The sequence below is a fragment of the Trichomycterus rosablanca genome, chromosome 8 (assembly GCF_030014385.1).
Source record: "Trichomycterus rosablanca isolate fTriRos1 chromosome 8, fTriRos1.hap1, whole genome shotgun sequence".
In the NCBI taxonomy this organism is placed as follows: Eukaryota; Metazoa; Chordata; class Actinopteri; order Siluriformes; family Trichomycteridae; genus Trichomycterus; species Trichomycterus rosablanca.
Genome location: NC_085995.1, coordinates 19,182,863 through 19,327,041, shown reverse-complemented (window position 1 = coordinate 19,327,041; position 144,179 = coordinate 19,182,863). Strand labels below are relative to the sequence as shown.

Below are 144,179 nucleotides of genomic sequence, written 5' to 3'. Positions count from 1 at the left end.
CCGTACTGTTGCACATCTTAAGACGTGTTTGCAGGAAGAATGGGACAAAATAAAACCTGAAACACTAAATCACTTGGTATCCTCAGTGCCAAAACGTCTTTTAAGTGTGGTGAAAAGAAATGGCAAGATTACAAAGTGGTAAATGCGTTACTGTCCCAACTTTTTTTGGAATGTGTTGCAAAACTGAAATGCAGGAATGGATGTTTATTAATAAATTAAATGAAGTTGACCAGACAAAACATGAAATATCTCAGGTTCATCCTGTCTGTAATCAAATAAAAGTAAATGTAAGGAACACTTTATGTAATATGTACAACCCCAAATCAAAAAAAGTTGGGACAGTATGGAAAATGCAAATAAAATAAAAGTGCAAATATGAAGCTTACTCACTTTTGACACCTCGATTAGCCTACTTAACTCATGTAAAATACTTCACTCTAACTTAACTGTAAGGAAAGATCCAAACAATATGGTGCAGCCCTGAGTTAAAAAAAGACCTTTATTTTTTACTCTTACAAATCACCATACCAGGCAAACATGCACAGCCACACTACACTAACAAGCACCTAGTTTTGTTAAGACAAATAGGTTCTATTCTTTGACGTAAGATTCATGTAGAGAATTTAATGCAGCACTTTGTTGTGAAGCTAATTTGTTTTGGCAGGCGTGTGTAATTGACCGAGGTCCTATATGCTCATGAGACTTGTATTGAAGCTGTTCCAAATATAAACAATGACTTCTAATTGATAAAACTAAATGGAATTCATTTGTATTTTTCACTCTTTGTATAAATGAAAGAGACAACATTTATTATTTACTATTAATGGTAGCTGGACCTATTTTTATGAACGCCTAATTTCCAGCCAAACATCCTCGATCTTTCAGCAACAGCAACATGATAAACAGCAGCAAAGGAAAATGTCAGAGCTCATGATTTTTTTGGTTCACTTACTAATTAAATATCCTGTATTCTACACAGTCGAGTCACATTATTATGACCACCAGCTAATATCCAGAGTAACCGCCGTATGCATCACTGGGAGTGACTCAATAAGGTCCTGGTAGGTTGTCATAGGTATCTAAAACCATGCTGTCTGCAGTGAATCCCACAGCTGCTGGAGGGTGCATGGGGTAGAATCCATAAAGAATATGACTATCGAGGTGGTCCCACAGATGCTTCATTGAGTTTAAGTCCAAAAGAATTAGGGGGCCATGGTGGTACTTGGAAGTAGTACTTGGACATGCTCTTCCAACCAATGTTGGACATTTCTAGCCTTGTGACATGTCGCATTGTCTTGCTGGAGGATCCCATCCGCCCGAATGAAGACAGTTTTACCCATGGTACTATTACCCATGGCGGCAATGTTTTCTTACATTCACACACATATGAACTTGAGTGACATTCCATTCTTAATCCATAAGGTTTAATATGATGTCGGCCCACCTTTTGCAGCTTCAACAGCTTCAACTCTTCTGGGAAGGCTTTCCACAAGGTTTAGGAGTGTGTTTATGGGAATTTTTGACCATTCTTCCAGAAGCGCATTTGCGAGGTCAGACACTGATGTTGGATGAGAAGACCTGGCTCGCAGTCTCCACTCTAATTCATCCCAAAGGTGTTCTATCGGGTTGAGGTCAGGACTTTGTGCAGGCCAGTCAAGTTCTTCCACACCAAACTTGCTCATCCATGTCTTTATGGACCTTGCTTTGTGCATTGGCGCGCAGTCATGTTGGAACAGGAAGGGGCCATCCCCAAACTGTTCCCACAAAGTGAGGAGCATGAAATTGTCCAAAATCTCTTGGTATGCTGAAGCATTAAGATTTCCTTTCACTGGAACCAAGGGGCCGAGCCCAACTCCTGAAAAACAACCCCACACCATAATCCCCCCTCCACCAAACTTTACACTTGGCACAATGCAGTCAGACAAGTACCGTTCTCCTGGCAACCGCCAAACCCAGACTCGTCCATCGGATTGCCAGAAGGAAAAGCCTGATTCCTCACTCCAGAGAACACGTCTCCACTGCTCTAGAGTCCAGTGGTGGCGTGCTTTACACCACTGCATCCGACGCTTTGCATTGCGCTTGGTGATGTAAGGCTTGGATGCAGCTGCTCGGCCATGGAAACCCATTCCATGAAGCTCTCTACACACTGTTTTTGAGCTAATCTGAAGGCCACATGAAGTTTGGAGGTCTGTAGCGATTGACCCTGCAGAAAGTTGGCGACCTCTGCGCACTATGCGCCTCAGCATCCGCTGACCCCGCTCTGTCATTTTACGTGGCCTAACACTTGGTGGCTGAGTTGCTGTCATTCCCAATCGCTTCCACTTTGTTATAATACCACTGACAGTTGACTGTGGAATATTTAGTTGTGAGGGAATTTCTCGACTGGATTTGTTGCACAAGTGGCATCCTATCACGGTACCACGCTGGAATTCACTGAGCTCCTGAGAGCCACCCATTCTTTCACTAATGTTTGTAAAAGCGGTCTGCGTGCCTAGGTGCTTGGTTTTATACACCTGTGGCCATGGAAGTGATTGGGACACCTGAATTCAATTATTTGGATGGATAAGTGAATACCTTTGGCAATATAGTGTATGTTCAGACAGCCTATTGCACATCTTATATACCCACTCACAAAACATTACTTCCTTCATAAGCTACATGTTGCTGCTGTAGAAAGTAGGAATTGGTCAGCATAATGTGACTCAACTATGTATATGCCTACATATACTGTATATTATTTCACATATACCCTGTTTTTTAAAGTTCTGTATTAGTTACCACATTATGGGTTGCTACTCCAGAATAACTAGATGGTATAGAAGGTTAAATTTTACATTTCTGGGGGTTGTCTGCACCTTAATTCATTTTATAATTCTGTTAAAATGCATGGCAGTTCTTGATGCAGTGGCGTCTGAGGGATCGAATATCACAGGCAATTAGCTTAAGCTTGCACCCTTAGCCTTTACGCACTGAAATTCCTCCTGATTCCTTAAGTCATTTAATGATATTATGCACTGTAGAGGGAGAAATATGCAAATCCCTTCCAATCTTTCTTTGACATTTATTATTTTTAAACATGACTCAGCCTTTCCTGGATGCTGCTTTTGTACCAAACCATGATTACACTCACCTGTTGACATCACCTGTTTGGATTTACATCATTATTTACTTTTTTCACCTCATTACTAGCCCTAAATTGCCCCCGTCCCAACGTTTTTTGGAATGTGTTGCAGGCCTGAAATGCAGGAATGGAGGTATATTAACCAATGAAATGAAGTTGAGCAGATAAAACATGAAATATCTTGGGTTCAAACTGTCTGCAATCAAATAAAAGTCAAAGTAAATGTAAGGAACACTGCATTTTTATTTTATTTGCATTTTCATACAGTCACAGCTTTTTCTGATTTGAGGTTGTACATTTGTTTCTTAAAACAAAGTACACTGAATCTCAAGACTGATCTATAATTAATTTGTATCCTGTGCTGAATAATGTATTTGCTCTTTTCTCAGGGTTACTTCCCACCAACATAAAAAGATTAGTATTCTGCCACTCTTATACATATCGCATTAGTCAGCAGATAGACAACTCATCTTCCAAACACCATGCTGAGGAGGGTGCTCAGTTTATTAAGTTTCAGGGCAGTAGAAAGAAAAGCCTGTGTGTAAGGTCTGAAAATGTGCAGATTTTAAAGCTCTTCTCATCACTTGACTCCTGGAATGTAAACGTGTCACTCTTAAGATCTCAGGTGACTTGGAGAGTGGCGTGACCTAGCACTGTCAATCCCAGAGTCAAGGTTTCTCAGACCACTGAGATAATCTTCTGAAGGGAGGGCACTCATGGCTTTCTTACAGTTTGATGTTGATGGCAGTCTAAATCGCCCGGCCCGTTGATGACACTGCGGCTTGTAAACAGCTTTTGGATACACGCACTCATTCACCTGCCACGCCTATCATTTATTGCTTTATTCACTTCTATTATTTTTTGGAAAGGCAGGTTGATCTACTAAACTTCTGCATGCATGACCAAAAGAATTTGGACACATACCACTGCTGACCTGCAATCACACTTGCATTTTCCTCAGGAAAGGCACCTCTCTGGTTATTCTTCTTATTGATATTACTCCACACGTTTTTGTCCGACTTTCTTCGTCTGCCATTTTCGAGCCTTTCCAACTCTAAATCATCCGACCTGTTGATGACAGCTGGGCTTGTATACAGATTTGGATATCTTCACCCGTTTACTCACCACATCTACTGTTTGTCCATAGTAATAGCCACTCATTCTCAGAGGTCAAGTCCAGTCAGGAGTACATTATTGAAGGACACACTATTACTACAGATCTCTTAAATCAAACAGACTCTGATACGGCTTATCTTACCTGGGTGGTAGACACCAAAGAGTAGTAAATATTGCTTTGCTCATGTTTTTGAGCTCATCTCTGCCACACCTGCACAAGTTTTCAAAAGGTAAAGAGAACTCTGACTGTCTAACTTAAAAACCTCAAAGAACTCCAACCGTACCAAACTCCAAACACTTTGATTGCTTTGTCTTGGTGACTAGTCAGGAATATTTTTACAGGGTTATACCACTCAGATTATCCCCACAGGCTTCAGTGCAGCTGGCTGACACTTCTCTCCATGCCATGATCTCCAGTAAAAGAAAGGGCTTTTACAGGATCAGGAGCGAGTGCTGGGTGTGGAGCTGAGTAATTCACAATTTCTTGCTGTATGGTTAGCTATACATTTAAAACAAATACAGTTCTGTTTTACACCGATCAGCCATAACATTAAAACTACCTCCTTGTTTTTACACTCTGTACATTTTATCAGCTCCACTTACCATATAGAAGCACTTTGTAGTTCCACAATTACTGACTGTAGTCCATCTGTTTCTCTGCATGCTTTGTTAGCCCCCTTTCATGCTGTTCTTTAACGGCCAGGACTCTCCCAGGACCACCACAAAGTAGGTATTATTTGGGTGGTGGGTCATTCTCAGCACTGTAGTGACACTGACATGGTGGTGGTGTGTTAGTGTGTGTTGTGCTGGTATGAGCGGATCAGACACAACCTCACCGTCACTGCTGGACTGAGAATAGTCCACCAACCAAAAATATCCAGCCAACAGCACCCCGTGGGCAGCGTCCTGTGACCACTGATGAAGGTCTAGAAGATGACCAACTCAAATAGCAGCAATAGATGAGCGATCGTCTCTGACTTTACATCTACAAGGTGGACCAACTAGGTAGGAGTGTCTAAGAGTGGACAGTGAGTGGAAACGGTATTTAAAAACTCCAGCCGCGCTGCTGTGTCTGATCCACTCATACCAGCACAACACACACTAACACACCACCACCATATCAGTGTCACTGCAGTGCTGAGAATGATCCACCACCTAAATAATACCTGCTCTGTGGTGGTCCTGACCATTGAACCATTGAAGAACAGCATGAAAGGGGGCTAACAAAGCATGCAGAGAAACAGACGGACTACAGTCAGTAATTGTAGAACTACATAGTGCTTCTATATGGTAAGTGGAGCTGATAAAATGGAAAGTAAGTGTAGAAACACTTTTTTTTACACTGGTTTTAATGTTATGGCTGATCAGTGTAGATGCTTATACTTAGTTGCATTAAATGACTTATTCATTTAATCCCCTTATCTGATGAGAAATGATAAACTGTTCTTAAAGATCTGGTCAGGGAATGTTCACAAAACCATCTTTATGCTCTGAAACTCAGTGTCCAAATGTGGAAAACATTTGTAATTATACACAGATGTGTCTGGCCTAACAAAATTATTCTGAAGCTAAAGATAATTACATAAAATCACTACAATTCTAGACAGACTTATGAATAACAATTTGTCTATTGTAAACAAAAATAAAGAAAATTTGGAATAAATGGGTGCAAGTATCAATTTGGTGTTAATCCTTGACCTGAGTTTAAGTTTACCAGATACTATCTAAGTCTTTGAAGTTTCTCCTAGATACTCAAGTTGCCTTTACCTCACAGAAATGTAAATTTATGGATTGGCTGCTCAAAATGCCCAAAACACCAACCACGCATAACATTATGACCACCTTCCTAATATTGTGTTGGTCCCCCTTTGCTGGCAAAACAGCCCTGACCCATCAAGGCATGGACTCAAGGTGGCACAAGGTGTGCTGTGGTATCTGGCACCAAGATGTTAGCAGCAGATCCTTTAACTCCTGTAAGTTGTGAGTTTGGGCCTCCATGGATCGGACTTGTTTGTCCAGCACATCCCACAGATGCTTGATTGGATTGAGATCTGGGGAATTTGAAGGCCAAGTCAACACCTCAAACCCATTGTTGTGCTCCTCAAACTATTCCTGAACCATTTTTGCTTTGTGGCAGGGTGCATTATCCTGCTGAAAGAGGCCACAGCCATTAGGGAATAGCGTTTTCATGAAAGGGTGTACATGGTCTGCAACAACGCTTAGGTAGGTGGTACGTGTCAAAGTAACATCCACATGGATGGCAGGACCCAAGGTTTCCCAGCAGAACATTGCCCAAAGCATCACATTGCCTCCGCCGGCTTGCCTTTTTCCCATAGTGCATCCTAGCAGCATGTGTTCCCCAAGTAAGTGACACACATGCACCCGGCCATCCACGTGATGTAAAAGAAAATGTGATTCATTAGACCAGGTCACCTTCTTCCATTGCTCCATGGTCCAGTTCCGATGCTCACATGCCCATTGTTGGCGCTTTTTGCAGTGGACAGGGGTCAGCATGGGCACCATGACTGGTCTGCGGCTATCCAGCCACATACGCAACAATATGCAATATGCACTGTGTATTCTGACACCTTTCCATCAGAACCAGCATTAACTTCTTCAGCAATTTGAACTACAGTAGCTCTGTAGGATCAGAGTCGTCTGTTGGATCAGACCACACGGGCCAGCCTTCGCTCCCTACGTGCATCAATGAGCCTTGGCTGCCCATGACCCTGTCGCCCGTTTACCACTGCTTCTTCCTTGGACCATTTTGGATAGATACTGAGATAATCAGTGTTATTCAATTTACCTGTCAATGGTCATAATGTTATGCCTGGTCGGTTTTAGTGTAAGTGAGTAAATACATGGGTGCTTGTTGTCTGTTTATTGGAGACTAAGGCATTTAGTAGAACTTAAATAGGCCTGCATTTCATCCTATAATAAAGCCAAGTGAGGTGAATAAGACCACAAAACAAACAAATATAACAGCAGAAAGAGTTTGAATCCAGTGTTATAAACATTTCACTATTTTATTATGCTATCAGACTGAACAGATTGAAATGATGACAGAGATGATAATGAAAATGCAACAGTGACACACTTTGTACCTCTGTTGACTGAGATGATATAACGTAAGTGAAATTCAAGTGAAAATATTTATCTTGGCAACACAGCAATGATTTTGCCTTTCAGTCTGTTTAAACCTTTACTATTAGTTGATGTGGACACTTTACCTAACTAAGGGTCTTGTGTTTTGGGGACAGTAAAAGCTGTGTTTAAGGCTCAGGCAAGGACCATGGGTTCCTTATAATGACTAAACCTGATATGCTATGGTAAAACCCTAATCAGGCAGTTTATGCTCCAAGTAGAATGGGCCAAAATGAATGCACAGCAATGTAAGACATTGGTAGTAGTTGTTAATGCCAAGGATGGTGCAAATAGTTTAGGGTGGGAAATACCCTTCCTCTTGGGTGATATAGGTTTTAAATAAATCTTTATCTTTAATTAATGGAATGATCATTTAAAAGCTGTTGTTCTTATCTTACATTAAAATTAGTTGAAAGATTTGAAACATTTAAATGTGACCAATTAGTAAAAAATATTAGAAACCGTGTAAGGGGCGAATACTTCTTCACAAAAAAAAAAAAACAGCAATGATTGGCAACTACCTTTTGACCTGTGTTTAATTAAAGCACTTTCCAAAGACAGTAGGTGTTCCAATCCCTGTCCCAACTTTATAATACAGCCCAGTGAGGTCAGCAAGAACTTAAAACAAACATGAATCTAACAGCAGATAGAGTAATGTATACATACATTTATGTATGTATACAGTATGTATAATCACCACCTTCCAAAGAAGTGGGGACAGGGCATGTATAAAACTGCCTTCCATCATAAATCCCCTTTCCTTTTAACCATATTCTGCTTGAGAACTGAGGTGACTGTTTTATTCTAGATTGACATAACAACATAGCGGCTTTACAGTTCTTTATCTCCATTGTCATAAATTTTACTTTATAATGCTTCTCACATTTTAAATGGAAGACAGGTTTGAATTGCAAGTAGCATCTGCACTTTCTTACTACATGGTGTTTTGTAGTAACAAATGCAAAGCCTGCTGGTAAAGCTGAAACAAGCAGGGATGTCTCTAAAATGTAAAAATAAGTTGTATAGATGAAAGTATATGTTCAGAATGAGTTTGTATCCATCAGCAGTAATGGTGCCTTTAGAGAAATGCAAGTTACGCATATAATTGGCATTAGCACAGTCATACAATATTAAAGATAGTTACAGATCTCTATTTTCAGCTTTTTAATTAGCATTTTACCTAATTTGTATATTTCAGAATAATGGAGCAACATTAAGCACATCTAAACAAGTAGGAATATTTTTAATTTAAATTAAAATTTTTGGTAATTAATATACACACCATCATTACAGCACAACATTCAGCACAAAGAAAACTAGACGAAATATTATTTGCTAAAATAATGAACTACAAAAACAAACTAGATCTACAAGCTTTAGCCTACATAATAAATAAGGTCTGGTTAAAAGATAAAAAAAAAAGTATATTAGCATACACTACATTACAACGGCGTATTAGGGCCACTGCAAACAAAATATATTTTTAAGTTTTGATTTCGAGAATAAAGTCGAATGATTTCCATTTCGAGAATAAAGTCAAAATAATTACGAGATTAAAGTCGAAATATTAAGGCCATAGCAACCTCCTCCTGTTAAAATGAAGAATGTTCATGATTTAATAAAGTTATACTTTCGTATCGGTTTCACAACTAAAGAAATACCCAATCTCCTGCACATCAGCACCAGTTTGTTAATAGCATAAGGTCGCTGAAGCGGTTTTGCAATAAACTGTGTTTATTTAGAAAAACGTGCGCCACCGATGCGCTCAGCATCTGCATTGTCGCCAGTACTTCAACCGAGCCTTATGGACTCGTACGATAAACTAAAGCCGTATGGCATCGCTATAAATGGTTGCACTGACGGGTTGAGTCATCATGTCATGTGGATGGAAGCAGACAATACAAACAACCAAAAATAATCGCGTTAGTAACTCGGGTTATTAGTAACCACAGTAACACACATTGGAGGCTGCCCTCAGCTCCAGGTACTGAGACCCATGCTTCTCTGAACTGACAAGCCTACGACGGCTGCACACTATCATCATTTCCACTTTATTCTCGAAATCAAAACTATAAAATATTTTTTTTACAGTGGCCCTAATACACTGTTATACTAGATAGCTAAAAGTATGAAGACAGATATTCTAACTTGTATATTTGTCTATTTTTCTTATAATTGTGATAGAACATGTTTATACAATTTCTGTGTTGGTAGAGCTGCCCATTAGTGGTGGGCGGATCCATCCAAATATCGATATTATCGATACCACCATTGGTATTGGCCGTGTCAGATTACCTGATTGGCTTACAGCTGTAAGAACAGAGCCTGCACATAAATTGGTCTACAAAAAAACATTTAAATTTGGCAGCAGACCTTTTAACAATGACTTTACACTTTTGTTGAGCTTTGTTGAGCTAGCCATGATATTTCTACTTTCTACCTTTTTTTTACAAGGTCACTTTGGTTTGTGGAAATAAATGGTAATGAGGAGGACATGTTTTACTATTTTTGTCTATCACAATGAGATGCATTTAGAACATTGAAAGGAAAACTGACAGCATGGGACATACCAGCATAATTGTGGAAATATTATTTTGTGAGCTTAATGGATAAACACTGACAACTTTTTACTTTCTTTTAATTAGCCAGCAGTTAGAAGGAGGTGACAGTCAATGAAGTTTGGGTGCACTGGAGGCACTTTATGCATGTTTTTGTTCCCTAAAAAATTCATATGAAAACTCAAGATCAGTAGAAATTAGACATAGGGATATATTTACTCCAAGAGTACCTCCAACAATCAGAACTGGTCATCCTAGTTGCCATCAGTACAATATACTACATAAACAAATTACCTTCGGTTTGTCTCTTGAAATTCGTTGCTAAAGAATAGCTGTATGCTTTGGAATCATCAGGAGGAAATTATACAGGCACAGACAGCAACTTCAAATTGGTTAACTGACGTATACAGCAATGTCTGATGCGGCTTTGGCTGACATTGTTAATAAGATTCTTCAAACCACCCCAAATGCAGATGAAAGGTACGTGCTAGGAGGACTACAGTCTTGCAACATCAGAAAACAGCGCTGGCATGCGCTGCAAGTGCTTGACCCAAATGGACATGCCTTCCGTCACGGGCGTGCAATTTAGAATGTTCAAATTCCCAATTAGTTATGGTTATTAGAGTTATTTGTGATAGTAATTAAACTTCATAAAGTATTTCTGATAAATGAAACAATGCAGTAATGTAAAAAAATGAGGACACCCCATATAATATTTAGATATTTATTATCAAGTTATGGACAGGTCAGGAAATCACTATTAGACTGGTTAACAAAGATCTTGTCCCAGGCAAACAAATGTTTCTTATTTATTGTTGCATGCAGAAACCAAATATTTCAGAACAGTCTCAACAGCAAATAATCTGTCACTCAGGTGGATTAAGGTATCCTTAGTCCTTGTAGTCATACAATGACTGGTGTGGTACTTCTGTGGTCACTAGATGCTGTTGTCGTGTCAACCTCCACACCACTGTCCTCTAAATCTGTGGTGACAAACTAAAAAACAAAACAAACACACACACAATGCATTTAGAAAATGTTGGGGGGGGCTACAAATTACTTATTATTATTATTAATATGCAATATAAACATACTGCTTACATTATTTTTAAATAACTTACCGTAAATGTGTAATGGTCTACTGTACACTGCCTTTGATGTAAATGTATTGTGAATCATGAAGCCATTTAGTTTCTGGCCCTCGTGCAACTTTGGTGAAACCAGTTTGTTTCCACATGCCATCAAAAGTTCAATACTGAAAACACAAAAATTTTATTTAGTTTCAAAACCAGTCTATAGCAATTCACCCAATACAATCAAATATTTAGAGAACAGTTACTCAAAAGAGCTTGGTCTCAATCTATAATGAATTACATAACTTTTCTGTAATAAAAGAAATATAACAAACTTTAATAGTACAAGTGACTAGGTTAGAATGACCACTGAGACAGATTTTGAAATGTTAGACTGTAAGTCTGTAGCTTTCCATGTGCAGCAGCTTGTTTATGATTGTGTATATAAAATGAATCTATATTTTATTTTACTTATCAAGATAACCTACATAGGGAAGAGTCCAAAAGTTGTAATTCGACTTAAAAAAACACTCTAATGTAGTGACACATTAATGTGGAGCAACTATAGCCATTAAAACGATAAAGTAAATGTATTTATTGTTCTTTAAGAAAGCTTCCAAGACAGAGTTTCTTATAAATGTGCTTTATGAGAACTCACTTACTTAGTTTGGCATTACTAAAACGTTTAAAACGTGTAATTTGCAGACGGTCCCTTACAAAGAGGAATATTCATTAAATATCCCAATCTAAACCCGAATCTATCAGATTTGTAGTGAACTCACCTGTCCCCTGACTCTGGAGCCTCTGCTCTCTGTGGTTGAGGCTGATATGGAGCTCGCATCACCTGGCTGATGATTCGGATATAAAGCTTCACCGCATCTCTTCCTCCGCGGCCGCGTTTAGACTCCTGTCGGGCTGTCTACATTAAATCCACATTTCTGACATGGATGTGGCAGCGGTGGAAAAGTTTAAAATGTTGTTAACAGGCCGATGCTCCATTGATCCTCTCTCGGTCCACTATCCTCTCCTATCAGTAATAATGAGGAAGGCGGGACATATCTGTGAAATCCCGCGTCTTCTACCAATCAGGTACTGAGAATTTAATATTACTTCCGTTTCAATCAAACTCGTTTCCGTTTCAATCAAACTCTCTCACACATACAACTATTCTCATTCACATGCACCATCATTCTGTCTTGTATTCACTATCATTCTGTTCCATAAACATGATTATTTGCATTCACATACACTATTTATTACGCTTACCAATGCTATTATTCTGTTTTACATATAATAATATTCTCTTACACATATAGTAGATTTTGTTTTACATACAGTGTTAACGTCCCTTACACAGACTACCAAACTTACATACATATACTACTATTCTCTGTTACACAGATTATCATGAAAGCACATAATGCATGTTTAAGTAGCTATAGTTATCTGTGCAAGAGAGAATAGTTCTGTGTGTATGAGAGTATGATAGTGTGTGTGAGAGAGTATGATGGTGTGTGTGAGAGAGTATGATGGTGTGTGAGAGAGTATGATGGTGTGTGTGAGAGAGTATGATAGTGTGTGTGAGAGAATTCAACTCAGAATTATGGCCTACACGGCCTCTCATACACACACTTTACTCCTCCCTGCTCCGCTGTGTTTTACTGTCATGCCGTCACTTGACTAAGCAACACAGAAAGTACATACAGCAGAGAGAAAAAGTGGAGAGTTTCATCAGTGAATTAAAAAAAAGGTTTTTAAACATTTGTTCTTCAGTTACTGTATGTTATGTTGTACTGTACTTTGTTTTAAGCCAGATAAGAAGTGAATTTAGTTTAATTATATCATTGTTTATTAACAAAAACCTTTTACTGAAAAATAATTGACGTTTTTTAATATTTTCTGTACTTTTTATTCGCCTAAAAACTTAAGTGGGTTTTCACTGAACATGATCAACTAATGAACACAAAATCATTTACTAGTCAAAGCTTATTGATGATACATTCACCTCATAAATGATGAAACACTGCTCTTCCCTACATGAAAATAAATAAGCTGCTTTATAATTAAAAATTTCTGGTGCCATGTGATCCCCAGGTAAGCGACGCACAAGCACCCGGCCATCCATGTGATGTAAAAGAAAACATGATTCATCAGACCAGGCCACCTTCTTCCATTGCTCCGTGGTCCCGTTCCGATGCTCACGTGCCCATTGTTGGCACTTTCGGTGGTGGACAGGGGTCAGCGGCGGTGGACAGATCTTGTCTAACATTGTTGGGATCAATTGGAACAGTGACTCTAAGCAAACTTTATCAAGTGGACAAGGAGGCTTATACAGCAGCAAAATGGGGACTAACTTTAATGCTCACCTAGTGCATTAAAAGTGTTCATGACTAACAGCATAAACAATAAAACACTAACAAACAATAGTGACTGGCAGCATACCTTTGGAAAAGCTTTTTATTTGATATTATGTTCATAATATCTTAACTGAGCTTTGCTAGTAGGAAACACTACCTGGTGATGTGGTAAAATGAATAATGATGTTAAATTAAAAAGCATTAATAGCTGTTTTTATTTAATAGTGATTTTTGTCTATGTACACTGCTATTATGTCTTCTGAACACGACATCACATGATGACAGCAGATCAGTAATAGTTTGTGGATATGAATGTTAAAGTAACATTTTAATAAACTGATTATTTTCTTTCATTTTTAACAACTGCTTTATCCAGTCCAGTTTACCGGAAAACACTAGGCACAAGGCTGGTATACGCCGGACCGGATGCCAGACTATTGCCTGCCTTCAGCCACCCCCTCTAAGGCTAGTGTAATAGATTGCTGCGTCACCTAAGCACCCATTATGAAAATATTATAAACTTGTTTGTGCTTAATGGCTGTGCAGAATGCTGCAGAGTGAATACCGACGGCTGAAGTGGAAGCATGACGAAGCAGCAGCTGCAGCACCACAGCTGGTGGAGGGCATCTCTGGACTGAGCTCACCACTGGGCCAGCAAGATGAAGAGCTCTTGGCTGAAGCTCGTGTCCTTCGACAGCACAAGAGCCGCCTGGAGACACGTATGCAGATCCTGGAGGACCACAACAAGCAACTGGAGTCACAGCTCCACAGACTCAGAGAGCTACTGCTGCAGGTTGTGAAATACATCCATGTATACACATATTTAAGAAGGTGAAAGGTTATTACTGATTATGCTTATACTGACATATTTAAGATACAGTGGTACCCTGAAACTGGTTCTGTAAGTGGCATTAAGTTTAAAAGGCATTGAGTGTTAAGGTATTTTTTCCCATAATCATGTATGGGAAACCTGTTAATGCGTTCCATGGTCCTGTGGAACTGCATTTATTTTAGGTTAAATAATGAGGTTATTTTTGACACAACACAAATATAACATGAAAACACTTAAATACAATTGAAAACAGTTAAAAATACATACAAAATACAATGCACTGCACTTTACCTTTACTTATGTATTGTTTTCTTACGCTTCTTAATTGTAGAGATGCATGATCTTTGAATACTGTATTCCTTAGCGAGTTCAGTACGTGCGCATTCATATTAGAAGCAGCAAAAATGCTTTGTGTCGGCCGTTATTGTGCCATTATTTCCAATGAAGCGTGCTGGTGTTATTGTACAAAAACGAGCGAGGAATTTCATTAGTAGAGATAACTTATGAGCAATAGTGATTAAGAGAGGTTTAGTGTGTCTATGTTGTTCTGTTAATACATTAAGTCACGTTAAGCTTTTTTTTAATGATAAGCGTTTTAGACTCTCTCTGAAAAGTTGATTCTTACCATTTCTCAGCACCTCAAGCTATAACACAAGTTTAAAAGTGAAACAAGAGGAAATTCCAGCTAAACACAGATACATGTGGAGCTTTCAGAGTGAATTTGACAGTTATACCACACAAATGCATATTTGCCGCACCACTCCAGCCAAGCGTTGAGCAAAGCGGCAGTCGTACACACGTTGAGATTAAGGCAAACGTTGAGTTTAAGGGTACAAATTTCTTGCTGAGCTTTAAAGATTTCGAGTTTAGGGGACAGAGTTACAAGGTACCACTTTAAATGTGTTTCTTTAAAATATAAAATGAGGAAAATAATAATTTTATGAGGGTAAGAATTAGGGATGTAACAATGCACCATAAGACAGTTAAAAATCGGTGCACATGTGCCACGATTCAAATTGATTAGTCATTAAAGATGAATCAATATTCACTTTAAACAGCAGAGGGCACTGGCGCTATTCACCTCGCCTGGTTGACAGCACTTTACAAAGTTGCCAGGTAGGGGATTTTCCAGCCAAATTTATTTATGTGAGGATACTTTCATTATTTGTATTATTCATTTATTTATATAATGTTGGATTTGTTTTAAAATTTTATTTCAGTTTTTTTTTTTACACAATAAGCATTATTTGGCATAGCTTGTACCTACCTACCTGAAAAAGGGCAGTCATTATCTAGATAAATAAACGATAAGCACAAATACAGTATTTTATTTATTTAGAAATAATAAAAGGTTTTGTCTTCAATTTCATTTTGTTAAAAAACAAATTGGGAAAAAATCATATCGTGAACCCAGTATCGTGAATCGTATCGCATCGTGGGTAGAGTGTATTGTTACATCCCTAGTAAAAATAAGTGTGCAGACAGCATAGGAAGCTTTAATGCCTTAGTGTTTTTCACCTTGCTTAGTAGAATAGGGAAACAGATGGACAGTTGTTCTGAGGAGGGATTAATGTTTCAGGTGGATATGTCAAGGGAGATATGAAGAGACCACAAGGTAAGAGACAAAGTAACAGCAATACTAAAAAGAGAATAGAAGAGAGAAGCTAAAGTGTTGTCGCTTACAAAGATTCGCTGAGGCACAGTGAGCTGAGACAGAAAGAATATTTGTTATATTATCATTGTAAAGACTGACTAAAGAGAGATTGAAGGTAAATCAGTACTAGACGTGAGGCAGATAAAGACAGACAGGAATCTTTTGCCCCAGACAGAAAACAAAGACACGGCAGTAGAATGTGTGTAAAAGTGAGAACACACCCAGCTTTACACTCTGTGATTTCGGTGGTCCTATAAAATCATTACCTGTCACACTATATGAGATTGTTTACTATCTTACCTGATTGTATACCCTACACGATGCGATATCATGTATACTTAGTGACAGATTATACACTAAGATCCTTTTTTCTCCTCTTTTTCTCCTGACTATTAGCGTATCCAATTACCCAATTAGCTTATGCTTCCTCTCTACTGACGCTGATCCCTGCCTTGGCTGAAAAGAGCGAGACTTAACACACGCCCCCTCCGACACGTGTGCAGTAGCCGACTGCATCTTTTCACCTGCACGAGGCGAGTTCACGTGCGGATCAGCTTTGTGTACAGAGAGCCACACCCTGATAAACGCATTATTATGTACGCGCCATCAATCAGCCAGCAGAGGTCGTAATTGCCTCAGTCCCTATCCGGCTCCCACCCAACAGCCAATCGTTTATGTAGGCACCCAGCCCAGCCGGATGCCAGAGCCAAGTTTCAAACTGGTGAGTTTGAAAGGTGTGCTAGCGTACTTTACCACTGCACCACCTGAGCAACCTTACACTAAGATTCTTTAATGAATGACCTTTGAGTACACCATTACATCATGTCATCATTTCCAAAACTGGCATAAAATAGGCAGTTATACCTAAATAAAATTGACTGTGGCTGGAAAATTATAATTTTTTAAACAAAACATGGGGTAAGACAGGTATAGTCCTGCATATTAGCATATGTGCTAGCTGCTATGTTACTATACGTAAGGCTCAGGCTAACCTGTGCATATTAATATGAATTCTTTTGAGTAACTAAGTTGGTATTTCAAATGATTGCTTGTTCAAACAATACTGTTTAGTACTGTAAAATGAAGTCATGCTGTTTTACACGTTGAGGCCATACTCTGCTGTATTTTTATTAATGGATTTTGAAAGAGCCTTTTAGAAGCAGTCATGCTGTAGGATTTTGGCTGCCTCATTGGCTGCCTTTGTTCGCAGCAGCACTTAATCAGCCACAGATGAGCATGTCACATTGTGCTTTGCAAAACCACCAATTTCCACTCATAAACTAAGGACGATTTTAGCTGCAACAGCAAAATCAAGCTAATTATAGCACATTGTATCCTCTAGCTTCAAAAGTAAAGATGAAATATATATCCACAGATGCCGTAAAACTGGTATTTGGAATTAGCCTACTAAAATGTGTGCAATAATTACTCATAAAAATGCCCCAATTAAAATTCAAGTCATAATCATGAATAAAATGACTATGTTTATAGCTGACAATGTTTATAGCTGACAAATAAACAATTGTTTTATTTTAGTCCTTAACACATTTCCTTAAACATAATTAAGCACAATTAATTATCATATGCAGTCAAGACTTAACCATAAAATCTTAAATTATTATTATTATATTATTATTATTAGGGATGTAACGATACACGTTCACGAAACGATTATTTCCCGATTTTTTATTTATTTATTTATTTTATGCATTTTCTCCCCTTTTGCATCACGCCTCCTCTCTGCCTCTGCCGATCCCTGCCCTGACCGAGGAGATCGAAGCTAACCCACAAGCCGTATGCATCTTGCCACCCACAGATTGACGAGTGTTGCGCCACCTAGCTTTGCGTGCGGAGAGACACACCCTAAGAGCACTCCTTCCTCATCTCCGTGTAGGTGCCTCTGATCAGCCAGCAGAGGTCGTAACTGCACTATTCTGACAGAGAGAGACCCACTTCTGACCTTAGTCCCGCCCATCTAAACAACAGGCCAATCGTTGTTCATATAGCCGCCCAGCCTCGGCCTGTAAGGCAGAGCTGGATTCGATACGACGTACTCGAGATCCAGCTCTGGTTGCAGCGTGTGTTTTTACCGCTGCGCCACCTGAGCGGCCCGATTTTTTAAAGAAAATGAAATTGAAGACAAACGATGACAAAGTTTCCTTTTACTATTTCTCTGTAAAAAAAAAAAATTTAATGAAATTTTAAAACAAATCCCACATTATAATAAAGGTCAAATATTACTTTAGAATGTTATTTCCACCTTCAAATATAATAATAACATTATTAGAGGAGGGGGCATCCGCATGTACCACATCGTCACCTGCCATCACCATTTTACTAAGACAGTGTGGTGACAGGGTTGCCAGGTCAGGCATAAATCACCGCAAACTTTACATTTTCACCCATTTTGAATTAAGTCCAATTTGGCAGGAAAACCCCGAACCTGGCAACTCTGTGTAGTGACGTCAAACAGGCGAGGTGGATAGCGCCAGTGCACTCTGCTGTTTAAAGTGAATATCGATTCATTTTACATTTCAATCAATTTGAGTCGTGGCATATTTGCATCAATTATTAACTGTCTTGTGGTGCATCGTCACATCCCTAATTATTATTATTATTGGGATTTTAACGTCATGTTTTACACACTTCTGGTACATTTATAAAAGGGCAGGTAGTTACTGGTTACACAAGATTCATCAGTTCAAGTTTAATGTCAAACACAGTCATGGACAATTTTGTTTTTCCACTTCACTTGCGGAGGACACCCATGCAGACACAGGGTAGCATCTTAAGTACAGTAAGTAAAGGTTTGGACTCTAAATTGGCCTTTCAAAACACTATTTTGTTATTTTCAACCTCTTTAGCTGATATAATGTGTGTTTTAATCATTTTCTTGCTTTATTATCCATTTACATTTAGCAGACGCTCTTATCCAAAGCGACTTATAGAAGTGCTCCCATAGTGAACATTACCTTACTCTATTTCAAGTAGACAACAGTCCAAGAACACAAATCTTCCGAAACCCTGTTAGAACCTACGTTTTTTTTGGTTTTAAGGTACATATCAGCTTAAGTGCTTAGTAAAGAGGTGGGTTTTTAATTGTATTTTGAAGACAGACAACGGAATCTTGTTCCACCACTTGGGTGCAAGTACAGACAAGCGCCTTGATGCTTGTCTTCCTTAAGTTCTGGGTGGAGGATCAACTCAAGTGAGACTAGTGACTCGGAGGTTGCAAGGTACAGAGCGGGGTTTGTTAGACCTCAATGGTAGCTTGAGGCTGGTCCATTTTTTCTTTGAAACAACACTGAATGCGAGCAGCTACAGGAAGCCAGTGATTATTTGTTTGTTTGTTAGTTTATTGGGATTTTAACGTCATGTTTTACAATTTTTTTTTACATTCATGACAGGAACGGTAGTTACTCATTACACAAGGTTTATCAGTTCACAAGGTCATATCGAACACAGTCATGGACTATTTAGTATCTCCAATTCACCTCACTTGCATGTCTTTGGACTGCGGGAGGAAACCGGAGCTCCCGGAGTATACCCACGCAGACACGAGGAGAACATGCAAACTCCACACAGAAAGGACCCGGACCGCCCAACCTGGGGATCGAACCCAGGACCTTCTTGCTGTGAGGCGACAGTGCTACCCACTTAGCCGGAAGCCAGTGAAGAGAACGCAGCAGTGGGGTGATGTGGCAGTGTTTAGGTTACAGTTGTAACAGTATCACAATCTAAGCATTACATTTACATTTACATTTTCGGCATTTAGCAGACGCCTTTATCCAAAGCGACTTACATTACAGTTACAGTCTGAGCAATTGAGGGTTAAGGGCCTTGCTCAAGGGCCCAGCAGCAGCAACCTGGCAGTGGTGGGGCTTGAACCAGCAACCTTCAGGTTACTAGTCCAGTACCTTAACCTATGGCTATGGCTTGTGGCATTTGAAGGTTGAGGGCCTTGCTCAAGGGCCTAATGGTGGCAACCTGGCAGTTGTGAGGCTTGAACTTGCAATCTTCTGATTACTAGTCCAGTACATTAACCACTAAGCTACAGCTGCCCTATCCAAGGTATTTTAAGCCTAATGTATCAGATTTGGTGTTTTTTTATCTCCATACGGTTCTGCATGCCTGCCCCCAAAACTACAGAGAGCAGACCATAGTCAAAATTAACAGAAACACCAGCAGAGGTGGACTGTGGAAAGCTGGTCTGTACTTTGGGTTAGCAGGTAGGCAGCACAGCACCAGCATCCTGGGAACATGTTTACACCGACTAGGCATGACATTATGACCACTGACAGGTGACGTGAATAACACTGATTATCTCTTCATCACTGTACCTGTTAGTGGGTGGGATATATTAGGCAGCAAGTGAACATTTTATCCTGAAAGTTAATGTGTTAGAAGCAGGAAAAATGGGCAAGCGTAAGGATTTGAGCGAATTTGACAAGGGCCAAATTGTGATGGCTAGACGAATGGGTCAGAGCATCTCTAAAACTGCAGCTCTTGTGGGGTGTTCCTGGTCTGCAGTGGTCACTATCTATTAAAAGTGGTCCAGGGAAGGAACAGTGGTAAACCGGTAACAGGGTCATGGGCGGCCAAGGCTCATTGATGCATGTGGAAAGGCTGCCCCGTTTTTTTTTACATCACGTTGCTAGTGCTGCTACCAGGATGCACTATTGGAAGAAGGCAAGCTGGCGGAGGCAGTGTGATGCTTTGGTCAATGTTCTGCTGGGAAACCTTGGGTCCTGCCATCCATGTGGATGTAACTTTGAAACGTACCACCTACCTAAGCATTGTTGCAGACCATGTATACTCTTTCATGGAAACAGTATTCCCTGATGGCTGTGGCCTCTTTCAGCAGGATAATACACCCTGCAACAAAGCAAAAATGGGTCAGGGCTGTTTTTGCAGCAAAAGGGGGACCAACACAATATTAGGAAGGTAGTCATAATGTTATGCCTTATTGGTGTATGTGGTCTGTTCATGTATGTGGTCTTTCTGCTGTTTCTTCCCAAATTACTAATAAAACATACTAGTACTAGTTGGACTTGCTGCTTCAAAATGCCCTAGGTTTGAGTGGCTGTGTGAATTGGTGAGTGTGTGCTACCATGTGGCACCAACCCCACTGCAACATTAATTAGACTAAGGTGATTGCTGAAGATGAATGAATAAGATGAGACAGCTTGGATTTTGAAAAGTGGAGGTGATTCGGAGATTAGGAATATAAAAGCATGACTTGTCACACTGACGTGTGAAAACTGGTTGGCAACTCATGTGGGTGGTCTTATGTGGGCATTCAGGTCTTTATTTTTTATTCACATGTGACAGAAAAATAATAGCTTTCTTCATGTATCTTATTAAAAGAAAATGTAATGTGGAATAATGATTTGATTAAAGAGAAACTGGGTTTAAGACCCTGGTTAAGATACATAAAAATTATGACATTGTTGCTGTATTTTCCTGTAATAATAACAACTTACCTCTATCTTTCTATCTATCCATCTGTCTGTCTGTCTGTCTATCCATCTTTCCATCCATCTATCCATCTATTCTATCCAATCTATCTGTCTAGCCCAAAGATGACTCTGAGGCAAACGGGTCAGAGCCCTCATCTCTGTCTTCGCCTATGTCTGGGGTGCATCAGGGGGGGCCACCTAGTAAAGAGACGACAGATACAGAGGCTACAGGTAAGAGAGTTAGAACAGAGAGCACATTCCTTACACTGTTATGTACCTAAATATTATACACGTGTGGTATATACGTGTGACTGGCTCATTTCAGGTGAATATTTGGAATCGGAGCAGGACACCGTTCTGCAGCTACAGGAGGTGATTGAGCAACTAAGGAATGTCTTTCCATTAGAGGATGGTCAATGAGGACACAGAAAGGTGTGCAGATTCACAGGTATTACACAGTCTTGAAGTAACTGTCTATTCAGTATCTATTAGATCTGACATTTACATAGATTAGCCATAACATTAAAACCACCTCCTTGTTTCTACACTCACTGTGCATTTTATCAGCTCCACTTACCATATTGAAGCACTTTATAGTTCTACAATTACTGACTGTAGTCCATCTGTTTCTCTACATACTTTTTAACCCCACTGACATGGTGGTGGTGTGTTATTGTGTATTGTGCTGGTATGAGTGGATAACACACAGCAGCGCTGATGAAGTTTTTAAACACCTCACTGTCACTGCTGGACTGAGAATAGTCCACCAGCCAACAGCGCCCTGTGGGCAGCGTCCTGTGACCTCTGATGAAGGTCCAGAAGATGACCAACTCAAACAGCAGCAATAGATGAGCGATCGTCTCTGACTTTACATCTACAAGGTGGACCAACTAGGTAGGAGTGTCTAATAGAGAGGACAGTGAGTGGACACGGTATTTAAAAAATCCAGCAGCACTGCTGTCTGATCCACTCATACCAGCACAACACACACTAACACACCACCACCATGTCAGTGTCACTGCAGTGCTGAGAATGATCCACCACCTAAATAATACCTGCTCTGTAGTGGTCCTGTAGCAGGCTAAAAATGAATGCAGAGAAACAGATGGACTACAGTCAGTAATTGTAGAACTACAAAGTGCTTATATATGGTAAGTGGAGCTGATAAAATGGACAGTGAGTGTAGAAACAACCTGAACAAAAAGGAAAATGTGTTACTAGCTATTTCTTTTTATTTCTTTTGCAGATACCACATTGCTCATCTAACCCTGGCTTGGGTCTGGAATATGCAAGGAGGGCTGGAAGACACAGCCCAGTGAAGCCCAGTACAGAAAGACAGTTTTTCTGAGTGATAAACTAATGTTCTTCTGGTGCCAAAGGCCAACGCTTGATCCGTACACTGTGCTCATTAGCTACCTATAGTAGCAGGTGTGTGTGGCTTCTCAGTACAGCACAATAACCTTACCACCCAACCATGCACATCATCCAGAGGGAATCCCTCACATTTCTTTTCCTGTGTCAGCTGCTTTGCTTTTTCACTAGTTTGACATTTTGCCATTCATTCCTTTTTATGTAATGTTGAAATTAACACACACACACACACACACACACATATGCAGGTCTTTTTGTGGCCTTTTCTATGTAGATCTGACTGACTATCAGCAAAAGCCATGAAATATCTGCTTCAGTCGAGTACTCCTCTTACTTATAAGTGACCCTCTTCATCTGTTATTACATTTACCAATCACTCATACACGTATCACAAAACCTCTAAGGAAATAAGCATTTATTTTAAAGTGCTTCAGCCTTCTGTGCATTGGGGGATGTCAGGAGGTGAGGGAGATTTGCAGTTCTGCAGCACATGCTTTCACTTAATAAATGCCAGCTTTTTGCTGTACATTATAGACTGAAGGCTGGCAAGAGAGTGGAATGGCAGACCCAGATCAGAGGCTGTAAAACTCTAAACACTCCCTTAAACATAGCGTCTTTGGTCTGTCATTTTTCCTCCTGTTATTTTTTAGATTTGTCTCTTGTGACATAAAATGCCCAATTGCTTGGGCTTAATAATAGGAAGCTCTGGTTTCCCCCCACAGTCCAAAAACATGCAGTCCGGTTAAGTACTCTAATGCCTAGTTCACACTACACGATTTTTGCCTTGATTTTCTCTCGGCGACTAGTCGGCACTAGATTTGCCGGCTCGGGAGCAACTCGGGGTTTGCTCGGCAATCGAAACTCTGCTCTCAATCGCTATGTGTAAACTACTCAACAACTAAATCCGAGCTGCTCGCCGAGCACTCGCCAACTGAGAAGAGATTTCTAGCATGTCAAATATCTGGATATGAGTTGGCCGACTGGCAATGAGTGCTATGTCGAACATCCAATGAGAACGCAAGATACGGTGTGAGGGGAAACACAGGGGAGGACGGGGCATGATATAGTATTAGACTACACCGGCACACACTCAAGTTTTACAGTATTTCTGACCTTATCGTTCTCTACAATACATAACACCAACGCTGCATTGCAAAAAATATTTATTAAGCTCCAACTCACTATAGAACAATCCATGCTGTTCACGTAGCCACATCCACTCAGATTCATTTATTTTTTCTCTTTGATTTTACACTGCACATCAGCGCACAAACTTTCATCGCTCTCTACTTGTTGACGTGCATTTTTGGACGTGGTATCAGTAAACCCCTCGTCACTTCTCGCGTTTGTTTGTGTGACAAAACGTAGTTTGGGAGACCAGAGAAGCTCGCCTGAGATTCCAGTTGGTGATTGATCATGTAGTGTGAAACCCCCTATTGCCGATCAGTCGTGTAGTGTGAAAGCCACACCGACTTGAAAGACTCCCGATTACAAGAAATCCAGTTGTGTAGTGTGAACTGTACAGCGACCTGACGACTTGGAAAGTTGTGTAGTATGAACTTGGCATAAGTGTGTGTGCGTGTATGTGTGTGTGTGATTGCTCTGTGATGGACTGGTAACCTGTCCAGGGTGGTTCCTGAATTTCACCCATACCCTTTTTCCACCAACACGGAACAATTCCGGTTCCGGTTCGCGAACTTGATTTTAAACCAACGAAAAAAAGAGGTTCCAGACAGCGAACTAGTGTTCTAATCTGGCACCACAGAATACTTGGTTTTTCAGCTCAAACCGTGATGTCATCTGTGGGCGTGTCAAAGTGTAGAGGTTTGGGTGCTTTCACATGAGAAGCTGTAAAACCGCTGTGTTGTGTCGTATGAAGGTTGACGCTGCACTTCCATCTTTTCCAGTTTGCCGCTGATATTTTCAAAGCACCACAAAAGAGATGAACTGTTTGATATGACGTGGAAAAAGCGACCCAGACAGTACAAACAACGCGTACCATGGCTTGTTGTACTAAAACAACGAGCGATGAATTTGTGCAGTACAGAGCACTTATAACCAGTAATAACGGAGAGGAATTTAGTGTTCCTGTGTCGTACTTTTATCACATTAAGCCACGATTTGCTTTATTTTAAGTTAAGCTTTTCCGACTTTCCCGAGAAGCAGATTCAGAACCCTGAGCTGCATAAACACCACATGTGAAGTTAATACGGCTAAACACAGTTACATGTGGAGCTTTTAGACTGGGTTATTTCACACTAATGCGTGTTTTTGACATGGAACACTTTAGTGATGTTTTACCGTACCGCTCAAGCCGAGCGCTGAGCAAATCGGCTATTTGCGTCGAGAGAAAAGCGCAAAACGCTTCTCATGTGAATAAACTAAAGAAAACAACTGCGACAAACACGTCTACGTCTTCTTATCACGGATAGCTGATCAATGCTTTTTACATAAAATTTAACATCTGTAACAACAGTACAAATGCCCGCACATAATCTACTTGCTCCGCCATCACATCACTACTCTTTACTTTCGTTGTGTAACGCCCACCGTTGATGACGCATGCTTGGTTCCCAAAAACTGGTGGAAACGCGGGTCGGTTCTCTAAAAAAACACCAAGGTTCGAAGAAACCCGAACAGAACCTGTTCAAGAACCAGAGTTCATTTGGTGGAAAAGTGCTACCAGTGAATTGTACCCATCACGACCCTAAATTGGATAAAGTCGTGGTAAAACAGACAATGAATGAATGAATGAATGAAATCAATCAATATTAAGAAAAATATCACATTTATATATGATATTGTAAGCTTATTTGTTTTCATTGATTTTCTAATTGAACCAGTTTGCCTTGATTAGGGGTGGGTGGGTTCAGTGTAACTATCAAGGTCAACACACAATTACTGATTCAGTCACTTAATAATAGGAGGAAGGTGGGATAAAACCAGAAGGAAATCCAAAAATGACTGAAGGCAAGAATATAACCCAGGTTCCCAAAACCCATGGTGCTGCGTGGCACCTACTTTGCCAAGCCATGCCACTCCCTATTTTTAGCTATTAAAGATATTCTTCAAATAAAAGTAAAATTTACACAATCCATTTTTTACTCTAGCGATAAGAAAGTTTAGATTGAACATAAAATTGTTGGTTCATCTGTTTTGCATAATCAAGTTACAAGTCTTTAAGCTAGAGTCTGAGTCAAGTCACAAGTCTTTAAACAAGAGTCCGAGTCAAGTCACAAGTCTTTAGACTAGAGTCCGAGTCAAGTCACAAGTCTTTAGACTAGAGTCCGAGTCAAGTCACAAGTCTTTAAGCTAGAGTCCGAGTCAAGTCACAAGTCTTTAGACTAGAGTCCGAGTCAAGTCACAAGTCTTTAGGCTAAAGTCCGAGTCAAGTCACAAGTCTTTAAGCTAGCGTCCGAGTCAAGTCACAAGTCTTTTGACTAGAGTCCGAGTCAAGTCACAAGTCTTTAAGCTAGAGTCTGAGTCAACTCACAAGTCTTTAAACAAGAGTCCGAGTCAAGTCACAAGTCTTTAAGCTAGTCTGAGTCACGTCACAAGTCTTTAGACTAGAGTCTGAGTCAAGTCACAAGTCTTTAAGCTAGAGTCTGAGTCAACTCACAAGTCTTTAAACAAGAGTCCGAGTCAAGTCACAAGTCTTTAAGCTAGAGTCTGAGTCACGTCACAAGTCTTTAGACTAGAGTTTGAGTCAAGTCACAAGGCTTTAGGCTAGAGTCCGAGTCAAGTCACAAGTCTTTAAGCTAGAGTCTGAGTCAAGTCACAAGTCTTTAGACTAGAGTCCGAGTCAAGTCACAAGTCTTTAGACTAGAGTCTGAGTCAAGTCACAAGTCATTAGACTAAAGTCTGAGTCAAGTCACGAGTCAATATAATATACACAAAACATATACTGGAAATGTAGTGTAGAAATAAACAAATAACATGTATGTTCAGATAAAAAACAACAGATTAGCAACTGTATTTTGCCGTTTTACTTAGTGCCTTTAATTTCCTAGTCATTGTGCAAATGAATGTAATTTCCATAACAAAAAGGTACCAGTTAAAAGCTTAAACTGATAAAAGCTTAAAACCGCTGCTTACCTTAGCTTATGTTCTTCCAGATGCTATTAAATTTATAACCGTGTGTTGTCCCATTAGGAATATAATTTGTTATTTTGTAAATGTGCTTATAATTAAAAACATCCAAACTTTCTCCGGTTGTGAAGTAAAACACGAACTTGTTAGAAAGCCAATCAAGCGTTTCATTGACAATCATCTGTGTGACACAAACTGAATAAATACAAATAACAGCATTTCTTACAAAAAATTAAAATCAGAAGGTCTGATTGGTTCAGAAAGCGGTCTTTCAACCATTAGCGCCAATTCTGTAGGAGCGTTCCATTCACCCCAGTTGTTCCTGTCAAGTGCACTACGTAGGGTATTCCACCATTTTAAGTGAGATTTTAATCCAAAGGTAATGAAAATGTTCAAATGAAGCGAACTTCAAACTGTGTAGGGAGTAGGGAGTGACGCTTCATCACTACGCCGTAAGCTGGCTGTAACATTTACCCATTGCGTTCGTTGCAGGTTAAGAAAAAATATATAATTGTCACACGTAACTAATGTTAACACATGCTGACGCTAGGGGCTGTTGTTGTTGTTTATGAGTCATTTTTTTTGCGAGTCACGAGTCGAGTCCGAGTCATTTGAAACGAATCCGAGTCGCTGTTTGTGCGACTTACGTGCGACTCTGGTGGGTAAAAATCCAATTTAATGCAAGATGGAAAATTACATTTTTAATAATATCATATGGCATGAAGTGAATGTTAAAAAGAAATGATGCACATTAAAGAAGTAAATCTATGTGTGTCGAACTAGGATGTCCCATAGGATGTGTTCCAAAAACAATTAGTCATTTGCATCTCACGTTGTCAAAATTCCAGCTGGGGTTAAAGCATAATGACTAGACTCATAGTCTCAAGTTTTAAATAGAATATATTACTAATATCATACACCAGTTTGTTGGATTTTCCATTTTAAAACCATGGGCATGAAAAAAAACAATCAACAGACCCCACTGTAGCTATAACCAACTTTAATTAATTTCTATTGTATTAATGGTGTCTGCAGAGTAAAAGCACTAGTAGCACATCAGTAAATGTAGGTGCTTACTTTAATATCCCGGCTATTTATATCGCTAATGTAAATTTTCTTGCACTGTCCCTCCCGACACCCACATGTGCACACAAACAAGTGTGTGTTAAAAATTCCTTACAACAAACACTGATCAGCCATAACATTAAAACCACCTCCTTGTTTCTACACTCACTGTCCATTTTATCAGCTCCACTTACCATATAGAAGCACTTTGTAGTTCTACAATTACTGACTGTAGTCCATCTGTTTCTCTGTATGCTTTGTTAGCCCCCTTTCATGCTGTTCTGCAATGGTCAGGACTCTCCCAGGACCACCACAGAGCAGGTATTATTTGGGTGGTGGATCATTCTCAGCACTGCAGTGACACTGACATGGTGGTGGTGTGTTAATGTGTGTTGTGCTGGTATAAGTGGATCAGACACAACAATGCTGATGGAGTATCAGTGTATCAGTGTATACAGCACTTGTCACAGTGTTAAAAAATTAACTTAGAGAAAATAGGATTTGAATGCAATTAATGAAGCAATGATCACTAACAACCCCAATAACAGACAAAACTGGGACATTAAATAAAATGCTTCTAAAAAACTGAAAGCAGTGAAAGCAGTTATATTAAAAACACAAATTATTATAGTTCTGATAAATTCTGACTAATTACAGTGTTTATATTTTGTACTATTATAAAACTGCATTTGTATTCATATTGACAATATTTATATCAAACAAACCAGCAGAATCTCACAATTACATTAACACTATTGGTTTTACTTCAAATAAACAAGCATCAAAAATATCCCAAAAACATTTACTATTTGATAATGCTTTACTATTATTGCAAAATTAAAGCACACGGTGAACAGCAGCACCGCGACCCAGATCAACCACACAGCAGCATAAAATCATAACCACCCACAGCTTACCTTCTATATCTGTGTGATGTTCCATTAGGGATATAATCCACTTGTTTTTCTTCTTGGAGTCCAGGATGTTTCCAGGATGTTTCCAGAATATATAAATCAATATCCAACTGTGTTTGTCCACCTAACTAACAAAAACCGTAGATTATTAGATCGTTTACTCTCTCGGCTTTTCCGGTAAAAAGCTGAAACTGGTAATTCGTTCACTAATGCCTAGTTCACACTACACGATTTTTGCCCTGATTTTCGCTCGGCGACTGGTCGGCGATTGATTTTCCGGGTCAGGAGCAACTCAGCGTTCACTCGGCGATCAAAACTCGGCTCTCAGTCACTAAGTGTGAACTATCCAACAACTCGACCCGACCGGCTCGCCGACCGCTCGGCAACCGGATCGAGTTTTCTAGCACGTCAGATATCTGATCTCAGATGGGCAACTGGGAATGAGTGACATGTCGAACAGCCAATGAGAATGCAGGATACAGCGTGAAGGGAAATGCAGGAGAGGATATAGTTTATATCAGGATACACCGGCACACACACGTAGTATTTCTGATTTGATCGTCCTCTACAAAACATAACACCCACGCTGCATTACAAAATTATTAATTAACATCCACTTTACTACAGAACAAGCCATATACTGTTTGTGTTGCCAAATCCACTCAGATTCATTTATTTTTCCTCTTTGATTTTACGCTGCACATCAGACCACAAACACTTTGATCACTCGCTACTTGCTGACGTGCATTTTTGGACGTGGTGTCATTAAAACCCTCGTCACTTCTCACGTGTGTTTTTGTAAAGAAGAAAAGAGACCAGAGAAGCTCGCCTGCGATTCCAGTTGGTGATGGATCGTGTAGTGTGAAAGCCCCTATCGCCGATCAGTCGTGTAGTGTGAAATATACACCGACTGAAAGACTCCCGAGTGCAAAAGATTCAGTCGTGTAGTGTGAACTGTACAGCGACCTGACGACTTGGAAAGTCGTGTAGTGTGAACTTGGCATAAACTGTCACCTATACAACAACCAATAAAAAAAGAGACTAAAATTCTGCCCCAAATTTGAATTCAGAAGCTCTGATTGGTTTATAAAGCTGTCTGAATCTTTTTAAGAATGAACCGATTCATTGAGTTGTTTACGCACGACACCATAATGAAATAGAGTGAGCATAACAAATGAATCTTTACCATAGATAAGAGCACAGCTCCCTGATTCGATTCCAACGAATAACTTGTTTGAAAAGAGTCGTTTTGGACAGTGATTCAGTTTGCATGTGTGTGCGTCAGTGTTGCCAGATTGGGTGGTTTTCTGCCAAATTTGGCGGATTTTGTTGGAAATTGGCAGGGGAAAACACGCTTTGGCGGGTGGAGAAAATTAACTTTGGGCTGGTTTTTAATCATTTTGTGGCTTAAAATAGAAATAATAAACTATTGCTTTCTAAAGCAGCTGGAATATAAACAGGCCTACCTTCTCCCACCACATCCAACCTGTTGTCAAAAGTTTGATTGACAGGTTATTCTTTCCAGTCCATGAGACATCATTGCCACGCCCATCAATACAGTGAGTCATATGTTAGACAGCAATGGCATAGTAGTGGTGATAGATTCAGTTCATTTTATGGACTTGGGTAAATCTGAGTCACTCAGTAATGTGATCCGGTTCACTTGGGTCAGTTGAGTCACTTGTACTGACATTCTGATTGCGATTGATTTACTGCATGAAAATGCATGCAAATATCACTTCTCTTTCATGCACTCATCTTCTGTAAATAAATCCTTCTCTCTTAATTCTCTTGCCACCTCACACTTCTCTTGTCAGTGACAAGTTGACACTTTTTTCTAAGTGGAATCTTGATCATGCGGGAGAGGGGGTTGGACTCACCTACCAATCAGATGGGTATATTAATGGATCAAGGGTTTAAAATTACCATGGGGGCTATGATAGTCATTAAGTGGTACAGTACTGAAGTAGCCTGTAAGCATTTGCATTTTAATAATAATATAACTATATTTTGTTGTTGTTTTGCTTACAAGAAAATCAGAATCACTTTATTTCGCCAGGTATGCTACACATACGAGGAATTTGCTTTGGTGATACACACAATAATACACACAATAGTCCACATAGTAGTACACACAATACACATAATAGTGTATTATGCTAAAATATGCTGCATTATTATAAAATATGCTGCATTATTAATTTATACCAATACTACTGATAACAATAATAATAGCATGTGCATAAAATCAGCCACATAACGAACACCAGTGTGTTTAACCGCCTGTTATTAAAATATTTAACTTATTACTTAGATTCACAGACTGGAGTAAAGTCGGTTCAGCCAAATCATCTGAGTCTGTCTGCGGTGTTTCGGTGAGCCTGCTCACTCGCCTTGTGTACTTAGCAGCAGCCAGGCAGAGGACTCAAAGGATCCGGATTAATTGAGATTTCGGACTCGTGATTCCTGATTCAGTACAAAGATTCGAATCATTAACCCGGGTGATTCAGAAACCGCACAGCTCTACGACATAGGCGACATGGTGGTTTAACTGGTTTATTATTTTTGACATGCTAAACATCATCTGCTTATCCTGTGTTGTTTTGGGCAGTTTTTTCTTGTATTTTCGCAGATTTTGTAAAGGTTTTTGGCTGGAAACCACTGTTGCAATCTGGCAACCCTGGTGTGCGTGCACACGTGCCCACCCGTTCATGCGCGAAAGAAAGCGTGCTGAACAGCGCTTTTGTGCTTTGTTTTAAATGTTCTCAAATGGTAACCTGTGTATCTTAGGCATACTCATTATATCGAATATGGTAATTTTCAACATCGTGTGAAAAGTAATATCGAATATATCGATATTTGCAATATATCGCCCAGCCCTAGTTAAGGGTCTTGTTCAAGGGCCGAACAGTGGCTGCATGGCAGAGCTGGGATTCAAACTCTCAACCTCTTATGCCTAGTTCACACTACACGATTTTTGCCCTGATTTTCGCTCGCCGACTGGTTGGATTTGCCGGCTCAGGAGCAACTCGGCATTTGCTCTGCAATGGAAACTCGGCTCTCAATCGCTATGTGTGAACTACTCAATAACTTGATCCGAACGGCTTGCTGAGCACTCACCGAGCGCTCGGCAACTGAAGAAATATATCTAGCTTGTCAAATATCTCTATCTGAGTTGCCCGACTTGCAATGAGTGCTATGTCAAACAGCCAATGAGAACGCAAGATACGGTGTGAGGGGAAACGCAGGGGAGGCGTTGTAAAAAGGGGGGACAGGGGCATAATATAGTTTATATCAGAATACATCGGCACACACACAAGTTTTACAGTATTTCTGATCTTATCGTTCTCTACAAAACATAACACCAACGTTGCACTGCAAAAATATTTATTAACCTCCAACTCACTACAGAACAATTTAACCGAAATCCATTCAGATTCATTTAATCTTTCTCCTTGATTTTATGCTACACATCAGCGCACAAACTTTGATCACTCGCTACTTGTTGACGTGCATTTTTGGACGTGGTTTCATTAACCTTTTGCCACTTCTCGCGTTTGTTTTTGTGTTTGGGAGACCAGAGAAGCTCGCCTGCGATTCCAGTTGGTGATAGATCGTGTAGTGTGAAACCCCCTGTCGCCGATCAGTCGTATAGTGTGAAAGTCACACCGATTTTAAAGACACCCAATTACAAGTGATCCAGTCGTGTAATGTGAACTGTACAGTGACCTGACGACTTGGAAAGTCATGTAGTGTGAACTTGGCATTAGTTGATTGCTCAAAGCTCTACCCACTAGGCTACCACTGTCCCTATATAAGCAGCATTAACACAACTCTTAGTTGTTTTTACAGTAAAGAGGGTATGATTTTGGTCACTTTGCAAAAAACATGTGAGAAGAACAGTCTATGAACAAACAATGTTTCTCAGCATATGATTGTAAGAAATTGAGGATTTTACCACAAACAGTCCATAACAATATTAAAAAGTTTTAAAAATCCATGACATTGACAGGGTTAAAACGTGATAATAAATACCAATGACTTTCAATATTCTTGCTTGGATGCATAATTTGGTGAAACAGTCAAATATAGGAAAGTTAAATTTCAAAATAATATGAATATTTACATTTTCGGCATTTAGCAGACGCTTTTATCCAAAGAGACTTACATTACAGTTACAGTATACAGTCTAGGGCCTAGCTCAAGGGCCCAACAGCAGCAACCTGGCAGTGAGGCTTGAACCAGTGACCTTCTGATTACTAGTCCAGTATCTTAACCACTAGTCTACAGCTTGCTATATTTAAGTTATATCATTAGCAACAAATGGGTTGTAGCTCACCAATTAGTATCAAACTTTGTGAGTTGGCAATCACTTAAATTATTTGCATTCTTGCATTGAGAAAAAATTGAAGTCTTTACCATCTACCATACAAACTAATGTGAAAAAATCAAGGAATTCAGAAAAGTCCCAGTCCATGTTGGGAAACCACTGAGCTATCAGACAGCACTGCATAAGAAACAGTCATGCTGGGCTGGGTGGCTGCATGAACAACGATTGGCTGTTGTTCATAGGGTAGAGGATAAAGTCAGATCATAGATCCTCAAAACTGGTGCAACTGCTGCCCCTGCTGGCTGACTGATGGCGCCTGCACAGGGCTGAGGAATAATGCGGATGGGGGTGTGGCTCTCCGTGCATAATGCCAATTGGTGTATGAACTCGACTCGTACAGGTAGAAAATGCAGCCTGTACTGACTGTACGTGCCGGAGGGGGCGTATGTCAGTTGAGAGGCGTCCTCAGTCAGCAGTGAAGGGTCGAATTAGTATAGAGGACGCAATCGGGGTGATTGGACACGACTAGATTAGGGGAGAAAAATTGGGGGGAAAATGTTGGAAAAAAAAGAAACCGTCATGCTACTGTGATAGATATAGCCACATGGACTCTGGAGTAAACTGGACAACCAGCCTCACTGCATTAACAAAAGCAGCCTAGAATTCAAACTTTTGCAAAGAAAAATCCATACATCAATACTGTGCAGAAATGCCGCCAAGTTCTCTGGGCTTTGATCTTATCTCTGATGGACAAGAAGACAGTGAAAATGTGTAGTGGTCAGATAAGTCCATACTTCAGCTTGATTCTTTTGAAAACAGATGTTAAGTGCCAGACAGTTATTGGCAAAAGGTGCAAAAGCAAACATCTGTCATGGTATGGGGGTACATCGTTGTCCACGGCATGAGTAACTTACAAATGTGTGAAGGTACTACTAACGCAGACATACATCGATCAGCCATAATATTAAAACCACCTCCTTGTTTCTACACACACTGTCCATTTTATCAGCTCCACTTACTATATAGGGGCACTTTGTAGTTCTACAATAACTGACTGCAGTCCATCTGTTTCTCTACATACTTTATTAACCTTCTTTTACTCTGTTCTTTAATGGTCAGGACTCCCACAGGAGTCAGCACTGCAGTGACACTGACATGGTGGTGGTGTGTTAGTGTGTGTTGTGCTGGTATGAGTGGATCAGACACAGCAATGCTGATGGAGATTTTAAACACCTCACTGTCACTGCTGGACTGAAAATTGTCTACCAACCAAAAATATCCAGCCAACAGCACCCCATGGGCAGCGTCTTGTGACCACTGATGAAGGTCTAGAAGATGACCAACTCAAACAGCAGCAATAGATGAGCGATCGTCTCTGACTTTAAATCTACAAGGTGGACCAACTAGGTAGGAGTGTCAAATAAAGTGTACAGTGAGTGGACACGGTATTTAAAAACTACAGCAGCACTGCTGTGTCTGATCCACTCAAAACAGCACAACACACACTGAGAATGATCAACCACCTAAATAATACCTGCTCTGTGGTGGGTCCTGACCATTGAAGAACAGGGTGAAAGCAGACTAAAAAAGTATGTAGAGAAACAGATGGACTACAATCAGTAATTGTTGAACTACAAAGTGCTTCTATATGGTAAGTGGAGCTGATAAAATGGACAGTTAGTGTAGAAACAAGGAGGTGGTTTTACTGTTATGGCTGATCTGTGTAGGCTCTCAGTCTCTAAGCCACGACCATTTACCACTACTCCCACCCTCACCGTTTCCAACTAAAATATTAAAGGTCGGACACTTTTTGAAGATCCCTCGTATTATTCACATTTGAATGTAGTTGTACTTTTAACCTGCATATAATGAATGTTCATGAAGAAGCATTTTTGTGTAGGCAACTATCAGAAAAGCTACAGCAATATACGTAGGTCCTGAGTCCATGGGTTCAAATCAGCAGGTCTGGTCACTGTCTGTAGGGATTTTGCAAGTCTGCCCTATGTTTGAGTGGGTTTCCTTTAGATAAATGCAGAAGTTGGGTTAGCATAATGTGGGTGAGTGAGCTACCTGTCCATTGTTTATTCCTGCCCTGTTTTTTTTTTTTTTTTTTTTTTTCGTTTTATTGAGCTAATAATCTTAGATTAATTATTGTTTCTGTGTTTTTAGCTAATAAACAGTTATGGCCAAATTTATTAACTGAAATACTGAGAAATACAACAGATTTCTGTCTGGAATTTAATTCTGTCTGTTTTTTCTGGCGAATTAGCAGGTGGAGCAGCAGGAGGAACATACTGATAACATTTGATGGCAGTAATTAGTTAAAAATAGAGGTGTTGATCCAGGAACATTGACCAATGAATAGTAGACGGAGATAGTAAGCAACTGAGGAGGCAGACGATAGGAACAGATGGTGTTTTTTTCCAAAGCAAGGTTAGCTACTGAGCAAGTAAGGTAGAGATGGAACAGTGAGTGTCTAATCTTTAATTTTCCCAAGACATACAAGTCATTGTACTCTCCACCTTACCCTGAAAAATCCTTCAGAGCTCTGACCTGAGGTTGGATTCCATTCCACACTCTCCAGGTTCAAATTAGACACACACACATACACGCTATTTAAATACAACCCCAAATCAGAAAAAGTTGAGACAGCATGGAAAATGCAAATAAAAAAACAAAAACACAGTTTCTTACATTTACTTTGACTTTTATTTCATTGCAGACAGGATGAACCTGAGATATTTTATGCTTTCACTGGTCAACTTTATTTCATTAATTAGTAAACATCCATTCCTGCATTTCGTCACCACACTTAAAAGACGTTTTGGCGCCGAGGATACCAAGTGATTTAGTGTTTCAGGTTTTATTTTGTCTCATTCTTCCTGCAAACACGTCTTAAGATGTGCAACAGTACGGGGTCGTCATTGTCGCATTTTTCGTTTCAAAATTCTCCCCACATTCTCTATTGGGGACAGGTCAGAACTGCAGGCAGGCCAGCCCAGTACCTGTACCCTCTTCTTCCACAGCCGTGCCTTTGTAATGTGTGCAGCATGTGGTTTTGCATTGTCTTGTTGAAAATTGCATGGACGTCCCTGGAAAAGATGACGTCTTGAAGGCAGCACATGTTGCTCTAAGATCTCAATGTACTTTTCTGCATTAATGCTGCCATCACAGAAGTGTAAATGACCTTTGAAAAGAGCACTGACACAGCCCCATACCATGACAGACCCTGGCTTTTGGACTTGTTGCTGATAACAGTCTGGATGGTCCTTTTCGTCTTTGGTCCAGAGCACACGGTGTCCATTTTTTCCAAAAAAGACCTGGAATGATGATTCATCTAACCACAATACACGTTTCCACTGTGTGATGGTCCATCCTAGATGCCTCCGAGCCCAGAAAAGTCGACATAAGACTTCTTTTTTGCAAAGTTTTGAGTGGCATTTGTGCATGTAACTCTGTATTGTAGTGCTTGACAAAGGTTTGCCAAAGTAATCCCTCACCCATGTGGTTATATCAGCTATTGTTGAGTGGCGGTTCTTGATGCAGTGTCATCTGAGGGATCGAAAATCACGAGCGTTCAGCATAAGCTTGCACCCTTGGCCTTTACGCACTGAAATTCCTCCTGATTCCTTGAATTGTTTAATGATATTATGCACTGTAGAGGGAGAAATATGCAAATCCCTTCCAATCCTTCTTTGATGTACATTGTTGACAAACTAGAGAACCTGTTTGGAATCATATCATTATTTAGTTTTTTCACCTCATTACTAGCCTTAAATTGCCCCCGTCCCAACTTTTTTTGGAATGTGTTGCAGGCCTGAAATGCAGGATTGGAGGTATATTAACAAATGAAATGAAGTTGAGCTGACAAAACATGAAATATCTCAGGTTCATCCTGTCTGCAATGAAAGAAAAGTCAAAGTATATGTAAGGAACACTGCATTTTCCATACTGTCCCAACTTTTTCTGATTTGGGGTTGTACTTAAGTCTTTAAAGACCGGGGACTGGCAGCACATTTTGAAAGGAGGGTGAGACATATTTAGTGTATATGCTTGCCTCCTCTGCCCAAACCACCTGGCAATGATAAGCTGGAATGGGTTTTAATTAAGGTCAACATCTGCTACATCTACCTGAAATATCTATTACTCATACTAAACCCAAAATACAGATATGTGTGAACTTTTTGGAATTACCAGGTAATAAAAATGTCCCCAGATCTTCATCCAAGTCATAACAGTTTAACACATTCTGCCTTTATACTTGTCATGTCGTTATTAAAGTAGTAGTGATTTATGACTTACAATTCAGACTGGATGAAATGTGTTTGAACCCTTGTAGTAGATAATTGCTAGATCATCTGTTAACAGGTATGTTACTTGTATCAGCGGATCAGACATGCACAACAGTAATGAAGGATTGTAGACCACTCTGGGATTTCTTGCACGAACAGCCCTCGTCCAGTCATGTCACACATCTAAATTGGTTCAAGCTCCGGTCTGTGACTTGGTCATTCGAGTTCAATGTTCTTTTTTTAATACTGTTTTTCACTGTCACTCTTAAATTCCTTTTACTCTATTTCACAGTATTTTATACTGTGCTGTTGGTGTGATTCATGATTAACCCTTTCTCATTTGAGTCTAAATACATGGGTAAAAATAAGCATTTAAAATAGGGTTGATATGTGTTAAACTAAAAAATACTGGTAGTTGACACTGAAAAGTTGCATTGTTGCATTGTGACCATATAGAAGCACTTTGTAGTTCTACAATTACTGACTGTAGTCCATCTATTTCTCTACATACCTTTTTAGCCAGTATCACTGTTCCTCAATAGTCAGGTGCCCCACAGGACCACCACAGAGCAGGTATTATTTGGATGGTGGATCATTCTCAGCACTGCAGTGACACTGACATGGTGCTGGTATAAGTAGATCAGACAGCAGCGCTGCTGGAGTTTTTAAATACCATGTCCACTTCACTGTCCACTCTATAAGACACTCCTATCTATTTGGTCCACCTTGTAGATGTAAAATCAGAGACGATCGCTCATCTATTGCTGCTGTTTGAGTCGGTCATCTTCTAGACCTTCATCAGTGGTCACAGGATGCTGCCCATGGGGTGCTGTTGGCTGGATGTTTTTGGTTGGTAGACTATTCTCAGTCCAGCAGTGACAGTGAGGTGTTTAAAAACTCCATCAGCGCTGCTGTGTCTTATCCACTCATACCAGCACAACACACACTACCACACCACCACCATGTCAGTGTTACTGCAGTGCTGAGAATGATCCACCACCCAAATAATACCTGCTCTGTAGTGGTCCTGGGAGAGTCCTGACCATTGAAGAACAGCATGAAAGGGGGCTAACAAAGCATGCAGAGAAACAGATGGACTACAGTCAGTAACTGTAGAACTACAAAGTGCTCCTACATGGTAAGTGGAGCTGATAAATATAAATATATATATATATATATATATATATATATATTTATCAGCTATATATATATATATATATATATATATATATATATATATATATATATATATATATATATATATATATATACAGTATATACTAGTGCAGGTCATAAAATTAGAATATCATGAAAAAGTTTATTTATTTCAGTAATTCCATTCAAAAAGTGAAAATTGTATATTATATTCATTCATTATACACAGACTGATATATTTCAAATGTTTATTTCTTTTAATGTTGATGATTATAACTGACAACTAATGAAAACCCCAAATTCAGTATCTCAGAAAATTAGAATATTGTGACAAGGTACAATTTTGAAGCCACCTGGTGCCACACTCTAATCAGCTAATTAACTCAAAACACCTGCAAAGGCCTTTAAACGGTCTCTCAGTCTAGTTCTGTAGGCTACACAATCATGGGGAAGACTGCTGACTTGACAGTTGTCCAAAAGACGACCATTGACACTTTGCACAAGGACGGCAAGACACACAAGGTCATTGCTAAAGAGGCTGGCTGTTCACAGAGCTCTGTGTCCAAGCACATTAATAGAGAGGCGAAGGGAAGGAAAAGATGTGGTAGAAAAAAGTGTACAAGCAATAGGGATAACCGCACCCTGGAGAGGATTGTGAAACAAAACCCGTTCAAAAATGTGGGGGAGATTCACAAAGAGTGGACTGCAGCTGGAGTCAGTGCTTCAAGAACCACCACGCACAGACATATGCAAGACATGGGTTTCAGCTGTCACATTCCTTGTGTCAAGCCACTCTTGAACAAGAGACAGCGTCAGAAGCGTCTCGCCTGGGCTAAGGACTGGACTGCTGCTGAGTGGTCCAAAGTTATGTTCTCTGATTAAAGGAAATTTTGCATTACCTTTGGAAATCAAGGTCCCAGAGTCTGGAGGAAGAGAGGAGAGGCACAGAATCCACGTTGCTTGAGGTCCAGTGTAAATTTTCCACAGTCAGTGATGGTTTGGAGTGCCATGTCATCTGCTGGTGTTGGTCCACTGTGTTTTCTGAGGTCCAAGGTCAACGCAGCCGTCTACCAGGAAGTTTTAGAGCACTTCATGCTTCCTGCTGCTGACCAACTTTATGGAGATGCAGATTTCATTTTCCAACAGGACTTGGCACCTGCACACAGTGCCAAAGCTACCAGTACCTGGTTTAAGGACCATGGTATCCCTGTTCTTAATTGGCCAGCAAACTCGCCTGACCTTAACCCCATAGAAAATCTATGAGGTATTGTGAAGAGGAAGATGCGATACGCCAGACACAACAATTCAGAAGAGCTGAAGGCCACTATCAGAGCAACCTGGGCTCTTATAACACCTGAGCAGTGCCACAGACTGATGGACTACATGCCACGCCGCATTGCTGCAGTAATCCAGGCAAAAGGAGCCCCAACTAAGTATTGAGTGCTGTACATGCTCATACTTTTCATGTTCATACTTTTCAGTCGGCCAACATTTCTAAAAATCCTTTTTTTGTATTGGTCTTAAGTAATATTAAAATTTTCTGAGATACTGAATTTGGGGTTTTCATTAGTTGTCAGTTATAATTATCAACATTAAAAGAAATAAACATTTGAAATATATCAGTCTGTGTGTAATGAATGAATATAATATACAAGTTTCACTTTTTGAATGGAATTACTGAAATAAATCAACTTTTTCATGATATTCTAATTTTATGACCTGCACTAGTATATATGAGTCATTCTATAATTTGGGGTACATTCCATGTCCAATGATAATAATTATATTTATTCTAACTATTTTCTTTAAAAATGTCATATTTTACCTATTAATGGAAAACATGTTGTAATATCACAAAAACATTATGTGCATCCTATCCTTCATTTAGCTTGAAATTTGTCATGATGTTCCTAAATGAACAGTTTTTGCTGTGTCTGTTTTTTAAGTTGAGGATGCCTTGGTTTCAGAATAATGAATACAATTATTAAGGGCAACAACATCTATTTTTTTATTTATTTCAAAAGTTTAAATACTAAAGAAAAATAATATTTTTTAAATTGAGTTTCTCTTTTAAATAATTTAAATATCTTTATTTATTAATGTCCACAAAAGTTCTGTCAACTATGTTACTAACAGAACTCCACTCAGCAACTCAAAAATGGTTTGTTCTAAAACTATGTGACCAGCATTACATGATATCATTTTTCTCTGTGGAGGGTATATTGAACAAACTGTGGTGAATGTCCTCTTATTTTTTACAATATTTTATCTATAATAGAACATTGTCAATGAGTATATTAATTGACCGTCAACTATGTTACATACATTGTCATGGTTACAATTTTTTTATAATTTTAATTAAAATGTATGTTCAAATTAGACATTATTCTGTTCAAGAAATGACATGTGGTCAGCCAGGCAAGGTCTACCACTGAAGTTATGGGTCAAAATAGGGAAATTGTCAACTATGTTACCTGTCAACTAAGTTACCTAGTAGTCTACATCTACTGTCCCTTTAAAATAAAATAAAAAAAATTAATGTTTAAGCTTTGCAAATAGTGGATGTTACACTAAAGGAATATATTAACTTGAATCACTGATTGTTCTATTGAGAGAGAACATTGTTTTTGTACTTTTTTGGTGATGTGAAATGTACCCCAAATTATAGAATGACCCATATATATATACTTAATCTAGTCAAGTCCAATTACCCTGATTGCATCCTCTATACTGATTCGACCCTTACATACGCCCCCTCTGGCACGTACAGTCAGTACAGACTGCATTTTTCACCTTCACGAGTCGAGTTCATACACTGACGGGCACTGTGCATGGAGGGCCACACCCCCATCAGCATTAGTCAGCTAGCAGGGGCCGCAGTTGCACCAGTTATAAGGACCTATGATCTGATTTTCTTACCCTCTAACCCTGAACAACAGCCAATTGTTGTTCATGCAGCCGCCCAGCCCAGTCGGAAAGGCAGAGCTGAGATTCGATACGATGTATTCGAAACCCCAACTCTGGTGCGCTAGCATACTTTTACCGCTGCGCCACCTGATCGGCCTTGGTTTACTAACTTTTTTAACAAATGTACACAAAGTACACTGACACAATTTTATAACAAGACAAAATTGTTTATTAACATGTCTACATCCTACATCTTACATGCGCAGGTCAAACAGATTATTTTACATTGTGAAGCATTCTGACACAGGGAACATCATGCCCTCACAGATGGTAAAAATTCTCAGACTGGGATAATTACATAATCACCACTATGATCATTTTACTCATCTCACATTGCTTCATTTAGTGCTCACGTCTCGTTTGTGTCTAAAATCTCTGATTTAATTTTACGTCTCTGTCAGTGGTTTCTCCACGGTATGCTCAGTATGCTTTTTATGATTATGTTAAATGAAAGTTAGTGAGCTGCCACAGGTGCTAGAGCCTCTGCTATCTGTAGCGTGACTGACGTTTGATGTGTTGAACATGCCATAATACACGCTAAGGGCTTTCTTTGCTATTTTAGCTTGACTAATGAAAGCACTTATTTGAGGTTGGTGAGTATTATGAGTATATGAAAGCAGGAATAATTTCCTCCCTAAAATGCAGAACATTTTCTCAACCTGTAACATTATATTATTATATCATCTCACACGTTGTCTCATGTAGCTTTTAACTTAATAATTCCAAACATTCCACTTACAGTTTACTTTTACTTTACTATTCTTTGTCTATGTTTAGGTGTTACATTTGGAACACGCACGTTGTTGTTTTGGGGTTTTTTTGTACTTACATTCATGTATGTAAACTGTTTGTGAAAGAAAAAGAAGCTTTTTAAAATGAATTAAAAATGGATTACTGGCTGCTTTCTACTTATTGTATACAAAGAAATAAATTTGTATTTGTTCTACAGTGTCTTTAGCACTTTTTTAAATGGTAAATTACACTAATAACACTGGACAACAATTTTTGGTAATTGTAACAGACCCATTCAAGCTGAACACAAATGTAGTTTCTGATTGTCTGTATCACATAGAAATTTTGAGAAACATGAAATTAGGTTTAACTGATTATAACTAGGGCTGTCATTAATTGCGTTAATTAACGTGATTAACTCGTTAAAGTTTTAATTGCGATTAAAAAATGTAATGGAGATTAAAATTTTTAATCAAAAATGTTAATTGGTCTGTGTTTGTGGCACGTAAATATGTGTCTCTGTGGTAATTTGCGCTGCTTTAACACAGCAACATTGTGTTTATACTGTAGCGATAACACGGGCACAACAGGTGTCGTGAGTTACAAATGACTCGAGTTGCTGCTGCTACATATTGCGAAATATCGGGTATTTTAAATACTCATTTTCAAAATGCGTAAGAACTCATCACTAGACATCACTCGTCAGGCATCTGCGCGCATGGATGGAAAGCGCATGAACTGTACACAGTATATTACAAACACTGCTGGATCACAATGGACTGTAGACACTTTAACATAGTTCACGATGTGGGTCAACGGGGAGGGGGGATGTTTAGGTGCACCGGATCATCACTGGCCAGGTCGTTATTATTATATTACAATCCCACAAAGTTGAATCAGTTCATCTGGACACAAGTTTGTTGTAGAGAACAAACAAACTTGTCTCTACAACAAACTTGTGTCCAGATGAACTGATTCAACTTTGTGGATTTGTGTACCTGGATTATTGAGCATGCATCAACAGATTATATTACAATATTTTCGTTAACTAAAATTAAAATAACTAAAACTGTGCAATAAAAATACCAGAGCCAGGAATTTGGAATTTTAAGAAGTTGGAAGTGTAACTTCTGAGTGAGTATTTTTAATTCATTCTGATCAGCTATCAGCATATGCAATTTGTTGAGGGGGCCCAACATTTTTTTTGTACTGGGGCCCATGAGCTCCTAGTTACACCACTGGTGTTGCATCTAGAAATGGTTCATATTATGAGCGCCTGTTTTCAGTGGCAGGGTTATGAACAGGAAAAGATCCTCACTTTTGTCAGACAATGTGAACAGACTTGTCATTTTAAATAACTGACTGAAAGATGGGTAGCTGTTAACAACTCTATATAGGCATTGGCTGGCTTTCTAAAACTAATTTAGATTCAATAATTTTATCATAATTTTATGAATGTTTTTATTGGTAAACGTGTTCTTGCTATAAAAATGTGCATAACTTCAAATTTTGCTTAGTTATTAAAAAGCGTTTCATTGCAATTAATTTGGTTCTTAAATCGCGATTAATCTCAATTAAAAATTGTAATGAAGTGACAGCCCTAATTATAACACATTCAAATCTTACACGTATCATTAGTTCAACTGAGCTAAAAGTGTTTTGCTACTGATTTTCGTTTCTACTCAACATCTGGTGCATCTCGTTTTAGTGTCCAGCAATAGTCAGCCAGCATTGACAGGTACCAGTGGCCTTGGTAACATTTTTCCATTGTGGCAATGTCTTGGTGAAAGCATTCGCCATGTTCATCACTTACTGCACCAATATGAGCAGGGAAGAAATCCAAGTGTCAATGCAGAAAATGGATTTTCAATGACATGTTGCACTTCATCACTCTGTAAGCTTGAAGAAGGTTGTCAACCATTTGGTGTAGTTTGGCGCTTGATAGTTGCAAAAGAAGATTTTCAGCAACATCCTTGAATGATTTCCAAGCGATTCTCTCAGGTCCCAATACCAGCTCTTTGAAGTGATCATTTATGATGTGTCGGATTTGTGGACCAACAGAAATGCCTTCACTAATCTTGGCATCAGTTATTCTTGGGAACACTTGTCTGAAATTACTAAATTCTTTCCCTTTTTTATTTATTGCCTTCATAAAATTTTTCATTTTGAGTCCACAAGTGGTTTATGTGCCACATTTTTTCTGGCCCGGGGTCAATTTCTGACAAATTGGCCAGTTTGTTTTAATGTAATATGACTCTTTTTATGACTGTCCCAATCGCAAATGAAGCAGCAAAACTTGATATATCTGAGATGCAATCCAAGAAGCAGTGCCACTCTAAATCTCCAGATGTTTTAGTTGGAGTTGCTGTACTTGATGTGTTTCAACAACAGTTCCATGTTCTGGTATGTTTCCTTCATGTGTGCAGCATACCAACAGGTACTGAAGGATAGACATTGTTACTGTATAACAAGACAGCCTTGAGGCTTAACAATCATGAATCAATAAAACGGTACTAAAAGGAAAATTTCGAGGCGATTTTTGTTATCAGCAGCTCGAAATACATAAGATACACCCAAAAGTCTGCAAGAAACATCTCTGTTGACCAGTGTAATCAAAGGTTTGTGAAATTCAGAACACTGTAGCCAAAATCACTGGTATTCAGTGATCACTGGCATTCACTGGCAGTTCTTTAAGTGAGTTCATTGTTTTACTAAATATTTGAATGGACCAGTAGTACCAACAGTGGTAGCTCAGTGGTTAAGGTACTGGATTAGTAATCAGAAGATTTCAGATTCAAGCTTCATCACTGCCAAGTTGCCACTGTTGGGCCCCTGAGCATAACAATTATTGCTTAAACTGTATTGTCATAATTGTAAGTCGATATGGATAAAAGTGTCTGCTAAATGTACCCCAAAGCATCAAAACAGCCACAGGTTCTCAAAAAGTCCTTCAGGAAACTACAGATACCATCAGATGACCTGATGGTAAAGCATGTCGCATGTGTTTCCATTATTTGGGGAACAGTGGTAGCCTAGTGGTTAGAGCTTTGGGCTATCAATTGACATGTTGAGAATTCCAATCCCAGCTCTGCCATGCAGCTACTGTTAGGCCCTTGAGCAAGGCCCGTAACCCTCTCAGCTCGAGGGGTGCCGTGCAATGGCTGACGCTGCGCTCTGACCCTGGCTTTCAAACAAGCTGGGATATGCGAAGAAAGAATTTCGTTAGACTGTGCACATGTAAGGCGGCACGGTGGCTCGGTGGTAGCACTGTCACCTCACAGCAAGAAGGTCCTGGGTTCGATCCCTAGGCGGGGCAGTCCGGGTCCTTTCTGTGCGGAGTTTGCATGTTCTCCCTGTGTCTGCGTGGGTTTCCTCCGGGAGCTCCGGTTTCCTCCCACAGTCCAAAATCATGCAGTCAGGTTAATTGGAGACACTGAATTGCTCTATAGGTGAATGGGTGTGTGTATGTGTGTGTGTCCAGGGTGTTACTGTGTGCCTTGCGCCCATTGAAAAGCTGGGATAGGCTCCAGAACCCCCTTGCGACCCTAATTGGATAAGAGGTTAAGAAAGTGAGTGAGTGTACACATGTATACTGTATGTATATATGACAAATAAAGGCATTCTATTATTCTATTTAGGAGTCCAATGGCATTTTACGTTACACCACTTTGGGCGCTTGGATGGCGCAGTGGTCTGTTACACTAACCCACTGCTACAAAGAAATGGAACTGGGATTAGAATCTCAGCCATGCTATCGGCTGACAAGGTATCTACACAGACAGAATTGCATTTACATTTTTACATTTTTAGTATTTAGTAGACGCCTTTATCCAAAGCGACTTACATTACAGTTACAGCGTACAGTCTGAGCAATTGAGGGTTAAGGGCCTTGCTCAAGGGCCCAACAGCAGCAGCCTGGCAGTGGTGGGGCTTGAACCAGTGACCCTCTGATTACTAGTCCAGTACCTTAACCACTAGGCTACAGCTTGCCCTGGCTATGTCTAAGGTGATTAGAGACCCACAGTGGATTGGTTCCCTCTCCAGGGTATTCCTGCTTTGCATCAAGTGTTTCATGGTAGACATGAACCTGCCTCGACCCTGACCAGAATGATAATAATAAATGAAACATATAATAATGAAAAATATAATAAATGAAACCATTGTGCCAAACACTAGACACTGCACATGGTGATCCTAGCTTAAATTTAGCTTCTTACCCACCTAAAAACCAATTTACAAACCTCTAAAGTTATACAGTGTATAACAGTACATAAAGCAATTGAATATACTCAACATCCCAAAGAAAAAAAAGATTTATAACTCAGGCATAACATTATGACCACCTTCCTAATATTGTGTTGGTCCCCCTTTTGCTGCCAAAACAGCCCTGACCCATTGAAGCATGGATTCCACTACACCCCTGAAGGTGTGCTGTGGTATCTGGTACCAAGATGTTAGCAGCAGATCCTTTAACTCATTTAAGTTGTGAGGTAGGGTATTCATGGATCTGATTTGTTTGTCCAGCACATCTCACAGATGCTTGATTGGATTGAGATCTGGGGAAATTAGAGGCCAAGTCAACACCTCAAACTTGTTGTTATGCTCCTCAAACCATTTCTGAACCATTTTTGCTGTGTCAGGGCACATCATCCTGCTGAAAGAGGCCACAGCCATCAGGGAATACTGTTTCCATGAAGGGGTGTACATGGTCTACAACAATGCTTAGGTAGGTGGTACGTGTCAAAGTAACATCCACATGGATGGCAGGACCCAAGGTTTCCCAGCACAACATTGCACAAGCATCACACTGCCTCTGCCAGCTTGCCTTCTTCCCATAGTGCATCCTGATGCCATGTGATCCCCAGGTAAGCGACGCACACGCACCCGGCCATCCACGTGATGTAAAAGAAAACATGATTCATCAGACCAGGCCACCTTCTTTCATTGCTCCGTGGTCCAGTTCCGATGCTCACGTGCCCATTGTTGGCGCTTTCGGCAGTGTACAGGGGTCAGCATGGGCACCCTGACTGGTCTGCAGCTATGCAGCCCCATACGCAACAAACTGCAATGCACTGTGTATTCTGACACCTTTCTATCAGAACCAGCATTAACTTCTTCAGCAATTTGAGCTGCAGTAGCTCATATGTTGGATCGGACCACGCGGGCCAGCCTTCGCTTCCCAAGTGCATCAATGACCCTGATGCTGGTTTACCTCTGTTCCTTCCTCGGACCACTGCAGACCGTGAAAACCCACAAGAGCTGCAGTTTTGGAGATGCTCTGACCCAGACGTCTAGCCATCACAATTTGGCCCTTGTCAAACTCGCTCAAATCCTTACGCTTGCCCATTTTTCCTTCTTCTAACACATCAACTTTGAGGATAAAATGTTCACTTGCTGCCTAATATATCCCACCCACTAACAGGTGCTGTGATGAAGAGATGTCAGTGGTTATAATGTTATGCCTGGTCGGTCTCTAAAAGTGTTAATTTCTTCATGCATCTCTAGGGTGTGGTTACCTTTCCATTGTCTTTTCTTGTATATTTAATACTTTAATACTGTAGACTCACTACATTTAGGCTGGTTGTGCTGTGCCAGCTGTTCTGCACCTAGAACCTCTGTGTTCTGGCACCATGCCTGCTGTGTTAATTGAATCTGCTTGGGCATTGGCACTCTTCACTTACTGTGTGGCATCTGTGTTTTAACAGCTTCTTCTGGAGCTGTTAAATGAGTGCTTTCCCTAATTTGGCAAGTTGTGTCAAGCTTTCTGTCTGGATTTTCAGTCCCTGTTTTTAACTGAGCTAAATCTGTGTCTTCATCTACAGGGTTATGTTTGGGTTCTGCATTTTCCTCTGTAAGATCTTGAGTGCTTTTCTGCTCTTCATCCTGTCCTCTTTGGCTAAATGAGCACTCTGCTTTGTCAGAGCTTTTTATCTTCATTGCTTGTCCTTTATCCCTGTTCTTTCTGCCACCATTGCTCTTTTCAGCACATTTTCCCTCCGTTTTATGGAACTGCTTTGACTTCACTTCCTGTTCCCATTTCTCCCTGCTGATGGTCCAGTAGTTCTTTTTCTCATGTACATACTTGGCCCGGAGATTTTCTGACAGTTTCTTCAGCTCCTGTTTGATGATGGGCTTGAGGTCGGGGTCAAGACGCTCTGCTCTGGAAAAGTCACGCCGTGCCTCTTTGTCATTGAACAGGGCAGAGTGGGCACGAGCACGCTGATAGATGGCTTTTAAGTTGTCTTAGAGAGGAAGAAGGTGAAGAAAGAAAATAAAGAGAGAATGAGTAGACCAGAGATGCTTTAACAATTTTTTAAACTTTAAATAGTTTTATATCCACTTTATACTAATAAACATTAAAAGCATGTATTAATAAGCATAAACACTGATCAATTTAAAATAATTGGGATACAGACAGTACCAAATACCAAACTCCATATCAGAAAATGTTGGGACAGTATTTAAAATGCAAATAATAAAAACACAGTGTCACATTTACTTTGACTTTTATTTCATTGCAGACAGTATACATCCTTCCCTGCATTTCAGGCCTGCAGCACATTTAAAAAAAAGTTGGAACAGTAAAGCATTTACCATTTTGCAATGTTGGCACCGAAGATACTAAGTGATTTAGTGTTTCAGCTTTTATTTTGTCCTGTTCTTCCTGCAAACACGTCTTAAGATGTGCAACAGTACGGGGTCGTCGTTGGTCGCGTTTTTCGTTTCAAAATTCTCCACACAAAAAAAAGACCTGGAATGCTGATGTGACCACAATACACATTTCCACTGTGTGATGGTCCATCCTAGATGCCTCCGAGCCCAGAGAAGTCAATGCCGCTTCTGGACATGGTGAACATAAGGCTTCTTTTTTGCACAGTAAAGTTTTAAGTGGCATTTGTGCATGTAACTCTGTATTGTAGTGCTTAACAAAGGTTTGCCAAAATAATCCCTCACCCAAGTGGGTTTATCAGCTATTGTTGAGTGGTGGTTCTTGATGCAGTGCCGTCTGAGGGATCGAAGATCACAGATGTTCAGCTTAAGCTTGCGCCCTTGGCGTTTACGCACTGAAAATCCTTCTGATTCCTTGACTGGTTTGATGATATTATGCACTGTAGAGGGATAAATATGCAAATGATTACAATCACCTGCTTGGAATCACATCATTATTGTCCCTATCCCATAATTGCCCCTGCTCCAACTTTTTTTGTTGCAGGCCTGAAATGCAGGAATGGATGTTTATTAATAAATGAAATGAAGTTGAGCAGATAAAACATGAAATATCTCAGGTGATATGAGACAGATGGTCATCCTGTCTGCAATGAAATAAAAGTCAAAGTAAATGTAAGAAATTCTGTGTTTTTATCTTATTTACATTTTCCATACTGTCCCAACGTTTTCTGATTTGTAATTTTAATCTGATGTTTGCTGTTTAAGTTTGGACTAATTTCTAAGGGGCTCCGGTGATAGATTCAAAAGGCTAAATGATACAGGTGGGTTAAAATTCACAGAAACCAGAGAAATGTAAAGTAACAAGATGAGATAAGAAAGAAGAGAAATAAGCAGCTCACTGCTATAGACACACTGCTTTCTCTCTACATACTGCTTAAAAGAGTTAGAGCTCTAATTTCCCAGCAGGATTGCAATAAAAGATCCCTGTATGCACTGCTGCTTCTTTCTTAGGTTAGTCGGTTGAAGTAAGTCAGTGTATGTGATTGTGAGTACATGTTCGGGACTTTTACTTGACGTTAAGTAGAAACTCACCTTCATGAGTTTTTAATAGTTTACTGTTAACCGCGACCACCTCCTGGTATTCCCCAAGCTCAAGCTTGCACTGGCTTAAGTTCAAAGTGAGTGGCAGGCGTACCTTCTCCAGAGACTCCCAGTCCTCTCCTTTATAGTCCACCTCCTGGACACACACACACACACACTCACACACACACACACACACACATAGATACACACACTTTGAGAAATGTGGTTGCGTGAGTTTTAAATGCCTGCAGGGATTTCTTCATACTTTTACTCTGTACTATTTCATGTAAACAAAGATCAAACATCAGGCCGCTTCACTATGCTACTTTTTTATCATACAACTGAACTGATTTTTATTAAAATCCCTGAGTGGTTTTTAACCTATTTATTTCAAAACACATTCCAAAAAAAGTTGGAATGGGGGCAATTTAGGGATAGTAATGAGGTGAAGTGATTCCAAACAGGTCATTGTAATCATGGTTTGGTACAAAAGCAGCATCCAGGAAAGGCTGAGTCTTTGATGAGCAAAGATGATCAGATGATCTCCAGTTTGTCAACAAATGCGTGAGAAAATTATTGAAATGTTTAAAAACAATGTGTTTAAAAAATGCCTGTGATCTTTGATCCCTCAGACGGCACTGCATCAAGAACCACCACTCAACAATAGCTGATATAACCACATGGGCAAGAAATTACTTTGGCAAACCTTTGTCAAGCAGTACAATACGGAGTTTCATGCACAAATGGAAAAAATAAGCCTTATGTTAACCATGTCCAGAAGTGGCGTTGACTTCTCTGGGCTTGCAGGCATCTAGGATGGACCATCACACAGTGGAAACGTGTATTGTGGTCAGATGAATCAGCATTCCAGGTCTTTTTTGGAAAAAATGGATGCCGTGTGCTCCAGACCAAAGACAAAAAGGACCATCCAGACTGTTATCAGCAACAAGTCCAAAAGCCAGGGTCTGTCATGGTATGGGACTGTGTCAGTGCCCTTGGCAAAGGTCATTTACATTTCTGTGATGGCAGCATTAATGCAAAAAATTACATTGAGATCTTAGAGGAACATATCGCTTGGTATCCTCAGTGCCAAAACATCTTTTAAGTGTGGTGAAAAGGAACGGCAACCAGCCTATATATTTTGCAATAACCCTTTTTGTTCATGCACTGTTTCAGCAGTCATATACAGTACATATACAGTTTTCATGTTTATTGTATAATTAATGACAGCCTGTTTTTTTATAAAAAGGGTCTGAGTCTGCAACAGATACATTGTGTAGTGTTTAACCACTCATCTTCAACTAATCATGTAATGTGCATTCACCAGAAGTAATAAAATAACTTTCACAAATTCACAAATAAAATGAGTTATGTAGATTGGACAAACCAAAGTTAAAAGTTGTTTATTGTCTACTATTGTGTGTGTAGGATTACACATTGATTTATCAGATGGATAGATGGATGGGATGGATGGATGGTTGGATGATGGACAAATGGATGGATGGATGAATGGATGGATGGGTAGCTAGACGGATGGATGGATATATAGCTAGCTAGATGGATGGATGAATGAATTGATAGATGGATGGGTAGCTAGATAGATGGATGGATGGGTAGGTAGCTAGATGAATGGATGGATACATTTATCAGATAAATACAGTAGATAAATAGATGGGTGGATGGGTAGGTGAGTGGGTAGATGGATGGATGAATTAATGAATGGATGGATTAGCTAGATGGATGAATGAATGGATGGATGGATATATTTATCAGATAAATACATGGATGGATGGGTAGCTAGATAGATGAATGGATGGGTAAGTAGGTGGGTAGCTAGATGGATGGATGGATGAATTAATTATTGGATGGATAGATGGATGGATGGATGGATGAATGGATGGATGGGTAGCCAGATAGATAGATGGATGTATGGATGATGTATGGATGATGTATGGATGATGGATGGATGGATAGCTAGATAGATGTACAGATAGATGGATGGAGGAATAGATGAATGGATGGGTAGCTAGATGAATGGATGGATAAATGGATAGGTAGGTAGGTGGGTGGGTAGCTAGATGGATGAATGGATGGATGGATAAATGGATGGGTGGGTAGCTAGATGGATGGATGGATGAATGAATGGATGGATTGGCTAGATGGATGGATGGATATATTTATCAGATAAATGGATGGATGGATGGATGGATGGGGGTATGCTGGATGGATGGATGAGTTTTTGGTAGCTAGATAGATAGATAGAAAGATGGACGTCTACCCACTAGATGGATGGATGGATGGTTGGTTGGTTTTTGTGTAGATAGATGGATGGATTGATAGATGAATGGATGGATGGATGGATGGATAGCTAGATAGATGTACGGATGGATGGCTGGATGAATAGATGAATGGATGGGTAGCTAGATGAATGGATGGATAAATGGATAGGTAGGTAGGTGGGTGGGTAGCTAGATGGATGGATGGATGAATGAATGGATGGATTGGCTAGATGGATGGATATATTTATCAGATAAATGGATGGATGGATGGATGGTTGGTTGGTTGGTTTTTGGGTAGATAGATGGATGGATGGATAGATGAATGGATGGATGGATGGATGGATAAACAGATGGAATGTTGTGGGTTTTGGGTAGCTAGCTAGATAAAAAAAAATCTACAGTAGATTTATACTACAATGAACGTACACATTATAAAAATAACATCAACAAAGACTGAAAGGTACATTACTTTACATACTGTATATTAAATAACAGCAATATACTGTATTACTGTACGAATAACTGTAGCCAATCCAACATTGCAATAAAAAAACATATGTATGGAGACACTTAAGTCATACACACAGGTGTCAGTATCAGTATGCTTACCTGGTTTTGAAGATAGTCCACATACTCCAGAGCTTTCTTGAATTTCTCCATGGCTTCAGAGAAGCGCTTCTCTTTAATATAGAAAGTCCCTTCATCCTGGAGCAGCATAATGAGCCGTAACATCTGCTGTCTGTCGTTGCCCTTGGTCAGATCAGCCTCCGGTGCTGATTCTTTTATTTGACTATTTTGTCTTGTTGCCTCAGCACTCATATGTGCCTGCTCTTCTTTGACCTCCTTTTGAGGACACTGAAAGTTCTCATTCTGATGCTTCAGTTCCTCTTGTCTGTCTGGAATTACTTCTTTTTCTTTATCCCCCTCTTCCTCACCTTTGTTTTTCTCTTTCTCGTCAAGCTTCTTCCAGTACATCTCCTTGTCCTCCCAGTATTTCTCCTTCATCCTTTCTGAGAGGAGCTGTAACTCTTTCTGGACCAGCCTGGCCAATGTAATGTCCAGGTTGGACACCATGAGGAAATCTCGTTTGGCCTCCTTCTCACTCCAGACAGCCGCATAAGCTTTAGCTCGTTTATAGTAAGCCTTGACACAGTCTGGAGAGAATAAAAAAAAAAAAAAAAAACATGATATTTTTAATGTTTTCACAAAGGAATGCTCAAGTTTGTATTGCACTGTTCTGACAGCCATGGATTTGTGTTAGAATTTAGTCTCGGGAATATGCCAGTCACATCATCTGCATCTGTAAAGCACTGTTATTGTGAAGATAAGGTTACCAAGCACATAAAAATACACCACAGGGCCTAAGCTTGTATATGTGTCACTTTAGATCAGGGTTGTTCAAAAGCTGAAAAAATAGGTCACAGAGAAAGATAATGATAATTAAATAAACTTGTACGTGAACACTGCTTTGTGAAGGCTTTATGTTACATCATGTAAGATAGAGTATGAAGCATTGTTTGTGTTGCCTGGGTCGTGGATCATGGACAGTTTGAAAAACCCTGCTTTAGATCACTCAGATATGCCACACTTAAAAGCCTAGTATAGGTCCTCATATTAAAGGATTTCTGCTGCATTCATTTTATTAGTAGTGAGTCTCATCATTGTTTGATATGAGACCTATTACTGTGGTGTCATCAGCATATTTAACAAGGGTGTTGGGTGGTGATCCACTAAGATATGAACTAAAAAGTAGGTAGGAACAATGCTTGGATGAGGCAGGATGGAAGGAGGATGTATGGTGACTGCTAATAAAGTGTGACATCATGTGTGGATGAAAAGGGGCCACACCGACCAGCACTGGATTCTCACACAGAGAATTCTCACACTAATTGTGCTGGCACCTCAACCAGAAAGCAGAAGTGGCTGTTGCAGTGAAAATGAAGAGAAACCCTACCAACCTTTCCTCCCTTAGACACAACCACTTGTATTTACTGAGTGCCTGACCAGTGTAAAACTAAAGAGCTTAGTTTTTTGTGGTGGTGAGTAAGCACACAAGATTTCTGTGCCACTGTGGCATCAGTTTTTCAGACCTGTTATAAAGAAGCCACATTGTGATCAGCTACCCACAATGTGCATTCATGTTATTGTATTACAGTGGTACATGCCCAAAACTCGAAATCTTTGAAACTTGACACTCATTGTTGAGAAATTTGTACCTTTAAACTAAACGTTTTTTTGCGGTAAAATGTCATCAAAGTGCGAATATGAGAGGAATCTGCATATGTGTGGAATAACCATCAAATTCACTTTAAAGTGTCCACATGTGTCTGTGTTTCGCTGGATTTTCCTCACTGTTTCACTTTTAAACTTGTGTTATAGCTCGAGTGCTAAAAAATGTGAGAATCAGCTTTTTCAAGAGAGTCTAAAACGCTTATAGTTAACAAAAAATCTTTACGTGACAATGTATTAAATAAATGACACAGGAGCACTAAACTTCTCCTAATTATTACTGCTCATAAGTTCTCTCCACTAATGAAATTCCTCACTCGTTGTTTTAGTACAAAGTCACGTTAAGTTTTGTGCACTGGCACACTCATATAGAAGACATAAGAAATAACTGCACAGGCAGAGCAACAGAAACAATAAAGAATTAAAGGTAAAAAGCAAAGAGGTAAAGTTAGAGTTTTATTGGGGGTTTTTTTGTTAATTTTTAACTGTTTTTAGTTGTATTTCAGTGTTTTTATATTATATTTGTGTTATTTTCGGTGTATAAGTGTGAAAAACAACCCCATTATTTTACATTAGCCTAAAATATATGTAGTTTCACAGGACCATTGAATGCATTAACAGGTTTCCCTTATGGGAAAAAATACCTTGAAACTCAATGCCTATTAAACGCCACTCCCAGAACCAATAGACTTTGAGTCCAGATAGAGTAAGACGTGTTGTTTGAGTTGCCTGTAATATCTGCTTATAAATGTTGCACCTGCTTTGCAGGTACAGCAAGGACATTACTTCACAGATGATCCACTAAGATTTGAATAAAAAAGAAGGTATGAATAACACTTGGGAAGAAAGTGTGACATCACGTGTGGATGAAAAGTAGTAACCACCCCCTCCAACACATGTGAAGTCACCAGGCACTTCTTTACACTGAATTCTGACAGAGAGACTACTTGTCTTTGTGTCTGTTGCAGCTGCAATGAGGAGAAACCCTACCAGCCTTTCATCCCTTAGACACAACCAATTGTATTTATTGAGTGCCTGGGCAGGTTAAGGCTCAGCCTCAAGAGCTCAGTTTTCTGTGGTGGTGAGTTAGCAGGTTTAGTACGTTTCTGTGCCACTGTGGCATCAGTTTTTTAGACCTGTTATAAAGAAGCCACAACGTGCATTCATGTTATAAAATTACAGTGGTACTTTGTAACCCCTAAACTCAAAATCTTTGAAACTTTGTTGAGAAATGTGTACCTTTAAACTCGCGTTTAAAGCGTTTCCCTTGTGTGCAACTGCCGCTTTGTTCAGCTCTTGGCTTGAGCGGTGCCCTAAAATGTCATTAAAGTGTGAATATGAGACAAAGCTACATTTGTGTGGAATAACCGTCAAATTCACTCTTAAAGCGTCCACATGTGTCTGTGTTTCGCTGGATTTTTCTTCTGTTACACTTTTAAACTTGTGTTATAGCTCGGGGTTCTGAGAAAATGTGAGAATCAGCTTTTCCAAGAGAGTCTATAACACTTACAGTAAAAAACAGCCCTACATGACTTAATGTATTAAAAAATGACATAGAAACACTAAAACCCTCTCTCCTTAAATATTACTGCTCATAAGTTCTCTCCACTGATTAAATTCCCTGCTTGTTGTTTTAGTACAATAAGTCAGGTTAAGATTTGTGCACTGACACATTCCACAGGAAATAATGGCACAGCCAGCGCAAAAGCTATTTTTATGCCACTTCTCATGTGAATGTGCCTTTACTGAATGGAATACAGTATTTCATGATCACGTATATAAACAATCAAGAAGCATAAGGAAACAGTAATGAAGTAAAGGAAAAGTGCAGGTTTTATTGTATTTTACTGTATTATTACTAACTGTTTTTAATTGTAATTCACTGTTTTTTATTATCATATTTGTGTTATTTTCAGTGTTTATATTAGCCTAAAATATATGCAGTTCCACAGGACCATGAAAGGCATTAACAGGTTTCCCATACATCCTTATGGGAAAAAATACCTTAAAACTCAACGACTTTTAAACTGAACTCCAGAAGTTTCTAGGTACCATGATTCAATAACCATGTATGCAATTAAACAAAAGATTCAATGATCTACAGCAAAAAAGTCACAGTTGGCACATCCAACGTATGGGTCTAGGTGCAGGTTAATGCAAAAGGCTTCCAATATTCTCCAAATTCCTTTCTTTCATAGTCAGCGTCAGATATGTCAGATAGCACTTTCCAAAATGTTACTTGGTGCCATGTAAGAAGGTTCTACCTCAAAGCCTTATTTAACCTCACACTTTTGTAAGATTATTTATACAAATAAATTTGACTTGACTTGATTCCAGCCTGACACAGGGTGGTGGTGGGCTGTTATTTTAGACAGCTGCGCCACCAGAGCACAAACAAAATTAATAAAAACTAATTAAAATTAGGGCGGCACGGCCGCTCAGGTGGCGCAGAGGTAAAAACACACGCTGGAACCAGAGCTGGAATCTCAAATACATCGTATCGAATCTCAGCTCTGCCTTGCCGGCTGAGGCTGAGCAGCGACATGAACAACGATTGGCCTGTTGTTCAGATATGGGCGGGACTAAGCCAGAGGGGGTCTCTTTCTCTCATGACTGGTGCAATTACAACCTCTGCTGGCTGATTGGTGGCGCCTGCACAGAGATGAGAAAAGAGTGCTCTTAGGGTGTGTCTCTCCGTACACGCAGCTAAGCTGCACTGCACTCGTCAAAGTGTAAGTGATAAGATGCATACGGCATGCTGCCCATGTGTCAAGAGGGCGTGGGTTAGCTTTGTTCTCCTCAATCAGAGCAGGGATCGGCACTGGTGGAGAGGAAGCATGATGCAATGGGGCAACTGGACGTGCTAAAAAGGGAGAAAAAAAGGAAGAAAATGCATAAAGAAAATATAAAAAAAAAACATAAATTAGGGCGGCACGGTGGCTTGGGTCCTGGGTTCAATCCCCAGATGGGGCAGTCTGGGTCCTTTCTGTGTGAAGTTTGCATGTTCTCCCCGTGTCTGTGTGGGTTTCCTCACAGTCAGGTTAACTGGAGACACTGAATTGCCCTATAAGTGAATGGATATGGATGAGTGTGTGTGTGTGTGTGTGTGTGTGTGTGTCTGCCCTGCGATGGACTGGCCTCCCATCCAGGGTGTTATTGTGTGCTTTGCGCCCATTGAAAAGCTGGGATAGCCACCCCCCATCCCCCCCCGTGACCCTAATTGGATAAGCGTATAAGAAAATGAATGAATGAATGAATGAATAATTAAAATTTATTATATGTGGGATAGTTATAAGTCACATAACGTTAACTGCACTATTCATGTATAGAAGCGCTATCTAGAGATTTGGAGTGTAAAACCAGTGTCATTAATAGTTAAAGTAAGTGGTGTATTATGAATCATTTCGCACGCTTTAATATACATACCTTTGTGCTTGTCAATCAGTTCTGTGGTGTGCTCTATAACCTCATAGTATTCCTCCAGCTCTAGCATGCATTGGCAGTAATTGAGGACCAGAGGAATGATGAGTTTACTCAGTTTAATATAGTCCTCATCTCCTGGCATCTCCTGCAAAAACACAACAGGACCTTGTGAGCACTCTGCAGGACTGGCTACATCCTGAGGGTATGAATTATCTGAATTTATATAACCTTCATATTCCTCCCAGCCTTCTGTTTATAATAGTGTGTGGCCGTGTTACCTCCTCCTACATGCTGAAGGAGATAATCAGCTAACATATGACCTGCACATTTCCCGTTCCACATAATGCTAGACCATACGAGATGTATTATGCTGAAAGTACAAAGTGCATATTTTTACGATTTCAGAATATGCAGCGACGTATTATAATACATTCCATAAAATATACAACTCATACATAAAAAAGAACATTTGTGCTGTATTTAGGCAGAGTGATAAACTATATGAGGTTCTGGCTGGAACAGTAATAAACCTTTGTTTTTAAATTTGATTTAATTCAACGGGTAGAACCACCTTTTGGCAGCAATAATGCTGCTGCTAAATCAGACCAGCATACATTCAGAATAAAATGTACGCTTTTAATGGCCGCTCAGGTGGCGCACACCAGAGCTGGGCGCTTCGCCACACAAACAACAATTGGCTGTTGTTGCTGGACGGGACCTCATAACTGATTCGGTTACGACCTCTGCTGGCTGCACAGAGACGAGGGATAATGCATTGATCAGGGTGTGGCCCTCCGTGCACAAAGCTGATCCGCATATGAACTCGCCTCGTGCAGGTAAAAACATGCAGTCGGATGCTACACAAGTGTCGGAGGGGGTGTGTGTCAGTCTCGGCTTTCTTTAACCAAGGTGGAGATCAACATCAGTAAAGAGGAAGCATAATGCAGGTAAATGGATACGACTAGATTTGGTGAACCCGTTCTGTGCACGTTTAGATATAGCGGGAGTGGTCTGTATATTAAGATTGAGCCTCTTCTTCAGGCTGTTGAAGCAACTGACTAAATAGTGCCGTCTCCTGTAGTTTGAAAAGAGCAGAAATGTCTTGTTCTTCCTCGCCATAGCCACAATATCATGACTTCAGATGCTTTTGATAGGCCAGTTGAGGTGTATCTGTTATTTTTAAAGCCTATTTGCCTTTTTGCTTGACATCATAGGAAAATTTTAAAAAATCAGCCAATGACTTCAAGCATACTTTCAAGTGATTTAGTGTTTCAGGTTTAATTTTGTTCCATTCTTTCTGCAAACACGTCTTAAGATGTGCAGCAGTACAGGGTCGTTGTTGTCTCATTGTCCGTTTCAAAATTCTCCACACATTCTCTATTGAGGACACGTCAGGACTGCAGGCAGGCCAGTCCAGTACTCGTACCCTCTTCTTCCTCAGCCATGCCTTTGTAATGTGTGCAGCATGTGGTTTTGCATTGTCTTGTTGAAAAATGCATGGACGTCCCTGGAAAAGACGACGTCTTGAAGGCAGCACATGTTGCTCTGAGATCTCAATGTACTTTTCTGCATTAATGCTGCCATCACAGAAGTGTAAATGACCTTTGCCAAGGGCACTGACACAGCCCCATACCATGACAGACCCTGGCTTTTGGACTTGTTGCTGATAACAGTCTGGATGGTTCTTTTCATCTTTGGTCCGGAGCACACGGCGTCCATTTTTTCCAAAAAAGACCTAGAATGCTGATTTGTCTGACCACAATACACGTTTCCACTGTGTGATGGTCAATCCTAGATGCCTCCGAGGCCAGAGAAGTCGATGCCGCTTCTGGACATGGTTAACATAAGTCTTCTTGTTTGCACAGTAAAGTTTTTAGTGGCATTTGTGCATGTAACTCTGTATCGTAGTGTTTGACCAAGGTTTGCCAAAGTAATCCCTCACCCATGTGGTTATATCAGCTATTGTTGAGTGGCGGTTCTTGATGCAGTGCTGTCTGAGGGATTGAAGATCACGGGCGTTCAGCTTAAGCTTGCACCCTTGTCCTCTACACACTGAAATTCCTCCTGATTCCTTGAAACGTTTAATGATACAGTATTATGCACTGTAGAGGGAGAAATATGCAAATCTTTTCCAATCTTTCTTTGAGGTACATTGTTTTTAAACATTTCAATCATTTTCTCACACTTTCCTTGTCAAACTGGAGATCCTCTGATCATCTTTGCTCATCAAAGACTCAGCCTTTCCTGGATGCTGCTTTTGTACCAAACCATGATTACAATCACCTGTTGACATCACCTGTTTGGAATTACATCGTTTAGATTTTTCACCTCATTACTAGCCCTAAATTTCCCACGTCCCAACTTTTTTGGAATGTGTTGCAGACCTGGAGTTCTATTAACAAATAAAATAAAGTTGAGCAGACAAAACATGAAATATCTTGGGTTCAAGCTTTCTGCAATGAAATAAGTATTTTTATGCATTTTCCATACTGTCCCAACTTTCTGATTTGGGGTTGCATATTTTTGTACTGTTTTTGTTAAATAGATGTAAAAAAAATAAAATAATGTAATTAAAAATATATTTGTAAATTATAGTTGCGTTTACCCTTGACTGGACGATGCGTAGGAGTAGCACAGCCTCCTTGTACTTTTCTGACGCCTCACGGTAACGTCTCTCCCGGACCAAACTGTTGCCCTGAAGGTGAAGTGAGGGGACAAGCTGCATTTTCTCATCCTTCCCCATGAGCCAGGACTCTGGATGGTAGGAGAATGGTTCACCTACCTAAATAAAAACAGACAGTAAAAGGGACAGATAGGTTTAGAAAGAGAGAGAGGGGGAGAGCAGGTGAGTCTGTTGCACTTGGATGAATTTTGGAAACAGCTTTTCTCCCCAGTGTTTATCACATGATTGCCTAACATTCTGCTGTGCTCAGCCTTGAGTGGTTCGGGCAGCAGCAAATCTGCTGAAGGCAGAGGTTCAGGAAAGCAATGCTAAGTTATAAAGGTGTGTGTGTGTGTGTGTGTGTGTGTATGTGTGTGTGCATACTCTGTCCTACCGAGATTAGCTCCATAATGAAGATTAGAGGCTGAGGCACTCTCATCAGTTCGTCGAGCTCAGGGAAGCCTGTGGAATGGTAGTGAAAGACGTTGCCCATGCCACACGTGTGCTTCTGACCTTCCAGCGGGTCCCGTCCCTGTGCCGCCAGCCGCATCCCTTTAGATACGATAGGATAGAGGCCTGTGTGCTGAACAAAACATTGTGATTTAATATTATTTAGTTTTATCATTATTTAGTTTTTATTACAACAATCTTGTAACATTATCAATCCATTCATATTACATTACAATAATTCACTCATTCATTAATACCATTAAATCAGCCATAACATTAAAACCACCTCCTTGTTTCTACACTCACTGTCCATTTTATCAGCTCCACTTACCATATAAAAGCACTTTGTACACTCTTTGTACTCTTTGTAGAACTACAAAGTGCTTCTATATGGTAAGTGGAGCTGATAAAATAGACAGTGAGTGTAGAAACAAGGAGGTGATTTTTATGTTATGGCTGATCGGTGTAAATACAAACTGCTTTATTCTGACATTTAAGGTAGAGGTAGATCTGACACCTATCCAAAAAATAATAAGGGAAATAGCCAGTGGGCCTACTACCAAATATCCTCTAGGCCAGTGGTTCTCAGGGGGCGTTAGTCAGCCTAGAGGGGGGGTCCCATTGCATTTAATTAAGAGGAGTAAAAAGAATCACACATGATGGGAGATCTCTTGTGATGTCACTTAGATCTATTTTAAATGGCCTATATATGGTGGCATCACAGCATAAAGGTCCTGGGGTCGTTCCCCAGGTGGAGCATTCCGGATCGTCTTTATGTGGAGTTTGCATGTTCTCCCCGTGTCTGTGTGGGTTAGTGTAATATAGTTTCATAGTGATGTTGGCATGGTGGCACAGCAGGTAATGCTGGTGGATCAGAGCTATAAAGTTACAGATTTAATTCTATGCTCTTGGTTAATGCCAACATGGGTTTGCTTCACATAATCCAATTTCCCAAATATACCAGTATGAGGACTGGCCAAGCCAAACCATTGGTGTGATTGAAAAATGAGGTATTCTAGGTGTATTGCTTCTAGGGTTCCTGGTCTGTCTATATCTATGTCTGTCTGTATCTATCTGTCTGTCTGTCTGTCTGTACCTATCTGTCTGTCTGTCTGTCTATATATGTCTGTCTGTATCTATCTGTCTATCTGTCTGTCTGTCTGTCTATCTATCTTTCTGTCTGTCTGTCTATTTATCTGTCTGTCTGTCTATACCTATCTGTCTGTCTATATCTGTCTGTCTGTCTGTCTGTCTATCTATCTTTCTATCTATTTGTCTGTCTGTCTGTCTGTCTGTATCTATCCGTCTGTCTGTCTATCTGTCTGTCTCTATCTGTCTGTCTGTCTGTCTGTCTGTCTGTCTGTCTGTCTGTCTGTCTCTCTCTCTATCTATCTATCTATCTATCTATCTATCTATCTATCTATCTATCTATCTATCTATGTCTATCTGTCTTTCTGTCTATCTATCTATCTATCTATCTATCTGTCTGTCTGTCTGTCTGTCTGTCTGTCCGTCTATCCATCCATCTATCTGTTGAGGGGGCCCAAAAATGTATTTCGCACTGGGGCCCATGAGCTTCTAGTTACGCCACTGTTTCCTAGCATAATAGACTGTATTGCCACTTGAAATGCCTACTACAAAAAAATTATGACATTTCATTTGTTAACAAGTCTTAAAAACTAATTAAGACATAATTTACAGTCATAATGTGACAAGCAAGACATGAAGGTGGGCGTGTTCTCAACTCTAGCACTTACGATGGCATCGCACCAAAACTCTGCCACTTCACCGATCCTCATGGAGGTTAACAGCACCTCCCACACCTCCATCTTAAACATTTTCCCCACAAATATTTCGGTCGGCTGCTTGTTTTTCCGGCTGTCATCAATCACTGTTCTTTCGAAGGCGTCCAACAGCGTTTGGAAATGAAACACCAGCTTTGTGCAGAGGGAGAAAAACAGAGAAATAGAGACAGTTAGGACAGAAAAGAGACATCAAATCATAGCCTTGTATTTCCTTACGCATGCTGTATTTTTAGGGGTGCCATTGTCTTTTTTTTTAACAGTCAGTCCTAAAACATTTTAGCCCCTTTTTCAAGACACTAAATGTCTTAGTTTTCTATAAAGAGGTTCTATTACAACCCATTGTTGCTTCCTACATGTTTTTTTTACATCAGGCAGTCAGTCTTTTAGCTGCCTGAAGGTCCATGTGGAGTAAACTGCATCAAAGCAGCAGTTAACAATGGTAAGGTTATTCTCGAGGAAAGGGCATTAATATGGTTGGCGAACAGAGGATGAAGATGAGACACTGAATCTGACAGACCAGTCAAAAAAAAAAAAAAATACAACCCCAAATCAGAATTCTTACATTTACCTTGACTTTTATTTCATAGCAGACAAGATGAACCTGAGATATTTTATGTTTTCTTTGCTCAGCTTCATTTCATTTATTAATAAACATCCATTCCTGCATTTCAGGCCTGCAACACATTCCAAAAAAGTTGGGACAGTGAAGCATTTACCACTTTGTAATGTTGCCACACTTAAAAGACATTTTGGCACCGAGGATACCAAGCGATTTAGTGTTTCAGCTTTTATCTTGTCCCATTCTTCCTGCAAACACGTCTTAAGATTTTTTAAAACACGTCTTAAGATTTTTTTTGAGCACCCGGCATCCATTTCTTTCAAAAAAGACCTAGAATGGTCCATCCTAGATGCCTCCGAGCCCAGAAAAGTCGATGCTGCCTCTGAAATTTTTAACATAAAGCTTCATTTTTGCATAGTAAAGTTTTAAGTGGCATTTGTGCATGTATTGTAGTGCTTGACAAAGGTTTGCCAAAGTAATCCCTCACCCATGTGGTTATGTCAGCTATTGTTGAGTGGCGGTTCTTGATGCAGTGCCGCCTAAAGGGAATGAAGATCACGGGCGTTCAGCTTAAGCTTGCGCTCTTGGCCTTTACACACTTAAATTCCTCCCGATTCCTTGAATGGTTTAATGATATTATGCACTGTAGAGGGAGAAATATGCAAATCACTTCCAATCGTTCTTTGAGGTACATTGTTTTTAAAGCATTTATGTAATTTTCTCACACATTTGTTGACAAACTGGAGATCCTCTGATCATCTTTGCTGATTAAAGACTCTCCTGAATGCTGCTTTTGTACCAAACCATGATTGCAATCACTTGTTTGGAATCACATAATTATTTAGTTTTTTCACCTCATTACTAGCTCTAAATTGCCCCCGTCCCATGTGTTGCAGGCCTGAAATGCAGGAATACAGATAAAACATGAAATATCTCAGGTTCAAACTGTCTGCAATGAAATAAAAGTCAAAGTAAATGTAAGGAGCACTGCATTTTTATTTTATTTGCATTTTCCATACTGTCCCAACTTTTTCTGATTTCTACTCTTAAAGAAGTTGTATTTGGTTCAGTACATCCCCTGCTAAATGGATAGGATTAATGTTGGTATTGTCATGAAAAATGCTCCTAACTGTCACCAAGACAGAGGGCTGAAAGCTAAGAAAACCTCCAAAAAGTCACAGCCGATGTACAGTATATACAAGAGACAGATTAATTCTAACTGTTAGACATAAACCACATAAAACAATGTGATATATAAAGCATTAATCACTCCAGTTTTGTGTCCTACCTTAGTCCCGCTTGGAAAGTGAGGCAGTGGGCCACGTCCTCCATGCATAATCTTCTTCTTCACTCCAGGATGTTTAAGCAGGTATGTTTCCTCCATTTCTTCTATGTTTTCCAGTTTTCTAACACAGCACACTTCGAAAAACCCTAAGAATGTGTGTTGTATGCGTGTTTGTGTTAAGTCTTCGACATTCTATCACACCGAGGAAGTAAACAGGCTAGAAATGGAACCTGATTTCTGACAGATGGCTGGATTAGCAGGTTGAGAATGGTCATTTTAATCCCTCAGCTAATCCTCGGAGCTCCCTGAATCTTCTGCGTAATCCCTGGAAACATGGTGAGGCCCTGGTAACTGGAGTGCTGAAGGTTAAGATCCTTCTGGAACGCTACGATTTTAGAAAGCCTGCGGGACTTAAAAGTACGAGCTTATTATAGTTCAAGTGAGGTTTGACTGGGCTGAAAGAAAATGAGCTGGAAGAATATCTAGTTGGAGAGAAATTGCAGTTTGTAAATGCTGACGGTTAGAGAATTTATAAAAACAACACATTTTGTTAAATGTAATTTAGCTTAGTGATTAAGATACTGGGCTTTAAAATGGTAGGTTATTGGTTCCATTAATGCTCAACTGCTTGCAGTGTATTTGGTCACAGTTGTAAGTTGCGTTGGATAAAAGAACCTGACATATTTCATGTTCTGTCTGGTCAACTTCATTTCATTTATTAATAAACATCCATTCCTGCATTTCACGCCTGCAACACCTTCCAGAAAAGTTGGGACAGTAAAGCATTTACCACTTTGTAATGTTGCCATTCCTTTTTACCACATTTAAAAGACGTTCAGGTTTTTATTTTGTCCCATTCTTCCTGCACGTCTTAAGATGTGCAATAGTACGGGTTTGTCATTGTCACATTTTTTGTTTCAAAATTCTCCACACATTCTTTATTGGGGACAGGTCAGGACTGCAGGCAGGCCAGTCCAGTACCCGTACCCTCTTCTTCCACAGCCATGCCTTTGTAATGTATGCATTTTCTTGTTAAAAAATACATGGACGTCCCTGGAAAAGATGACGTCTTGAAGGCAGCATATTTTGCTCTAAGATCTCAATGTACTTTTCTGCATTAATGCTGCCATCACAGAAGTGTAAATGACCTTTGCCAAGGGCACTGACACAGCCCCATACCATGACATACCCTGGCTTTTGGACTTGTTGCTGATAACAGTCTGGATGGTCCTTTTCATCTTTGGTCCGGAGCACACGGCGTCCATTTTTTCCAAAAAAGGCCTGGAATGCTGATTCACCTGACCACAATACACATTTCCACTGTGTGATGGTCCATCCTAGATGCCTCTGAGCCCAGAGAAGTCGACCTCGCTTCTGGACATGATAAACATAAGGCTTCTTTTTTGCACAGTAAAGTTTTAAGTGGCATTGGTGCATGTAACTCTTTACTGTAGTGCTTGACAAAGGTTTGCCAAAGTAATCCCTTATATGATTATATCAGCTATTGATGAATAACAGTTCTTGATGCGGTTTCCTTACGAAATTTGACATGTTGTGTGACCAGGTGGGATCCTCACTAAAGAATTTAAAGACGTTTACCCTGTCTATCTCTGTCCCCCATATGTACTGGTGTGTGCTGCCGCTCTCTTCTCTTTCTTAGATCAACAATCATTTCCTTAGTCTTGTTGATATTTAGGGAATTATTGTTTTCCAGGCACCATTGCTCTCTTCCACCTCTCTCCTATACTGTCTCATTACCTCCAGTGATCTGTCCAATGACTGTTTGATGACACTGGTGTTGGTCTGGGAGGCTATGCAGTCATACGTGAAGATGGTGTAGAGCAGTGACTCAATATGCAGCCTTGGGGTGTTCCAGTGTTTATGATTGTTGTGTTGGACATTTGATTGCCGATTCTTACAGACTGAGGTCTTCCTGTGAGAAAGTTCAGGATCCAGTTGCTGAGGGTTGTTGTAAGTTCAAGTGTGTGAAGCTTCTTGGTCAGTTTCTGCAAATTACTATTTACTGCCCCAGGTCCTTATTGTGAGTTGGCTGGGTTTTTTTTTTATATACAACCCCAAATCAGAAAAAAGTTGGGACAGCATGGAAAATGCAAATTAAAAAAACAGTTTATTAGAGTTTCTTACATTTACTTTTAATTTCTTACTTATAGTCAAGTAAATTTTATTTGTATAGCACTTTTTATAATTGAGTTTACAATTGGGTTCAAACTGTCTGCAATTAAATAAAAGTCAAAGTAAATGTAAGGGACACTGCATTTCTATTTTATTTGCATTTTCCATACTGTCCCAACGTTTTCTGATTTGGGGTTGTACATTTTGCTGCATTTGCGTCAAAAAATATTTCATAACCACATGGGCAAGGGATTAATTTGGCAAACCTTTGTCAAGCACTACAATACAGAGTTACATGCCACTTAAAACTTTACTGTGCAAAAAAGAAGCCTCATGTTGACCATGTCCAGAAGCTGCATCAACTTCTCTGGGCTCTGAGGCATCTAGGATGGACCATCACACAGTGGAAACGTGTATTGTGGTCAGATGAATCAGCATTCCAGGTCTTTTTTGGAAAATAATCGATTCCGTGTGCTCCGGACCTAAAACGAAAAGGATCATCTAGACTGTTATCAGCAACAAGTCCAAAAGCCAGGGTCTGTCATGGTATGGGGTTGTGTCAGTGCCCCTGGCAAGGTCATTTACACTTCTGTGATGGTAGCATTAATGCAGAAAAGTACATTGAGATCTTAGAGCAACATATGCTGCCTTTAAGACGTCATCGTTTCCAGGGACGTCCATGCATCTTTCAACAAGACAATGCAAAACCACATGCTGCACACATTACAAAGGCATGGCTGCGGAAAAAGAGGGGGCGGGTACTGGACCCAATAGAAAATGTGTGGAGAATTTTGAAATGAAAAATGCGACAACGACAACCCCGTACTGTTGCACATCTTAAGACATGTCTGTTTTACAATGGACAGTATGAACCTTGGGTTCAAACTGCCTGCCATTAAATACAAGTCAAAGTTAATGTAGGGAACACTGCATTTCTATTTTATTTGCATTTTCCATATTGTCCCAACTTTTTCTGATTTGGGGTTGTACATTTTGCTGCATTTGCATCAAAAAATATTTCCTAAAACCCCAAGAAAAATACATTTACTTTGAATGTTGACCTGCTTGACCTCACTTTTGACTATATAGGCACAAATTTCATTAAGCCAAGACAATTGGTTGTCTAACACACTAATGATCAACTGTCCTCATACTTTTGGCTATGTATTGTACACAATATACAGTATCTAGAGGCTGTAGGTTTTGTGCTTACTTAAGGCACTTTTTACATAGTTTAGATAGAACTAAAAGTTTGTTGTAGATCTTTGTATCCATATTAAAATTTGATGAATTTTCTTTTGTTGCTTTCCAGACACATAATCAATTGTTTCCAATGGATTTCCATATGCTTTTCAAATTAATCATGCTGAATTTTTCTGTTCGGTTTTGGAGAGGCACAAGCAGTACAGAATGAAAAGCAGTTCTTTAAACAGGCCTAATTCGACACATTAGCTAATCACAATGTTCTTTCTCGTCTATATGCAATATGTTAAAGTAGAAAAATTAATCTCGGTAGCTTTTAGGGACTGAGCTGAACAGCTTAGTATTTGTAAAATGTGAATTCCTGGAATGTTCTGTGCCTCTGTGAGCTGTGAAATGCATAATTTCTTCATAAACGTGTTAACATTAGTCACCTGAATATTTCCATGGGTATTAATACCTGGTTGGTCTTTCTATTTGCTGATATTACTGACTACACTGTTCTACCACATTGTTCAACATGACTGCAAAGATTTGTTTTCTTACAGGTATACAGTAGACCCTTGACTTACAAATTTAATTGGTTCCGAAAGTCAAAATGTTCGTTAGTTAAATCTATTTTTCCAATAAAAAATAATGTAAACAGAATTAATCCGTGCCAGACCTCCCAAAACACCCCCTTACCTAACCTTTCTAATGTCTTAAATGGTATTTTTTGTTATAAATACAAGTATATTTTCCCTTAAATCTTAAATTATAGAATAGACATTCCTGTAATAAACAATAATAAACAACAACACACAGTACTGTACATAAAACACATCACAGGCCACTCAGGTGGCGCAGCGGTAAAGTACGCTAGCTCACCAGAGTTGGGGTTTTGAATACATTGTATCGAATCTCAGCTCTGCCTTTCCGACTGGGCTGGGCGGCTGCATGAACAACGATCGACTGTTGTTCAGGGTTAGAGTGTAAGAGAGTCGGATCATAGGTCCTCATAACTGGTGCGACTGCGGCCCCTGCTGGCTGACTGATGGCGCCTGCACAGGGGCTGAGGAATAATGCTGATGGGGGTGTGGCCCTCTATACACATTGCCCGTCAAGTGTATGAACTTGACTCATGCAGGTGAAAAATGCAGTCTGTACTGACTGTGCGTGCCGGAGGGGGTGCATGTCAGTTGAGAGGCGTCATCAGTCAGCGGTGAAGGGTCGAATCAGTATAGAGGACGCAATCAGGGTAATTGGACACGACTAGACTGGGGGATAAAAACTGGGGAAAAAAAAAAAACACATCACATTTCAGTACAGTACGTGTGCTGTACCATACACCATAATACATTTCCTTCTTTTTTTTTTTTTATAAAATGTATCTACCAGAAACAACAATAACTCTCATATTTCTCTTTTATCTCCTTCTTTATTTCAATACTGTTGTATTTTGTAGATGTAATTGCACGAAAGAAAGACTACTTTACTAAGTGACTTCCTTCTTCTCTCTCACTCAGTGTCCCCTCTGTCTGATACACAGTGACCGCTACTGGCAGGAGTAATTATACAACAACAAACAGTAATAGATTTGTTCATTTTCTCACCACTGCACTTCCTCCGCAACTTCTTTGAGGCCATTTTAATATAAAATTGTACAAAATATAAAGACAACACAGAAAAAACACTGTTCGCTGTCCAAATGTTTGCTCACTGTATACTGTATATAAAAAGAGAGAGGCGATCGGAGTTAACTTGTTCGTGACGTCATGTGTTTCATGAATTTCGGTTCGTAATCCGAAATTTGTTCGTACGTTAAGTTGAAAAAGATCATTCGTAACGCAAAATGTTTGTATGGTAAACCGTTCGTAACCCAAGGTTCCACTGTACCGACATTGGTAAAATGCTGGCTGATAAAGCCTGCCTGCTAAAGCAATTTAAACAGTGTCAGACCATCATGCACTCGAGAGGACATGCTTTTAGTGCCCCCGTGGTGGTGGTGTGCTCACTCCGCTGACTTTTGGAATTGCTTATTGCTTATCTTATCTTAGGCTTGTATTTGGATGCTAAGCCACTGAAACCAAATCCATGCAGCTCCAGGTAAATTTTTATGCTGACATTGGGTCTGTCTGTAAACCTAATGAACTGCCTTGCTGCCTACTGCCTTCCTAGGTAGCTGCCTAAGTAAAAAGGATTCCAATAAGACATCGAACTCATAAGGCAGATTATTTAGACGCACTACAGACAGGTTTATATGAATTACGCCTCTTCAGTTTTTGCTTACTAAGCTAACACAGCCTCAGGTCTTTCAAACCGATGGGTTTATGTGACACAACCTGCTAGCATACCTCATGCTCATGTGCACATTGTTGACGCTTTCGGCGGTGGACAGGGGTCAGCATGGACACCCTGACTGGTCTGCGGCTATGCAGCCCCATACACAACAAACTGTGATGCACTGTGTATTCTGACACCTTTCTATCAGAACCAGCATTAACTTCTAAAGCAATTTGAGCTACAGTAGCTCGTCTGTTAGATGGGACCACACGGGCCAGCCTTCGCTCCCCACGTGCATCAGTGAGCCTTGGCTGCCCATGACCCTGCCGCCGGTTTACCACTGTGCCGCCGTTCTAGATAGCTGCCTAAGTAAAGAGGATTCTAATAAGACATAGAACTCATAAGGCTGATTATTTACACGCACTACAGACAGGTTTACAAGAATTACGCAAGAATCTTCAGTTTTTGCTTACTAAGCTAACACAGCCTCAAGTCTTTCAAACCGATGGGTTTATGTAACACAACCTGCTAGCATACCAGCTAACATCTCTCACCGTGTACCGAAAATGATTGAATTGTCACTGACAAGACCAAATTAATTAGTGCAATTAATTAGTGCAAATAAATTACACTTGTACGACTTTATACAAAAAAAAACAATGAGAGTTTATCTGCATTTTAAAAGAACTCAGTTCGATGCTCCACATTCATACGTCATATTTACAGTTTCTGGGCTCTGAGGCATCTAGGATGGACCATCACACAGTGGAAACATGTATTGTAGTCAGATGAATCAGCATTCCAGGTCTTTTTTGGAAAAATTAACGCTGTGTGCTCCGGACCAAAGACGAAAAGGACCATCCAGACTGTTATCAGCAACAAGTCCAAAAGCCAGGGTCTGTTATGGTATGGGGCTATGTCAGTGCCCTTGGCAAAGATCATTTACACTTCTGTGATGGCAGCATTAATGCAGAAAAGTACATTGAGACGTGTTTGCAGGAAGAATGGGACAAAATAAAAGCTAAAACATTAAATCGCTTGGTATCCTCTGTGCCAAAACGTCTTTTATAAAACGGATAGTTCCGGTCCTAAAATCTGATTGGCTGAGCCGCGTTCTAAGCCGTTGTAAAATCCCCGATATACACACACCTATGACCACCTCACATCATTCCATATTAATACTCCACTGAAAAGAAAAAGTACAAAACACTATTTTAAGTAATGTACTATACATGGAAATGTCCAGATTAATGTAAACAGTAATCCTAATCATTAAGCGGGTGTTTCGTCCAAGAAATAGTGTAATAGTGTTTGTGGAGGAATGTTTATTGCTAATGTTATGTTCGCCCTCATGTTGCCTAGTAACACTGTTAGCGGACTATCTGATTTCGCAGAAGAATGCTTTTTGTAAGTGTTTTCGTAAATAAAAACATTTATAAATTGAACATTGTTGTATTTTATTATATTTTATGTTGACCGCCGTTTTATAAAAGCAGTAAGCCACTCGAGACCGTGCGTTACTGCTATGATTTTATCACGGGGAAAAACTTTTTAGGCTTCTCGTCATGCCAAAACATCCTTCCCCGTGATAAAATCGCAGTAACGCACGATCTCTCATGGATTATTTCTTTATTAAAAGTGGTGAAAAGGAATGGCAACATTACAGAGTGGTAAATACTGTACTGTTCCAACTTTTTTTTGGAATGTGTTACAGGCCTGAAATGCAGGAATGGATGTTTATTAATAAATGAAATGAAGTTGAGCAGATAAAACATGAAATATCTCAGGTTCATCCTGTCTGCAATGAAATAAAAGTCAAAGTAAATGTAAGAAACTCTGTGTTTTTTTATGATAATTTGGATGTTTCATGCTGTCCCAACTTTTTCTGATTTGGGGTTGTAATTGTTAAAGTTTTTCAAGTGAAATATTTGGGCATTCTTGTTTACTAATAGACTTGGAGACAATAATAATAATAAAAGACAGCTGTTCAACATACCGTGATCGCTGTTGTCTGATTCACCTTCATGACGTGCCATACATTTTTAATAGGACTCCGGTCTAGACAGCAGACAGGCCAGTCAAGCACACACACACTCTAGGTCTTCGAAGCCTCACTATTGTAGAATGAAATAACCTTCCTTGAACCTTCCTGGAAGGTTATTTCTCCAATCTTTTAACCCTCCTGGAATTCCTGAAAAAGACATCTCCTTGATAGCTGCATATTCCAATATACACCTTTGTGTCCATGTTACCTTCACACATGCATTGGATTAAAGACGTCAACACAGACAGCACTGTTACAATGTGGTTGTATAAGTGTGCACATTTTAATATTAGCTGTGGATGTGGCCGTGTTCAGAATTAATTAATCACATTTAAACTCATGTTAAACAGTAGTCATGACTTACCTGCCATCATTTAAAGCGACTCTGATCAACCCTATATAAAGTTCAGCTGTTCTAGTAAGATTTTCCTGACATTTACTTAGTTGCATCCTATAGCGAAAGCCATGGTGCATTGTTACAAGGTATTAGGAAAAGGGTACAAAACATTTCCAAGGCATTATATACACACCGACTAGGCATAACATTATAACCACTGACAGGTGACGTGAATAACACTGATTATCTCTTCATCACGGCACCTGTTAGTGGGTGGGATATATTAGGCAGCAAGTGAATATTTTATCCTCAAAGTTGATGTGTTAGAAGCAGAAAGTTGGGCAAGTGTAAGGATTTGAGCGAGTTTGACAAGGGCCAAATTATGATGGCTAGATGACTGGGTCAGAGTATCTCCAAAACTGCAGCTCTTGTGGGGTGTTCCCGGTCTGTAGTGGTCAGTATCTATCAAAAGTGGTCCAAAGGTGCCGCTCAGGTGGCGCAGCGGTAAAACACACGCTGTTCACCAGAGCTGAGATCTCGAACACATCGTATCGAATCTCGGCTCTGCCTTGCCGCCTGAGGCTGAGTGGCTACATGAACAAGGATTGGCCTGTTGTTCAGGTAAGGGGCGGGACTAAGCCGGATGGGGACTCTCTCTCAGACTAGTGCGATTAGGAGCAGGGACCAGCATTAGTGAGATGATGATTGATGGGTAGAAATTGGATGCGCTAAAGTGGGAGAAAAAGGGGTAAAAAAAATAAAAAAGTGGTCCAAAGAAGGAACAGTGGTAAACCGGCAACAGAGTCATAGGTGGCCAAGGCTCATTGATGCACATGTGGAGCGAAGGCTGGCCCGTGTGGTCCGATCCAACAGACGAGCTACTGTAGCTCAAATTGCTGAAGAAGTTAATGCTGGTTCTGATAGAAAGGTGTCCGAATACACAGTACATCACAGTTGCAGGGCTGTTTTGGCAGCAAAAGGGGGACTAATACAATATTAGAAAGGTGGTAATAATGTTATGCCTGATCGGTGTATACCATAGAACACAGTGACAGTCATTAACAAGTTGATAAAATACAGCACAACAGTCTGGACTGTGGGGTAGGGTAGCAAAAAAAAACATGCAAGCCTGGCTAGATTTAACACAAACCTACACCAAGTCTGCCAAAAGCATGAAGGAAAAATGTGTTAAGGTCTGATGAAACCAAGGTTGAATTTTTGAAGATATATAGAAGATATGTTTGGTGCAAAAACACCTTTGTGCATCACTTAAAGAAACACCATACACACTGTGAAGCATGGTGGTGGAGGCATTATGCTTTGGATCTGTTTTGCTTAGCTGGAACTAGGACTTTAGTCAAGGTGGAAGGAATTAAGAACAGTTTCAAATATCAGGAATTGCTCAGTCAGAACCCAGACCTAAATCCAGTTGAAAGCATGATTGCCAAGATCAAGTAGAGATGTGCCATGCAGGCACACCTTTACCCAAAAACACTGAATGCTGTCATAAAATCAAAACGTGCTTCAACAAAGTGTTCGTTTGAGGGTATTATTTATGTAACCACATTATTAACCCTAAATGATTCCAGTTTGTTTTTCAATTGAATTGGACAGATTATGTACATGGCACATACTGGGTCAACACAGCACAATGTGAGTCTGACAATAGTCACAAATGAGCCACAAATAGGTTGTTCAAGAAACAATGCCATACTGCCTCAGAAGTCACCCAGGATAAAAGGGTCTGTGGTACCCTCTAAGAGACAAAGCAGGCATCAAAATTGTACTACTGGCTCATTAAAGTGTGCAACAGAGAGAGAAGATGCAGTGAGGCAAAAGAAAGAGAAGATGCAACAACTAAAGAGAAAATGCAGAGACGCCAAGCTATACATCAGACTTTGAGTCAAGATAGGACAGTAGTGGGCGCTCAGGTGGCGCAGCGGTAAAACACACTAGCACACCAGAGCTGACATTTCGAACTCGTTGGTTCAAAACTCAGCTCTGTCCTCCAGCAGGCTGGGTGCCTAAACGAAAAGATTGGCTGTTGTTAAAAGGGGTTATGGAGGGAGATTCCTCATAACTGATGCAATTACGACCTCTGGTGGCTGATTGATGGTACCTGCACAAAGACGAGGGATAATGTGTTGATCAGGATATGACTTTGCGTACACAAAGCTGATCCGCATATAAACTTGCATTGTGCAGGTGAAAAAAAAAAAGCAGTCGGCTACTGCACACGTGTCCGAGGGGGCGTGTGTTATTCTCGGCTCTCCTCAACCAGGGTCAACATCAGTAGAGAGGAAGCGTAATGCAGTCAGGTAATTGGATACAACTAGACTGGGAGGAAAATTGCAAAACAAAATGACTAGTTCAGAAAACAATGCCATACTGGCTCAGATTACGCCCAGGATAAAAGAGTCTCTGGCACCCACTGTGAGAGACAGGGTGGGCATCGAAAAGTGTACTACTGGCTCATTAGTGCAACAGCCAAAGAGAGAAATGCAGAGACGCCAATCTATATATCAGACTTGGAGTCAAGACAGGACAGGAATGTTCTGGGTCTTAATTCACTTGGCAAGTTATCAATACCAGGTAGTAAACTGAAATGATTAAGTGGTCAGGCAGAGGGCAGTTTATTGGATAAACACACAGGGCTGCTCACAGGCAAATATGGCCGTGAACATCATTGACTTACTGTCTGGGTTCACAGAAACATTGCTACACGCCTAACATCCTTATAGTATCAGCAGTTATCTCGGACTGCGCACAGGGCTCAACAGGTACCTTAACAAACCTCCACTTAGTCGTTCCTGGTGTTTAAAGAATGACCCTGAGTTTAAGCCTGCAAACAACGTCTTCCTCGGAACAATTAAAACAATCAGACGCGCAGGCAGAGACAAAACGACCCATCATCCATCGATTTCACCGCAGATGAGAAAATAAATCTAAAAAGGGCCGCTCAGGTGGCGCAGCGGTAAAGTACACTAGCTCACCAGAGTTGGGTTTCTAGATACATCGTATAGAAACACAGCTCTACCTTTCCGACTGGGTTGGGCGGCAGTATGAACAACATTTGGCTGTTGTTCAGGGTTAGGGGTAGAGTCGGAGCATAGGTCCTCATAACTGGTACAACTGCGGCCCCTGCTGGTTGACTGACAGCGCCTGCACAGGGCTGAGGAATAACATTGAGGGGGTGTGACCCTCCGTGCGCAGTGTCTCTTGGTGTATGAACTCGGCTCGTGCAGGTGAAAAATGCAGGCTGTACTGACTGCGTGCCGGAGGGGGCGCAAGTCAGTTGAGTGGCGTACTCAGTCAATGGCAAAAGGGTCGAATCAGTATAGAGGACACAATCAGGGTAATTGGACACGATTAGAATGGGGATAAAAGTTGGGGGGGGGGGGAGTCAGATTATCACTTAAGGCAAATTAATAGATAATTAAAAAAAAAAAAAAAGGGAAAAGGGAATCTAACGCATGTAATCCCAACCATCTAAGAGTACTCCTGAACAAAGTTTGGTTCAATATCCAACTTAATTTAGTGCGGCGAGGTAAAGAGGGCAACAGATCACTTACAAAAAAAATCATTTGTTATCAAAACAGATGAAAACGGCACAAAATACTACACACTGTCATTTAATGAAGAAACAAAAAACCACAAAGACGTTATGGAGCAAGACCGTGAAAACTATAGGGGATTCATGTTTGCCAAACCTGGAGACAGCCTATGCCCAGTTGCAACATTAGAAAAATATCTGAGCAAAATGCCACAGAATGCACCAGCCTTTTATTTACATCCCAAAAAGTCAGCGTGTGCAGCAGATGCAGTGTGGTACATCGTGAGTCCTCTGGCAGTGAATCAGCTTGCAACTATGCTTCCACGGACATGCAGAGAGGCTGGTACGAGCCGCATATACACCAACCACTGCTTGCGAGCCACAGCAGTTCAGAGATTGTCCAATGTCGGTCTGGAGTCAAAGGAGATCATGTCTGTTACTGGACAGAAAATAAAAGAAATGTGCCTGTCCAGTTATCAAGTGACCTTAAACTAGCATATATATTTTTAGAACTCTAAATAGATTTACTAATTACAGGTCTGAGGGCTCGTTAAAAAGGCAGAAACATGACCCAGAAGACACAGTACAGAGGCCACCAGCGAAGCGAGCCGGACTGTTGCCGATGCACATCCTACAGAGCAGCCTTTTTTTTTTTTTCTAACTGCACAATGAACGGAAGTTCAGTATTAACATATACAAATAACGTAATAACTCTAATAAATAACTCTATCTTTTAATTCTTCATTAATTGTATTTTTAGCTTTTTCTCCTTTTCCTTTCATCTTCGCTTATTATTTTTATTCCAAACTAGCATTACTTTGTAGTGTTAAACTATATGCCTTTTTTAGCCTACTGTGTTAAGGCAGGGTAGGGAATTTTTACTGTTGCATACCTTTGGTGGAAGGTATTGTCAATATTAAAGCATATTCAATATGAAATTCAGGGCTTCGTTGATTTATTTTCTTTCTTTATTTTGTTGTTGTTGTATTCTGTCGTATAACAGCAATAGAACACTTGAGGTCGTGCCTCTGACCAAATCACAGCCGTGATGTTATTCGCGATAACACACTTCCTCTCGTGTTCTGTTGCTTAATTATGCACCAAGTGCTGACGAACAGGATGAGAAGATATTAAGAGATTCTACAAGGAGACTGAACATGTACTTCCAGGCTGAACCTAATAGTGATCAACGATGATCAGAGCTAAAGTTGGAAAAGACAAAAAAGAAAGTGAAAGAAGAAATGATAAGGGTCAGATACATGTGGATTTCTGTGCTGTACATACACCGACCAGGCATAACATTATGACCACTGACAGGAGAAGTGAATAACAATGATTATCTCTTCATCACGACACCTGTTAGTGGGTGGGATATATTAGGCAGCAAGTGAACATTTTATCCTCAAAGTTGATGTGTTAGAAGCAGGAAAAATTGTGATAGCTTGATGACTGGGTCAGAGCATCTCCAAAACTGCAGCTCTTGTGGGGTGTTCCCGGTCTGCAGTGGTCAGTATCTATCCAAAATGGTCCAAGGAAGGAACAGTGGTAAACCGGCGACAGGGTCATGGGTGGCCAAGGCTCACTGATGCACGTGGGGAGCAAAGGCTGGCCCGTGTGGTCCGATCCAACAGATGAGCTACTGTAGCTCAAATTGCTGAAGAAGTTAATGCTGGTTCTGATAGAAAGTTTGTTGCGTATGGGGCTGCATAGCCGCAGACCAGTCAGGGTGCCCATGCTGACCCCTTTCCACCGCCGAAAGCACCAACAATGTGCATGTGAGCATCGGAACTGGACCACGGAGCAATGGAAGAAGGTAGCCTGGTCTGATGAATCATGTTTTCTTTTACATCACGTGGATGGCCGGGTGTGTGTGCGTCACTTACCTTGGGAACACATGGCACCAGGATGCACTATGAGAAGAAGGCAAGCCGGCTGAGGCAGTGTGATGCTTTGTGCAATGTTCTGCTGGGAAATCTTGGGTCCTGGCATCCATGTGGATGTTACTTTGACACGTACCACCTACCTAAGCATTGTTGCAGACCATGTACACCCTTTCATGTAAACGCTATTCCCTGATGGCTGTGGCCTCTTTCAGCAGGATAATGCACCCTGCCACAAAGCAAAAATGGTTCAGGAATGGTTTGAGGAGCACAATAACAAGTTTGAGGTGTTGACTTGGCCTCCAAATTCCCCAGATCTCAATCCAATCGAGCATCTGTGGGATGTGCTGGACAAACAAGTCTGATCCATGGAGGCCCCAACTCACAACTTACAGGAGTAAAAGGATCTGCTGCTTACATCTTGGTGCCAGATACCACAGCAGACCTTCAGGGGTCTAGGGGAGTCCATGCCTTGATGGGTCAGGGCTGATTTGGTCATAATGTTATGATTAATCTGTGTATGTTGGTTATCAACAACACACTGTTCAACAAACACAACAGGAGCAAATACAAGAAGTGTCCAAATTAAGACAACAGAACTCAGTTTGAATACATCCTGATTAGTCAGCAGTGGAAATGATCGGTTAATAATGCATGACATTGACAATGACGCTTAGAAGAAAAGCAGATTAGGAAGCCACTTGTGTTGTGGAGCTTGCCAACACAATTTGAAGACCCAAAGACTTGAGGAACCACACACAGCAGACAGACTGTGGCAGCAGATGCTAAGGAAGCAGTATAGAAAAACTGCAACATTTGCAGGAACTGGATTTCCAGTGACACCCTTGAGTGAATAAAAAAGAACCGTGAAGCATAAACAAGTCTGCAGACGAATACAGAAAACTGTCAGGAAGTGCAGAAGATGCTCAGGTGAGATAAACAAGCTGAGTTAGATTCATTATGCAGTGAGCTGGAAGAAAATGCAAAGAAAGGCAACAGCAGAGCTGTGTACCAGAGATGAAACCAGTCCAGCCTTGAACTACAGCCATCGAGAACAAAATGGAAAGAAACTTGTCTAACCACAAGGTGTGTCAAAGATGGTAAGACTACTGTGAAGAATTGCACAGTTGTGAAGAGGGGAGCCTCCACGAGATCAAGTTTACCCTGCTAGAACTGGCTAAGCGAAAAACACCCGGTCCAGAGGACATCAGTTGAACTGCTCAAGATGACACTGAAGGTCTGCAAGGAAGTGTTGGAGACTGGGATCTGGCCAGAAGAATGGACACAATCAGTCTTTATTCCACTGCCTAAGAAGTACCTACAGGACCACTGCACTGGTCTCACATGCTTTCCAAACTCAGTTACCTGAGAAGTGTTTTAGCAGCTTTAGACTTTGACAACTTGGACATTTTGTCTAACCAGTTGCTAGTGTAACCGAGCGTGTTTAAAGTTTGCTGGGTTTTTTCCCCCCTTTTTCTCCCCCTTTAGCGCATTCAATTGTTCAATTTGCATCATGCTTCCTCTCTGTCTATGCCGAACCCTGCCCTGACCGAGGAGATCAAAGCTAACCCATATCCCCTCCGAAACATGGGCAGCAGCCGGATGCACTTTTGCCACCCACACATTGATGAGTTTGGCGCCACCTAGCGTTGCATGCGGAGAGACACACCCTAAGGGCACTCTTCCTCATCTCTGTGCAGGCGCTTCTAATCAGCCGGCAGAGGTCGTAATCGCATTCTGACAGAGAGACAGAGAGTTCTTTGTCCCGCCCTCCAACTGAGCAACCGACCAATCGCTGCTCATACAGCCACTCAGCCTCGAACCGGTAAGGCAGAGCTGGATTCGATACGAGGTACTCAGAATCCAGCTCTGGTTGCACCGTGTCTTTTTACCGCTGTGCCACCTGAGCAGCTTAAAGTTTGCTGAGTTTATAGAGAAAAAAATAAACTGTACATAGACAAACTTTTTGGAGCACTTGTTACTGACTTGTCTTTTGAGGCACAGCACAGAGATGATCACGTGTCTATAGAAGCACACTTTTCCACTGATTATGGAAATCCCAAAGTCTGTTACACTAACGTTATAACCATATGATTGCTAGGACCGCCTCATATTGCGTCTCATATTTCATATGCTACACGAATAAAATGTTAAATCACTAAACACAAACCCTAAATTTTAAACTTCTTAGTAAATTGCATATAACATGGGAAACGACTCATTTTATGGTCCGTGAATTAGGTAGGGGCTTAGTGATGAGGCATTGCCATGACAACATTAAAGGCAATGTTATGACAGAACTTGTGTAAAGACTCAGAAGATTAGATAGACCAATAGCACCAGGGATTAAACCATTCCAGCCTCGAACTACAACCATCAAAGACAAAATGGAAAGAAACTTTAACCACAGAAGGCATGGAGAAAGCAAGAGAATGGAACAAGGAACTATATTTATTATTATTGATTTCACAAATGCATTTGTACAGCATTTAAAATATGATTTATTATAATAATATATTTATTTTCTTTAAGCATTTTCTCCCCCTTTTTCTCCCCTTTTATCGCGTCCAGTTGCCCGATTGCGTCATGCTTCCTCTCCACCAATGCCGATCCCTGCTCTGATTGAGGAGAATGAAACTAACCCATGCCCTTTCCGACACGTGGACAGCATGCCGTATGCATTTTATCACCTGCACTTTGACGAGTGCAGTGCAGCTCAGCGTTGTGTATGGCGAGACACACCCTAAGGCAACCGTCTTTTCAGCCAGCCAGCAGAGGTCGTAATTGCACCAGTCATGGGAGAGAGACCCCCATCCGGCTTTGTCCAGCCCATATCTGAACAACAGGCCAATCGTTGTTCATGTGGCCACTCAGCCTCAGCCGGCAGGCAGATCCGAGATTCGATACGATTTATTCGAGATCTCAGCTAGAAGAACTAGCTATTTCACTGCATTTATATAAGAGGAAAATATACATCCATTTTATCAGCTCCACTTACCGTACAGAAGCACTTTGTAGTTCTACAATTACTGGCTGTAATCCATCTGTTTCTCTGCATGCTTTGTTAGCCCTCTTTCATGCTGTTCATTAATGGTCAGGACCCCCCACAGGACCACTACAGAGCAGGTGTTATTTGGGTGGTGGATCATTCTCAGCACTGCAGTGACACTGACATGGTGGTGGTGTGTTAGTGTGTGTTGTGCTGGTATAAGTGGATCAGACACAGCAGCACTCATTGAGTTTTAAAAAACACCTGACTGTCACTGCTGGACTGAGAATAGTCCACCAACCAAAAATATCCAGCCAACAGCGCCCTGTGGGCAGCTTCCTGTGGGCAGCGACCTGTGACCACTGATGAAAATCTCAAAGATGACCAACTCAAACAGCAGCAGTAGATGAGCGATCGTCTCTGACTTTACATCTACAAGGTGGACCAACTAGGTTGGAGTGTCTAATAGAGTGGACAGTGAGTGGACACAGTATTTAAAAACTCCAGCAGCGCTGCTGTGTCTGATCCACTCATACCAGCCCAACACACACTAACACACCACCACCATGTCAGTGTCACTGCAGTGCTGAGAATGATCCAACACCTAAATAATACCTACTCTGTGGTAGTCCTGTGGGGGTCCTGACCATTGAAAAACAGGGTGATAGCAGGCTAAAAAGGTATGTAGAGAAATACATGGACTACAGTCAGTAATTGTAGAACTTCAAAGTGCTTCTATATGGTAAGTGGAGCTGATAATATGGACAGTGAGTGTAGAAACAAGAAGGTGGTTTTCATGTTATGAACCTTGTGGACTGACTCAGAAGATGAGAAAGACCAAGAATAAGCTGGACTGACATCATTAAGGTGTGGATTGCATTATCAGGAGCTAATCTGCTACAAATGACACGAGAAAGAGAGCTCTGGAGAAAGCTGACCCATCTGTGCACCCATAGTGACGTGACAAAAACACTCAAAACATTAAAAAAATGAATAAAGTACCCTGTCAATCTTATTACCTTCTGTATATATGGATGCAAAACATGATAACATCTGTATCACAAAGCCAGGTCTAGAGTCACGTTCAATTTATTGAGAATAAACAAATTCAAATCACATCAGTGTCATTTCCAGCATTATGCTTCAAGCCCGAGCTAGTTCAGATGTAAGCGATGGCACTGCCCCCTGTTGGTCATTTCTCCATCAAAGAGTCCAGCTGTTCCTGCAGTGAGGCCAGCTGTTGGAGTAAAAAGAAGACATTATTGATGGCTAAATGTGGCTTTGTAATTGAAGCATGAGGGAAGTGATGCATAATTAATAAGATGTTCAGCATTATTAGGCATTGTGTCTGTCAGTTTAAACACGAACAGCAGAGGTTGTTGGAAAGCACACATGGACACCATGATACAAGCTTTAAGAAGAGTGGAACTGTACCTGCTCCATCTCACACTCCTCTTGATGGATAATGTCGTTCAGCAGAACCTGAAAACGGGTCTGGAACACACACACACACACACACACACACAAAATAAGTAAACACAAGTAAACAAAATATAAAAGAGAGGAAGAAAAAGAGCAAGAGAGTTTGACAGATAGGTTGGGGATAAATTAAAGCCATTTTGATAAGCATGACCTTTTATATCCATTCTCTGTGTCAGGTGGATGTAAAATTTCTCAAACTTATATTAACTTACAAATAGAAGCACTTTGTTGTTCTACAATTACCGACTGTAGTCCATCTGTTTCTCTACATACTTTTTTTAACCTCCTTTCACCCTGTTCTTTAATGGTCAGGACCCCCACAGGACCACTCATACCAGCACAACACACACTAACACACCACCACCATGCCAGTGTCACTGCAGTGCTGAGAATGATCCATCACCCAAATAATACCTGCTCTGTGGGGGTCCTGACCATTGAAGAACAGCATGAAAGGAGGCTAACAAAGCATGCAGAGAAACAGATGGACTACAGTCAGTAATTGTAGAACTACAAAGTGCTTCTATATGGAGCTAATAAAATGGACAGTGAGTGTAGAAACAAGGAGGTGGTTTTAATGTTATGGCTGATCAGTGTATTCTGATACATGTTTGCGACCCAGTAGCTGTACAACTAGCATTTACTGTACCAACTACTGAATGTTCCTTTTTAATGCTTTTTAATAATGCTTTACTAGCCACTCGTCACAATACATACACTATATTGCCAAAAGTGGTAGACCACGTAAAATGACAGAGCGGGGTCAGCGGATGCTGAGGTGCATAGTGCGCAGAGGTCGCCAACTTTCTGCAGGGTCAATTGCTACAGACCTCCAAACTTCATGTGGCCTTCAGATTAGCTCAAGAACAGTGTGTAGAGAGCTTCATGGAATGGGTTTCCATGGCCGAGCAGCTGCATCCAAGCCTTACATCACCAAGCTCAATGCAAAGCGTCTGATGCAGTGGTGTAAAGCACGCCGCCACTGGACTCTAGAGCAGTGGAGATGTGTTCTCTGGAGTGACGAATCACGCTTCTCTGTCTGACAATCCGATGGCCGAGTCTGGGTTTGGCGGTTGCCAGGAGAACGGTACTTGTCTTACTGTATTGTGCCAAGTGTAAAGTTTGCTGGAGGGGGGATTATGGTGTAGGGTTGTTTTTCAGGAGTTGGGCTCGGCCCCTTAGCTCCAGTGAAAGGAACTCTTAATGCTTCTGCATACCAAGAGATTTTGGACAATTTCATACTCTCAACTTTGTGGGAACAGTTTGGGGATGGCCCCTTCCCAGAAGAGTGGAAGCTGTTGTAGCTGCAGAGGGTGGGTAACCCTACGGATTAAGAATGGGATGTCACTCAAGTTCATATGCTTGTGAAGACAGATGAGCGAATACTTTTGGCAATATAGTGTATGTTGTGTTCTTGATGCCGCAATGATTTGTTGCTTTCTAACTGGGATTAAAAATAAATCCATACTGTCCCATCCCTAGGTAGTGTATCTCAAAATATAATTTGCTTACTTAATATCATGCAGGCTGCACCTCTCAAGGTACTGACTGTGGATTTTAAGGCTACATATGAGCACTTTCTAAGATGTGTCTTGCCAACCCAACACAAAACCATTAGCAGCTACAGTGTATCACAAAAGTGAGTACACCCCTCACATTTCTGCAAATATTTCATTATATCTTTTCATGGGACAACACTATAGACATGAAACTTGGATATAACTTAGAGTAGTCAGTGTACAGCTTGTATAGCAGTGTAGATTTACTGTCTTCTGAAAATAACTCAACACACAGCCATTAATGTCTAAATAGCTGGCAACATAAGTGAGTACACCCCACAGTGAACATGTCCAAATTGTGCCCAAAGTGTCAATATTTTGTGTGACCACCATTATTATCCAGCACTGCCTTAACCCTCCTGGGCATGGAATTCACCAGAGCTGCACAGGTTGCTACTGGAATCCTCTTCCACTCCTCCATGATGACATCACGGAGCTGGTGGATGTTAGACACCTTGAACTCCTCCACCTTCCACTTGAGGATGCGCCACAGGTGCTCAATTGGGTTTAGTCCATCACCTTTACCTTCAGCCTTCTCAGCAAGGCAGTTGTCATCTTGGAGGTTGTGTTTGGGGTCGTTATCCTGTTGGAAAACTGCCATGAGGCCCAGTTTTCGAAGGGAGGGGATCATGCTCTGTTTCAGAATGTCACAGTACATGTTGGAATTCATGTTTCCCTCAATGAACTGCAGCTCCCCAGTGCCAGCAACACTCATGCAGCCCAAGACCATGATGCTACCACCACCATGCTTGACTGTAGGCAAGATACAGTTGTCTTGGTACTTCTCACCAGGGCGCCGCCACACATGCTGGACACCATCTGAGCCAAACAAGTTTATCTTGGTCTCGTCAGACCACAGGGCGTTCCAGTAATCCATGTTCTTGGACTGCTTGTCTTCAGCAAACTGTTTGCGGGCTTTCTTGTGCGTCAGCTTCCTTCTGGGATGACGACCATGCAGACCGAGTTGATGCAGTGTGCGGCGTATGGTCTGAGCACTGACAGGCTGACCTCCCACGTCTTCAACCTCTGCAGCAATGCTGGCAGCACTCATGTGTCTATTTTTTAAAGCCAACCTCTGGATATGACGCCGAACACGTGGACTCAACTTCTTTGGTCGACCCTGGCGAAGCCTGTTCCGAGTGGAACCTGTCCTGGAAAACCGCTGTATGACCTTGGCCACCATGCTGTAGCTCAGTTTCAGGGTGTTAGCAATCTTCTTATAGCCCAGGCCATCTTTGTGGAGAGCAACAATTCTATTTCTCACATCCTCAGAGAGTTCTTTGCCATGAGGTGCCATGTTGAATATCCAGTGGCCAGTATGAGAGAATTGTACCCAAAACACCAAATTTAACAGCCCTGCTCCCCATTTACACCTGGGACCTTGACACATGACACCAGGGAGGGACAACGACACATTTGGGCACAATTTGGACATGTTCACTGTGGGGTGTACTCACTTATGTTGCCAGCTATTTAGACATTAATGGCTGTGTGTTGAGTTATTTTCAGAAGACAGTAAATCTACACTGCTATACAAGCTGTACACTGACTACTCTAAGTTATATCCAAGTTTCATGTCTATAGTGTTGTCCCATGAAAAGATATAATGAAATATTTGCAGAAATGTGAGGGGTGTACTCACTTTTGTGATACACTGTATGTGTTGTAGCAATATGCGTATCAAACTGTGCTGATATTGATCCCAAACGGTGTCTTTGTGTAAAAATATTAGCTCTCATATCAACTTTTTGTGCTTTATACATAACAGCTTTTTCCTCAACCACCAGCATCTACTGTATATTACATGTCATTTCATAAGAAGCAGCAAGGTTTGAAACACCATGTGACCACTTTCCATTGTGCTACTTGTCAAACAGGTGGCTGGGAATAAAGCATCCAGTCTAAATGTACGAAAAATAATACTGAGCATCAGGGCTGCAATTGTGGTCATATGTGACATACGAGGGTTCCTCAAAATTTTCCGCACTTTTTAACTCTATTAACAATTTTAAAAATCAAATGACATCACTTTTCTACATAGTCACCTTCCAAGGCATTTTTTTCTTTTTTTTATATTGTTCTTTATGTATTTTCTCCCCTTTTTTCTCCATTTTTAGCACATCCAATTGCCTGATTGCATCATGCTTCCTCTCCACCAATGCCGATCCCTGCTCTGATTGAGCAGAACGAGGCTCAGCCTCAGCAGACAGAAAGAGCTGAGATTCGATACGATGTATTCGAGATCCCAGCTCTGGTTTCAGCGTGTGTTTTTACCGCCATTAATTGTTTTCTTTTTAACATTATTAGCAAAATATGTTTTTGGTTGAGCGCGTAGCTACTGATGCACCGCTGCATTCATATCATCATCATATGAAAATCTTCTTCCCCTTAAAGCTTCTTTGAGCGGTCCAACAATGTGAAAATCACATTTAATTCCACAGCTAATTCCTGACTATAAGCTCTCTCTCAGTCATTCACGACCAATTACTACTCCTCCCGCCCTCACGCCACCGTTTCCAACTAAAGATAAAAGTGCAAAAACTTTTTGAAGATCCTTATCATACTTTACTATTAGACTTACTAATCACAAATGTAGTCTTAGCATAATCACTACCTGGTGTAGATTAGTGCTCAGAATAGTCCTTTTTTTCTTCCCAATCTAGTCGTATCTAATCACCTTATTGCATTACGCTTCCTCTCTACTGATGCAGATCTCCACTCCTGATTGAGAAGAGCGAGACTGACACACGCCCCCTCCGACACGTGTGCAGTTGCCGATTGCATCTTTTAACCCTCGCGAGGCGAGTTCATATGCGAATCAGCTTTGTGTACATAGAGCCACACCCTGATCAATGCATTATTCCTGGTCTCTGTGCAGGCACCATCAATCAGCCAGCAGAGGTCGTAATTGCATCAGTTATGAGGTCCCTATCCGGTTCTCCTCCCTGTATGAACAACAGCCAATCGTTGTTTGTGTAGCCGCACAGCCCAGCCAAGTTTCAAACCGACGAGTTTGAATCGTCAGCTCTGGTGTACTAGTATGTTTTGCCGCTGCGTCACCTGAGTGGCACATCTGACATGTTTTAAAACTAATATTTATTATTAACTTACCACATATACAAAGAAGTGAGAAAACGAGAGAGACCCACCTTTAGAGCCTGGTTCTCCACCTTCATGATCAGATCTTCCTGATGTTTCTTGCGAGCACGTGTCTCTTGTAGTTTGGTCTTGATGTTGTTAATCTGCACTTGGTACTCCATCACTGCAGATCAGAGGACAATAGTTTGCATCAAAGTAGCAGGAATAACTACAGTCTATTCATTGCTCTCATCAACAACTATACCTGCAGCCACTGGGGACAGACAGTAATACCTGTAATAACTAGTCTGGAGCTAACATCAACTTTGTTTGTTAATACATTTCTTTTTCTCTTATATATACACCGATCAACCACAACATTAAAACCACCTCATTGTTTCTACACTCACTGTGCATTTTATCAGCTCCACCATATAGTAGCACTTCGCAGTTCTACAATTACTGACTGTAGTCCATCTGTTACTCTGCATGCTTTGTTAGCCCCCTTTCATGCTGTTCTTCAATGGTCAGGACTCTCCCAGGACCAGTACAGACCAGGTATTATTTGGGTGGTGGGTCATTCTCAGCACTGTAGTAACACTGACATGGTGGTGGTGTGTTAGTGGGTGTTGTGCTGGTATGAGTGGATAAGACACAGCACCACTGATGGAGTTTTTAAACACCTCTCTGTCACTGCTGGACTGAGAATAGTCCACCAAACAATGAAGGTCCAGATGAAGACCAAGTCAAACAGCAGCAACAGATGAGCGATCGTCTCTGATTTTACATCAACAAGGTGGACCAACTAGGTCGGACTGTCTAATAGAGTGGACAGTGAGTGGACACTATTTAAAAACTCCATCAGCGCTGCTGTGTCTGATCCATTCATACCAGCACAACACACACTAACACACCAGCACCATGTCAGTGTCAATGCAGTGCTGAGAATGATCCACTACCTAAATAATACCTGCTCTGTGGTGGTCCTGACCATTGAAGAACAGCATGAAAGGGGGCTAACAAAGCATGCAGAGAAACAGATAAACTACAGTCAGTAATTGTAGACCTACAAAGTGTTTCTATATGGTAAGTGGGGCTGATAAAATTTAATGTTATGGCTGTAATAATCAGATAAACTAAATATGCTGTTTTGCATTTTTCTCTATTCCTCCCAATCTGCTAATAGGCAGGTAGCGCCACTGAGACTGAAACTCAGGCGCAGCAATGGTGTGCATTATCCTGCTGCACGGAGTACTTAATAAATGCTGCACACCCCCTCTTTTCTACAGTAAAGGCACAGAAATGTGTGTGTAGGAAGCGATTAAAACAGCTACTGTGCCAAAGATTGGCATGTGAGCTCATTTGTACAGTCAGACAGCCCAGACCTCTTGTTGTTAAACTGAACTTGCGCCACTTATCCACTAACTGACGTCACTTTGGACTGTGGGAGGAAACCGGAGCTCACGGAGGAAACCCACATAGACACGGGGAGAACCTTCGTAATATTGTGTTGGTCCCCCTTTTGCTGCCAAAACAGCCCTGACCCATCGAGGTATGGACTCCACTAGACCCCTGAATGTGTGCTGTGCTATCTGGCACCAAGATGTTAACAACAGATAAGATAAGATAAGATAAGATAATCCTTTATTAGTCCCACAATGGGGGATCCTTTAACTCCTGTAAGTTGTGAGTTGGGGCCTTCATGGATCTGACTTGTTTGTCCAGCACATCCCACAGATGCTTGACTGGATTGAGATCTGGAGAATTTGGAGGCCAAGTCAACACCTCAAACTCGTTATTGTGCTCCTCAAACTATTCCTGAACCATTTTTGCTTTGTGGCAGGGTGCATCATCCTGCTGAAAGAGGCCACAGCCATCAGGGAATACCGTTTCCATGAAAGGGTGTACATGGTCTGCAACAATGCTTAGGTAGGTGGTACGTGTCAAAGTAACATCCACATGGATGGCAGGACATTGCCCAAAGCATCACACTGCCTTCGTCGGGTTGCATTCTTCCCATAGTGCATCCTGGAGCCATGTGTTCCCCAAGTAAGCGATGCACACACACCCGGCCATCCATGTGATAAAAGAAAACGAGATTCATGAGACCAGGCCACCTTCTTCCATTGCTCCGTGGTCCAGTTCCGATGCTCACGTGCCCATTGTTGGAGCTTTCGGCGGTGGACAGGGTCAGCATGGGCACCCTGACTGGTCTGCGGCTATGCAGCCCCATTTGTTATTTTACGTCGTGTTTACACAAGTGACACATTTAAAATAAGAAGCCAAATGACAAATGATCATTAATAAAAATCACTGCTCTGAATGTGCTGTTAAGTAAATAAAAAATAAAAACTTGAAATGATACAATTCCTAACCTGCAATAAAATATAAAATGACAACAGATGGTCAGGGTGCACCTAGGAGCAAAGCAGATTTGTTGGTGACTGTGTTTGATGTGAGCTGTCAGGGCAGCAGAAAGCACTTACACATTTCAAAGCGCTGTAATGTGTCCAGCTGGACAGATCAGGCCTGCCAATCACTGCTGGACTGTGCGCCATACCAGATGTGCACTACAGGCTCCAGACACATACAGCTGCCCTCTTGTTAACCAAATCACTAATACAAATCAGCTGGGTCCAGTCTTTTACCCTGATTGGCATACCTACTGATCTCTGGCCCCATTAGCTGAGATGTGGTACGCATCAACCTACCAATCTGATTGCTGCTGTTGCTCTCATCTCTTCCTCCATCAGATCCGTTAAGCTTCTCGTGGAGCCGACCCACCATGTCGTCCTCTGTGTCCACAATGTTAAGGTCTTCGTCTTCATGCCGGTCGCCGTCGTCTTCCTCATCATCGCTGCTGCTGCTGATGTCATTAAAGATCTCCCGCAGCTCATCTCTTGGTGCTGAAGAAAGCAGACAAAGTGAATCAAGGGTGCAGTGACCTCCTAGGATTGAAACCTAAGATGGTCTGCATGTTAATGTTAATATATATATATACAGTGTATCACAAAAGTGAGTACACCCCTCACATTTCTGCAAATATTTCATTGTATCTTTTCATGGGACAACACTATAGACATGAAACTTGGATATAACTTAGAGTAGTCAGTGTACAACTTGTATAGCAGTGTAGATTTACTGTCTTCTGAAAATAACTCAACACACAGCCATTAATGTCTAAATGGCTGGCAACATAAGTGAGTACACCCCACAGTGAACATGTCCAAATTGTGCCCAAAGTGTCAATATTTTGTGTGACCACCATTATTATCCAGCACTGCCTTAACCCTCCTGGGCATGGAATTCACCAGAGCTGCACAGGTTGCTACTGGAATCCTCTTCCACTCCTCCATGATGACATCACGGAGCTGGTGGATGTTAGACACCTTGAACTCCTCCACCTTCCACTTGAGGATGCGCCACAGGTGCTCAATTGGGTTTAGTCCATCACCTTTACCTTCAGCTTCCTCAGCAATGCAGTTGTCATCTTGGAGGTTGTGTTTGGGGTCGTTATCCTGTTGGAAAACTGCCATGAGGCCCAGTTTTCGAAGGGAGGGGATCATGCTCTGTTTCAGAATGTCACAGTACATGTTGGAATTCATGTTTCCCTCAATGAACTGCAGCTCCCCAGTGCCAGCAACACTCATGCAGTCCAAGACCATGATGCTACCACCACCATGCTTGACTGTAGGCAAGATACAGTTGTCTTGGTACTTCTCACCAGGGCACCGCCACACATGCTGGACACCATCTGAGCCAAACAAGTTTATCTTGGTCTCGTCAGACCACAGGGCATTCCAGTAATCCATGTTCTTGGACTGCTTGTCTTCAGCAAACTGTTTGTGGGTTTTCTTGTGCGTCAGCTTCCTTCTGGGATGACGACCATGCAGACCGAGTTGATGCAGTGTGCGGCGTATGGTCTGAGCACTGACAGGCTGACCTCCCACGTCTTCAACCTCTGCAGCAATGCTGGCAGCACTCATGTGTCTATTTTTTAAAGCCAACCTCTGGATATGACGCCGAACACGTGGACTCAACTTCTTTGGTCGACCCTGGCGAAGCCTGTTCCGAGTGGAACCTGTCCTGGAAAACCGCTGTATGACCTTGGCCACCATGCTGTAGCTCAGTTTCAGGGTGTTAGCAATCTTCTTATAGCCCAGGCCATCTTTGTGGAGAGCAACAATTCTATTTCTCACATCCTCAGAGAGTTCTTTGCCATGAGGTGCCATGTTGAATATCCAGTGGCCAGTATGAGAGAATTGTACCCAAAACACCAAATTTAACAGCCCTGCTCCCCATTTACACCTTGGACCTTGACACATGACACCAGGGAGGGACAACGACACATTTGGGCACAATTTGGACATGTTCACTGTGGGGTGTACTCACTTATGTTGCCAGCTATTTAGACATTAATGGCTGTGTGTTGAGTTATTTTCAGAAGACAGTAAATCTACACTGCTATACAAGTTGTACACTGACTACTCTAAGTTATATCCAAGTTTCATGTCTATAGTGTTGTCCCATGAAAAGATATAATGAAATATTTGCAGAAATGTGAGGGGTGTACTCACTTTTGTGATACACTGTATATATATATATATATATATAAGCAAAACATTGAAATTTTGGACACATGGCCTATTGAGAACCTTGTGCTAAACTTCAAACACCGATTAGGCAAGAATGGGTTTTCATCAGTGAGGAATAGGCCCATAAGCTGCTATTCAGCATGCCAGGGCGAATTGCAGAGTCTTGAAAAAAGGCTTAACACAGTAAATATTGAGTCTTAGCATAAATGCGATGTTTTTTTTAAATAAAAGTTAAAAATTTACATATACAATATACACCGACTAGGCATAACATTATGACCACTGACAGGTGAAGTGAATAACACTGATTATCTCTTCATCACGGCACCTGTTAGTGGGTGGGATATATTAGGCAGCAAGTGAACATTTTATCCTCAAAGTTGATGTTAGAAGCAGGAAAAATGGATTTGAGCGAGTTAGACAAGGGCCAAATTGTGATGATAGACGACTGGGTGACAGAGCATCTCCAAAACTGCAGCTCTTGTGGGGTGTTCCCGGTCTGCAGTGGTCAATATCTATCAAAAGTGGTCCAAGGAAGGAACTGTGGTAAACCTGCGACATACCGGGTCATAGGCGGCCAAGGCAAACGGGGAGCAAAGGCTGGTCCGTGTGGTCCGATCCAACAGACGAGCTACTGTAGCTCAAATTGCTGAAGAAATTAATGCTGGTTCTGATAAAAAGATGTCAGAATACACAGTGCATCAAAGTTTGTTGTGAATGGGGCAAACAAGTCCATTAAAGGATCTGCTGCTAACATCTTGGTGCCAGTTACCACAGCACACCTTCAGGGGTCTAGTGGAGTCCATGCCTCAACGAATCAGGGCTGTTTTGGCAGTAAAAGTGGGACCAACACAATATTAGAAGGGTGGTCATAATGTTATGCCTAATTGGTGAATATATCTATCTTTCTGTGTTTGTTGACTGGTGATTCAAATACGTATTTATTTATTTTAGAGCCCATGCTATCTTTCGTTTATGTGACCACAGTTAATAAAACATGTTCATTGATTAATGGCTGGTTGCTTTTGAAAGGTGGCAGAGGTGGGAGCTCACTTAAAAACATATAGTATGGATTTAAATAGATACAATATCACTTTAATAGTGACTAAAATGATTTTATCTAACATGCTACAGCTCCAATAATTTGTGATATTATACTGATCTATAATTGTTCACAATAACTTAAAATTTTACTAATAACAACATTAAAATGCCAAAGGTAGACTGTTTAAGAACACCTGGTTTAGTGAATAAGCATGTATGTTATGTGTTTAAGAGTGTTTACTACCTGAAGAGCCATGACCCTTGTGGCCAGATGTTCCAGGTGAGTCCAAAATGGTTAAATTATTATCAGCTTCTTTGGTCTCATCCTCAGCAATCACTTCCCATCCTGATGGCCAAGTCAAGGTAAACATGCCAACAATTTAAATCTAATAAGCACAATGCACTGTCAAAACAACAGCATTAAGGACAGGTAAAATGGTTAATAAAATAATAATCAGCTCCACACTCCATATAGGACCACTTTGTAGTTCTACAATTACTGACTGTAGTCCATCTGTTTCTCTGCATATGTTTTTAGCCTGCTTTCACCCTGTTCTTTAATGGTCAGGACCCCCACAGGACCACCACAGAGCAGGTATTATTTAGGTGGTGGATCATTCTCAGCACTGCAGTGACAATGACATGGTGGTGGTGTGTTAGTGTGTGTTGCGCTGGTATGAGTGGATCAGACACAGCAATGCTGCTGGAGTTTTGAAATACCATGTCCACTCACTGTCCACTCTATTAGACACTCCTACCTAGTCGCTCCACCTTGTAGATGCAAAGTCAGAGACGATCGCTCATCTATTGCTGCTGTTTGAGTTGGTCATCTTCTAGACCTTCATCAGTGGTCACAGGAGGCTACACACGGGGCGCTGTTGGCTGGATGTTTTTGGTTGGTAGACTATTCTCAGTCCAGCAGTGACAGTGAGGTGTTTAAAAACTCCATCAGCGCTGCTGTGTCTTATCAACTCATACCAGCACAACACACACTTACACACCACCACCATGTCAGTGTCACTGCAGTGCTGAGAATGACCCACCACCTAAATAATACCTACTCTGTAGTGGTCCTGGGAGAGTCCTGACCATTGAAGAACAACATGAAAGGGGGCTAACAAAGCATGCAGAGAAACAGATGGACTACAGTCAGTAATTGTAGAACTACAAAGTGCTGCTATATGGTAAGTGGAGCTGATAAAATGGACAGTGAGTGTAAAAAGAAGGAGGTGGTTTTAATGTTATGGCTGATCGGTGTATAAACAAGTTTGCTTCATACTTACTGGAGTGAATGCAATTTGACTAATTGGGGCTGGACTTTGAATTTGTCACATAAAGGCAGAGCATGAACACAGCCGTAATTAAAACAGGCTGATCTTCAAACATTATCACTGCATACACTGCATACTGCATACTAATACGTCTAATCAGCTCACTACTAATGATAAGGTTCAAACTATGTGGCACATCGGAAGTGGGTTGGGTCGTAACAGAAAATCAAGACTTATGTGCTGTGTAAACAATATCAACCTGTTATAACATTTACATTTACGGCATTTAGCAGACGCTTTTATCCAAAGCTACTTACAGTGAAACAGTATACAATCTAAGCAATTGAGGGTTAATGGCCTTGCTCAAGGGCCCAACAGTGGCAACCTGGCAGTGGTGAGGCTTAAACCGGCAACCTTTCTCATTACTGGACCAGTGCCTTAACCACTAGGCTGCAGCTGCCCTGCGAACATACATTATGGGTATTTTTGCAGACGTATGACAGGATGTTTTACTGTCTACTGACACACAATTTAGCAGATAATATCCTACTACACCAGGTCTTACACTCCCAGACATGAATGTCTGAAAAAATCAGGACAGGTAATTACTGGTTACACAAGATTCATCAGTTCAAGTCGTTACTGTCAAACACAGTCACAGACAATTTTGTATCACCAGTTCACCTCACCTGCATGTCTTTGGACTGTGGGAGGAAAATGGAAGCTCCCAGAAGAAACCCAAGCAGACACAGGGAGAACATGCAAACTCCACATAGAAAGGACTCAGACCGCAAAAGTTATTAAATGCCGCCACTCGTATAGTGCAGCGGTAAAATATGCTAGCACACCAGAGCTGGGATTTCAAATCTCAGCTCTGCCTTCAAGCTGGGCGGCTAAATGAACAACGTTTGGCAGTTGTTCATCTAGAGAAGGGAAATTCCGTACAGGGACCTCATAACTGATGCAATTACGACCTCTGTTGGCTGATTGAAGCCGTCTGCACAGAGTAGAGGAATAATGCTGATCAGGGTGTGTCTCTCCGTGCACAAGGCTGATCCGCATATGAACTCGGCTGGTGCCGGTGAAATGATGCAGTCGGCTACTGCACACGTTTCGGAGGGAGCGTGTGTCAGTTCGCTCTTCTCAATCGGGGTGGGGGTCAGCACCAGTAGAGAGGAAGCATGACGCAATTGGGTAAATATATAAAAAGGGGAGAAAATGCATTAAAGAAGTTATTAAATGCCCTAAAAACAAGCTTAGTAATTAATAAAATTATTAATTAGTAATAAATTAGTAATTAAAAACACAGTACTTAGTAATTAATTATGTAAACAGCAGACACACAGAGCAACTTTATTTACTACAACCTCTTATCAACTAAATGTACAGTTTTGTCTGCTTTAACTAAACACTTCATAATTTATACCATTTAAACAATACTGTTTAAATTTGTGCATATTATATATTTTAGCCATGCAAGCTTACACCGATCAGGCATAACATTATGACCACCTTCCTAATACTGTGTTGGTCCCCCTTTTGCTGCCAAAACAGCCCTGCAACTGTGATGCACTGTGTATTCTGACACCTTTCTATCAGAACCAGCATTAACTTCTTCAGCAATTTCAGCTACAGTAGCTCGTCTGTTGGATCGGACCACACGGGACAGCTTTCGCTCCCCACGCCCATGACCCTGTCGCCGGTTTACCACTTTTCCTTCCTTGGACCACTTTTGATAGATACTGACCATCACAGACCAGAAACACCCCACAAGAGCTGCAGTTTTGGAGTTTCTGACCCAGTCGTCTAGCCATCACAATTTGGCCCTTGTCAAACTCGCTCAAATCCTTACGCTTGCCCATTGAAGATAAAATGTTCACTTGCTGCCTAATATATTCCACGAGATAATCAGTGTTATTCACTTTACCTGTCAGTGGTCATAATGTTATGCCTTGTCGGTGTATAAGAATGGTTAACTTAAGACGGTCTGACAGCTTAAAAAGCACACAAGTTATTACCTGACTGTACAGGTATCCCGAGATTTTACCAAGACCTACATTAGTAGCCATTTTCGCTACCTGAGGATGACAATTACACTGTTCATACATAATTTCTACTTTATTGTCATTCAGACCATACAACAGGGAGTGCACAGCTGTGCAGCTGTGCAGGGAGTGCAGTTCTCCAAGCTTGCCATAAAACAGGCAAATGCCCATAAGGCAAATATTCATATGCGAATCAGCCCTGTGCACGGAGAGCCACACCCTGATCAGCATTATTCCTCTACTCAGCATAGGTCATAATTGCATCAGTTATGAGGTCTCTATCTGGCTCCCTAACCCTGTATGAACAACAGCCAAACGTTGTTCATATAGCTGCCCAGCCCAGCCGGATGGCAGAGCTAGTGTATTTTACCGCTTTGCCACCTGAGCGGCTTCTATAGCACTTTTAACAATGGACATTGTCTCAATGCAACTTTACAAAATCCAGCAAGCCAAGAGCAACAGTGGCAAGGAAAAACTCCCTTATAAATACAGGAAGACTCAGGAAGGACCCCCATCCTCCTTGGGTATGTTGCTGCTCACGCCTCCTCCGACCAGTGCGCAGTCCTAGCGCAGTCCCCCTTCTTTTTCTTTACACAGCGTTTGAAAACCCCACACACTTAGTCCGATCATCCCACCCAGCAAACACGATGGCCCATTAGTGTCTGCTGCAGGCACCGCCAATTGTGCCCGCTAGATGGCTTCTATGTTTTACACCATTTTGAAATTCCAAATAGCATCCTGAGCACTGTGCGGTGTGTAACGACACAATTTATATTGATTAGACATACTATTTATTATTTGGGACACAGCCTACTCTGTGGTCAGGTCTGTTGGTTCTCCCAAATAAGACATCCAAGGCAAAATCCTCACACTTCATCAGACCTCTAATCTCATTACAGCTGACATATGACCCTGTAAGACTTCCTAACCTGCAATGAGTAGTACGTAATACTGCGAACAATATGATTACATAATAACAGTGAATACAATTACAGTACATAGCATTGGTAAGTCGAGTGTTCAGCAAACAGCAAAATCCTGACATCTAGTGGCAAAGCTGTGTATTACATTAAATTTACATAATACAATTAAAACGGGTATTTTACAGCTGAATAAAAGGTTTTATAAAAGAACACCACAACTGAGTTGGCTGAGTAATAACAGCTGTACACTTTAAAAAAGCAAGGGCAGAAGAAAAAGCACAAGAACCATAAAAGGATACGGACACTGACAGCTTCAGCATCTGTGCTCAAAAGCCTTTTCACTTCTTTTTCCACATCTGGAGACTCGATATACTGTAAGAAAAAACACCATGCAGATAAACAAACACACCCACAATATATACAGTGGATTGAAAAAAGTATTCAGAACCTTTGACTTTGCACATGCTATTGTGTTGTGTTTTTGATTTTGAAAGGATACCCACAAAGTAACAGCTAAATGTTTATATATGTTATTTAAAATGCCAATTATATTTATACAATGAAACCTATTTAAAATCAAATCCACATTGAGATAGTGTATTTTCTATTTTGTATTTTTCCTAAATGTAACATATTAATTACAAATCATATAACTAAACAGTTTAATGTCAAACTGTTATAAATGTATTTCTTTATTTGGGTTTTATGCCACTTTATGCACATGATTGTTTATGATTAGATGTTTAAGTCATTTTTTCCTTGTTTCTATTTGTCTATTTATATTATTTGTATTTTTGTTCCTGTCTGGACGTTTAGAATTGATCTTGTGTTTTATTGGTTAAGGGATTCTTTAACAGTTCCAGGTATGTGTAGCTGTTGTCTCTCTCTGGTGTATTTGATCAGGATATGCTTTATTGTGAGCTGTGTTTGGCATCTTTCACATGTTGGGGGATGTCCCCTTTTATTGAGTACTGGTGAGTGGTTTTTGTATGACCTAACTTGGTCCATTCGTCTTCATTGATGCATTCTTGGCTTATTGCTGATATTTGGATGTTGTCTGCGTGTCCCACTCAGTTTTCCATTTTTCTTTAATGTATTTATTTATTAAAAACTTGATATCTCTAGAAGAAATTGTTGTGTTTGTTGTATTTTGCATTATTATCTTTCTGGCTAATTTATCTGCCCTTTCATTTCCATTTAATCCACTGTGTCCCCGGTACCCAGCAGTTATGTTGTAATTCATCTCAGGTAGTCTATGGATGGATCTTTGTATACTGTTAATTTATTTATTTATTAGGCTTTTTAACATCATGTTTTACACACTCTGGTTACAATCAATCGGTAGTCATGGACAATTTTATATCTCTAATTCACCTCACTTTCATGTCTTTGGACTGTAAGAGGAAACCGGAGCACCCGGATAAAACCCATGCAGACATGGGGAGGACATGCAAACTCCACACAGAAAGAAACCAGACCGCCACACCTGGGGAATCAGGAACCTTCTTGCTGTGAGGCAACAGTGCTACCCACTGAGCCACCATGTCGCCCCTGTATACTGTTAAGAACTGTTATAAATAAACAGTTTAAATGAAAAGTTACATTTTAGGTTCAAACAATTCATATATTTTAAAATATTTTATTATTGGGAAGTACTAAAAATCAATTTAGCACATTTGTAAAATTGACCATACGCATACCTTTGTATAAGGTTTGTATATATATATATCATGGTGATGGTGAACGCTGGCGCATTTGGCTGCCGCTACCGTTGCCGTATTTTGTTTTATTTTATTTTATTTTTATCGTAATTTTTTTTCATTTTCATCTTTTCGCACACTCCTGTGGTCACTAGCCATTTGTGCATTTTTGGGTCGTGAGAGATAATGCTGGTGCGTTTGAATGCCGCTTCTCCCCCGGTGAAACTGTTTGAACGAAAACATTGCACGAAACATTTTACTGGATTTTATGCATTGGATTTGGGATCTTTTTTTACTGTGCTTGTGCTGCTGATGCTTCTATGATGTGGAGCGGTGTATCCGGAGCAGTGAGAGTTAGCGGATTAACTGTTTTCTGTGTCCGCTGCTCTGTGTAACATCTGCTGTTGTGTCTAACTGTCAGTGTGGATGGTTCTGAATAGCTCCTTTGGCTGCTGGGATTGGATGGCTGGAGTCTCTGCAACTTTTCTGGTCTAGACAACGTCTCATCATGACGATGGAGTGCTCTTACAGTGAACTCTATGCTCTGGGACATTCACGGTATAAACCTCCAACATCTTTACTGCTCCACCGCGACCCTGGTATTTTGCAAAGGCCTAAATATTCCCACCGAGCCTCAGGTCGGACTTCTGTTTACCAACAGCATGCTAACAGCAACATTCCCTCACTCTGGTCACTGCAACGCCGTGAGGTTGCCAAGGTGATGCTAGGCTCCTCCCACCAGAAGTACAGAAATCTCATCTGCAGCAGCGTTCAAACCCCCTCAAAACATCTTTTCCAGCTGACTCAGAACTGTGCCACATGTTTGGTGTTTCCTATGTTTGTAAATGTGTATTTTATTTATTTCTTGCTTAGTAAATGTGTATTTTATTTATTTATTGCTTAGTAAATGTGTATTTTATTTATTTCTTGCTTAGTAAATGTGTATTTTATTTATTTCTTGCTAAATGTGTATTTTATTTATTTCTTGCTTAGTAAATGTGTATTTTATTTATTTCTTGCTTAGTAAATGTGTATTTTATTTATTTATTGCTTAGTAAATGTGTAATTTATTTCTTGCCCAGTAAATGTGTATTTTATTTATTTCTTGCTTAGTAAATGTGTATTTTATTTATTTCTTGCTTAGTAAATGTGTATTTTATTTATTTCTTGCTTAGTAAATGTGTATTTTATTTATTTCTTGCTTAGTAAATGTGTATTTTATTTATTTATTGCTTAGTAAATGTGTATTTTATTTATTTATTGCTTAGTAAATGTGTATTTTATTTATTTCTTGCCTAGTAAATGTGTATTTTATTTATTTCTTGCTTAGTAAATGTGTATTTTATTTATTTATTGCTAAATGTGTATTTTATTTTATTTATTTTTTTGCTTAGTAAATGTGTATTTTATTTATTTTGCTTAGATTTTCTATATTCTTATTGTACAGCGTCCTTGGGTGTCATGAAAGGCGCTTTTCAAATAAAATAAATTATTATTATTATTTATTATTATATGGTCGGATTTCCTTGAGTCTTAGCCTTTCCATTGAAGCACATGCTCAAAACGAATTGTCTTGTGAATTTGATCTACTCATCTACTCATCAGCCAATGTACCAAATACGAATACATTCTGATAAATCTTAAAAGATTTAACCTTCCACTTATATTGTTGAGGATTAGAGGATTTGTAATGAAAAAAGGAACACAAAAAGGGACAGCTAGATACCCTATATTGCCAAAAGTATTCACTCACCCATCCAAATCATTGAATTCAGGTGTTCCAATCACTATCATGTTCACAGATGTATAAAACCAAGCACCTAGGCATGCAGACTGCTTCTACAAATATTTGTGAAAAAATGGGTACCGTGACAGGATGTCACCTGTGCAACAAATCCAGTACTTGTCTGACTGCATTGTGCCAAGTGTAAAGTTTGATGGAGGGGGGATTTTGGTGTGGGGTTGTTTTTCAGGAGTTGGGCTCGGCCCTTTAGTTCCAGTGAAAGGATTCTGGACAATTTAATGCTCCCAACTTTGTGGGAACAGTTTGGGGATGGACAAAGCAAGGTCCATAAAGACATGGATGAGCGAGTTTGGTGTGGAAGAACTTGACTGGCCTGCACAGTGTCCTGACCTCAACCCAATAGAACACCTTTGGGATGAATTAGAGTGGAGACTGTGAGCCAGGCCTTCTCGTCCAACAACAGTGTCTGACCTCACAAATGCGCTTCTGGAAGAATGGTCAAAAATTCCCGTAAACACACTCCTAAACCCTGTGGAAAGCCTTCCCAGAAGAGCTGAAGCTGTTATACTGTAGCTGCAAAGGGTGGGCCGACATCATATTAAACCATATGGATTAAGAATGGGATGTCACTCAAGTTCATATGTGTGTGAAACAGACGAGCGAATACTTTTGGCAATATAGTGTAAATAGCGGTGAACACATTAGTGATTGAATGTGGTCAACAGCCAGCTTCACCTTATAGGTGATTCATTTTAGGAGGACAGGTTTGTAAAACCAGCAAAACAGCAAGAAAACAAAACAAAGTTACCTTCTTTTTTGCTGTCTTTCTGAATCGCCTCTTTCTCGTGTTCTTTAACGGGCAGGTAACTTAAAAGAGAAACACACTCGGCTGTTAATAATCAGTAATTAAATACAATGTAATTGGTTATTATCCATTCATTAAAGTAGAGGTAAGCGGAGACTTACTGCCATGGTTCCAGATGAACTTCTTGTCCTTGTCTTTGTCCTTTTTCTTTGTTTTAGAGTCAGTAGTGCCTGTGGGCTCCTCTAGAGGGGGGTACAGGTCTCCATCCAGAGTGCACACCAACATCTAGAAGCACAAAATATACCAAACTACACTTTTTTAATGACTAATTAGGACAGTTAGTTATTGGTTACACAAAATTAATCAGTTAAAATTTTTAAAGTCAAACACAGTCATGGACAATTTTGTATCTCCAATTCAGCTCACTTGCATGTCTTTGGACTGTGGGGAAAAAACCCATGCAGACACAGAAAGAACATGCAAACCCCACACAGAAAGGACCTGGATACCCGTTCCACCTGGGATTGGCACCCAGGACCTTCTTGCTGTGAGGCGACAGTGATGGAGTTTTTAAATACCGTGTCCACTCACTGTCCACTCTATTAGACACCCCTACCTAGTTGGTCCACCTTGTAGATGTAAAGAAAGAGACAATCGCTCAACTATTGCTGAGTTGGTCATCTTCTAGACCTTCATCAGAAGTCACAGGACGCTGTCAACAGGGCTCTGTTGGTTGGATAGTTTTGGTTGGTGTGGTCCAGCAAGGACAGTGAGGTAAATAAAAATCAGCACTGCTGTGTCTTATCCACTTATACCAGCACAACACACACTAACACACCACCAACATGTCAGTGTCACTGCAGTGCTGAGAATGATCCACCACCTAAATAATATCTACTCTGTGGTGGTCGTGTGGGGGTCCTGACCATTGAAGAACAGCATGAAAGGGGGCTAACAAGCATGCAGGGAATCAGATGGACTACAGTCAGTAATTGCAGAACTACAAAGTGCTTCTATATGGTAAGTGGAGCTGATAAAATAGACAATGTGTGTAGAAACAAGGAGATGGTTTTAATGCTTAGACTACAGTCAGACAATGCACTAGCAGCAAAGTACTTGTAAATGTACTGTACATGTATGGGTCTGGCTATGCCACTTCTGTATACACACATGGTTGTAAAATGATTACGCTTTGTTACGGCAGGCTAAATGGATTAGATTAAATGGAGTACAGAAGCTACGCAACCAGTGAACAATAACTGGAGGCTGTGGGTGTACATAAAGTTACGGCTAATTCATACTTGTGCAGCGTGTATCAGAACATGCGATATTGCATGCAAGTCTTTGTGTAGGTGTCGGCAGGTGGTAAGGAATATTAAAACATCTCTTTAGGTACTTTTCTAATTCACAGTACCATATGATAGTGGTCTCCGACCACGGTACCAATCCGTGGGTCATTTATTACCGGGCCACACAGAAAGAATAAATAATTAGAGATCACTACAAAAGCAATGACAACACTGCTTCCATTTTCAAAATCCTGCAGTGACGGCAACTAAAACAAAGTTACGGAGTAGACTGGACACAAGGAACACACTTAGAGTGTAATTATCTCTCATCACCCCTAGGTGGGAGCGTCTCGCTGCAGCAAAGAAATATGAAGAAGAAGAACGCCTTTATTTGTCATACATACAGTGTATCACAAAAGTGAGTACACCCCTCACATTTCTGCAGATATTTAAGTATATCTTTTCATGGGACAACACTGACAAAATGACACTTTGACACAATGAAAAGTAGTCTGTGTGCAGCTTATATAACAGTGTAAATTTATTCTTCCCTCAAAATAACTCAATATACAGCCATTAATGTCTAAACCACCGGCAACAAAAGTGAGTACACCCCTTAGTGAAAGTTCCTGAAGTGTCAATATTTTGTGTGGCCACCATTATTTCCCAGAACTGCCTTAACTCTCCTGGGCATGGAGTTTACCAGAGCTTCACAGGTTGCCACTGGAATGCTTTTCCACTCCTCCATGACAACATCACGGAGCTGGCGGATATTCGAGACTTTGCGCTCCTCCACCTTCCGCTTGAGGATGCCCCAAAGATGTTCTATTGGGTTTAGGTCTGGAGACATGCTTGGCCAGTCCATCACCTTTACCCTCAGCCTCTTCAATAAAGCAGTGGTCGTCTTAGAGGTGTGTTTGGGGTCATTATCATGCTGGAACACTGCCCTGCGACCCAGTAATCCATGTCCTTTGTTGACATGTCTTCAGCAAACTGTTTGCGGGCTTTCTTGTGTAGAGACTTCAGAAGAGGCTTCCTTCTGGGGTGACAGCCATGCAGACCAATTTGATGTAGTGTGCGGCGTATGGTCTGAGCACTGACAGGCTGACCCCCCACCTTTTCAATCTCTGCAGCAATGCTGACAGCACTCCTGCGCCTATCTTTCAAAGACAGCAGTTGGATGTGACGCTGAGCACGTGCACTCAGCTTCTTTGGACGACCAACGCGAGGTCTGTTCTGAGTGGACCCTGCTCTTTTAAAACGCTGGATGATCTTGGCCACTGTGCTGCAGCTCAGTTTCAGGGTGTTGGCAATCTTCTTGTAGCCTTGGCCATCTTCATGTAGCACAACAATTCGTCTTTTAAGATCCTCAGAGAGTTCTTTGCCATGAGGTGCCATGTTGGAACTTTCAGTGACCAGTATGAGAGAGTGTGAGAGCTGTACTACTAAATTGAACACACCTGCTCCCTATGCACACCTGAGACCTAGTAACACTAACGAGTCACATGACATTTTGGAGGGAAAATTTGGACATTTAGGGGTGTAGTCTCTTAGGGGTGTACTCACTTTTGTTGCCGGTGGTTTAGACATTAATGGCTGTATATTCAGTTATTTTGAGGGAAGAATAAATTTACACTGTTATATAAGCTGCACACAGACTACTTTTCATTGTGTCAAAGTGTCATTTTGTCAGTGTTGTCCCATGAAAAGATATACTTAAATATCTGCAGAAATGTGAGGGGTGTACTCACTTTTGTGATACACTGTACATATACAGGTGTACAGTACGACAGAATTTTTTCTTAGCATATCCCAGCTTGTTTGAAAGCAGGGGTCAGAGCGCAGGGTCAGCCACTGTACGACGCCCCTGGAGCAGACAGGGTTAAGGACCTTGCTCAAGGGGTCAACAGTGGCTGCATGGCAGAGCTGGGATTCAAACTCTCAACCTTTTAGTTGATCGCCCAAAGCTCTACCCACTGGGCTAGCACTGTCCCACAGTGGTAAGCTCAGGGTTCCCACAGATTGTTCGTCATTGGTGAGTAATATTGACATGCATTGTGTGTTTTTTTATTATGCTCGCCGTACAATTTTATTTTAAATCCTCCCACCCTGAAGGTCCGTGAAATTATATCTTATATGAAACCGGTCCGTGGTGCAAAAAAGGTTGTGCTATGGCATGGTGCGTTTAAAATCTGTGGTCCCACATTTAATAGTCGTTGCCATTGTGAAGTGATCTGTACTGTTCTCCTATGACCCTGTGCAAAATTTTCGACATTAAAACTTGCGAACTGATAAATCTTGTGTAACTAGTAACTAGCATTTCTGTCATGAATGTAACCAGTCATGGACAATTTAGTATCTGCAATTCACCTCACTTGCATGTCTTTGGACTGTGGGAGGAAACCGGAGCTCCTGGAGGAAACCCACACAGACCTGGAGAACACGCAAACTATACACAGAAAGAACCCGGACCGCCCCACCTGGGGATCGAACCCAGGACTTTCTTGCAGTGAGGCGACAGTGCTACCCACTGAACCACAGTGGCACCCTCCAACAGCAATACATTTAATTTACCAGTGCGATACAGCTTTAAAGAAGTTTAGTCTCACACAATAGAACAATGGAACACATTGAGAACTGCTTATGATCAGCTGACGAGGTGCAATCTGTCATCAGTGTGTGGTCAGTCTTAATTGTAAAAAATTTTTTTTACAATTTATTTATTAATCTTTTAACATTACCTGATAGAAATTTGGTCTAAACATATTGCAGCTTATTGCCATTAAATTACATTTACATTTTCAGCATTTAGCAGACGCCTTTATCCAAAGCGACTTAGTTACAGTATACAGTCTGAGCAATTAAGGGTTAAGGGCCTTGCTCAAGAGCCCAACAGCAGCAACCTGGCAGTGGTGGGGTTTGAACAAGTGACCTTCTGATTACTAGTCCAGTACCTTAACCACTAGGCTATGGCTTGCCCTATTACATGAACACTCAATAAAAAAATAGACTATAAATCAGTTCCTTTTTGATGTTGAATCTGGTGTAGCATTATACACTGATCAGCCATAACATTAAAACCACCTGCTTGTTTCTACACACATTGTCCATTTTTATCAGCTCCACTTACCATATAGAAGCACTTTGAAGTTCTACAATTACTGACTGTAGTCCATCTATTTCTCTATATACTTTTTTTAGCCTGCTTTCACCCTGTTCTTCAATGGTCAGGACCACCACAGAACAGGCATTATTTAGGTGGTGGATCATTCTCAGCACTGCATTGACAATGACATGGTGGTGGTGTGTTAGTGTGTGTTGTGCTGGTATGAGCGGATCAGACACAGAAATACCGTGTCCACTCACTGTCCACTCTATTAGACACTCCTACCTAGTCGGTCCACCTTGTAGATGTAAAGTCAGAGACGATCGCTCATCTATTGCTGCTGTTTGAGTTGGTCATCTTCAAGACTTTGATCAGTGGTTGAAGTTGTGAACTGATGAATCTTGTGTAACCAGTAATTTACATGTTCTGTCATGAATGTAACCAAAGTGTGTAAAACAAGACATTAAAATCTTAATAAATAATAACAGTATTGGTCTGCTGGACTTATTCCACATGCACAAGTGCCAACTACAGATTGCACCAACATTTCTGTAATAAGTGTGGTTACAGTTTTACACCCAATGCTTAATGTTACCTGATCAGATTAGCTGTTATACTTACAAATCTACTGGGATCAAGTTTTAACTCAGTGGTTAGGGTACTGGACCAGTAATCAAAAGGTTGCCGGGTCAAGCCCCACCATCGCTAATTTGTACTGCTGGGTTCCAGAGCAAGGCCCTTAACCTCTTAATTGACTTAACTGTATTCACTCATATTTGTATCAGTTTGGATAAAAACATCTGCTATAAGCCACAAATGTAAACGTAATGTAGTTTATGTAGCTGATAGTACAGTATTGTGATTAAAAAACGAATGCATTTTTAATGTGTACTCCAGAAATCAGTGCCTTTTCCTAATCCCACTGCCTCAGAATATCCATCTATCAATATTTCTGCTCATCTAACTAGTGCCTGATGAAGACAAACACTATGTGCAAATCAACTTTATGGGTGCGTGTCCCCATGTGGGCAGCACGTTTTACCTGACAAATATCAGCAGTCTTGTAAAAGGTCTTCTTATCGACGGTTTTCAAGGACTCAAGAATGCAGGGCAGGTCCACTAATTTGCAGGCTAAAGGAACACGGTCCACTCTTACGATCCCATGACGTCCATCAGCTGGGAATTAAAATAAATTAGTGTTACTATTAGGGATGTAACGATGTACCACAAGACAGTAAATAACCGAATAAATTCCACAATTAAAATCGATTTGACATGTAAAATGAATCGATATTCACTTTAAACAGCAGAGGGCACTGGCGCTATACACCTCGCCTGATTGACGCATCTGGCGCTATGGTTGCCAGATTTGGGGGGTTTCAGCCAAATTGGACTTAATTCAAAATTGTTTTGCATAGTTTGTACCTACCTCAGAAATAAAAGGCCATTTATGATTTAGAGAAATAAAAGATAATCACAAATACAGTTTTTTATTTTATTTATTAAGATAAATAATAAAAGGAAACTTTGTCATAATTTGTCTTCAATTTCAGTTTTAAAAAAATCGGGAAAAAATTGTATCGTGAACCCAGTATCGTGAATCGCATCGCATAATGGGTAGAGTGTATCGTTACATCCCTAGTTACTATGCAAATTAAAAAAACATTTTCTAGAATGGTATGTTCATGTTCTCAGCAATAAAATTAAGTATTCCCATCCGGCTCCCACCCTGTATGAACAACAGCCAATTGTTGTTCATGTAGCTGCCCAGCCCAGCCAGATAGTAGAGCTGAGATTCAAAACAATGAGCTCAAAATGTTAGCTCTGGTGTGCTAGCGTGTTTTACCACTGCACCACCTGAGCACCCCATGTAACATGATTTTAATATCTTAACTGGCTTTTGAGAAACTCACCATGCAACTCTATGGTGAGTCTATCTTTAATATTCATGCTGCCAGACTGGGCAATCCGTCTCACGGTGGATGCATACTCCTAAAAAATAGCATAGAGGCACTGTTAGCAAGAATTCCAGTAATGTTTAGAATCAGATGTTTAAAAGGAGCTCATGAGGATTTTGGAGTGGAGATACAAAGTGATACAAAAAAATACAAAGTGGTTGATACTTAATTTAAACACCTGCAAATTCGGTGGCAAGGAGAAGGTTCTCCATCCGTACCTCCTTAGCGCAGTCATTTAGGATCTGACCAGATTCTAATTGCTGGTTTTTTTGGTATTTGTAACTGTGCCCAGAATACTCAAGATACCTTTATGTATGGCAAAAGGTGCCAAAGTTTGGTCGGGGTAATTTCCGATGTTGTTGATTCTAGTAATAGTCTAGGTTGGTAATTTTGCATTTTGTTATTGATTTATCCATGTTGATAGGTGTATGTTTTCATCTTATGTACTCCTTAACCACCTCAGAGCCCAACAAATGGGTGTCGAGGAAATCCTGCGAGTTGGCACCAAGGCTACAGAGATGGTATACACCAGCGATCCTCAATCATTTTTGCACCACAGGCCGGTTTCATTTAGGGTATAATTTCACAGGCCAGTGGGGGCAGGAAGATTTTTAGCTAGCTTGTGGGCTAACTTTTTTTGTTATCACATAACTAAAATAGGTACATGTTAAACGCATCAAGAGAAACAGATGGATATTATTAAGAAAATCCATTTTTTCTAAATAAAACATCTATCAAAGTGTGTTAACAGAAAAAAAAAATTTATCCTTTCTGTGCGGCCCGATAGTAAATGACCCACAAACTGGTTCAGCTTCGTGGCCCACTGGTATACACTACTCGAGTGACCCTTTTTTTAGCCAGTGACTTCTGGAGGTCCTAAAAGGACTCATCTGGGAACTTCCAGGGCAGGTCTTGACCAGCCGATTGATTGGAGAAGCAACCTCCTGTCTATGTAAAGTAGGAGCCGAAGCAGTGTGTTGGGTCCTGACCGTCGCAGCTTGCCATTTCCATCAAGCACCAAGATCTCTATCTCCACAGACACAGTTTATGCCTCACGGCAAACAAGGCACCCCATTCGTTTGCTTCTTTTGAACAGCATAAGGGGTCTGGGAACCTATTCTAACACAGGTCCCCATGGAGGAAGTTTTCATTACAATGCCTGCTATTTTGATGTATGTGTAAAACTTAGTGTAGGTTGTGCTATATTTATTTATTACAATAATGCTTACCTGTGGTAGGCGAAGAACATATTGATTTTCCAGCTCATGAGGAGCATCTTCCTTGTTTCTGGAATTCCCTTTTCCAACTAAATAAAAGAAAGTCATGTACATACAGACTTAATTAAACAAAATCTTTACAATCAGAACATATAGTTAATTATTAGAAATGTAGAGATCACTTAGAGAGCTTGTTTATTCTTTCTCTGATTGTAGCCATCCATTCTGTTGTTGGTTGCCCACTCCCTTCTCTAAGAATAATTGTCTTTTCCAATAAATTGATTCTTTGTATAATGTTTCCAAGACAAAAGTATAATGAACCTAAATTTGTTCATTTATTCATTTACATTTTCAGCATTTAGCAGACGCTTTTATCCAAAGCGACTTACACAATGAGCTGAACACGATGAGCAATTGAGGGTTAAGGGCCTTGCTCAGGGACCCAACAGTGGCAAGGGCGGGGCTTGAACCGGCAACCTTCTGTTTACTAGTCCAGTACCTTAACCACTGAGCTATCACTGGCCCTTTTAACTGATTGTTAAATATACTACAAAATGAAAATATCATTGCAGAAAAAGGCAAGAAACTAATGAATTGTATAAATAAGCAGAAAATCCATGTAAAGACGATGAGATTTGTTGTAAGAAATCATATCTTTGTGTAGGCTGTGAAATAAAAAAAATCAATCAATAAATAAAATGTCACTTTAAACCCTTTCATGCATTAATCAAGATTTTTTTCCAAAATGGTTTAATTTTTCCTTCATGATAATAAAACTAATGATTTGTTTTTTTTATTATTATTTTAAACGTATTAATACTAAAAATGTAATATTACTGTAACAGCATGCATTTGAGTTTCACTAAGAGTGATATTTCGGGCCGTTCGGGTGGCGCAGCGAAGTACGCTAGCTCACCAGAGTTGGGGTTTCGAATACCGGTACATCATATTGAACCTCAGCTCTGCCTTTCCGACTAGGCTGGGCGGCAGTATAAACAACGATTGGCTGTTGTTCAGGGCTGTTAGAGGTAAGAAAGTCGGATCATAGGTCCTCATAACTGGTGCGACTGCGGTCCCTGCTGGCTGACTGATGGCGCCTGCTGAGGAATAATGCTGATGGGGGTGTGGCCCTCCGTGCACAGTGCCCGTCAAGTGTATGAACTCGACTCGTGCAGGTGAAAAATGCACTATTTGTACTGACTGTGCGTACCAAGGGGGGTGCATGTCAGTTGAGAGGCATCCTCAGTCAGCGGTGAAGGGTCGATTCAGTATAGAGGACGCAATCAGGGTAATTGGACACGACTAGACTGGGGGATAAAAATTGGGGAAAAAATATAAATAAATTTTTTTTTTTTTTTTTTATTGTGACATTTCATTAACAGCCCAATGAATAGAACAACAGAATAGAAATTTTTGAAATAAATAAATTAGAAGTAAAATATAAACTTTTAATGATGTACAACAAATTCTATTATGCTTTAACATGTACTGGACAGGCTATGAAAAACATGAACAGTCCAATGCCCTGTCAAAACAGAGAAAAAATGAATTGGTTTGTAAGTCAAATCTATTTAGGATGCATTAGCAAAGCAGCCAAGGCACAAAGGCACAAGACATTTCAAGCAGATGTGCTTGTTTTTTTGTGTGCATAGAGCATCTTGACATCTGTGTGCATTTTTTGCTTCCTTGAGCTGAGGCCAGTAGTTTTTAGGCCCAAATCTGATCTCAGTACATCTCATATTGGTACAAATGGTACAAAGAACACCCTGTGATTCTCTTCTGTATATAATGACAGAGACGCAAAATTAAAAATTAAAATGTAATACTATTAAAAATGGTGTGGTTTACAAAAGAAATCAAGCTTGAGGTGTATTTTCACCAAAATATGGATAAATATACAGTGTATCACAAAAGTGAGTACACCCCTCACATTTCTGCAAATATTTTATTATATATTTTCATGGGACAACACTATAGAAATAAAACTTGGATATAACTTAGAGTAGTCAGTGTACAGCTTGTATAGCAGTGTAGATTTACTGTCTTCTGAAAATAACTCAATACACAGCCATTAATGTCTAAATAGCTGGCAACATAAGTGAGTACACCCCACAGTGAACATGTCCAAATTGTGCCCAAAGTGTCAATATTTTGTGTGACCACCATTATTATCCAGCACTGCCTTAACCCTCCTGGGCATGGAATTCACCAGAGCTGCACAGGTTGCTACTGGAATCCTCTTCCACTCCTCCATGATGACATCACGGAGCTGGTGGATGTTAGACACCTTGAACTCCTCCACCTTCCACTTGAGGATGCGCCACAGGTGCTCAATTGGGTTTAGTCCATCACCTTTACCTTCAGCTTCCTCAGCAAGGCAGTTGTCATCTTGGAGGTTGTGTTTGGGGTCGTTATCCTGTTGGAAAACTGCCATGAGGCCCAGTTTTCGAAGGGAGGGGATCATGCTCTGTTTCAGAATGTCACAGAACATGTTGGAATTCATGTTTCCCTCAATGAACTGCAGCTCCCCAGTGCCAGCAACACTCATGCAGCCCAAGACCATGATGCTACCACCACCATGCTTGACTGTAGGCAAGATACAGTTGTCTTGGTACTTCTCACCAGGGCGCCGCCACACATGCTGGACACCATCTGAGCCAAACAAGTTTATCTTGGTCTCGTCAGACCACAGGGCATTCCAGTAATCCATGTTCTTGGACTGCTTGTCTTCAGCAAACTGTTTGCGGGCTTTCTTGTGCGTCAGCTTCCTTCTGGGATGACGACCATGCAGACCGAGTTGATGCAGTGTGCGGCGTATGGTCTGAGCACTGACAGGCTGACCTCCCACGTCTTCAACCTCGGCAGCAATGCTGGCAGCACTCATGTGTCTATTTTTTAAAGCCAACCTCTGGATATGACGCCGAACACGTGGACTCAACTTCTTTGGTCGACCCTGGCGAAGCCTGTTCCGAGTGGAACCTGTCCTGGAAAACCGCTGTATGACCTTGGCCACCATGCTGTAGCTCAGTTTCAGGGTGTTAGCAATCTTCTTATTGCCCAGGCCATCTTTGTGGAGAGCAACAATTCTATTTCTCACATCCTCAGAGAGTTCTTTGCCATGAGGTGCCATGTTGAATATCCAGTGGCCAGTATGAGAGAATTGTACCCAAAACACCAAATTTAACAGCCCTGCTCCCCATTTACACCTGGGACCTTGACACATGACACCAGGGAGGGACAACGACACATTTGGGCACAATTTGGACATGTTCACTGTGGGGTGTACTGACTTATGTTGCCAGCTATTTAGACATTAATGGCTGTGTGTTGAGTTATTTTCAGAAGACAGTAAATCTACAGGGGTTGGACAATGAAACTGAAACACCTGTCATTTTAGTGTGGGAGGTTTCATGGCTAAATTGGACCAGTCTGGTGGCCAATCTTCATTAATTGCACATTGCACCAGTAAGAGCAGAGTGTGAAGGTTCAATTAGCAGGGTAAGAGCACAGTTTTGCTCAAAATATTGCAATGCACACAACATTATGGGTGACATACCAGAGTTCAAAAGAGGACAAATTGTTGGTGCACGTCTTGCTGGCGCATCTGTGACCAAGACAGCAAGTCTTTGTGATGTATCAAGAGCCATGGTATCCAGGGTAATGTCAGCATACCACCAAGAAGGACAAACCACATCCAACAGGATTAACTGTGGACGCAAGAGGAAGCTGTCTGAAAGGGATGTTCGGGTGCTAACCCGGATTGTATCCAAAAAACATAAAACCACGGCTGCCCAAATCACGGCAGAATTAAATGTGCACCTCAACTCTCCTGTTTCCACCAGAACTGTCCGTCGGGAGCTCCACAGGGTCAATATACACGGCCGGGCTGCTATAGCCAAACCTTTGGTCACTCGTGCCAATGCCAAACGTCGGTTACAATGGTGCAAGGAGCGCAAATCTTGGGCTGTGGACAATGTGAAACATGTATTGTTCTCTGATGAGTCAACCTTTACTGTTTTCCCCACATCCGGGAGAGTTACGGTGTGGAGAAGCCCCAAAGAAGCGTACCACCCAGACTGTTGCATGCCCAGAGTGAAGCATGGGGGTGGATCAGTGATGGTTTGGGCTGCCATATCATGGCATTCCCTTGGCCCAATACTTGTGCTAGATGGGCGCGTCACTGCCAAGGACTACCGAACCATTCTGGAGGACCATGTGCATCCAATGGTTCAAACATTGTATCCTGAAGGCGGTGCCGTGTATCAGGATGACAATGCACCAATACACACAGCAAGACTGGTGAAAGATTGGTTTGATGAACATGAAAGTGAAGTTGAACATCTCCCATGGCCTGCACAGTCACCAGATCTAAATATTATTGAGCCACTTTGGGGTGTTTTGGAGAAGCGAGTCAGGAAACGTTTTCCTCCACCAGCATCACGTAGTGACCTGGCCACTATCCTGCAAGAAGAATGGCTTAAAATCCCTCTGACCACTGTGCAGGACTTGTATATGTCATTTCCAAGACGAATTGACGCTGTATTGGCTGCAAAAGGAGGCCCTACACCATACTAATAAATTATTGTGGTCTAAAACCAGGTGTTTCAGTTTCATTGTCCAACCCCTGTACACTGCTATACAAGCTGTACACTGACTACTCTAAGTTATATCCAAGTTTCATGTCTATAGTGTTGTCCCATGAAAAGATATAATGAAATATTTGCAGAAATGTGAGGGGTGTACTCACTTTTGTGATACACTGTATATAAAGAGAGAGAGAGAGAGAGAGAGAGACGCTCGGAGTCAACTTGCTCGTGACGTTACATGTTTCGCGAATTTCGGTTCGTAATTCAACATTTGTTTGTACGTTAAGTTGAAACAGATCGTTCGTAACCTGAAACGTTCATATGGTAAACCGTTTGTAACTCAGAGGGTCGACTGTATCTAGAATACTGGTACTAGAACCCTTGGTACTGGTCCAATGGTTAAAAAAACAACAACAAAAAAACACATATTTACTTTTTAGGTAGAAAAAGATCCAGTTTTTAATGCAGTAGAAAAGGCCTATTGATTTAAACTGAGCAAAATAATTTGTGTAAACAAAAATAAAAAGTGATCATTAAAGTGGTATTATTACCTAAACATAGTAAGTATAACATTACATGACAAAGTAAACAACTTAAAGTACTATAAAGCAGGTAAAAAAATGACATGACCTTAAGTAACATTTAAAGCAGTGTTAAACTTTCACAAACTATCACATTTGTTTTATAAAAAAATTTTTATTATTAAAATGTTAAGGACATGAAGCAAATATGCAAAATATGTTGTTTTTTGCTTGACACCTTTAATTATTTAAACTGTTTCTACTGTTTCATGTGATGCACCTCATGGATCTGGCATGCAACCCACTTACTCATGTTTAGCAGCAGTATTTGGCAGCTTTACATATTTGTTTATGGTTGCTATTCAAGATATGCAGAAAAATCAGATAACTATGTACTCAAGCATAAGCAAGAAATTTACTTACTGCCTAGAGTCATTTACAGCAGGGTTTTAAAAACTTTTAAGCAACCCACATTTTGCCCATGATTTTTACTGTGACCCAGGGACCACAATCAAAGCATCAAAACATGTTCTGCCTGTTTAATAAAACTGGTGGCAATCTGGTCCCACTGTGGTTTACAAGATGTAATGTAAAGCCTCCACATGGGGCGTTCGTGGACAAATTTATATTGTGTTTATGCCCCTGCTAAAATTTGTTTATTTAATTATTATTGTTATTATTCTCTGCGACCATTTTTGGCTTTGAAAAGCCCCGATTTACAGTACCCTGTTCTTATTATTTTTGACATTTGCAACATTGTATGGCTGTAAAAGTTTAAGAATTGTAACATTGTTCTGCTCTAGTTTGCTTCTTTAGTTCTTTGTTTCTTTAGCTGTTTTAGTTAGCACAACATTGTCAACAATCTGATATTTCTATTAATTGCTGTGAATAAGAGTGTCTTGCAAAATGCCAAAAATGTTAATGTAAATGTTTTATGTGTTACAAATATATGTTACTAAACTCTGGATAAGTATTAATTACTAATTTTGGGATCTGTAACATACTAAAATTGCCAGCAAGGTTAAGAATGGAGTAAATTTTTGTCCATTCCTAAAATCCTTACAAATACGTTTTATTAAAAACCAGGTACGGCACGATGGCTAAGTGGGTAGCACTGTCGCCTCACAGCAAGAAGGTCCTGGATTTGATCCCCAGGTGGAGTGGTCCGGGTCCTTTCTGTGTGGAGTTTGTATGTTCTCCGCATGTCCGCATGGGTTTCCTCCCACTGTCCAAAGATATGCAAGTGAGGTAAATTGGAGACACTAAATTGTCCATGACTGTGTTTGATATAACCTTGTGAACTGATGAACCCTGTGTGATGATAAACTATCGTTCCTGTCATGAATGTAATCAAAGTGTAAAACATGACGTTAAACACCACGACATGAACTCAACCCCCCACCACACCGCCTCCCCATTGGCTGCATTCGCCAGGTCGTTATTATTATATTACAATATTGTAGCAGCGATATGTGAGTGACATTCAGCTGAGCCAATCAGAATGCAGCACCCGGATTTATACATGTGTTCTGACGTTCTGCAGTTAGTTTTGTATTTTACACTTTTACATTTTCAGCATTTAGCAAATGCCTTTACCCAAAGCGACTTACAGTACAGTATACAGTCTGAGCAATTGAGGGTTAAGGGCCTTGCTCAAGGGCCCAACAGCAGCAACCTCGCAGTGGTGGGGCTTGAACCAGCGACCCTCTGATCACTGGTCCAGTATCTTAACCACTAGGCTACAGCTGGCTGTATTGCCCCAGCATTGAAGTTTGGGTGCTGAAGGTGTTGTAAAACATATACAGTATATATTAGGGCTGTCGAAGTTAACGCGATAATAACGCATTAACGCAATCTCAATTTAATGCAATTTAAAAAAATAGTGTCGTTAACGCAAATTCTATACAGGAAAAATTTACCTATACAGGCAGTGAGTGCCATGTAGAATTACATCACGAAGACCTGCATTGTTATGTTTTGTACTTAACCAGGAAATAGAAATGACACTAGTTATGTGGAGAACGTGTTGTCTTTATTGCTTAATCCACAACTTGGAGCATCACACTTAAACATAACACGCCGTTACCCGCTGGTCACCTGATACACATATCAGCTCAGTGATGTACAACACACAGTGGTAACGTGATACGCAGATCACGTAAATGATATATATCACACGCATGATAATAATAAGCTTTTTTCTCTCCTAATTTTTCCTGACAAGTGAAAAACCAAAATGTAGCAACCTTAACATAAATGAGGAAGAATTTCAAAGATATTCCTTTGCAATATTTTATCATTTCAAGAATATGATACAGACTGACCAACACTATTAAGCCAAATCAGCATTGAAAATTGACTTTACTTTTAATAGCCTTCTACAATGCTGGTGCTTCTTAAAACTGAATATTTTCTTTTAAACAGAAGTGTTATTTAAATGCTGATAACCGCCCAATCTGGCAACACTGGAACGCGTTATTATTATCGCGTTAACTTCGACAGCCCTAATAAAAACGTATTCTGATATCCAGTTAGCAGCGTAGGGTTTATATAGCAGCAGGTAGAATAAGGTGCCAAAAACAATGCAATATTGTGCAAAGATGCAAGACTGTGTTGATTGTGAATGAGTTTTTGTGTATGTTAGTGTATGTACACCGATCAGCCATAACATTAACACCACCTCCTTTTTAAAAAAAAAAAAAAGTGATTAATCACGATTAACTATATGAAATTCTGCGATTAATCGCGATTTAAAATTTTAATCGTTTGACAGCCCTAATATATATATATATATATATATATATATATATATATATATATATATATATATATATACATATAATAGTTAAGGGGGGGCCAAATTTGTATTTTTTTTTTGCACTGGGGCCCATGAGCTCCTAGTTACGCCACTGGTGCTCGTTGCTCCAGACAGATGAATACAAGACTAAAGGCAGATGTAGCTCAACAGTTAAAGTTCTGGCCTGCTAATCATAAGGTTGCTGGTTGAAGCCCCACCATTGCCAAGTTAGTTTGTTTATTTATTTATTAGGATTTTAATGTCATGTTTTTACACACTTCGTTTAGATTCATGACAGGACAGGTAGTTACTCTTTGCACAAGATTCATCAGTTCAAGTCTTTAATGTCAAAGACAGTCATGGTCAATGTTGTATCTCCAATTCACCTCACTTGCATGTCTTTGGACTGTGGGAGGAAACCGCAGCTCCTAGAATAAACCCACACAGATTTGGGGAGAACATGCAAACTCCACACAGAAAGGATCCAGACCGCTCTGCCTAGGGATTGAACCCAGGACCTTCTTGCTGTGAGGCGACAGTGCTACCCACTAGTTAACTATAACGTATAATGTTATTTTATAGTAAAACATTTAAGAACATAACCTTACAAGCTTTACATTGTCAAATTGAAAGCAATAAAATTTTAACTGCTCATTGTTCCATACAGGTGGCTACAGAGCTAAAGGCAGAGCTAGCTCAACGGTTAGGGCCTAGTAATCAGAAGGTTACTAGTTCAAGTCCCACTACTGCCAAGTTTTAACGTCATGTTTTACACACTTTGTTTAGATACATGACATGACAGGTAATTACTGGTTACACAAGATTCATCAGTTCAAGTTTTTAATGTTAAACACAGACATGGTCAATTTTTGGATCTCCAATTCACCTCACTTGCATGTCTTTGGATTGTGGGAGGACACCGCAGCTCCTAGAATAAACCCAGGACCTTCTTGCTGTGAGGCGACAGTGCTACCCACTAGTTAACTATAATGTATAGTGTTTATGTTATAGTAAAACATATAAGAACATAACCTTACAAGCTTTACATTGACTAAGCCACCATGCCATTCAAATGAACACAAAAATATTAAAAATAATAATAATAATAATAATACAGCATAAAGTCTTTTAACTTTCGACCTACTGCTTGTTGTTCCAGACAGGTGGCTACAGAGCTAAAGGCAGAGCTAGTAATCAGAAGGTTGCTGGTTCAAGCCCCACCAAGTTAGCACTGTTTAACCCCTCATAACCCTCAATTGCTTAAATTGTATTCAGTCATAATGGTAAGTTGCTTTGGACAGAAGCGTCTGTTAAATGGCACACGTGTAAATGTAAGGTATGACTAGGGTTGCCAACCGTCCTGTAAAAATATGGAATCGTTCCTTATTTGAAAACTAAACGTCGTGCTCCATATTGAATTGATACGGGACACGCTTTGTTCCGTATTTTTATCAATGGAAGAGAAATGCTGCCAATTAGACTGAGACAGGCCGATATGTATGAAACAGAAGGAAACTGCTGGTTATTATTTTAAGCAGTGTTCACTTTTAGGCTTAGGGACGCCGTGTGTGGGCAGGCATATCAGCATAACAACCTGTTTATTATTTCGTCGTTTGAGTAGCGCAGTGGGCAGAGCGCATCGCACGTATTTTTCCGCCCTAGGTTCGAATCCGGCTTAGGGTGAAATTAAAGTAACACAAGCAGGGCCGGCGCTATGGGGGCGCTGGGGTGGGTATTGCCCCCCCTCCAGATTTTCTCACTTCCCCCCCCTAAGCAACGCAGTCCAGAACTGGGTCTGCATGTCAGTGTGAGGATGGATTATGTAAAAATGTTGATTGCACTATTGAGAAAACATGTTACATGATGTTCTTTATGTTGTTTTGCCTAAAATATGGTTCTGATTTATTATTAAAAAGAATGAAAATAATAAATGTTAAACAGCCTAAATAAAACATTTTGATAATGTTCCTATGACGGTGTAAGACCCATTATATTTTTTATAGGTGCAACACTAACCGCTCAGGTAAACACCGGCCATCCCACCCCCCACCCTATGCCTTCCGCCAACCCGCCAGCCCAGGGTGTTTATTTCCAGTTCTGAAAGTTGGCAACCCTAGGTATGACACAGGAAAACTGATGTTACGTTATGTTAGTACCAACCAATTCACAGCACATTTAGTAGATGCTTTTATCCAAAGTAAATTACAGTTGTAAGTGGTTGAACAAGATTAATCAGTTCAAGTCTTTAATGTCAAACACAGACATGGTAAATTTTTGGATCTCCAATTCACCTCACTTGCATGTCTTTGGACTGTGGGAGGAAACCGCAGCTCCTAAAATAAACCCACACAGATATGGGAAGAACATGCAAACTCCACATAAAAAGGATCCAGACCGCTCCGCCTAGGGATTGAACCCAGGACCTTCTTGCGGTGTTAAGCGACAGTGCTACCCACTAGTTAAATATAATGTATAGTGTTTATGTTATAGTAAAACATATAAGAACATAACTTTACAAGCTTTACATTGTAAAATTGACAGACAGGTGGCTACAGAGCTAAAGGCAGAGCTAACTCAACGGTTAAGGCCTAGTAATTAGAAGGTTGCTGGTTCAAGTCCCACTACTGCCAAGTTTTAACGTCATTTTTTACACACTTTGTTTAGATTTATTGTTTAGACAGAATCGGTAGTTACTGCACTACACAAGATTTATCAGTTCAAGTCTTTAATGTTAAACACAGACATGGTCAATGTGGTATCTCCAAATCACCTGACTTGCATGTCTTTGGATTGTGGGAGGAAACCGCAGCTCCTAGAATAAACCCAGGACCTTCTTGCTGTGAGGCGACAGTGCTACCCACTAGTTAACTATAATGTATAATGTTTATGTTATAGTAAAACATATAAGAACATAACCTTACAAGCTTTACATTGTCAAATTTAAAGTGATTTAATTGCTTTTGACTTTGACAATAGCAATTAAATCACTTTAAATTTAACAGTGTAAAGCTTGTAAGTTTGCTTAGATTGACAGTATACAATCTAAGCAAGTGAGAGTTAAGGGCCTTGCTCAAAGGACCCAACAGTGGCAACCTGGCAGAGGTGGGAATGGAACCGGCAACCTTCTGATTAATAGATTACTGTCCACAACGTTAGGTGTTGGGTGTGTTTCTGCTGGGATGTTCCTACCTTTAACTTTAGATGTCATCTTTATCTTCTTATTTTGTTCTTAATTCAGCTGAGATTCCTGAGGAGAGACAATATCGCTGTCGATATGCATCATGTACAACAACCCACGCAAGAAAGCTACCTAACCAGCCAGCAGCTTGAAAGACTAAACTCACTCTGAATTCATTACAGACACTTACTGATTACAAATACAAAATACAGAGCTAAACGTATTTCCTCCTTCATGTTCACCCCTCGTCGTGTTTACATTTATTTACAGTCAGCTAAATATTTACAGTTATACAGGCTTTCCTAGCATCGTTAGCTAGCATTGGCTAGAATCTAGAATCAAAACAAACCCGATTACCTGCAATATAAAGCAGCTTTAAGTATAAAAAAGTATTTTAAGAAAAAAGTATTAAAAAAGCAGTAAAAAGGAACCGATTAATTATAGTAAGTTAATCACAAAAAACCTCCTCCATTGTTTTGAGGAGGAACGGATGCATTTGTTTTTCTTCTGCAGGCGGATGATCAGGAGCTGAGTACACGCCATTATACTGCCATCTGTCGTAACGGCTTAACACTGCAAACCTGGAGCACTGCTGGTGAAAATATACAGGTCCTTCTCAAAAAATTAGCATATTGTGATAAAGTTCATTATTTTCCATAATGTAATGATAAAAATTAAACTTTCATATATTTTAGATTCATTGCACACCAACTGAAATATTTCAGGTCTTTTATTGTTTTAATACTGATGATTTTGGCATACAGCTCATGAAAACCCAAAATTCCTATCTCAAAAAATTAGCATATTTCATCCGACCAATAAAAGAAAAGTGTTTTTAATACAAAAAAAGTCAACCTTCAAATAATTATGTTCAGTTATGCACTCAATACTTGGTCGGGAATCCTTTTGCAGAAATGACTGCTTCAATGCGGCGTGGCATGGAGGCAATCAGCCTGTGGCACTGCTGAGGTGTTATGGAGGCCCAGGATGCTTCGATAGCGGCCTTAAGCTCATCCAGAGTGTTGGGTCTTGTGTCTCTCAACTTTCTCTTCACAATATCCCACAGATTCTCTATGGGGTTCAGGTCAGGAGAGTTGGCAGGCCAATTGAGCACAGTAATACCATGGTCAGTAAACCATTCACCAGTGGTTTTGGCACTGTGAGCAGGTGCCAGGTCGTGCTGAAAAATGAAATCTTCATCTCCATAAAGCTTTTCAGCAGATGGAAGCATGAAGTGCTCCAAAATCTCCTGATAGCTAGCTGCATTGACCCTGCCCTTGATAAAACACAGTGGACCAACACCAGCAGCTGACATGGCACCCCAGACCATCACTGACTGTGGGTACTTGACACTGGACTTCAGGCATTTTGGCATTTCCTTCTCCCCAGTCTTCCTCCAGACTCTGGCACCTTGATTTCCGAAAACAGTACTTTGGACCACTGAGCAACAGTCCAGTGCTGCTTCTCTGTAGCCCAGGTCAGGCGCTTCTGCCGCTGTTTCTGGTTCAAAAGTGGCTTGACCTGGGGAATGCGGCACCTGTAGCCCATTTCCTGCACACGCCTGTGCACGGTGGCTCTGGATGTTTCTACTCCAGACTCAGTCCACTGCTTCCGCAGGTCCCCCAAGGTCTGGAATCGGCCCTTCTCCACAATCTTCCTCAGGGTCCGGTCACCTCTTCTCGTTGTGCAGCGTTTTCTGCCACACTTTTTCCTTCCCACAGACTTCCCACTGAGGTGCCTTGATACAGCACTCTGGGAACAGCCTATTCGTTCAGAAATTTCTTTCTGTGTCTTACCCTCTTGCTTGAGGGTGTCAATGATGGCCTTCTGGACAGCAGTCAGGTCGGCAGTCTTACCCATGATTGCAGTTTTGAGTAATGAACCAGGCTGGGAGTTTTTAAAAGCCTCAGGAATCTTTTGCAGGTGTTTAGAGTTAATTCGTTGATTCAGATGATTAGGTTAATAGCTCGTTTAGAGAACCTTTTCATGATATGCTAATTTTTTGAGATAGGAATTTTGGGTTTTCATGAGCTGTATGCCAAAATCATCAGTATTAAAACAATAAAAGACCTGAAATATTTCAGTTGGTGTGCAATGAATCTAAAATATATGAAAGTTTAATTTTTATCATTACATTATGGAAAATAATGAACTTTATCACAATATGCTAATTTTTTGAGAAGGACCTGTATACGTATATACAAATATACATACAGTATATACTGTATATATACAGGGGTTGGACAATGAAACTGAAACACCTGTCATTTTAGTGTGGGAGGTTTCATGGCTAAATTGGACCAGTCTGGTGGCCAATCTTCATTAATTGCACATTGCACCAGTAAGAGCAGAGTGTGAAGGTTCAATTAGCAGGGTAAGAGCACAGTTTTGCTCAAAATATTGCAATGCACACAACATTATGGGTGACATACCAGAGTTCAAAAGAGGACAAATTGTTGGTGCACGTCTTGCTGGCGCATCTGTGACCAAGACAGCAAGTCTTTGTGATGTATCAAGAGCCACGGTATCCGGGGTAATGTCAGCATACCACCAAGAAGGACAAACCACATCCAACAGGATTAACTGTGGACGCAAGAGGAAGCTGTCTGAAAGGGATGTTCGGGTGCTAACCCGGATTGTATCCAAAAAACATAAAACCACGGCTGCCCAAATCACGGCAGAATTAAATGTGCACCTCAACTCTCCTGTTTCCACCAGAACTGTCCGTCGGGAGCTCCACAGGGTCAATATACACGGCCGGGCTGCTATAGCCAAACCTTTGGTCACTCGTGCCGATGCCAAACGTCGGTTTCAATGGTGCAAGGAGCGCAAATCTTGGGCTGTGGACAATGTGAAACATGTATTGTTCTCTGATGAGTCCACCTTTACTGTTTTTCCCACATCCGGGAGAGTTACGGTGTGGAGAAGCCCCAAAGAAACGTACCACCCAGACTGTTGCATGCCCAGAGTGAAGCATGGGGGTGGATCAGTGATGGTTTGGGCTGCCATATCATGGCATTCCCTTGGCCCAATACTTGTGCTAGATGGGCGCGTCACTGCCAAGGACTACCGAACCATTCTGGAGGACCATGTGCATCCAATGGCGGTGCCGTGTATCAGGATGACAATGCACCAATACACACAGCAAGACTGGTGAAAGATTGGTTTGATGAACATGAAAGTGAAGTTGAACATCTCCCATGGCCTGCACAGTCACCAGATCTAAATATGATTGAGCCACTTTGGGGTGTTTTGGAGAAGCGAGTCAGGAAACGTTTTCCTCCACCAGCATCACGTAGTGACCTGGCCACTATCCTGCAAGAAGAATGGCTTAAAATCCCTCTGACCACTGTGCAGGACTTGTATATGTCATTTCCAAGACGAATTGACGCTGTATTGGCCGCTAAAGGAGGCCCTACACCATACTAATAAATTATTGTGGTCTAAAACCAGGTGTTTCAGTTTCATTGTCCAACCCCTGTATATACAGTGTATCACAAAAGTGAGTACACCCCTCACATTTCTGCAAATATTTCATTATATCTTTTCATGGGACAACACTATAGACATGAAACTTGGATATAACTTAGAGTAGTCAGTGTACAGCTTGTATAGCAGTGTAGATTTACTGTCTTCTGAAAATAACTCAACACACAGCCATTAATGTCTAAATAGCTGGCAACATAAGTGAGTACACCCCACAGTGAACACGTCCAAATTGTGCCCAAATGTGTCGTTGTCCCTCCCTGGTGTCATGTGTCAAGGTCCCAGGTGTAAATGGGGAGCAGGGCTGTTAAATTTGGTGTTTTGGGTACAATTCTCTCATACTGGCCACTGGATATTCAACATGGCACCTCATGGCAAAGAACTCTCTGAGGATGTGAGAAATAGAATTGTTGCTCTCCACAAAGATGGCCTGGGCTATAAGAAGATTGCTAACACCCTGAAACTGAGCTACAGCATGGTGGCCAAGGTCATACAGCGGTTTTCCAGGACAGGTTCCACTCGGAACAGGCTTCGCCAGGGTCGACCAAAGAAGTTGAGTCCACGTGTTCGGCGTCATATCCAGAGGTTGGCTTTAAAAAATAGACACATGAGTGCTGCCAGCATTGCTGCAGAGGTTGAAGACGTGGGAGGTCAGCCTGTCAGTGCTCAGACCATACGCCGCACACTGCATCAACTCGGTCTGCATGGTCGTCATCCCAGAAGGAAGCTGACGCACAAGAAAGCCCGCAAACAGTTTGCTAAAGACAAGCAGTCCAAGAACATGGATTACTGGAATGCCCTGTGGTCTGACGAGACCAAGATAAACTTGTTTGGCTCAGATGGTGTCCAGCATGTGTGGCGGCGCCCTGGTGAGAAGTACCAAGACAACTGTATCTTGCCTACAGTCAAGCATGGTGGTGGTAGCATCATGGTCTTGGGCTGCATGAGTGTTGCTGGCACTGGGGAGCTGCGGTTCATTGAGGGAAACATGAATTCCAACATGTACTGTGACATTCTGAAACAGAGCATGATCCCCTCCCTTCGAAAACTGGGCCTCATGGCAGTTTTCCAACAGGATAACGACCCCAAACACAACCTCCAAGATGACAACTGCCTTGCTGAGGAAGCTGAAGGTAAAGGTGATGGACTAAACCCAATTGAGCACCTGTGGCGCATCCTCAAATGGAAGGTGGAGGAGTTCAAGGTGTCTAACATCCACCAGCTCCGTGATGTCATCATGGAGGAGTGGAAGAGGATTCCAGTAACAACCTGTGCAGCTCTGGTGAATTCCATGCCCAGTAGGGTTAAGGCAGTGCTGGATAATAATGGTGGTCACACAAAATATTGACACTTTGGGCACAATTTGGACATGTTCACTGTGGGGTGTACTCACTTATGTTGCCAGCCATTTAGACATTAATGGCTGTGTGTTGAGTTATTTTCAGAAGACAGTAAATCTACACTGCTATACAAGTTGTACACTGACTACTCTAAGTTATATCCAAGTTTTATTTCTATAGTGTTGTCCCATGAAAAGATATAATAAAATTTTTGCAGAAATGTGAGGGGTGTACTCACTTTTGTGATAAACTGTATATATATAACAGTCGTGGCCATTCAGCGTTTTTTTTTATTTTCACCAGCAGTGCTCCAGGTTTGCAGTGTTAAGCCTATATATATATATATATATATGAATTTATGCATATATATATATATATGAGCTAGGGCCTATATATGAGCTCCTTGTTACGCCACTGGACATGTAAGTTAGGTAAATTGGAAGTTGACATTAAACCATGTGTAACCTGTAACTGTCCTGTCACGAATGTAGCCAAAGTGTAAAACATGGCATCAGCTGTATGCTGATAGATACGTGTATTTTTGTTATTTAATATATATATATATATATATACAGTGTATCACAAAAGTGAGTACACCCCTCACATTTCTGCAAATATTTTATCATATCTTTTCATGGGACAACACTATAGACATGAAACTTGGATATAACTTAGAGTAGTCAGTGTACAACTTGTATAGCAGTGTAGATTTACTGTCTTCTGAAAATAACTCAACACACAGCCATTAATGTCTAAATGGCTGGCAACATAAGTGAGTACACCCCACAGTGAACATGTCCAAATTGTGCCCAAAGTGTCAATATTTTGTGTGACCACCATTATTATCCAGCACTGCCTTAACCCTCCTGGGCATGGAATTCACCAGAGCTGCACAGGTTGCTACTGGAATCCTCTTCCACTCCTCCATGATGACATCACGGAGCTGGTGGATGTTAGACACCTTGAACTCCTCCACCTTCCACTTGAGGATGCGCCACAGGTGCTCAATTGGGTTTAGTCCATCACCTTTACCTTCAGCTTCCTCAGCAAGGCAGTTGTCATCTTGGAGGTTGTGTTTGGGGTCGTTATCCTGTTGGAAAACTGCCATGAGGCCCAGTTTTCGAAGGGAGGGGATCATGCTCTGTTTCAGAATGTCACTGTACATGTTGGAATTCATGTTTCCCTCAATGAACTGCAGCTCCCAAGTGCCAGCAACACTCATGCAGCCCAAGACCATGATGCTACCACCACCATGCTTGACTGTAGGCAAGATACAGTTGTCTTGGTACTCCTCACCAGGGCGCCGCCACACATGCTGGACACCATCTGAGCCAAACAAGTTTATCTTGGTCTCGTCAGACCACAGGGCATTCCAGTAATCCATGTTCTTGGACTGCTTGTCTTCAGCAAACTGTTTGCGGGCTTTCTTGTGCGTCAGCTTCCTTCTGGGATGACGACCATGCAGACCGAGTTGATGCAGTGTGCGGCGTATGGTCTGAGCACTGACAGGCTGACCTCCCACGTCTTCAACCTCTGCAGCAATGCTGGCAGCACTCATGTGTCTATTTTTTAAAGCCAACCTCTGGATATGACGCCGAACACGTGGACTCAACTTCTTTGGTCGACCCTGGCGAAGCCTGTTCCGAGTGGAACCTGTCCTGGAAAACCGCTGTATGACCTTGGCCACCATGCTGTAGCTCAGTTTCAGGGTGTTAGCAATCTTCTTATAGCCCAGGCCATCTTTGTGGAGAGCAACAATTCTATTTCTCACATCCTCAGAGAGTTCTTTGCCATGAGGTGCCATGTTGAATATCCAGTGGCCAGTATGAGAGAATTGTACCCAAAACACCAAATTTAACAGCCCTGCTCCCCATTTACACCTGGGACCTTGACACATGACACCAGGGAGGGACAACGACACATTTGGGCACAATTTGGACGTGTTCACTGTGGGGTGTACTGACTTATGTTGCCAGCTATTTAGACATTAATGGCTGTGTGTTGAGTTATTTTCAGAAGACAGTAAATCTACACTGCTATACAAGCTGTACACTGACTACTCTAAGTTATATCCAAGTTTCATGTCTATAGTGTTGTCCCATGAAAAGATATAATGAAATATTTGCAGAAATGTGAGGGGTGTACTCACTTTTGTGATACACTGTATATGACACTGTGACACTGACATGGTGGTGGTGTGTTAGTGTGTGTTGTGCTGGTATAAGTGGATCAGACACAGCAGTGCTGATGGAGTTTTCAAACACCTCACTGTCACTGCTGGACTGAAAATAGTCCACCAACCAAAAGTATATCCAGCCAACAGCGCCCCATGGACAGCATCCTGTGACCTGATTAAGGTCTAGAAGATGACCAACTCAAACAGCAGCAATAGATGAGCGATCGTCTCTTACTTTACATCTACAAGGTGGACCAAATAGATAGTGTCTAATAAAGTGGACAGTGAGTGGACACAGTATTTAAAAACTCCAGCAGCGCTGCTGCGTCTGATCCGCTCATACCAGCACAACACACACTAACACACCACCACCATGTCATTGTCACTGCAGTGCTGAGAATGATCCACCACCTAAATAATACCTGCTCTGTGGTGGTCCTGGGAGAGTCCTGACCATTGAAGAACAGCATGAAAGGGGGCTAACAAAGCATACAGAGAAACAGATGGACTACAGTCAGTAATTGTAGAACTACAAAGTGCTTCTATATGGTAAGTGGAGCTGATAAAATGGACAGTGAATGTAGAAACAATGAGGTGGTTTTAATGTTATGGCTGATCGGTGTATGTGCTAACTTGAGTTGACTTAGCAAGATCACAAAATCACTTGTACTTTATAAATAATCACGCTTAAGCTATAATGCATAATTCTTTAAAGGCTATTTTGTGTGATACTGATAGCATAGTCTACACATAACGTGTTTAAATATAAGTCCGATGTTTTGGTGAAAATGTAAACAACTAGCTAGCGTCAGTAAAAGTTTTTTGAGGAAGTGTGTTTACACTAGAATGAGATGAATATAGATTAAAAGCTACCACCATTTTGCGTTCTTGTTTAACATTTATTCTGATTTGGATGACTTCATTCGAATTTATTCTGCTTTATGAAGAATATTTAAATAGTATTTCTAAAACGAAGCGAATATGGTATTGCGTTGTATGAATGTAAGCCATAGAGACTACGCTATTATCAACCTCCCATATGGTCTAGCGGTTAGGATTCCTGGTTTTCACCCAGGCGGCCCGGGTTCGACTCCCGGTATGGGAAGCAGTGTTTTTTTTTCCTGTGTCTACAAATCTGTTATATTTTATTTGTACTCGTAAATTGTACTTACAATTCCTTATAAATTTGGCTTTTTATTTACTATATTATACATATATACATTATAATTTTACTACCAAGCAGGGGAGCCAGGGGGTGGCCAGTGGTGGCCATGGCCACCATAAAGTAATCTTCGGCCACCCCTCTGGCCCCCCCACCACCGCTTTGCCGGCAATTTTTTTTGCGGAAGCATTTCTGCACGCGGGAGCAGCGCACCTTAAATAAGTAGTTCTTCATCAAAACAGTGCAGTAATACACTCAACATAAATGTCAACCACCAACACTATTACAGAAGTACAGTAGTACTATTTAGTAGTATTCGTGGCGCGCTACGAGTAAAAGCGCCAGCTGGCTCTGCGCATTCCAGTGTTGCCAGATTGGGCGATTATCCGCCAAATTGGGCGAATTTTGTTGGAAAACAATTTAATAGCAGGTAAATAACACTTATATTTAAAATAAAATCTTCTGTTTTAAGAAGCTCCAGCATTGTAGAAGGCTATTAAAAGTAAAGTTAATTTTCAATGCTGATTTGGCTTAATAGTGTTGGTCAGTCTGTATCATATTCTTGAAAGAAAATTAAAATTAGTTCTCCATGCATTCACACTAGCATGTTCTGGGATTCAATTGAGTCATCAGTACACACAAGTTGGGAGCCAAATGATAAAGTATTGCAAAGGAATATCTTTGAAATTCTTCCTCATAATGTTAAGGTTGCTATGTTTTGTTTTTACACTTGTCAAAGAAAATGAAGAGAAAAAAAGCTTATTATTAGTATGCAGGTCTTCGTGATGTAATTCTACATGGCACTCACTGTCTGTATAGGTAAATGAATGAGTGACCACATAAAAAAAGTATCAGTTTCTGTGCCACCCCTGTGTGAGCAATGGTCTCAGTCTGGCCACCCCTGTGAAAATTGTCTGGCTCCGCCACTGCTACCAAGTAGCTGATCCACTTCATATGCCAATATACAAAACAGGTCTATGTCCCCAGTGACAGCAACAGACAGACAATTAGAACTAAGCAACTTAGTTGGCTGTTAATACTGCAACGTCCCAGCCATGCTCCCCCATGGAGCAGTCTACTACCTCATGTTTCTTATTTTCACATACATACATATTTCATTCATGCACATATATAAGCATTGCACTGTCACTCTTGAACTGTTGAGTATCAATGAACTAGTACTATCAATGACTAGTAATTGGAAGGTTGCTAGTTCAAGCCCCATTTCTACCAGATTTCTGCTGGTGGGCCCTTAACACTCACTTGCTTAGACTGTATATGAAATACAGTCTGATCAATTAGGGGTTAAGGCAAGTTCCTCAGTCCACTTGCAATACGTTTTATTGTTCCTGTTTGACATAATTTTTTGCATGTGTAAGCTTATAGTGTTACACCAGTGACACTGATGTAGTGTGGTCAGAGTCCTTTCTGTGCGAGTTTCCTTCTACAGTCAAATTGGAGATACAAAATTGTCCATGACTGTGTTTGACATTAAATACTTAAAGTAATGAATCTTGTGTAACTAGTAAAACATGAAAATCCGAATAAATTAATTATTAATATGAATTAAAAATGTGGTTGCAGCCTTGTATTTATTCTTAAACATAATACGATAATAATAACATAATACGATTAATGTTCAAAATACAAACGGCAGCAGGACGTCATAGTAGTAGGCCTAGAATTGTTGCTGTCGCGTAGCAACATGGATAAGAACTTGAGTTTGATTTTAGACCTACTTCTGTGTCACTTACTCCTGAAACTTTACCAAAAACTGCTAAAGGTAGATTAAGGAGAAACACACTTATTTACATTTTCACAGTTGTCACTGCATTGGTGACCCATCAGTAGTATAATTTGCGAACCGGACCCTAAACATAAACACTTGGTCAAACCGGTACACGAATATGAATGGCAAAATGCAGTGCTTAAATAAGTATGTATGTACAAATTAGAAACATGAGGTAGTAGAAAGCTCCATTTACTTAGGTTTATTAAAAAAAAGTTGACTACAGTTTATTTTTATCAGGGAGCATTTGGGTCTATGGTGTATTATTTTCTTGGTGTGTACTGTATATAAGGCAGTGTGTGCACTGTAAGGGCAGTGATAGCTCAGTGGTTAAGGTACTGGACTAGTAAACAGAAGGTTGCCGGTTCAAGCCCCGCCACCACCAAGTTGCCACTGTTGGGTCCCTAAGCAAGGCCCTTAACCCTCAATTGCTCATCGTGTTCAGATCATTGTGTAAGTCGCTTTGGATAAAAGCGTCTGCTAAATGCTGAAAATGTAAATGTATATAGAATAGGCTCCAGATTCACAATGACCCTGATCAGGATTTAAAAGATAAATAATAAATAACACTTTAGTTTGTACAACCCCAAATCAGAAGAAGTTGGGACAGTATGGAAAATGCAAATAAAATATTTTGACTTTTATTTGATTGCAGACAGTTTGATACTTAATGTTTTTGAAGATATTTCATTAAAAAAACCTCCATTCCTGCATTTTAGGCCTGCAACACATTCCAAAAAAAGTTGGAACAAAAGCAATTTAAGGCTAGCAATGAGATAAAAAAAAAACTAAATAATGATGTGATTCCAAACAGATGATATCAACAGGTGATATTAATCACCGTTTGGTACAAAAGCAGCATCCAGGAAAGGCTGAGTCTTTGATGTGCAAAGATGATGTGTGAGAAAATGATTGAAATGTTTAAAAACAATGTACCTCAAAGAAAGATTGGAAGGGATTTGCATATTTCTCCCTCTACAGTGCATAATATCAATAAATGATTCAAGGAATTGGGAGGAATTTCAGTGTATAAAGACCAAGGGCGCAAACTTAAGCTGAACGCCTGTGATCTTCGATCCCTCAAAAGGCACTGCATCAAGAACCGCCACTCAACAATATCAGATTTATTCCACTTAAATATCAGACAAATGGCACTTAAAACTTTACTGTGCAAAAAAGAAGCCTTATGTTAACCATGTCCAGAAGCGGCGTCGACTTCTCTGAGCTTGGAGGCATCTAGAATGGACCAGATCAGATGAATCAGCATTCCAGGTGGTTTTGAAAAAAGAAAGGATGCCGTGTGCTCCGGATCAAAGACGAAAAGGACCATTCAGACTGTTATCAGCAACAAGTCCAAAAGCCAGGGTCTGTCATGGTATGGGGCTGTGTCAGTGCCCTTGGCAAAGATAATGTACACTTCTGTGATGGCAGCATGAATGCAGAAAAGACACATCTTTAGGCGTGTTTGCAGGAAGAATGGGACAAAATAAAACCTGAAACAGTAAATCACTTGGTATCCACATTACAAAGTGGTAAATGCTTTACTGTCCCAACTTCTTTTGGAATGTATTGCAGGCCTAAAATGCAGGAATGGATGTTTATTAATAAATTAAATGAAGTTGTGCAGACACAACATAAAATATGTCAGGTTTATCCTGTCTGCAATGCAATATAAGTCAAAGTAAATGTAAGAAACTCTGTGTTTTTTTATTTATTGTTATTTGCATTTTCCATGCTGTCCCAACTTTTTCTGAAAACGGAATTGAAACAGAGCAATTTTCAGACTTTTAAACTGGGAGTAAAGTAGGTGGTTAAATTTTTTGAGGGAACTGGGGTTGCTTGATGGGGTGAATAAATGCTTAATGGCGAGGTTAATGTGCGGCGTTACCCTTTAGTGCTCCTTAGATCTGCGGTCATGGAGTAAAAATGAGTGTATGAGTAAGTGAATCAGTGTATGAGAGAGTGAGAGAGTAGTTCTCGCTGACTGAAGCTTGGTCAGTGTGTTCTGAGGGAAAATGTGAGTGCTCGGAATTCCCCCACGTCATCTTGTAACGAGAACAGTGGAACGGAACGACAGGCACGGTGCAGAAGCGCAACTGCACTGACTGGCACCACCTACAGCGAAACAAACCGACCGGACAGTCCAGAAAGCGGTCAGCGGATGCTAGAGACATGGAAGATATGTCTCAAAACTCAGGAGTGGATTCATTAAACTGGGTATTGGAGATATGTTAATGTGAGACCTGGATCGGACCGTTGATCGCTATTTAATCGCGCATCTGGACGAAAAGCGTGAGTATTTTTCTAACTTAAGTTTGTTGTGAGGACATAAACAACACAGATTCACACTGTTTCTTCCTAACACTACTTTATAGAGACTTTAATGGTTACATTGTTGTTTTTGTGACTGTCAAAACAACTGAAACTATTAGTCAACCACCATATCAGTCAAAACTACTAGAAAAACTACTGTTATAAAACGGATAGTTCCGGTCCTAACATCTGATTGGCTGAGCCGCGTTCGAAGCCGTTGCAAAATCCCCGATATACGCACACCTATGACCACCTCAGATCATTCCATTAATTAATACGCCACTGAAAAGAAAAAGTACAAACTTGGTTGAACACTATTTTAAGTCATGTACTATACATGGAAATGTCCAGATTAATATAATCAGTTATCCTAATCATTAAGCGGGTGTTTTGTCCAAGTAATACTGTGTTTATTGCGAATGTTATTTTCGCCCTCATGTTGCCTAGCAACACTGTTAACGGACTACCTGATTTCGCGGAAGAATGCTTTTTGTAAGTGTTTTTGTAAAGAAAAACATTTATAAATTGAACATTGTTGTATTTTATTATATTTTATGTTGACTGCCGTTTTATAAAAGCAATAAGCCACTCGAGACCGTGCGTTACTGCTATGTGCGTTACGTACTTCGCTTCGCGTCGAGCCAAAACATCCTTCCCCGTGATAAAATCGCAGTAACGCACGGTCTCTCGTGGCTTATTGCTTTATTATATACCGTAGTACAGTTTGTTTACTATTCTTGTTATTTATTTTGTTTATTTTTGTACATTCATTTTGTACAGTCCTGGCATGTGTGGCGTGTGATCGCATTAAGTAAAAGCTGCGTGTCCTCATGTGAGAGCAAGTCTAGTCACAAGAGCCTTCAGGCTGCAGCCCTAGAAGATGGCATTGCATGCATGGCTTCCTTGTGAGCTGCTCAGTGTTAGAATGTCTTATATCCTACAGAACATCTGTATTAAAGTGTACACAGAATAAGTCATTCAGTTGCTTTATCCTGGTAATGATTACCCAAAACAGTGATCTACTGTACTGTAGTACAGTAAAGAGTAGGCATCTTGGACAGGATTGTAGTACACTGATCAGCCATAACATTAAAACCACCTCCTTGTTTCTACACTCACTGTCCATTTTATCAGCTCCACTTACCATATAGAAGCACTTTGTAGTTCCACAATTACTGACTGTAGTCTAAATGTTTCTCTTCATACTATTTTAGCCTGCTTTCACCCTGTTCTTCAATAGGCAGGACCCCCACAGGACCACTACAGAGCAGGTATTATTTGGGTGGTGGATCATCCTCAGCACTGCAGTGACACTGACATGGTGGTTGTGTGTTAGTGTGTGTTGTGCTGGTATGAGTGGATCAGACACAGCAGCGCTGCTGGAGTGTCCACTTACTGTCCACTCTATTAGACACTTCTACCTAGTTGGTCCACCTTGTAGATGTAAAGTCAGAGACGATCGCTCATCTATTGCTCAGCTGTTCATCAGTGAGCAATAGATGACTATATTACTGTACTCCATCAGGCCGCTCAGGTGGCGCAGCGGTAAAAACACACGCTGCAACCAGAGCTGGGATCTCGAATACATCTTATCAAATCTCAGCTCTGCCTTGCCGGCTGAGGATGAGCGGTCACATGAACAACTATTTGCCTTTTGTTCAGATGGGCGGGACTAAGCCGGATGGGGTCTCTCTCTGTCAGACTGGTGCAATTACGACCTCTGCTGGCTGATTAGAGGTGCCCACACAGAGATGAGGAAAGAGTGCTCTTAGGGTGTGTCTCTCCGTACACAACGCTAGGTGGCACAACACTCGTCAATGTGTGGGTGATAAGATGCATACGGCTTGCTGCCCACGTGTTGCAGGGGGCGTGGGTTAGCTTCCGGGTCATATCTCCTCGGTCAGAGCAGGGATCGGCATAGGCGAAGAGGAAGCATGACGCAATTGGGGAAATTGGACGCGCTAAAGGGGGAGAAAATGCATAAAAAAAAACTCCATTAGCATTGCTGTGTCTAAGTCACTCATACCAGCACAACACACACTAACACACCACCAGCATGTCAGTGTCACTGCAGTGCTGAGAATGATCCACCACCTAAATAATACCTGCACTGTAGTGGTCCTGGGAGAGTCCTGACCAGTGAAGAACAGCATGAAAGGGGGCTAACAAAGCATGCAGAGAAATAGATGGACTACAGTCAGTAATTGTAGAACTACAAAGTGCTTCTATATGGTAAGTGGAGCTGATAAAATGGACAGTGAGTGTAGAAACAAGGAGGTGGTTTTAATGTTTTAATGTTAATGATTAGTGTATGTCTTAATGCATTACACACCTGTGGACAATTTGTGTTACAAGCAAGTACGAAGAAATCTGACAGTATTAAAACCAAACTGTACATAGGTAGTATATAAACACTGCTTGTTTCACCATCATGCTGCTGGTTTTAGATTTTTACACTTAAACATTTATATCCTTTGCTTGCTTAGCTGGGGTTTTTCTACATGTTGCCAGTTTCATGCCCATTGCTCAAGGGCATGCCAGTTGGTGAACTGGTTACCATAAATTTCCACTATTCAGGGTTCATGTGTAGTGTTGCCATGGGTTGGTAGAACTGTCACCTCACAGCAATAAGGTCCTGGGTTTGATCCCCAGATGTGGCGGTCCAGTTCCTTTCTGTATGGAGTTTGCATGTTCTCCCTGTGTCTGCGTGGGTTTCCTCCCACAGTCTGAGGTGAATTGGAGATGCAAAATTGTCCATGAGTGTGTTTGATATAACCTTGTGAACTGATGAATCTTGTGTAATGAGCAACTACCGTTCCTGTCAATAATGTAACCTGTCATGAAAGTGTAAAACATGACGTTAAAATCCTAATAAATAAACAAATAAATAGTGTTGCCAGGCTCTGCTTTTATTCATTGGTTTCTTGGTTATTATGTAGCACAATGGCTCTAATGCCTCTGTGGATTGCCAGTAGGTGGATTGGTTACTCTAAATTGCTCCTAGGTATGAGATTATATGAATGAGAGTGTCCCAGGACTCCTCACCCTGATCATGACGAAGAGTTGAAATGAATGAATAAAAGCAACACTGCCTGCTGTGTTCTGCATGTCCGCACGTGACAGCACGTCTAATCACAAGGGCTCCCAGACTACACACTGACTAGCAGAGCTAGCATTAAGTTGTGCCAGCCTGATTGAGAATGGCATACATGGGACTCTTGTGAGCTCATCGGTAAAAAAAATCTGCTGTCTCAGGCATTCATTGTTATCCAGCTGGATTCAGATTGTGCTGTACGATTATGAATCCATTTACTGGCAGATGAGTTCATATGTAAGCAGAAAGTGGAGCAGAGGGTAGAAGCAAGTTGATGTCAAACAGCTCCAGGGACCCATTTTTTCCTCCTTATATGTCAATCTATTGGTTTTTACCAGTGATGGTCCTATGGCTGAAACAGTATATGGTGTATGTTCAATTTGTGACCCAGTGTGACCCATATTAGTATAAAGAGGTTATTGAGGATGAATAAATGACTTATTGAAAGCAATATTGGTTACTGGGGTAGCCAAATAACAACTTTGTAAGAACAGTTCCAGCATGACCATGTCTTGTGAACAAAGTGATGTCCATAAAGCCATGATTTGATGACCCTTGCAGAGCCCTGACCACAACTGGAGCGTAAAGCTTGTCCAAAATCACTATCAGACCTAAAAATGCTCTTTTTATTGAATGGGCACAAATTCCCACAAACACATTTTAACATAACATGAAGGGGTTTATTAAATTTCTTTCTCTGGTTAGGATGCTTTCATACACCAGTGTGGGTTTGCATACTAGAGTTTACTTATACCAGGGGGCATGGGGGTCTGTGGTGTATTGTTTTTTTGTGTTTAGTGTATCCAGGATAGGCTTCAGATCCACAATGACCCTGATATAGGGTGTCACTTTAGTTTTTGGGTTGTACATTATAGAGGGGGGATTCTTGAGGCTAAAGTGTGTTGACCACTTTTGACCACTGTTTTTACCTGTTTAGGATGTATAGGGTGTATTCCTGTTATATATATATATATATATATATATATATATATATATATATATATATATATACAGTATATACAGTATATATATATATATAGATCAGCCATAACATTAAAACCACCTCCTTGTTTCTACACTCAATGTCTATTTTATCAGCTCCACTTACCATATAGAAGCACTTTGAAGTTCTACAATTACTGACTGTAGTCCATCTGTTTCTCTGCATGCTTTGTTATTCCCCTGTCATGCTGTTCTTCAATGGTCAGGACCCCCACACGACCACCACAGAGCAGGTATTATTTAGGTGGTGGATCATTCTCAGCACTGCAGTGACACTGACATGGTGGTGGTGTGTTAGTGTGTGTTGTGCTGGTATGAGTGGATCAGACACAGCAGCGCTGCTGGAGTTTTTGTTTGTTTGTTCATTAGGATTTTAACGTCATGTTTTACACTTTGGTTACATTCATGACAGGAACGGTTGTTACTCATTACACAAGGTTTATCAGTTCACAAGTTTATATCAAACACAGTCATGGACAATTTAGTATCTCCAGTTCACCTCACTTGCATGTCTTTGGACTGTGGGAGGAAACCGGAGCACCCGGAGGAAACCCACACAAACACGGGGAGAACATGCAAACTCCACACAGAAAGGACCCAGACCGCCCCACTTGGGGATCGAACCCAGGACCCTCTTGCTGTGAGGCGAAAGTGCTACCCACTTAGCCACCGTGCTGGCTGAGTTTTTAAACACCTCTCTGTCACCGCTGGACTGAGAATAGTGCACCAACCAAAAACATCCACCCAACAGCGCCCTGATAAAGTCTAGAAGATGATCAACTCAAACAGCAGCAATAGATGAGCGATCGTCTCTGACTTTAAATCTACAAGGTGGACCAACTAAGTAGGAGTGTCTAATAGAGTGGACAGTGAGTGGACACGGTATTTAAAAACTCCAGCAACGCTGCTGTGACTTATCCACTCATATCAGCACAACACACACTAACACACTACCACCATGTCAGAGTTACTGCAGTGCTTAGAATCATCCACCACCCACAAAATATCTACTCTGTAGTGGTCCTGGGGGAGTCTTGATCATTGAAGAACAGAGTGAAAGGGGACTAACAAAGCATGCAGAGAAACAGATGGACTACAGTCAGTAATTGTAGAACTACAAAGTGCTTCTATATGGTAAGTGAAGGTGATAATTGGACAATGTGTGTAGAAACAAGGAGGTGGTTTTAATGTTAGGGCTGATCAGTGTGTAAATCTGTCTGTATTTACTACTGTGTTTTGACTGGAACAGACAGGAATGGTTTAAACACATTTCATGCAGTAAAGCTTAATGCTTGAGTTTTACTGCTGGTTAGTCCATCTGCTTACTGTACAAATGTTTGCGAAATGTTTACATTTTTGTGCTACACTACTGACCTTTGGGAACATACAAATATTTCATTTTTGTGCAGGCACTGGGAGGAGAAAAAAATAGGAAAGGATTGTTGTTGCCTTGCTATGGGAGTTGTTAGTCTGACTCAGAACAGCCTGCCTTTTCGGAAAGGACATCAGCCGGTTCTCATGGTCCCCTCCCTTTTATTCCCTTAACGTCCCAGCGGCCCTGATAGCGGTAAATTTCAGTTCTTCTGAAACCAATTAGCCTGAGTAAAGGGTCTGAACAAACCCTCGGTAGAGCCGTTGCTCTCTGACACAGTGCGAGCTGGGTTGATTTCTGTAAAAAATCCTTCAGTACGTTTACCCTCTTGATCTTTCAGTGGTACTCTGTGCACTTCAAAAGTTGTGTGTGCTGACCCTGTCCCTTTGAACTTTACTGCCAGAGGGACTTATCTGCAAAAAGGAACTGATTGCCTTTGGTTAGATCAGACACGGGATTGAAACGGGAGGCCTCGGGGCTTTTTCCAGGAGTAAAGAGAATGGAATCCTCTTGTTCTAAACCTGCTACATATGACCATGATGTCATTTCTAATGAAGGATAAATGCAGAACTAAAGGGGCGTGAGCACCAAACAGAATACCCTGACTCATCGCACTCTCCTCAAGTGCTTATTCTCAGCATCACAGGCTTAGCCTGATGGTTTGAAAATTGCATAAGATGTGATTTAATGGGCTGGTTATTGATTTGCCCGCTCATTTGGAGACATTTGTCTTTATATGAAACTGCATCACGGAGGCATCGGCTCAGACCGACACAGTAACATGATTCCCTCTCACAAACCAGGAACATTTATATACAGGGCTGGGTAGAATACTTTGGAAAAAGTGACTGAATACTAATACACACTGTCCTAAATGTGTTTTTTAAATTTCATTTGTTAATAAACATCCATTCCTGCATTTCAGGCCTGCAACACATTCCAAAGAAAATTGGGACAGTAAATCATTTACCACTTTGTAATGTTGCGATTCCTTTTCACCACACTTAAAAGATGTTTTGGCACCGAGGATACCAAGTGATTTAGTGTTTCAGCTTTTATTTTGTCCCATTCTTCCTGCAAACACGTCTTAAGATGTACAACAGTACGGGGTCGTCGTTGTCACATTTGACGTTTCAAAATTCTCCACACATTCTCTATTGGGGACAGGTCAGGACTCCACCCATACCCTCCTCTTTCACAGCCATGCCTTTGTAATGTGTGCAGCATGTGGTTTTGCATTGTCTTGTTGAAAAATGCATGGACGTCCCTGGAAAAGATGACGTCTTGAAGGCAGCATATGTTGCTCTAAAATCTCAATGTACTTTTCTGCATTAATGCTGCCATCACAGAAGTGTAAATGATTTTTACCAAGGGCACTGACACAGCCCCATACCATGACACACCCTGGCTTTTGGACTTTTTTTTTATAACAGTCTGGATGATCCTTTTGGTCTTTAGTCCGGAGCACACGGCGTCCATTTTTTTCCAAAAAGACCTAGAATGCTGATTCATCTGTCCACAATACACGTTTCCATTGTGTGATGGTCCATCCTAGATGCCTCCGAGCCAAGAGAAGTCAACACCGCTTCTTAACATAAGGCTTATTTTTTGCAAAGAGGCATTTGTGCATGTAACTCTGTATTGTAGTGCTTGACAAAGGTTTGCCAAAGTAATCCCTTACCCATGTGGTTATATCAGCTATTGTTGGGTAAATCAACCATTGTAAATAAACAATTCACAGACAGCATAAGTAAACTTATACAACACTCTTGATCTCCAGAAATCTAGAACAATGGTTCATAATGGTTTTTAAACATTTCAATAGTTTTCTCACACATTTGTTGATAAACTGGAGATACTCTGATTATCTTTGCTCATCAAAGACTCAGCCTTTTCTGGATGCTGCTTTTTGTACCAAACCATGATTACAATCACCTGTTGACATCACATCATTATTTTGTTGTTTCACTTTATTACTGGCCCTAAACTGCCCACGTCCCAACTTTTTGGAATGTAATGCAGGCCTGAAATGCAGGAATGGATGTCTGCAATGAAATAAAAGTCAAAGTAAATGTTAGAAACTCTGTGTTTTTTTTTTACTATTTGCATTTTCCATGCTGTCCAACTTTTTCAGATTTGAGGTTGTACATTATGAAAGGACACTATGCCACAGTCTCAACATGCTTGTACCTTTTTTAATGGTATCAATGACATGAGTGGTGACATAATGGAAGTGAGGGCGGAGTGGAGTGATCTAGTTCCTTTCTATGTGGATTTCCTTTGGGTGCTCCAGTTTCCTCACACAGTCAGGCAGTCAGGTTAATTGGAGTTAAAAAATTGCCCTAGGTGTGTGTGTGTGTGTTGGTGTGTGTTTGTGTGTGTTTGCCCTGATGAACTTGTGACCTGTCCAGGGTGTTTCCTGTCTTTCGCCCAGTGAATTGCACCCACTGCTACTCTGACCAGGATTAAGCGGTGGTAAAACTGTTCAATGAATGAATGAAGAAATGTCACTGGGTGCAGAGTAGAGTTTCTCAGCTAATGCAGCAGATGTCATAGTTGGGATGTTATGGTTAACCGGTTAACTGATAACTAGACCCCTACTAAATTCTTGTCCGTGTTTTGACCCATCCCCCCCCCCCCCCCCCTCCAATCTTTGAGTCTGTCACTGAATGTTCTATGTTTACATACGTTAAGGTAGGCTGTGCTGTGTATTGTAGCTTCCATTTATTCTATCATTCAATTTAAGGGTGTAATTTAATGACTGTTGTGAAATGTGGCACTTTTTCGTGAATTTAAGCAAATTGTGCCATGAATTTAGTACGTTATACATAGTTATACTATACAGATGTGTTTTATAGAGGTTATGTTGAGAAAATTGAGTGTTCCTTTAAGTAGAAAAGAGACAAGATAATTTCTGCAAAACACCACCAAGATTATTATTAGATGGCTTGAAAACCACTATCATTTATTCAGCGTTGTTTTCAGGAAGCCAGGCATAGAGAAGTCTAGACACATAAAGCGGTGATGACCACCTTGGTGTCTCTTGGGTACATTGTGAGTCTCGTCAGAGGCATGCCAGTCATTCAAGGCTTTGCTGCTCAGCCTTGACTGGCTTTGTTATGACTGATGAAGGACACAATGTACTCGTGCTTTTTTGATAGCGTAAGTGATAGAGGCCTACAGGAAATATGTTTATGATGCAAGTATCACACAAAGCTGCACAATAGGGCTGGTAATATGACTGGCAAGTACACACATTGTTTTATTCCCTTTTTTTCTGTGAAAATTGGACACCTTACAATGATGTTAGAGCAGTCAGTGGGTATTTGTTAGTTTATTAGGATTTTAACGTCATGTTTTACACTTTGGTTACATTCATGACAGGAACGGTAGTTACTCATTACACAAGGTTCACCAGTTCACAAGGTTATATCACACACAGTCATGGACAATTTAGTATCTCCAATTCACCTCACTTGCATGTCTTTGGACTGTGGGAGGAAACCGGAGCACCTGGAGGAAACCCACGCAGACACGTTGAGAACATGCAAACTCCACACAGAAAGATCCCAGGACCATCTTGCTGTGAGGCGACAGTGCTACCCACTAAGCCACCGTGACGTAATTTTTTTACACTTGTATGTTCAGTATGTTTAGGTAAACAGGGTTCATATGTCTATAGCTAGATATAATTTCTGATAAACACCTCAGAACTAACAGCACATCAGTAAAACAGCTGTGAATTGCTATTATAAGCAAATCTAAGCCAGAAAGAACATAAAACATCACACAGTCATTTTCCTAATGGTTCATTATTAAATATAAGGTTCTATTGGATTATACAATAAAACCATCATGCTCTAATATCAGGGCGGCATGGTGGCTCAGTGGGTAGCACTGTCGCCTCACAGCAAGAAGGTCCTGGGTTCGATCCCCAGGCGGGGCGGTCCGGGTCCTTTCTGTGCGGGGTTTGCATGTTCTCCCCGTGTCTGTGTGGGTTTCCTCCAGGAGCTCCAGTTTCCTCCCACAGTCCAAAAACATGCAGTCAGGTTAATTGCAGACACTGATTTGCTCTATAGGTGAATTGGTGTGTGTGTGTGTGTGTCTGACCTGCGATGGACTGGCGCCCCGTCCAGGGTGTTACTGTGTGCCTTGCGCCCATTGAAAAGCTGGGTTAGGCTCCAGCACATAGTGAGTTGGAGGTTAATAAATATTTTTTGCAATGCAACATTGGTGTTATATTTTGTAATACTGTAAAGCTTGTGTGTGTACCGATGTATTCTGATATAAACTATATTATGTCCCTGTCCCACCTTTTTACACTCCTCCCCTGCGTTTCCCCTCACCCCGTATCTTGCGTTCTCATTGGCTGTTTGACATAGCACTCATTGACAGTTGGGCAGCTCAGATCCAGATATTTGACAAGCTAGATATCTCTCTTCGGCGAGCCACTCGGATCGAGTTATTGAGTAGTTTACACATAGCGATTGAGAGCAGAGTTTCGATCACAGAGCGAACGCTGAGTTGCTCCCGAGCCGGCAAATCTAGCACCGACCGGTCGGCGAGCGAAAATCAGGGCAAAAATCGTGTCGTGTGAACTAGGCATTAGCTGATTTGTGCATACTTCAATAAGTTTATAATACGAGGGGTCTTTTTTAACTTTTTAATACGAGCGGTGCATATTAATGCCATCAGCAAAAATGTTTTTGGTTGAGCACATGTCCACTGATGTACCGCTTTCACATCATCATCACATACAAATCTTCTTCCCCTTAAAGCTTCTTTGAGCGGTCAAAAAAAATTGGAAATCAGATGGTGCTAAATCCGGACTATATGCTCTCTCTCATTCTCTCAGACACAACCAATTACTCCTTACTAAATTACTAAAGTGCAGAACCCTTTTGAAAATCCCTCGTATTCGTATATATATATATATACAGTATATATATACTGTATATACACATACATAAGCATATAGCAATGCTGATGGAGTTTTTATACACCTCACTGTCACTGCTGGACTGAGAATAGTCCACCAACCAAAAATACAAAAAATCCTGTTACCACTGATGAAGGTCTAGAAGATGACCAACTCAAACAGCAGCAATAGATGAGCGATCGTCTCTGACTTTACATCTACAAGGTGGACCAACTAGGTAGGAGTGTCTAATAGAGTGGACAGTGAGTGGACACAGCATTTACAAACTCCAGCAGCGCTGCTGTGTGTGATCCACTCATACCAGCACAACACACACTAACACACCACCACCATGTCAGTGTCACTGTTGTGCTGAGAATGATCCACCACCCAAATAATACCTGCTCTGTGGGGGTGAAAGCAGGCTAAAAAAGTATGTAGAGAAACAGATGGACTACAGTCAGTAATTGTAGAAAAGTGCTTCTATATGGTAAGTGGAGCTGATAAAATGGACAGTGAGTGTAGAAATAAGGAGGTGATTTTAATCTTATGGCTGATCAGTATATGTATATATATATATATATAATTTACTTCAGTTAATGGTTAAGTTAAACTTCTATCTTACACTGACTGTATGTTGCTGAATACAGTAATGGTTAAACTGTTAAAATGGCATACCATAATTGCAGAGGTGGCCTTTCATCATAAATCAACCACTCACAGAGAGTATAAGTAAGCCTGCATGTCAGGTTTTTTTCTTGTCTGATGACATTTTTTTTCACTAGCCTATGTTAAACGTTTAATAATATTACTTAAATGAATTGGCTCATTAGTTAATTATGTTTTTTAAACCTCTTCATTGCTCATTGGTTTACAGTGGTGACTAGGAACTCTGTGCTTTTTAATATATAAAAAAGACTCAACACTCACTGTTTTATACCTAGTGAACGATCTGATCTTTTGTGTCAGATGAATTGAGAGAATCTGGTTATGTAGGTTAAACAGAAGTTATCTCGTTGTTCAACAGGCTGTACTTGTGTTAGAACACTGCTGGCATTTGAAACTCACTAATGGGTTTGAAAGTAAACTTCTTGAAATGATGGTCTTGTTGAAAAGTTAGTGCTATAATGTGTTCTCCCAAAACACATGTTCACTGCCACTTTTGATTGGGCAAATTAATACAAATTACTTGGAGAAGAGCAATAAATGGGCTAAAACATGACTAAGGGCTGACTAAGGGCTTTTTTAATCAGATAGACTGTTGCCTCTTGTGTTTGAACCTGAGATTTACAGACAATAGGGTAAAGGGCTTTTTCTCCTTTTCACTCATGAAGTTAAAATCATTATACTGTAGATTTTAGATAGTTTTATGACTGTATATACTACAACCCCAAATCAGAAAAAGTTGGGACAGCATGGAAAATGCAAATATTTAAAACACACTGTTTCTTACATTTACTTTGACTTGAAGAACAGTCGGAACCTGAGATATTTCATGTTTTGTCTGGTCAACTTTATTTCATTTATTAATAAACATCCATTCCTGCATTTCAGGCCT

At 40.8% G+C, this 144,179-nt stretch overlaps 2 protein-coding genes, 2 long non-coding RNA genes and 1 other non-coding gene across 5 annotated transcripts; 1 reads left to right on the top strand and 4 right to left on the bottom strand.

The window, feature by feature from the left end:
- Nucleotides 1-10,735: 10,735 nt before the first annotated feature.
- LOC134319393 (uncharacterized) lies at nt 10,736-12,025 on the bottom strand. Its single transcript, XR_010013503.1, has 3 exons — nt 11,795-12,025; nt 11,061-11,194; nt 10,736-10,935 (listed from the first exon to the last, which is right to left on the bottom strand). It is a non-coding gene; the product is annotated as an uncharacterized LOC134319393 (long non-coding RNA).
- Nucleotides 12,026-13,508: 1,483 nt separating this feature from the next.
- On the bottom strand, nt 13,509-26,886 carry LOC134319394 (uncharacterized). Its single transcript, XR_010013504.1, has 4 exons — nt 26,781-26,886; nt 21,339-21,512; nt 20,645-20,730; nt 13,509-14,099 (listed from the first exon to the last, which is right to left on the bottom strand). It is a non-coding gene; the product is annotated as an uncharacterized LOC134319394 (long non-coding RNA).
- An 18,478-nt stretch (nt 26,887-45,364) lies between these two features.
- LOC134318679 (aryl-hydrocarbon-interacting protein-like 1) lies at nt 45,365-64,772 on the bottom strand. Its single transcript, XM_062999619.1, has 9 exons — nt 64,677-64,772; nt 62,782-62,961; nt 60,969-61,157; nt 60,518-60,694; nt 57,916-58,057; nt 52,870-53,414; nt 49,991-50,135; nt 48,138-48,471; nt 45,365-45,425 (listed from the first exon to the last, which is right to left on the bottom strand). The coding sequence occupies exons 1-9, from the start codon at nt 64,770-64,772 to the stop codon at nt 45,365-45,367; spliced, it is 1,869 nt and encodes a 622-aa protein (XP_062855689.1).
- Nucleotides 64,773-82,144: 17,372 nt separating this feature from the next.
- On the bottom strand, nt 82,145-120,437 carry taf7 (TAF7 RNA polymerase II, TATA box binding protein (TBP)-associated factor). The gene is made up of 13 exons (XM_062999890.1): nt 120,327-120,437; nt 119,981-120,038; nt 108,900-108,976; nt 107,626-107,704; nt 106,755-106,888; nt 101,479-101,602; nt 101,321-101,379; nt 97,368-97,440; nt 93,074-93,175; nt 89,902-90,096; nt 87,262-87,374; nt 82,506-82,565; nt 82,145-82,308 (listed from the first exon to the last, which is right to left on the bottom strand). The coding sequence occupies exons 2-13, from the start codon at nt 119,997-119,999 to the stop codon at nt 82,264-82,266; spliced, it is 1,080 nt and encodes a 359-aa protein (XP_062855960.1). The 5' UTR covers nt 120,000-120,038; nt 120,327-120,437; the 3' UTR covers nt 82,145-82,263.
- A 7,567-nt stretch (nt 120,438-128,004) lies between these two features.
- On the top strand, nt 128,005-128,076 carry trnae-uuc (transfer RNA glutamic acid (anticodon UUC)). Its single transcript has one exon. It is a non-coding gene; the product is annotated as a tRNA-Glu (tRNA).
- The last annotated feature ends 16,103 nt before the right edge of the window (nt 128,077-144,179 follow it).

What these genes read in the sequence shown, in the direction of transcription:
- LOC134318679 (XM_062999619.1), bottom strand. Translation starts at nt 64,772, where the DNA reads ATGGAGGAAACATACCTGCTTAAACATCCTGGAGTGAAGAAGAAGATT. An exon ending in TGGACTATCTTCAAAACCAG is followed by an intron (nt 50,136 to 52,869) that starts GTAAGCATACTG and finishes GTGTGTGTCCAG; the next exon opens with GAGGTGGACTATAAAGGAGA. An exon ending in AAAAGCTCTGACAAAGCAGA is followed by an intron (nt 45,426 to 48,137) that starts GTGCTCATTTAG and finishes CGCATATCCCAG; the next exon opens with CTTGTTTGAAAGCCAGGGTC.
- taf7 (XM_062999890.1), bottom strand. An exon ending in ACTCACCATAGAGTTGCATG is followed by an intron (nt 106,889 to 107,625) that starts GTGAGTTTCTCA and finishes TTTAATTCCCAG; the next exon opens with CTGATGGACGTCATGGGATC. An exon ending in TGCTGAAGCTGTCAGTGTCC is followed by an intron (nt 93,176 to 97,367) that starts GTATCCTTTTAT and finishes CTTGGCCATCAG; the next exon opens with GATGGGAAGTGATTGCTGAG.